The 144179-nt window shown below is 46.1% G+C and overlaps 2 protein-coding genes across 2 annotated transcripts; one reads left to right on the top strand and one right to left on the bottom strand.

Moving 5' to 3' along the window:
- Positions 1–29064: 29064 nt before the first annotated feature.
- LOC117581078 (Krueppel-like factor luna) lies at positions 29065–141070 on the bottom strand. The gene is made up of 4 exons (XM_034267965.1): positions 140518–141070; positions 36318–37659; positions 36044–36190; positions 29065–29902 (listed from the first exon to the last, which is right to left on the bottom strand). The coding sequence occupies exons 1-4, from the start codon at positions 140617–140619 to the stop codon at positions 29727–29729; spliced, it is 1767 nt and encodes a 588-aa protein (XP_034123856.1). The 5' UTR covers positions 140620–141070; the 3' UTR covers positions 29065–29726.
- Positions 125188–125906, top strand: LOC117581088. Its single transcript, XM_034267978.1, has 2 exons — positions 125188–125678; positions 125743–125906. Exon 1 carries the CDS (start codon positions 125262–125264, stop codon positions 125391–125393), a length of 132 nt encoding a protein of 43 aa, XP_034123869.1. The 5' UTR covers positions 125188–125261; the 3' UTR covers positions 125394–125678; positions 125743–125906.
- Positions 141071–144179: the final 3109 nt, after the last annotated feature.

The following is a 144179-nucleotide window of genomic DNA, read 5'->3' as shown; positions in this document are numbered from 1 at the left end:
CATGGTAATTGGATTCGCCAGGTGGATAAATCAATATATATAGTAAAGGAGTTTCCGGGGGAACTTCCGGAGGGGTAGCTTTCAGTGTAAATGAATCCCCGGGTATGAGTCAACTGAATGTGCCAGCCAGCATCCCAGATTCTATTTGCTGTGCCAAATATCTCTCTCTTTCTCTCGCTCTCTCTCTCTCTCTCTCTCTCTCTCTCTGATTGACTTTGTAGCTTTGTCCGTTTGATTTGTGGTCCATTTTGCAGTTGAAATCAAACAGCAGACAGCAAATACAGCAAATACAGCAAACACAGCAAGTTGCAAGCTGCAAAGCCTGTGAGCAGTAAACTGTAAACGACAATAGACTGTCGATTGGTTTGGTGTATGGGCACGGGGCGAGTGCTGCAGGGGATGCTTCAAATGTGTAGCAACACGTTGGCACGCATACGCACCGTTGCGCCACAACCATACTGAGCTCAATAATTAATTGTTTTGCCACACTTGAGCTGCAACTGAACTGCCCCTGCACAGCTGTGAGCCTTGGTGTGTGTGTGTGTGTGTGGGGGCATGGAGTATTTATTTATTAATTAAATCATTCCATTGTTCAATCAAACTTCCTGGGAATTGGCTCAGCATGTGCAGTTGCCGTCTTAGTTGCAGTTGCACGAACACGACACGAACAAGACACAACATGACACGACACGAACGAGGCACTGTGGCAAGTATTACAACTTCCCCGAGGAGGCATTCATTCATCATTTAATTAGTTGCAAAAGCTTGTACGGGAATTGTCTGATTTGCGGTAAATGATTTCAATAAATTAGGCTGCAACAGTTTGTGTCTTTTCAGCAAGGATTGTGTGTGGCAAGTACTCTTGCCACTCTTGTGTGCCTGTCTGATCCGAAATCAATTGATTTTCCAATTTCTAGTGATTCTCCTCTTGTCTACCTCCGATTTCTGATTCTCTGTTTGTTTGTTTGTAGATTTTCTGTGTATATATTTTTTGTCATGCTTTTTTCAGAATTTTCTTACTCTTTGTTGCCTTTACAGTTTCCGCCACGTACTCTATTTTTTTTGCTCTCTTTTGTTCCTTTGCTTTTTCCATTGTTGGGACAAAATTGTTTGTATTTGTTTAGGCTTATGGCCAAGACGATAAAAATGTCTCAAGCGCAGACAAATGCCCAGAGAAAACAAGCAGATGATGGCTTTGACTCTAGAGCCATCGAAGCGGTGATGCTCTTTGGCTACAGATTACTATAAAATACCATGAAGCCAGCCCATTGACTGCCATCCTGCCATCAATGCAAAAGGGATGTGCCCTCTGACCTGCAGTTGCAGGAGCAACTGAGGGAGTGCAGCGACAGAGTGAAAGATAAATGCAGGTGGGAGCTAAAGTTAGAGTGCAATTGTGAAATTAAAAACCTTCAACCACAGACTTGGCTCGCCTCGCCTCGCCCATAAATAATCATTTTGCTTAACAATGTCCCTTTTTTTCTGTGCTCTTTCGTTTCATTCAATTGAAATGGAGCTGCCAAGTGCAGCAAAGGGCTATCGTGTCCATTCATTCATTCATTTATTCATTCTTCATCTTCAGTCTTGGCCCATCGATTGAGGTAAGAGTATCAGAAACAACGTGGCGGAAAACAATAAAAACACAATTTCATGTCTATGACAGGGACTAACTTCAAGTAGAAGTGGGTAACCATCGAGATGTATGCACACACACACACACACACACACACACACACAGCTAAAGCCATGCCATATAGGAGACACCAGAGCTGGGGCAAGGACAGATACCCAGTTTTGTAGTGGGGAAACAGTGGAGAGCCTCTCCAGTCAGCTCTATAGACATTGGCTAAATTTAAACAGCAAAAACACACACACACACACATAGGGAAAGAGAGTTGCAGAGAGGGGGAGGGGGGACTGGGCGAGAGCTGAAGTGAAAAGTGAAGAGCTACATTTCCTGTGCCTTTCTTCGATTTGATTTTTCATTTCCGCTGCAAATGGTGACAAACTTAGAAATCTCTCAAAGGTGGAGTAGAGCCAGAGCCAGAGAGAGAGAGAGAGAGAGAGAGAGAGAGAGAGAGGAGGGATAAAGGTGCGGGTAGCTGGATAACTGTATAGAGGAAGTCTGTGCTTGACTATTTGTATGTTGTGTTGATTTCTCGTGAAATATCAATACAATCCAAGGACCCTGGCAAACACAACCAGCCGCTACCGTCCCCCGCCCTGCACATCCTGGACTTGGTCCACTTGAGAGTTGCCAAGTTGCAGCGGCTCCATTGAGTCTCACAGTGTTCTTGGAATGGCCTGCGGGGGGCTGTGGCACCACTGGGTATCGGGAAATTTAAACAAACCTAAAACCGAATTTAGCTGGCACCTCAGCTGGCAGGCAGGCTGCGGTGAGCGTTCATAAAACTTTACCAAAGACCAGCCAACCGCAGACGGAACAGAATACGAATGGAAGTATCAATGTATAGGCAGAGGCAGGGGCAGAGGGTGCACCGAAAAACAGTTTTGTCAACAGTGTGAATGGCAATCATTAACACAAATCAATGGGATTAACAATATTTGTATCTGGCACGCACAGAGAGACAGAGAGACAGAAAGGCAGAGGCAGAGGCAGAGGCAGAGAGGAAGTGAACAAATGATGAGCAAGGAAGAAGAAACATGAGAATAGAGATGGAAAGAGAGAGGGAGAAACGTTTGCGTGAAGTCAATGGCCATCATTCAACTTTGTGTCCCCGACACCAACGCCAAATGCCAACATAGCTGCAAACCGCAGACGTTGGTCCTGCACCTACACACATCCCAGAACCAGCCCCAGCTCCAGCCCCAGCACCAGCCCCAGCACCAGGCCCAGCTCCTCCCAGAGGACAAATACAAATCAACATGACAGGCGCAGGACTTAATCCGAAAATAGTGCAAAGCAAAATGAATGCAGAACGAAAAGAGGAGGAGGCTGCGGCAGGAAACCAGAGGATGCCATGTCGAAAAATGGTCAGCACTTAATTTCCTCTACTTTGCCACCCCTGCACCCCTGCAGCCAAAGAGGAAAAAGGTTTGCAGCAGCACGGTTTGCATGTGTGCCGCAGTGTGGAGTTTGATTTGAGATGCCCTGACCCCACTGCCTCCTGCGTGCTTTAAGGACCGGCCGTTCCTTAGCAGCATCTTAGGGGGCCGGCCGGTCAACAAGCGCTCCTTGGTGAAGGCTGCGGCTGGACAATATGCGACACTGACAGGCGACGACAGCCAGAAAGGGGCGGAGTGACAAGTAGAGCCCACAACCACAGCCGCCGCCGGAACCACAAGACAGCCCCAAAACATGCGACCCTTGGCCTCTCTCTCCCCTGTCTGTGTGTCTTTCTCGCTCACTGTTCAATAACTATTGGCTGGCGACCACGTCCGCTGCAGCTGTTGCTCAAAGTATTAGCCAAGGATTGACTTTAAGATCTTTGCCGAAAGGATGTTGGGCATTAGCAGTGGGATTTTGAATTGTTTTAGCATGAAAAATAAACTATTAAACTATAAACCATTTTATGCCCAAAGCTGCTGCCAATTAAATAACTTTAGCCACAGAATAAACAAAACAAAATCTGAATTTGCATTTAATGTCTGTGTCTCAGTTTTTTTTTCCCATTGAGTTGTACAACTTGTTGGTTGGGTTTTATGAACAGTGAATGCAGCCGGAAATATGCTTCTAATTAATTTACACAGCAGCAGCAGGAAAATGGGAAACAGAACGGGACAAACACAACAACAAAATATTTAAAAAAGCGAGGAAAAGCTGCAGTCAGTTGAAAGTTGTTGGCCGCAAGGTGGGAACGGGGAGAACTGTTTGCAGGTTCTCACCTTTGTCGGCCACGCACGAATGCCTCACTTAATTTTGTCGCCAATTTTGTGCGACACCAGCAGAGACAGAAGAGATGGAGGGAGAGCGAGAGAGTCTGCTTGCCTGGGCATAATTCTCTGTCAATGGCAAACATGTGGCAAACTTTTGCACAGAAATTTGTTAACTGTCAAAATTTTGCCTGTCGTTGAGTGTGCCACCAAAGCGTATGTCGTTGTGTATTTCTGTGTGTGTGTGCGTGTGCGTGTGTGTGGAGAGGCAAATCAGGTGAATGCCACAAATTTCCCGCTTTGCCCTGCAGGAAAATCTCCGTTTGTGTGTGTTCCCAGGTGTTGGCATGCTTTTAACTTTTCAACTGTAAACTGTTTATATGTTTATGTGTGTACACAGGGCGGGCTGGGCGGCTGGTAACTGGCAAAGTTTGTGGCATGCCACTTGGCAGCAGGGCCGCCTTCCCTGCCACCTACTGGCAACTCAACTCCCTTGCCGCTGTCCTGCGTGTCCTGCATGTCCTACATGTGTGTGTAGGGATCCGTTCGGTGGCCATTAAATAAGTTTTGATTGTCATGGCAACTGCAATGCCAACATTGGCGCATAATTAGAAGGCAGCTGCCACAGCTCCTCCACCCCTCCACTCCACACTTCCACATCTCGTACCTAATTGATTTGTCCAAAAGAAATAGCCGGGCATGTCTAGGCACGTGCACTCGGGGTAGGAGTACTTCATTAGTGTCCTGCCGGACATGGAGATGTTTTTTCTTTGCTTTGTTCTCGTTGATTTATTCATTAGAGCTGACTTCTGGCCACTCCAATGCCATGGGTCGTATGAGCAATCTGCAGCAGCACTGCTTGAATAATTTAAGCACAAAACGCCAGAAAATCCTTTCACATCGCTGCAGAGTCTTCCTTCGGTTCTGCGAGGACTCCCTTTTGGCATTTGCGACACTGCCACTGGGCGACTGTCGCGGAAGTTGCTGGGATGCAAATCCGGAAATGTGGTTAACTGTAAATGCTGGACGCGAGACTAAGGGGAGTCGCCGTACCCACAGTTCAGGCTGTAACTGAACGGAAGTGTCGTTTGGCTTGACGTTAGCCAGCTCTGCGCGCCAGGTGGAGCAGCCCACTCTCTAGCCGAGTGGCAGTTGTCAACCAGTTAATGGTCCATTGTGGTTGGAGAGGAGCTCTGGCTGAGCTGCAAGATTTCACGCTTTCAGCCACTTGCGGCCAACGCGGCGTATACTTAACGCCCCATTGCGATTGCCAGCAAGGGGCGAAGCGGTGTAGCTGCAACATTGGAGTGTGGGGCGGTCTTTCTTGTTTACTTAATTGTTGTTGATGAACCGAAGCAGACAGAGCCACAGAGCCACCGACGGGGCGGTCCTCCAATTATCATGGAAATCAGAAGCGAAAAACAAAATGTTGCCACAGAAAATTCCACAAGTATCGGTGGAAAATAGCAATTAAAATGGTTACTCTTATGAATGCTTGTGCCAGTCGCTCTCTTAATATATAATTTAGAGGAAAATTCTGCTGCTAATTAACCAGGGAGGGAGTGGAAGGAGTGGTGGGAGTGGCGAGGCCGGGAATATTAGTCGTCAGAGAGATGCTCGCACAGAAAGAGGAGAGAAGGTTATGATAATGTTGAACTTTGTTGCCAGTTGGGTTGGCAATAGTTTGGTGTAACTTTTAAGCGGCTCATTTGCTATTTATTCTGCATCGTTTTCATGGAGTGCGCTGCTGCTGGTCAGTGACAGGATGCAGGCATGCATCCCACCAGCAGGATAACAGCAGAAGGCAAAGGCAAAAGCGAAAGCCCAAGTCCAACTCTGGCGTGTCAATGTAAAGTGACTCCATAATTAAGCAAGCAATAAAAATGAAACGAGACGCAACGAAAAAAAGAATCCAGAAAACTGAATGAAAAGTAAGCTAAGGAAAAGTTATGAATCTCATAAAACTTTCGCCATGGGGCGGAAATGAGTGCAGAGACTGGCGAGGGTACAGAGAGGGGCTGGAGAACACGACTGTGACAGGGGGGAGTGGCTGAAATGTCGCCGCTAATGACCGCCTGGCCATGCAGATACTTATTTCATTTCTAGTTTTTTGGCTCCACGAAACTAAAGGCAAGAGCGCCCGGCGCTCATTGCCGGTTTTCGTTTTTGTTCTTGTTTCTTGCTGTATTCTTTCTGGTTAATAAATTTGATTGGCGCCAATTATGCAGTGGCTACTTAGCAGCGGGCGGGGAAGGTAGAAACTAAACCCGCACCCCACTCCTTTGGGGCAACGATCTCTCCGCACTCACACGGCACACTCGGCGCTCCTGCCACTGCCACTTGCCAGAGCGAATTGGAAACACAAGTTGAGGCTGGCTGGCGGGAAAGCAAACTTTCCATCACGTAGCATTTAATTTCCCAAAGAGAATTTGTGGGCAAGTGTGTGCCACACTTGCCAGAAGCCGTGTTCTCTCCCCTCTCCTGCAACGCTTTGGCGCTGCTGTTTGTGCTATAAAATTTAAAAATTGATGAGTATTCTCTGTCTGTCCGTGTTTGTGTGTGGATTTCGTTTCTCTGGGACTGCTCCTTGCTCCTTGATGTTTTTGGCTCGATTTTGGGTTTTGGTTTCTCTGATTTGTGTCTCGCTTGGGATGTGAATGGTATGTGAATGGCAGCAGCTGCAACGAGAATGCATCCACTCACTCATTCATTCATGCATGCATTCCCTCGTCGGCAAAATAATTATTAAATTCCAGTAGAGTTAGCTGAAACAAAGTAAAGTACGGCCGAGAATACAATTAATGCAATTAAATCATACATTTCAGGTTTGCGACTTCACGACATGAAGACGAGCGAACCTTCAACGATACTTAATGGTGAGTGGGATAAATCATGAATTCCTTACAATATTGCATTGCATTTATCTTGGAATTTCACTACTTTCTGTATTTGCTAGCAATAACCATTTGATATTTTATGTTTAGATTATTTTTTGCATTGAAACTGATTAAATCTCATTAGTTTTCGCACGCACATTCGATATCCTTTGTGTTTTGCATCATTTAAATGTGGAAAGATCTCTTTTGCTGTGCAGTAAATTCAGAAATCATTCACTTGACCATTCATGCAAAGTCTCTTGCCATTCATTCGAGGCTCGTATTCGGATATTCCCGGGCTCAAAAGGATGTTGTTTGAACGAGGCTTGAGTGTGGCCACGCTGGATGCATGGATGAGTGCATCGCTGAGTGCGTGCTGGCCACGGTTGCGGCGCAAGTTGCAACTTGCAGTGCGTTTGGGGGGGGGGGGGGGGGGAATCACTAACAAGCAGCAAAAGTTGTGTAGAAGCTTTCAGTCAGCCTCAGTCCCAGTCCCAGTCCCACTTTACAGCTTTCCCCTGACTGCTTTCCCCTTGCTGCTTTCATCATCCCATTTTCCTGTCTCGCTTTTTCCGCTAAACTCCGATGTTTTTTCCCCGGCCAGCGAAAATTGCAACTTTTGTGTCAAGCGCTAAAATTACAGCACAAAGAATGACGCAAAGGCAACACAGCAGAAGGAGCAGCAGTTAGCCGAGGGGGGGAAGCAAGGATGGAGCTTAGTCCAGCTTTAAGAGCTGTCATCTCGTGCTGCTGCTGCTGCTGCTGCTGCTGCTGTGTGCTGCGTGGCAGCAGCGTTTGAAATTACACCCAAAAGGACAATTAAGCATGAAGTATTTATGTGCCGACGCTTCCACTGCTGAGCAGCAGGACCAGTGGCAGTGGCAGTGGCAGTGGCAGCAGTGGCAACAACAGTAGCATCCAGCAACAGCATGAGTGGCAATGTAGCAACGAGCAGCGATGCGTTGCCGTTGCCGTTGCCGTTGCGTTGCCATCATCCTTGTTGTCGTCTGAGCGGCCTGAGAAATAATTTCATTATGCTTGCAACTTAATGCCAACTTACACTTTTACAGCCTGCTTTAGCCACTGCCTTTCAGCTCCGCCCCGCCCCGTCCCAGCTGCTACATATTTTTCATTATAGCTCTGGCCGCATGACTTTGCTTTTAGTTTTCCACAGCCCTTTTTGGGTGGAAGTTGGAGCAACAGGAGCAGAACTGGACAAGACGCTTGCCACTTGCCAATGCTCTCTCTCGCGCTCCATCCACGGCCGACTTTATTATGCGAGCTCAGCACTAAATTTTATTGTCAGTTCATGTCCTGCTGAATTATGTAGCGCGGCAGCAGCCCACTGACAGCACGGGGGGGGGGGGAGAGCAGCAAGAGAGAGAGAAACATTATCATTGTAATGCATTTTGCCCAGCTCTGACTTGACTTTTATGCATTCGCGAGCACTCAACAAGGCGGCAAGATCAGAGAGTGGAACGGGGAAACCCTATTAAAATCCATCAAACGAAGAGGGAGTGGCAGGGGCAGCGGCAGCGGCAGCGGCAGTGGGGTGTGCAGATTGTGCACCAGGCAATGACACTGGCACTGGCAAATGCCTTAATTAACATTTGTCACTCTGGTTACAAAGCAGATTTCGCAGGCAGTGATTTTGCACACAGAAGCGCGTAAATTGAATTGTGCATTGACCTGATTCGGCAACTCAAGAATGGAGGGAGGCAGGGACAGGCGCTGGGTAAAAGCAAGGGGCCATGCCCTCAAGCATATTTAGTAAACAATTTTAATTAAATGCCAAACCGCCGAAGCTGCAAAACAAAAACTATGCACATTAATTTGCGGCATTTTACAGGGACTTCCACTGCCACTGCCACTGCCACTCCCACTCCTAGCCCAGATCGCGGCAACAACTTTTAATTCAATCCGCCCCAAGAAGTAGCAGCAGCAGCATCAGAATCCGAACTTGGAGCACTCCAAAGCGAAGGATGATGGCGCTGGCTGTGGCGGCCTCTTGTACATGCAATTTAATTTGACAAATTTGCTGAAAATAGTTTCAAGCGAACAAAAAATAACTTTACTCCGCAGACATTCCGACCATGCCCCCCAACCCCTATGGGTCTTTGGCCAGCTCATTAAATTTTCGCTTCTCCTTTTTTTTTGTATTTTTTGTTTGCGGTTTTCTGTTTGGTGCTGCAAAATGTTGCCCTCTGCCAGAGGGAGGTCTCGTGGAACTGCGACCAGCCAAAAAGCAATCAAAAGTCAATGGGCAACACTTAAAATGTCGATGCGGGCGCAACATTTTTTGCAGTTGATTTATTTATTACATTGATGGGCAGCAGCAGCCGACCGCCCGCCCAGCCCAAGGGGACGCCTGCATTTGGTTGTAGATGGAGCTGCAGGGCTCCAGCTGTTGGGGGGTAGCTAGGGCCAAAAGTCTTTAAGTCAATGTGTCTACCTTGTTCTGGGCCTTCCTTTTGCTCGTTTTGGCCATGGTATCGCTTGCGTTTGCTGGTCACGATTCGCACGAATTTTTTATATTAGGCTTTCGTTTATGTGAAAATTATGTGCAACATACGAGACCCCTGCAGGGGTTGTATGCTATGTGTGTGTGGGTGTGAGTGTGAGTGTGAGTGCAACATTTCAAGTGACAAACCTGGCCAGGCCAGGCTTCGTCCACGTACTCAAGCTCTCAATAACAGCCAGGACGTAGGAGGAGCAGCCAGGAGCAGTGCGGAGAAGAGGCATCCACACGGACGAGTGAGAAATCCAGGCACGTATTTTTAAATGGCTTTTACTGGCGGCAGTCGACTTAAACTTTTGCGCGGGACCAACATTAGCCGACTGCCAGTGACAGTCTGTCCAGTTTCAGGCTCCAAGCTCCTGGCTCTAGGGCGGAAGCAATGTCGATGAGAGTGTTAAATGCAACTGCCACACACAGCTGGCATCGCTGGCAGCACTGCCGTTACTGCCACATGACAGAGGAGTGGCTGGAGGGGGGTCTGCCACATGATGCCCACATGGCACGCCTCAGATGGCCAAGGGCGATGCGGCAACGGCAACGGCAACGGCAACGGCAACCAAGAAGGCAATGGCCACGTCAATGGCAGCGGCAACGTCACTAACCGCAATGTTAACGGCCATATTAATGGCTGCCTTTTTTGTGGCTGGGGGTTCCAGCTGCTTGACTCTGATTGCATGCCTCATCAGAGCTGCTGCGTGATTTCCTCTTCCGGTTCGGTCATAATTAAATGTTTTCAAACGGCCCACGAGACGTATGAGAGGGGTATGAAGATTCAATGAACTCTATAAGGGAACTCTCCATGGACATGGACCAAATCCATTGCAACTAGCAGCCCAGCTGTAGATTCGTGTGGTCAATTCTTGGCTCAGTTATATGCAAAAATAAATGTATCTTTAAGCGAATTCTTAGCCACACATGCACAGAAACGAGCATTCAAATTGCAGCTGGCAGAACGCCTCCAGCGCGGCCATAATTCAACATTCAATTCACCTTGGGGCGAACTTTTGGCCGGCCTCGTCGTCTAGTGCATCATTTGTTATGGCCCAAACGTGGCCAGACAAGACAATGCAAACGGCACTGCTGGCTGGTTGGCTGGCTGACTGGCTGGCAGCTTCGGTGATCAGCGACAAGCATCTAACCAGGGCTACGTGACGCGTCACCACTGCCACAGTGATGCCACAGGCAGCCGTGAAGCATGCAAAGTGGTTGCTTGCCTATGAATTATGAATCGAAATCGGCATCGCATTCGGAATCTGCATCAGTTTTGGGTATCAGCAGCAGCAGCAGGAGCAGCAGGCAAAATATGCATTTGCCCGGGAAAACTGAAGCGTGGGGCACACAGGATACCAGCTGCCAGCCAGAGAGATAGACAGGGACAGGGACAGGGACAGGGACAGTGGAAGATGAAGCCAGATGGAGGAGGCCAGCGCACTATAATTTGTGGCAATGATAGCTTTGAGCGTGTTTTATTCCCGGCAGTGAGCATTTTGGGTTCGTTGTTCCTTGTTCGTCTGTGCAACATATGCTCATCAAAAAGAAGTTAATTTCTGTGTTCCCTCAGTGTCTCTGTGTCCTCTCGTGTGTTGTCTTATGTGTGTGTGTGTCTGTGTGTGTCTGTGCTTGTGTTTGTCTTGTGTCGACTGACATTAAGCTGCTTGTTTGCACAACATCTCAAAGGACAACGACAACGGCAAGCCAACAATCAGCCAGGCTCCCAACCAAGTCTTGTCCGTGCTGCCTGCCTCTCCTTATATATATATATATATATATATACATATATTTTTATAGTATGTGTACGTATGTGTGGGTAATCCCAGTGCAACTTGAGCCAAAGATGGTGCAGAAGACAGAAGCTGCTGCCGTTCGTTGGAGTTTTGTCTCCTCTTTCTGCCCAATATATGTTTTTTTTTTTTTGCTCCTGCCTTTGTTTCGTTTTGTGTGCTGTTGCATTGCTTTCACGTGTGTGTGGGTGTGGGTGTGGGTGTGTGTGTTGCATGTGTCCTTAAGGGAAGTTAATTAAATTTACTGACCATGCTATTAAGCAAACAGAGCTGCTGTTTGCAGACATGCCCCACCGAGACAGCGTCCCTCCCTTCCCTCCACTCAGACTGCATGTAGCCGCCCCATTCTGGTACTCTGTGTGCAACAGGGATAATACTCAATTAAGCATAAAGCAGTTGGGTTCGGTTCGCATGTGTTTAAGTGTCACGAGCAAATACGCTGTCGCAAGCGTCGTCTCAGTCTTCGCCAGTTGCTGCCACACACCGTATGGCTGTGGCTGAAGTCCCATCTGCGGTGGCAGCTTCCAGCTCCCAGGTTCCAGCTCCCAGCTCCATCTCCAGCTACATAGCCTGGCTGAGGTTAATCGAATGAAGCAACAGCAGCAGCAGCAGCAGAGCGAGCTGGACACAAGTCGACGTGAATTTAATTACGTTTGCCGGCAATTTCGTTAAATTGAATTTACTGCATCGATGGCAGTGCATAAAAATGCAATTAGCATTATGACAACAATCCGAGGACGTTGCGCCACGCCACCGGATGGACAGCATCCGGCATCAGAAGCAGGTCAAGAGGATGCACTGAATGATTCCCTTCGCCCACATAACGGACGGCGATTTATTTGCTCCACTTTTTGCCCTGTCTTTCGCTCTTTCGCTCTTTCGCTCAGTGTAAACTGAGATGTTGCAACGTTTTTAGGGCATTTCCGGCAGTGAAGAGCTCTTTTTTGCCATCGAGAGCATTGCCGTTTCCGTTTCGATGGAAGCCGAGCTGCTGCTGCTGCTGCTGCTGCTGTTGCTGCAACTAAAGGTAGAAGTGCCAAAGCTGCCTCTCAGAACACTCCCCAGATGTAGACTTAGCAACATCCTTTCAACATATTGATTAACAGACTGGAATGGCCTTTAATTTGCCATTGTTTTGGCACAATATAGCGACTAACAAGCCTCCCTTATCGGCATTTTGCATTCGCACACTCAAGGATTGAAGGTCACCGTGTCCAGTGATGCATTCGCACTGCCCAGCCCAGCCCTGCATTATATGCAGCTCAGGAGTACCTTGCCTAACACACATGATCATGTGTGCCCTTTGTCTCTACTAGTCAGTGCCTGGGATAGGATTGTACTCTTTCAATCCGTTCGTTGCGCCTGGCTGGAATCCAGTTAAATGCAATCAGCTAGCTACCCGCTGCTGCTGCTGCTGCTGCTGCTGCTGCTGCCGGGGCAAAAACTTTCGCATTCTGATTTTTTCTTAGCACTTTAAACTTTTGGCCACACACACAAACACACGTAGCCGTACTCGTATTTATTTGTGTTTTGTGTATTTTATCTATGCTTCGTTACACACCAGCACACAGCATCAGCAGCAGCAGCAGCAGCCACACACTCGTACGCACACATCCTCTTCCCCTTTTGGATGTTTACGGAATTGCAGTGTTTTAGCCAGAACCAAACGGAAGGAACAATGGGGAAGGGGAAGGGCTGCTCCTCCTGCTCCTGCTCCTGCTCCTGCCTGACCTGACGAAACACGCTCAAGGAAACTCCAGCTTACGAGCAGAATTGGCCATTTGTGCAATTGCTTTGCCTGAGTGAACTTGCATATTTTGGCATGACGGCATGACGATGCCAGCCAGCGAGCGACTGAGAGAGAGGATACAAAGGGTATCCCCCCAGACCATTACACTGCTACACACTTGTGCTGTAAGGGGCTGAGGCTACGTTATCATCTCACCCACAAGTGCTTCGCTCTGCTCTATTCCGTTTCGGGTCTGTGACTGGTTCTAGGTCCTTGGCAAAAAGTTAACTCGACATGGGGTATGGGGAATGCCAACTGACGCTGACTGCTGTTTATTTAAATGTATTCACACACGCGCAGACACACACACACACACACACAGACACACACACAGACACACGCTCAGTCGCCCACCTGCCAGGCATTCGGCCCCAACCCTTTGGGGCAGCTGCTGCCTCTTCTGCCACTGCTGCTACCATGAATTATTTAGTTTGCATTGCGCTCGAGTGAAAGTTACTTGAAAATTTAATTTGAAGATTTTTTTGGCTCCAATTTGGAGTCTGCACAAACTCGGGCTGCACTCAGTTACAGTTTTTTTTTCCCAAAAAAAAGGGTTTCCGAAATGCAGTTTTCCTCTGTTTTCTTTTCATTCTTTTTGGGTAAAAATAAATACACAGGTCAAATGAGATAAAAAGTTCGAGTTGCAGCTGGCAAATTTATTTAGGAAATCAATGGACATGCCATGAAGTTGTCTATGTCGACAAGTTCTTCCTTCCAGTCAGAGGAACTGGTATTACATACAGGAAAACACACACAGGAAGATGATAATTTGGCATGTGCATAGAAAAAGAGAACCGGGAGAAGCAGAATCTAGGAGCCGGGCGCAATTCAATTGCCAGAGTCGCCCCTGCCCTGTAGGCACACGAAAGTCAACTCAACCAAATTACTTCGAGAGGCCAGGCAGCAGGGCATTGAACAGAGAGAGAGAGCACAGAAAAGAGATGGAGAAACCCTTCCGATTGATCCCGGCAACAGTAATGGACAGAATGTAGGAATTACGCCAGCCTGATAATTTGTCCTGTGGCAGGGAGTCTACTAAGCCAAATGAGACTGCAAAGCTGAGCCAAAGAAATGGTCACACAAGTGGGTTGTGGGTTTGGATACTTATCTCCCTGGCCATACCATTTCCTCCCTTCCCCTTTGCGGCAACTTGCTGCTCTTGCGTATTCAAATTCAATTTCAAACGCTGCATGATGTAAGAGCCATGCTTCTGTGTTTGCTGTGGCAACAAGCTAGACAAAGCCACTAGCCAGCAGCTGGCTGTCGCCTGACTGACTGACCGAATACCCTGCAGCAGCGAGCAACATGGAGCCAAAGCGATGCCCTCTACGTGTAGTCCAAGTAAGCCGTTGCTCAACACCAAAGTCAATTGGAAAACGTGTCCCCTGCCATGTCCTGCCTGCACAGACTCTTGCCGCGACCTTGGACTGGCTGTGACAAAGCGTCAAAAAACTTGCTGGGCCAAAATCAACTTTGTGATACGGATATGTGCACGGGGCTGGGCGGGTGAATATTTACACAGCGGCGGGGCAATGGCGAACGCACATTGCTCATACGCCACGTGTAGCGAGCCACATAATAAGGAGATGCGAATTGAATTAAAGCCATGACCGCACCAGCTGCACTAAGCATAATGAGTTCGAGCCGGAGTTGGAGGTGGAGCGGCAAAGTGGCAGCAGTATGAGAGGAGTGCCAGCGGCGGCATTCGGAGCACATCAAAGGCATAGTTGAGCGGTTTTTGCCAAGCAAAATACACCAATACGATCCCTTTTTGCATGCCGCTAATTTGTGTGTGTGTGTGTGTGCCTCGAGCAATGCTCTTAGTGCGCCTCTTGCTAGTGTATGCTCCCTTGCTCCTTGCTCCTTGCCCCCTTTGCACCCACAACTCCCGTTCATATTTCAGCAGCCGTCGACGGCTGCAACCTCACGACTTTTGACATCAAAGCTGTCTCTTGTTTGAGATTCTAAATAAAGCTGCCTCGAAAATTGGTTTCGCATTACTCAACACTAATGCTGTGCAGTCGATGTTGATGTCGACACAGGTCTGCCAACTGCCAACTGCCAGCACAGCAGCAGCAGCATCGACAGCTGGGAAGCAGCCGCCTGCCTGCCTTTGCCACCTCTTTCCTGCCCTGCGGCAACATTGGGCGCCTACTTTCCGTAAGGTCTTCAAAGTGAATTTCACCAAAGATGTGAAAATATGTGTGTGCTAAATTATTAAAAATGTTTTTGGCAGCATATCCTGTTGGTAAGCATTGCTATTTCTCATGCCGGTTGACAGCCAGGACAGGCAGGGTCGGAAGCTGCCGTTGAAGCTGCCACCGAAGCCGTAGCTGTAGCTGAATCAGAACCTGCTCTGCCCCTTGCTGTCGTTACATCGTTGACTGGCAAAAATATTTTCGAATAAATTTTTCAAATCGTTTGCCAGCAGCACACCCGCACACCCAGCACACACACAAAGCTTCTGCCAGGGGGAACTTCTTCGTGTCCATTGGCATTCCAGGTGAAGGTCAAGCTGCATTCTGCCAGAGCTAGAGAGAGTGCCGCCTGCCATCTGTCGCAGCCGCATACCCTGAAGAGCTGCATATTTTCATGGCGCTTTAACGCAAAGCGAACACTTAGCGGCCATTTGGCTAATTTACCGGCAGCCGGGCAAGCTGTGCTCCGCCCGCCCATTCTGTCTTTTGGGGTTGATGCTCAAGCAGCTGCTGCTTTGGGGGGCCTAGAGATGGACTGATGCCACACACAGGTGCCTGGGTAAGCTCCCCCCTCGAAACTAACTTTTAAACATCATTCTCACATCGAAACTTGTTCAAACTTAAGGAATTGCTTCCGTTCTATGACACTTTTTAGCACTAAAGAGACACAAAACTATTTGAACCTAATTATTGCAAGTAGCATTTAGATCTTTATTGGATTTACTTCCATTAAGTAATTGATTTGATCATAGTTCGCCTCACGACAGACTGCCAGATGCATTGTCACGCTGCCATCGCTATTGGGAGGTTGGACTTGGGCCTGGGATTGAGCTTGAGGTTGGTTTTGGCTGCTGCTGCGGCAACTTTAGTAACAAGTTGACCTTAAAGTTGTTCAAGCAAAAGCTTTGGATGCTTGGGAGTCGAGTGCCGTGGCCCCGCTGCGGGCAAAGTTTTAGCAGCGCATAAAATTTACGTGGCAATTGCAATGCACTCGAGGCGCACCTGGAGACCCGCAGGAAGTGGGTGGGTGAGGGGAGCGGCCGCCACTGGGAATGGGAGTTGAATGTGTGTTTTATTTTTGGCTGCACTTTTCAATTAGAGACTCCCACTTAAAGGCTCGTGTGTCGTCGTCGTCGTCCTGGTTGTTTGGCAACCGCAGGAACAATGTAGCTGCCAGTTACAGAGCGAGAGAAGGAGTGGCTGGAGCGGCTGGAGGGGCGCGTAGTGTGAACGAAAAGGAGACTTGGCAAGGCATCAAATTGTTAATTGTGTGTAACAAAGTTATGAGCTCCTTCAGCTCCTTCAGGCGCTGGCTACAGTTTCCCAGCTAAATCTCCAGCTCCAGTTCCTTTTTTTCCCTCCATTTCAATCTCCTGTTTGGTCCACTGCGGTCGAGCCTGCCAAGGGGTGGTGGCTTTGTCGAGCCTGCGCCAAGAAATTTTAAACCAGTTCAAACAAGGTTCAAAACAAGCAATAAACAAAAATAAAAAGCGCAAACAAAGGCACCCAAAAAGAAGAAAAGAAACGATGCAAAAGACGAAAGGAGAGACATAAACAAGCGGCCAAGAGCAGTCGAAGCTAAAAGAACAAAGGAACGACAGCAGAGCAGGAGCAGGAGCCAGAGCCATAGCCAGAGCCAGAGCTGGGAGGATACAAAAATCCCAACTAGGTGTGTACTTAAATGGCAAAAGAAATGCGAGAGCGGAAACACATAAAGCACCCCAAGGAGCCGAAGGGGGAGCAGGAAGCGGGGGCAGAGGTGGGATATCTGCAGACAAACTTCCGCTAAAGCAAATTTTATGCAGGGCACGGCAAAAGGATGCGCAGCGCTTAAATAATACATGGATGCCATGTTGATCCTGCTTGGTTAAGGTGCGGTCGGTAAATGTCTTATAAGGAAGTTTGCCATCAACCCATCGCCCATCGCCCAATCCACTTCCCTGCCACATGAGAACAATAAAGTTAAAGGAACTCCAACTCAAACCAAAACACACACTAAAACCCTGAGACTCCAGACTGACCGTCTCGGGCTCTGGTTAATTGTGGGGCATTGTAGAACGGGTAAGAGGCAACTGGTTGGATGTGTCTTGTGTCCTGTGTGTCTGGCTTATGAAAAACGATGCTGCAACTTTGTTAAATTCTACTTTATTATGTGTACTCGTGGCAGTGTCCCATTCAACCAAATGCACCCTTCTACCAAACCTCCTCAGCGTGTAGGCCACTCGTATTTCCCTGCTTTGCGCATAACGATTTATAACTCGTAACTAAACGCACATTCATTACCCAAATCAAAATGATTCACGGGCTCCTTCAACCTGTGAATCGTTCTAAATTGAAATCACATACGCAGCAGCATCAGCGGGGGAGCAGGGGGTAGAGGCAGGCTAAATTGATGACCCTGACCATGGGGTCTTCCTGCTCCTTCTCCAACAGATTTGCTTTACGGCCCGCTAACGTGATTCGTGGGCACGAAATCGAATGGGAATTTTGTGATTGCTGGTGCATGATGGGCCGTTCATGCGCCGTGTGTGGGTCAATTAGTCTGTCCGTCCACCTCGGGGGAGTCGTGTATACCGGTGAGGCAGCAGGCGAAATTAACATTCGGCGCTTTTCGGGTGCGTGCACAGATCATTGGGTTGTGCAACCACAGACGCAGACGTATCGGCACCACACAATGCCTAAATCCCTGTACCATCCTTCCCCCTGAGCGAAGGCTTAACGATTTCGCACACTTGGCACGATTATGTAACCGTCAAGGACATTTGAGTTTTAGTCGGCCTAGACCGGCGTCAAATGTCAAAGGCAGAGTCAGTCAATAGTCTCGCTCGCTCGTACCTGAAACGATACTGAAAAGAGATGAATCGGCGGTCACTCACACACACACAAACTGGGAGAAGGAGGGGGAGAGTGGCTGTTGGTCACATCAATCAAGTGCAGAGGAGGCACGACCCTGGCCCGAAAGAAGCGCAAATTAAAAGACAATTTATGCCAATGCCATCGCAGTTTAGATGTTTGTAATTAATTAAGCACACGCCTCTTGAAATATGCATGATGAAAAATGATGCCCCCACCCCCCCACACACGCACACACACTCACACACACACACATGACAATTGTCGTGGAAGGGGTGCAGAGCAGGGTGCGGAGTGCGTGAGTTTATCCACTTTGGCGCTAAATTAATGTCCAACGATGTCCACCGAGTCTTGACCTCCATTGCGATGACAGGTGAGGGACAGCACGACGAACCTTTTTCCTGTTGCCATTTTTTCGGGGCATGTCCGCTTCAATTTTGTATTCAAATTAATGTCACAACAGACTGTCGGCATACCCTGTAATGCCTGAGCGAGCGAGCGAGCGAGCGAGCGGGGTCGTGTGCATATCCTTCATTCGGCTAATTATCCCTCCCACTTAGTCCCTTATCCGCCATCATATGGGGGCCACCTGAGTATTATTTAAATGAGGGCTAATTGTGGGCGGTTGCCGAAAAAGTGCTTTAATTAACATGGCACTAAGCGATGCGATTCCTCTCTCTCTCTCTCTCTCTCTCTCTCTCTCTTTCTCTCTGTGTGCGCGATGAGTGTGGTGCAATGAGGGCCAGGGAGAGGGCAAGGGGTTTGAGACATCATCAGCATTAACACGAGCATTGACAAAATGGCGGGCTGTCGTCTGCCTGGGGGCTATTTTGAAGGTGGGAAATGCGGTGTAGAAGTAACAAGAAAGGGAGGGGGGGGGGGGGGGGGGGGGGGGGGGGGGGGGGGGGGGGGGGGGGGGGGGGGGGGGTGCCCGCCGGTGCCACAAGCGCACAATCACGGGAAGAGGCACTGCCACAATGCAAACAACAATGGCCAAAGCCAATGATGTCAACAGCATTTAACAACGGTAACGCCAGCCGCCGAACAAACAGCCAGGGGGTGTGGGAGATGGAAGATGGGAGATGGAAGATGGGAGATGGTGGGTGGAGTACGGGGGGTACTGTTGTGCATTAACATTTAAATTACCGTTAAGTTGGGCACACGTTTGGCTGCATTGCAATTCATTTGCACTCCGAGCCTCTCTCTTCTCGCACGCACAGCACCCATCGTCTGGCTGTGTCTACCTTTTGCACTCTCGACATTTCCCTCGCTCACTCTCAGGCTGTTCTTTCTACTGATTTGCCATTCCGTTTGCTCCTGCAGAGTTCCTCCATTTTCTCGCTCGTATTTTCCTTTCCTTTTTTTTCTGGCGACTTTTCCTGTTTATATTTATGCCGCTTTTAGTGCAAATGAGTGCACGCCTCACTTCGGTCAGACATTGTAGTGGCTGCTTGCTGGTTGTTGAATGAATTTGTTGTTGTTGTTTCCGCCGCTTGTCGCTTGTCGCTTGCCTGCCTGTTGTTGAATCTGCCAATACCCGGGTGGAGTTCCGAGGGGTTTTGCACAGTGTTTTGAATGCAATGGTAAAACTGCATGAAATTTGAAACCAGAAAGTAGTCACAATTGTCATTCAGGTTTTCCTACTAATTTCTGTTAATTTTTCAAACGCTTTCTGTGAGGCTGTTGCGCATTGTCCTTGCGCCACTGTTGACTTATGGCAAGGGGGTGCATGGGGGAGATGCGACTTCGCTTGGGCACTTTAGCAAATTGGCTGGCCAATTGAATGCATTATCAATTACGCTTCGCCAAACAGGCATTTAGACGAAGAATTATGAGTGTGCCACACAAGTAAAGGGAAGGGAAGTCAATGAAGGGGCTGGTGGCCTGGTGGGTGGGCAAAACAAATGAAACTTTAATAAGCTCGCCGCCGTGACATAAGCGATGTCGAATTAAGGCCAAGGCATGTTGGCCTAAAGTCTCAAGTGTTGGCCAAACCCCACCCCACCCCACCCCACACTCTCCTTGAGCCCATATCACTATTCCCACCGGCAGGGATGGGCGAAGGGAAAACCCTTCTTTAACAGACTTACGCAGGCCACAGGAGTCGTAAAAAAGTTTTATGTTATTTTTATGGTGATGACAATTGGGTTCGCGTTTGTTCCCTGTGTGTGTGTGTACGTGTGTGTGTGTGTGTGTGTGTTGGCTTTGCTGTTATTGTTGCTTACTCAACATGCATTTATGCACACACCAACAAACAGAGAGAGTGTAACTTGTTGTAACAGAATCTCACTCATTCTGTCTGGTTTATGGCGCCCTCGCGTGCCTGAGAACTTGGCAACTTTTGTTCAAGAATTCTCTTCTTTGACTCTTCTTTCTGGGCTTAAGCTGAGAGCTCTCGCTGCTGCTTAATGCCAAGCCAACCCTTTCTCCCTCTTTCCCCCAACCGTCTCATTTCTGTCTCATTTCATTTTACTTGGCCGCAGTGCAAGTGTCAAATTATTGGCTGCCAGCGAAATCCATACAAATTCGATACACTTCAAGTGCACTTGCCGCCAGTTGCCAGTTGCCAAACAAGAAGGAAAAAGTGTAAATAAGAAGAGTTACTCCACACTACCAGAGAAAGAGATGGGTGGCAAAAGAGAGCGATAGAGAGAGAGAGGGAGAGAGAGAGAGGGAGAGATGCACCTGCGGTCGTTGTCATTCTCAAGTGACAGACGCCGCTGGCACGGCATCGTACTGGCAATTTCGGGATCGAAATCAGACTCAGAGTCTGCTGAAAACGATACCCCTGCACTATGGACTGACTCTGGGTCTGGCTCTGGCTTTCGTCTGACTGCGTCTGGCTTTCCGGTTGCACCTGCCAAGCCAAAGAAGCATTTAAATGTGCCACATTTGCATGACATCGCACCGGTTCTTCGCCGCTTGTCAGGCCAACTTTGCAATCAGATTCTGCGATTTCCACTGCGCCTATTGGATTAGCACCTCTAAGCTCTTGATTCAGCCAGGTGGCAGCCAGAGGGAGCGAGGCAACAACTTTGGCTGCAATTGGCAGATGTCTCGGGCGCAGATTTTGTTAATCTCAGCGCTGTGGAATTCCCAAAGAGGATTTATCGTTGCCACTTGAATTAAAGCTAGCAAAAGTTACACAAAAATAAAAGCCTTAAAACTTATCCAACAAGTGGACAAGTTATTCTGCTCTCAAGTCTCTCCAGCAGAGTTCGATATGGACGGGGCATACCAGCAGCAAGGGATCGAGTGACCATTGGCTTTTCGAAATCCCAATTGAGCTCCCAGGCTAGCTCCCATGTCATTCAGATACTTTTATAAATGTCGTTTTACTCTGCTGGTGCCTGGCACTTATTGTAATTGTTTCTACTGCAGTTTATACTCTGAAACTCTGCTCGATTTAGTTTTATTGTTACTCGTTGAATCAAAACGAATTTCAAGTCTCAAAAATGTGAGAGGCAGCCAGCTCAATTCGCTTGCCACATGATGCTACACTCCTCCTCTCTGTGTGTGTGTGTGTGTGTGTGTGGGTGTGCGTTGGATGGCTAACAACGCCCTCGGCTTGCTTTGGTTCGTTCGGTGTGGTTTCATTTGGTTTCGGGTTTGAGTCTGGGTTTGGGTTTGGGTTTGGGTTTGGGTTGTCTTGTTAGCCGCCTTCCACAAGTACGCCGTATCAGGCAGTGCATCTTTGTAGTTCCACCCTCGCTACATGTCGCCCCCTCCAACCATTCCATCCATCCCTTTCCATGGTCTGTGGCACTCGGTTGCTCTTCTCGGTGTGCCATTCTGTGGGCTTGTCTGCAGCTGATGTCATTGTCATTGGCAGTCGCTGGATGTGTGTTATCTTTGGGGCCATCCCTACGCCCCGCATCCCGCCATCCTGCATCCCTCCCTCCCGCCCCGTTTCTGCACTTTATTATTATCCATTTTCGGTCGGAGTCGTGACTAAAGCGCTCCATAATCGTTATGCTGCAAATATTATGGCAAATGACAGTCTTTGCTTGTAATCATAATTTTCATGTTGCTACATTAGGATGGGGGGAACACGCCCAGGCAGCCCCTCTCCTGCCCCACCCCCCTCCATCTAACCAGCAGCCCAGCAACGCCCTCATTTGCGTACGAGAGCAGAACATGTCCACTGGGCGGGGCCACCACCCCAACCACTACCCCCGCTACCCTTCCTCGGCAAAAACGAGTATTTTGGCGACGTTTTCCGCTGCTTTTCTTCTCGTCGAGTCTAATAATATTGATTTGTAGGCAATTTCGAAAGAAATTGCATCTCGTGTGCTCTATGTTAGTGTTAAAAGCGCCACAGGGCTTTCGACTTTAAGGATGCACACCAACACGCACACCAACACCATCAAAGGTAGACACACACAGACACACACACACACACACACACAGAAAAGCTGTTTGTATCAGGTAGTGTGGAGCGATGCTGAAGCTGAATGTAATTTATACAGAACGCGACTACTGAGAGCTTTGGTGCCAAATGAACTTGCAGGCAGCAGGAGGAAGCTGGCAGGGATTCGATTGCATGATATCCTGGATTCACCGCCAAAGAGTCGAGTTCCTGTTGCGGGCACTTGCTTTCCCTTCAAGTAAATCAAGATACTCCCTCCACCCTCCCAGAATCACAGAGTAGCGCTGCCTGACGACGTTGTGTTTACCTTGCATGTTGGCCATGGCTCAGCAACGATCACCCGCCCCCACGCCGCTGCTTGGCCACAGTTGGCTGCTGCTACAAGCCATCAGCCATCCGATCCGAGAGCCGAGAGGCAGCAGCAGAAACACCAAAATAAGTTAACATGCCGGGCGTGTTGAGCCACTTTGACAAGCTACAAATGTTGTGCAGCTCCGAGCAGCACAGCATACGAGGAGTAGCCGCCACAGCAACATACAACATGTCTGCCGCAAGAAGAGAGAGAGAGAGAGAGTGGAAAACTTGCCACTAGCTGTGGCAGTGGCAGAGCGCTCGTTGCTGCCAGCAGAAAGGATGGAGATGAAAACTTTTTAAAAGTCATATTCCCTGCGCGCCGCTCGCAAAGTGGTTTGAACTTTGGAAACAATTTTGATAAAGATGCAGCGGGCACCGAGCACCGAGCACCGAGCACCGAACATAGAAGAAACTTGGCCTGCAGTGCCCTTCTGCATGCGAGCGAAAGGAACAAAAAAAAAAAAACAGGAAAAAAGTGAAATTCCTTAGCCATCGGGTGGCGGAGATGTTCTCAGAGATTTCTCACAGTGCATTGCTCTCGGCCGAGCCGGGCCGAGACATGTGTGTGTGGTGCTGGTCATGTACGTAATTAGAAGTTTCGCTGCAGCACAACAGAATCAAGAAAATGAAAAGTTTTCCAACCTTCGTTTCGCTTTTCCGTTCCGTTCCGTTCCGTCCCGGTCCGTACCGTGCCAGCCTCTGCTTTTGCCTGTGTCTATGGCAGAGCCGTCTTCTGGCTTTTAGTTTTGGCCCCTTTGGAAATGTATGAAAATAAAAGAGTTACGTCTGCGGGCCAGAATTAAAAGAAATATCTACGAAAAACGACCAAGAAAAGTTGCTTGCACTTTTCCCAATGTCCATCCTGAGAGCGTCCTGACCTGCACGTACTCGTATGTGAAGTCCGGTTTCATTAGCAGGCACTGAAAGGCAATGCAAAGCGATTTTCCAAAAGCCAGAAGTTTTCCAAATTAAGTTTAGTGAGCCGCATTGAGTATTTAAGCTGTGTGGCAGAGATGTCATGTCCGTAGAGCGCACTCCTGTAAATTGACTGACAGGCAATTAACTCGTTTTAAATTATGATTTAGGGCGGAAATTTACATAACCTACGGCTTCAGTGCCATAGTACCTACGTACAATAAAGTATAATTAAAAATTAATGCACAGGCTCGTGGCCCCAGGGCTTTAATGTCAATTGGCTTGCATCCGATTCACATTCTCGTTGTTGCTGCTGCTGCTGCTGCTGCTGTTGTTCTTTGGGGTCCATCGATGGGAAGTGTTTGCACAAGGCCGCCTGCCATCACAAAATTTAAATGTATGCAGAGGGAACGGAGGAGAAAGGATCCGCCACATTACCACCCATTTCAAGTCGGTACGCAGCCAAAGTCAACATCATTTAAATGCAACAAAAATTATGTGTATTAATCAACAACAGAATATTCAAATATTGAAAAGCAGAGACAGTTGTTATTTGATTTTTTTTTTATATTTTTCTATATTTCGGTTTTTTTTTGTGGTTTTTGCTTTTTCATTTTGTTCACAGAAATTCTCATCAAAATATCAAGTTACGTACAATAATAGTATTCATACGTTGAAAATGCCTTCGGTTTATACTTATACAAGAATAAAAATAACGTTTTTCTAATTATGCTGATGGTTCTTCCTCGACTTCATCGTCTTCTAATGTCCTGTGAGATTCTTTTGCTCCTTCGTCGCACATTTTTCACATGCACTTCTACGATGTTTGTTTTTAGCTTCGCTTTGCTGTTGTTCTTTTGTTGTATAATAAACTAATTCTAAATACAATAAATTTCAATTTCCTTTTTTTTTAATGTTCTCCACCTTTTTTTTTTTTGCTTGGCCTCTTTCTGCCGAATGAATGATTTCTCGTGTCTTATTTTTAGAGTTTTCTTTAATTTTCTAGATTTTTGTTATATTTTTTTGGTTTCCTTATTAAATCGTATCCTTATGGAGATGCAATGCACAAAAAGCCGCAACAAACAAGCCATAATAATAATTCATAATAATTCAATAATTTTGTGTTTCTATTTAATGAATCGAATATGCAATTACATTTCAAGGGGGATCGCAGGGAACTGCTGAAAATATGCTAATTGAATTCAATTCTATCAATAATTCCCGCAGTTAATCAACTAATTTGTTGTGCAAACATTTCGCGTCAGCTGCAAAAAGCTTTAGAAAAGTTTGCCAAAACAAAAAATTATCGAGAGTATGATGCAATGCATTCTATTAACATTATATTTTTGTTATGAATTTATTTAATGTTTTAATTGTCTGCCTGATGAGCGAAGCGCTGAAACAAATGCAAACAGAAACAACTGTCCGGGCGGGTTTGGGTTTGGGGTTGTGGGGAAGAAGTGCTTGCCTTTGAGAACTTAGCACACACATCGAATGCACACATCGATAATAAATAATTTAAACACTGACAATTAGATTTTCCGCTATTTGCTATTAGCTAAGGATTTCACTGCTCTCTTGCACAAGCATTAAATGTAGTTTTTTTTCGGTTTTTATATATTTTCTTTTTGATTTTTTACTTTACTTATGCTTAAATGTATTTTCTGTTTATGTGGGTTTTCCTGTGCCGAAACTGTGAATTTTCCTTGTTATACATTTTAGTTGTTCTTTCCTATGCTTTATTTTGATATCAATTATGCTTAAGACTACAATTTAATTATGAATTTCGAGTCGTCGCTTTTGCATCATTTACATAACTCAGGACTGGGCTAAACTAAGTTATTGCGTAAAAATTCTATATAAATCACCGTTTGCTGCCTGCCACCCAAAAATATTCCCGCTCTCCGCTCTCAAGCTGCCTCTCTAGCCTCTTCTCTGCAGCGCCATCTCTCCATCCTTCCGCTCTGCTCTCTAGTAACCTTTCGTGCGTCTGTAGCTCAAATAAATGTAATTCTTTAGTTGTAATTTATAATGCTGTGCCTTAATTCGTAGATGCTTTGCATAATCCTCCTCCTCAAAAACGGCTCCACGTCCCGAGTGACGAATGCTCTTAAGACTGAATACATTTAAATATAATTCACAATGACTCACACACACTCACGCACACGCACAACTGTCACGTAAATAGGTTTGCCATACATTTATATTTCTTAAAATATATCTATATATATATATGTCCATGTATATAATTTAATATATATATATATATATATACACATATGTATATAAATTTCTGTAATGTAGTTTACTTTTTGAGTTGATTTAACATTAAACTAATTAATTTCACTAAACTATACACAAAATGTTTACGAGTTATGCTCTTATTTGCCTACATAAAACGTGTTCTCTCTCGCCGCCCTGCCACCCGCAAAACGCCATCTCCCCCACCCACCAACACGTAAGTGTATATAGTATACGTATACGTATACGTATTTATGTATATGTATATTTGCTTTAGCTTGGAGTTGGGGTTGGGGTTGGGGTTGGGGTTTGGGTTACGGTTGGTTTCTCTATATATTTCTGCTATGCTATGCCTGGCCATCCGTCCGCCATTTAGTCTACACTTAAACTAAACGCTTATGATGTTCTGCTCAGCTTTTCCCAGGGAAAATCATACTTGACGATGGTGGTGGAAGGAAAGGGGTAGTGTGGGGAGTGGCCTGGGTGTTGATAGGGGGGATTGGGGAGCGCAGGGAGCAGGGAAATTGCTAAGCACATTTGCAAACGAAACTCTAAACGAAATTAAAATGTATTTACTTTAGTTTTAGTATACTTTATTTACTTTTCCTTATGCATGCTTGCTGCCAAATCTTCTACCAGCCAGCCTTTCTGCACCATCTTCGGGCCTTTGGTTATTCTGCTCGACTGTAAATATGTAGAAAATGTTTATAGATTGCTTCTCCAGCAAACGGCAACGGCAATGGCACCCAGACCCACTCCACTCCAATCCAATCGACTCCCCGGTACTCCTCTTCAATCCATTATACTCCTCCGCCCTTTGGCCACTGCAGCGGACTGGTCTGGACCCAAGGGGGGCACTGCCTTGTAAAATGTGCCAGTGTAGACAATAAAATATATTCATAGTTATCGGGTTAGTACTCTCTAGACTCACATTCAGCGTTACTTAAAATTCGTACTTCATTAACTTTAATTGGGGGATCAAGGGATCGTGGGACCTCGGGAGTAGCCCTGCCTCTGCCCAAGCCCTGCCCTGCCCTGCCCTGCCCTCTTACGTATGTATGCGTAGTTTTGCTGCCGAATTTGAGACACGAAATGATCGAGTGGGAACCTATGTGGTATGTATGCCTATCGCTCAGGATAGGGTCACTGCTGCCACTGTTACATCAATATACAATTTGGAGTACCATAATTTGGGGTTTCTGTTTCATCTATAATCTCACATATATATATATATATGTATGTATATATATGTTATATAGATATATATATATTATTTTTATGTTGCAATTGTTGCATAAACGCGGAACACCTCGTTGACCAGTCTTTCATTTTTTTGTTTTACTTTTTTTTAGACAATAATTTTGGTTTTCTTTTCTCTTTTAAAATACACATTTTTTGGTTGTAAAATACACATTTATATATATATATACTTATATATATATATATATATATATTCATGGTTTAGCCATTTCCATTTCCCATATTCACATCCATATCCATAGTTACGCCAAATCGCGTTCGTGATCATCAAATATCTGCTTTAGGATCTAAATATTCTTTGGGTTTTCTTTGATTTTTAGTTTAAAGGTTTTCTATACAAAATATTTCTTACTTTTTGGGTTTACATTTTAATTTCTTTTAGTTTTGTTATTGGTTTATGTTTTGTGTTTAGGTGTAGTTTTGGTTTAATTCCTTCTCGAAAAAGTTAGACTAAACTGATTGAAGCTTTTTTGACACATCGTAGACATTTTTGGATATTTAATTTCCCCCGTTTCGTTCGAGACTAGTATTGTTCAGTGCAAATTTCACTTGGAAGCCAAACGGTGTACGAACTGGAAGGGGTTGGGAGGGGGGTCAATGCACTGCAATTGGGGGTCCATTTGTGGTGCTTTGTTTGGATGATATCTGGCTACATGGAACATCGTAACTACAACAACATTCGAATGACACAAAGCACAAGCAACACACTTACATACATCGATACATCTAGACATATCAATAAAAATAGACAATTATCGATGAACATCGTAATATTCTCTTTCTCTGTTCCACAATCAATTAAGCTAAAAAAAAGTAGACAAATAATGGAGATAAGCCATATGTCGTATGATCTTATGATGTACAAACACTATATACATGTGTACATACATTTATACATACTTACATATGTACATACATATGCATATTCATTGCATGCTATTCTGTCATACAAGGAATTCTCTCCTTCTCCAAGTAGTATTTGTTCTGGTTAAGTGTTATTTTCCTTCTCTTTTTAATTGTTTCTTTTTTTTTGTTTTTCTTTGACTTAGCTATGTTTTTTGCTGTTGTTCTCTGGATCACAGAATTTCTCATCACACAAACCATAATGCTTGATCAATCGAAAGCGATCCGATCGTGATCGCGATCAACGTTGTATACTTTGATGTCGTGTCTCATTTGCTGAGTGAGTGGTGCACGTGGAAATGATTAGACCCTGGAAACGTACGCTTTTCACATTCTTTTTATTCACTAAAAATAATTAAAAAATAAACAAAAATGCTGAAATGATAAATTACAAAATAAAATGCAGCACACAAAGGAGTAAAATTAAACAATTAAGAGCTAACAGATCCTCTAAATTTTAGCGAAACAAAAAGACAAAATGTTGCAAAGAAATTTAAGTAAAATTAATGAGGCACATAAAGAAGAATTTCTATGATAGATCCAAAACGAGGAAAGGTTTGTTTCCCAGTCGCAGATCGAGCGATAAAAATGTTCATTAAATTAGTTACACATAGCAAAAAAAATGTGCTCGTAATACTTTCCATCACTTAGGCAATGCACAAGAGAAACTGCATTAAATAATTAATTACGTATATTAATTAAAAACATAGCAACAAAATTGCTTTTCGTTCGAAAATGAACTCAAATTCAAATGAATTCCGGTTCCGATTAATCGTACAATATATATCTAATGATTTGCTTTAATTTTGAGTGGTGCGAAATGCAATGTATGTAAAATCAGACCTAGGCAACATTTAAATTACATTTAAAATTAATTTAAGAAAAATAAGCATTCATCGTTTTGTGTTTTTTGTGTTTTGTTTAAAACATATTTTGCACTTGTTCTTTTTTTCCTATCCATACTCCTATTTTATCTGTTTCCGCTTCCATGCTACCGACAGATGATGATCTTAACTATTATTACTTTTACACATTTATAGTACATACATTTTTTCTAGCTTTACATTTTTCGCTTCCTTCTTCATCTTTTCATGGATTCCTCCCTCTTCTGTTCTGTTTTTGGCAGTGTTCACAATATGAAAACAAAAATATTTCTTCACTCTTAACGTTTTATTACAATCTTTTTGTTTTGTTTTTGTCGATTTACTTTTTAGTTCTTCTGCTGCTTCACTACTAATTACAGTAATGTCTGCTTAGCTTTGGTAAATTGTACGATATTATTTTGTTTTTTGTTTTTTGTTTTGTTTGTTCAGAACGCGACGCTAAGTGCGAGTTATGAGGGAGAGGGTATGCGGGTATGCGGGTATGCGGATACGCAGGTATGGGCATATTTGCGAATTTCTGATGATTATGCTGGTGGCTTAGACTTACACTTAACAAGGCATTGAAACAAATCGAATTTGCAATTGAAACGATAATGATAATGATAATGATAACGATAACCAAAACGAAAACGATTACGGCGATAATGGCAACACAAATATCCATCGGAGACAGAGAACTTTCTTTTCCATCTTTGTGCTTGTGTTGTGATGTTTTTTCTTTGATTTTCCTCCCACTCTCTTTTACTCGCTCCCCTATTCGTCCCCGTCTAAATGTTACTTAATTTTCTGTTACATATTTTGATTAGCGTTACGCAGTTTTAGCATCGTTCCTTTGATGGCACACAGTTTCCGCTGCACTCCGACTCAACTCCGCCTCTGCCGGCGGTACTACCACCTTCCCAACGTCGTCGTCGTTGTCGTCTCCGTCGACGTCACCGCTTAGATCTCGCCTCACATGTGTCGCTTCATGTGGAGGGCCAGATGGTCGGACCTGGAGAAGCACCGATCGCAGTTGCGGCACTTGAACGGCTTGGCCCCGGTGTGCTTCCGGTAGTGACGCGTCAGCTCGTCGCTCCTCGCGAAGCGCCACTCACAGCCCTCCCAGGAGCACTTGTAGGGCTTTTCACCTGCAACGAGGGAGAGAGAGCAAGAGAGAGAAACGTTTATTAAATAAGTTGCTTTAAAAATGTCAAAAATGTGTGTGCTGCAGCCACTGATGCTGCTGCTTCTGCTGCACAAACAATAAAGCGCATAAATATGCGTAGCCAGAGGAGTTGGGGGTTTGGGAAACATTTTTTATTTAGCGCGCGCCTGCCAAATGAAAAAACTTTTTCCGTCGCTGCAGCGCTCGCTCCTCGGCGGAAGCGAAATATGCATAAAGTAAAACACGAGTAAACAACGAACACAAAGGGAAGAGCCAGAGAGAGAGAGAGAGGGTTGAAACACACCCAGAGCAGTAGCGGGAGAGCGGGAAAGCGCGAGCCAGGAATGTAAGACAATTAAAAATGAAAAACTGTAAAATTAAAACCGAAACGAAACGAAATGATGCTAACGCTGATGCCGACGGCGACGCCAACGTCAGCGGTGTGCCAAGCTATCGTACCCGGTCCCCACAGTCCCCAGATCCCAGTTCCCAGTCCTTTGCCAACATTTTTCATGCGTGCCAAAAGCCTCAAAGGATACAAGCGGAGTGGCAGTGGCAGTGGCAGCGGCAGCAGCAGCTAAAGCGCCAAAAGCCAACCAGAGCAGGAGCCAGAGCCTGAAACAGGTCCAGAAACAGAGCCACAGTCAGAGCCACAGAATCAGCCAGGCGAAAGGAAAAGGAAATGCAGAAGTTGTAATTTCACACAAAAGCAAAAAGAGAAAGAGGAACCTAAAAATGCGCACGAGGAACACTGAAACAGCAAGAGCGCCTGACTAGAGCAGAGAGTGTAAAGCTGGGAAATGCCAGAAAAATACACGCACACACAGAAAGAGTGTGGAAAACAGAACCAGCCCAAAAAAATTGCAAAATTATTTCAGTTTAAAAGACAAACAGCAGGGCCGTGGCAGGAAATTGCCGCCGTAGCTGGCTCTTTTTCTCAGAAAGAGCGAGAGAACGAGAGAAAGAGGAAGACAGAGCCACAAGAGGCAGAGAAAAAATGGAGCAAGATAACCGGCAAGTAGACGACGACAGCCAAGAAAAATGCATAAAGCTGAGTGGAAAACTTTGTAACGCATACCACAGATACACGAACACATACACAGAGATACACGCAAACACACACACACACACACACACACACACTTGGCTTAAAACTTAATGCATGCGGAAATGTGTGATATTTCCGTGCTCAATTTCACATTATGCACTTGCGGCTTCCCCTCTCTCCAGAGCTCGCTCTCTTTCTCGCTCTGTCTCTTTGTTCTTTCTCTCTCTCTCTCTCTCTCTCTCTCTCTCTTTTCGCTCTCCTCTTTCATTCTGCTGGAGCTGGGCTGGCCTTCCGCTTGTGGGCTGTGGACCCTTCCAGAAATGGGATTCGACCATGTCTTAATTTCCATTTGTTTACACTTGGCCATTGCTCAAGTCCTCCTTCATTCGTGTATCTGCTGCTGCTGCCTGTGTGGGTGTCTGCCACTTGCACTTTGGCATGTTGTCAGAAATGTTTGGGAATCGAAGCATTGCCAATAAATAAGCGATTGCACAAACACAATCACACTGCCACACTCCCACACACACACACACACACACACACACACACACACATATGTATATGCTTGTCCATTTTTTTGTTGCTTTCCTCCTCCCTGGTCGCTGTGGTGCTGGCTGTCTCTTTCTAAATGCCTCTTGCAGCTCTTTCTGGCGCTGTGTAAATCACCGTCAAATGCACAAAGTGCAAGCTCACACAGACCTAGGATGCGACCCCCAAGAGTCTCGTATTGAAGTGCATTTAAACGGCAAAAGAGCAGGCGAATAGTCAGGGTTTGGGTTGTTCGAGGGAAGGGAGCAGCAGCAGCGATAAAGCAACCAAAATGGCCGTACCATCTGGCCATTGAAGTGGGCCCCCGCCAGCACACGGAACGGATCGAACTGAAACCAAAAACGAAATAAAACTGAAAACGCAGCCAAGAACAATCTGCTAAAGCTGAGCAATGAGATTCTGGCCAATTTGATACCCTATGTGGGATAAGTGCTGCTAAACGCATCAATTTGTGTAGCAGGTTATACAGCAGAGACTCCTCTCTTGAGCTATATTTGTGTAGAAATATTTGAAATACCCTCACCACACGTACACTACCCTTTAGCTGCCATTAGTGTTTAGTGCCAAAATGGGGCAAGATGTACGAGATGTACGAGGGGTTGTGCCAGTATCTGCTGGAATGCCAGCCGCCAATGCCTTTTAATTAGTTTTCATGGCTGCCGTCGACGCTGACACTGTTAGCGGCTATGAAGCAGCGCGACCTGGACAAAAAGCCACCCAATACCAATCTTCAATCCACAATCTCAATTGGCAACTGGGTTAAGCGCTCGTCTCTCTTTTTATTATTTTTTTGTGTTTGCCCGAGCAGCCTCCACAATGCTGAAATGCTCCAATCGCGACGTCGAGACGTCGCCATGTTAATTTATTGAGCCGAACGCAGTTAAAACTTAACCTCAGCCGTTTGTCTGACTCTACTATATTGATAGTTTCAGTTGCAGTTGCCACTACGACCGGGCTGGGAGCTGTGCTGTGTGGCAGTGCCAGTGGCAGGCCATAAAGCTTGCACTTGTAAATTGTTTAAAGGCAATAAGGAGTCGGCCACAAAAGCCACGTACTGGAGTAGCACGAACAGCAGCAGCAGCAGCAGCAGCTTGCAGTCGACAGCAGCCGCTTAGCAGGAGAGGCAGGACCTTTGGCCCGAGCGTATGGCAGCAAATGGAGCCAGTTAATATTTTATAAATTTCACTTGGCGTTGGGTTTTAATTTCAGTTGGCAATAGAAAAGAATGCCCCGACGGAACATGCGATGGGGGGTGTAGCTCGGTGGTGCATTCTGCAGTTAAGGAATCCCTATCCTTTGGCTTGGTTCCTGCCAGCCGGCGCTCCTTTTTATTGGCGAGAGAGAGAGAGAGAGAAAGCCAGAGGGAGAGCCATCGTCGATGCCTTCTCGGCTTTTGCACTCAACACAATTTTTATGGTCTGTTTGCGTCTTTCCACTTGATTGCACTTGTAATCTTTTCTTAACGGTTTCAGTGCCTCGAAAAACCCTGGATAACTCCCCCAAACCCCAAGTCCACTCTTATGTCTGTGGTTGCATGCAACTCTGGCATTTTTATAGCCACGGCTCTGCGTTTAACTAATTGAAATCTTTTGTGGCAAAAGTTTGTGAGGAATTTATTGCAGCGAATGGCGGCGCTTTAATTGATATTCAATTGTGTTTCTCCCCCATCTATCTATATATCTATCTATGTGTATATGTATCTGCACAATTGTATCTGCACGACTGGGAAATGCTTGAATGGATTCCTAATTAAATGGTCCCGGGACATGCAAATTGAAATGCCCGGACAAGCCACAGGAGGAAACGGTGGAAGCAGCGCAGGAAGCGCGCTCGAGAGCCCAAATCAAATTAATTTCACTGTCTGCCATTGCACGCTGCTCTTTGCTCTCTCGCTATTCCCTGCCATTCCCTGCCATCACCCGCTCAAGGACGCCCCGTTTGGCCAGTAAATAATGGCTCATCATCAATTATTTGCATGTGTCCGGTCGCCTTTCTAATGCGACAGCATTTAACGAATGCCCCAAATACATTTTCCCCTGCGCTTAATTTTAAATGCAAAAAACGTAATTCATTAGATTTTCTTTAATTTAAGCCAGAGCAAAACATTAAAAAAGGAGCCTCGCCCGGTCTCCAAGGTATCATTAAAATAATTACGTTTCTCTTTCCCAAATGCCCCAAAAGAGAATCCCTCTTGGCTTTTGCTTTGCTACATTTTTTGTTAGGGCACGGCTGGGTCGCCTCAAATCAAATGTTTCAATCTTATCGCTGGTCCAACACCTTGGCTTTTGATTTATGGGACTCCTCTGACGACTGCTGGTGTCCCAGGCTCATCTTCGCATCCGTAGAACATGTGTAATTAATTATAGAATTCCTCTCTTTCATTTTTTATCGCACCCAAAACGGATGTTGCCACAATGGACAGAAAGTTCTTGCAAGCAAATTAACACTTTTAGCACTTGGGGCACTTGAGCGACGGCAGTGGGGCTAGCACAACAACGAGGTGCCAACGAGTCACGCCCACTGCCTTTAACAACCGCCCCTGGATGAGCTTTACTCGATTTCAATTTGAACAGTTTAGCGATGGAGGAGGCCATGGTTATGGCTCCTGTTTCTGCTTCTTGTGTTCTTGTTTTTGTGGCCAAAGATAAACTGAAAATTATGAGCAAAAACTTTCGACTGTTATGGATTTTTATTGAGCCAGAAGTTTTTGACTTTCTTGTGCCAAGAGCAAACAACAACAGGCAGGAGGCAGCTGCAGAAAGACGAACAAACAGTTTTGAGGAGGCGCAGAAATTGAATGTTAATTAAAATGTTAAGCTCCGCATCTCCTAGGGCCACAGCAAATTTACAAATTGAGCAATATCCTGCGGCTGACACAAGAAGTTGTTGACTCTGTCTGTCAGAGTTGGTGGTTGTGGCAAGGAGCAAGTGGCATGCTCGTATACCTTATGTTGCATATGCATGAATCTGAAGCTGCTGTTGAGCCTGATGCTGATGATGATTGGTATGCCCCGAAAGGGTCACTCAACACTCAAACTTGAACCGACATTTGGGCACTAAACAAACATTCGCCGCCTCAAGCCCCCCCGCCCCGTAGAGACGTACACTTTTGAGAGAGAAATATCTCTGGTACGAATTTCATTTGCTGACGAAACATGCTGGGCATGCAAAGAGCCAACAAGTCCAACAGATGGGGTTTGTGATGTGATGCGGCGCCAACACTTGGATGCATAAGTGAACAAGTCCACAGGCCATCCACAAAATGGATCCTTTCCCACAGTGGAGCATTCATTCGATTCGGACAACTGTCAGCACTCCCAGCATTTCATTCCCTACAGTTTCCGGGCTCTATTCAGTGTTGCAATGCTCGTGGATCTGGCATTCGGTATTTTCCTGCACATTTTTGGTCGATCTTGCGGAAATATTTGTCTGTTTACGATGTCTCGGAATAATGCCAACGCTGGGGAATTCTGGTTTTGAGTGTGTGCCAAGTGATTTGTGGCTGCACCCTTCATCCTCCCCACCCAGCAGCTTCTACAAATAAAACTGAAAACTGACAGCCAGAAACAAAACTCGGAATTCATGGAGGAGGCTTTGGGGCTTTGGGGTGTAGAGAGTTAGCCAAATCCCGCCGCTCAACGCATTTTAACTGAATGCGCACAAAACTGTTCGCCGCCAGCCAACTGCAAATAAACCAAACTATTTTTTTCACCCACTTTTTGGCAAAACTTGAAATGGATTTTGGTTTCTATTTTATGGGTTAAGTGTTTGCTGGCAGAGCACACGAACAGAACAGAACAGGACACGCACAGAGGAGGCATCTACAAGGGGCACAAATCAATAGATTTGCTCTCTCTCTCTGGTGTTCCAATGTGTGTGTGTGTGTGTGTGTGTGTGTGAGTGGTTGTAATAAAATTACATTTCATCGCTGGGATTTCTACCCATCTCCACCTCAATCTCTCTCTCTCTCTCTCTCTCTCTGCGACCAATATTTCATGTTTGAATTATGCGATTTTTATTGAAATTTCAAGCATTGTCTGCTGTCCGTCCGGCCATGAGGTTGTTTTTGGGGCCTCAATTGCTCTCTCTTTCTCACTCTCTCTCTCTCTCATTCGTGCTCGCACTCCTGCTGCATGTTTTTTTGTTCCTACTGCTGCGGGACTGCATGGACACAGGACAATGGACGGTGGACAGTGTCGGGGTAAACAATGCAACATGTCACTCGTGTGTCCCAGGGGTCTCTGTCCGGGACATTGTTGTCGCAGGTCTCTGATTTATTAAGGGAGCGTACAAGAGCGACGACCAGGGTTTGCTATGCACGTCCTTGCCCCAAGGTATGTTTTTGTGTGTGTGTGGGCTAAACTTTTAATTGGTAGCCCTGACGGGGTACGAGTCTATCCCATAGCACACTTTTCGGGCAGGAGGCTACAGGCTATCTCCCCACTCCTCATACTTCAACAGGCCGTACTCGAAGCTGTCAGTGGCAGCACACATTCCCCCGGCCCCATCTATGCCTCGTGCACTCACCTGTGTGCGTTCTTTGGTGGGCCTTCAGATGCGAACTCTTCGTGTAGACTTTTTTGCAGCCCAGGAATTGGCACTTGTGTATCCGCCGCTTGGCGTCCGGGCTGTGATCGCTGTGATGTTGCCGCGGGTGATGATTTTTGGCAGAACCTGAAGCGAGAAGAAGCGAGTCAAGAGGGGGGGGTTCAGTTACAAGCCTGTCACACCAGTCGGAGGTCGGAGGTGTGATGCTGAAATTGGGGCAAGTGCTGGGCAGGTGCTTGGCTGCCATACGCACCGTTTGTTGATTTGTCAGCTCGTGGCGCAGCCACTTGTTGCTGTGACGTCGACACGCTGGAACTGTGGGAGTTGTTGTTGTTGTTGCTGTTGCTGTTGGTGGCACTGCTGGCGGCCGCACTGAGTACAGCTGCCACATTGGCATGGCCATTGTTCTGCATTTGGATGACGCGTGCCAGGCTGATGCCAGCCGCTCCCGGCTTGCCGTTCGCCGTGGTCAGCCGTACGATGGTGCTGCGCGGAATGTTGCTGTGGGTTGACTGACTGTCCTTGTTGCAGCCGCCGCCACTTGAGCTGCCGCCACTGGAGCTGCCGCTGCTGCTGCTGCCGCTTGTGTTGCTGCTGCTGCTGTGGGGCGAGTTGCTGCTGCTGCTGCTGTTGCTGCCGCTCTGCACGAGGGCCTGCGGCGATATGCTCAGATGCTGGACGGCCAGCTGTTGCTGCTGCTGTTGCAGTTGCGTCATTGTGGGATTGTTTTGGTGATTGCTGCTGGTGAAGCGCAGGATCGCTGTGGCGGGTGTGGTGTTGCCTTGCTGTTGTTGCTGTTGTTGCTGTTGTTGCTGTTGTTGCTGCTGTTGCTGCTGTCGCTGCTGTTGTTGCTGCTGCTGAATCAGAACCGCCAGATCATTGGCCTCGATCTGTTGCGCATAGTTGTTGTGGCTCCGCAGGCTGGACTCTGGCGAGGAGGGCGGCGTCAGCGTGGGCAGCACAAAGTCCTGCACGTGCCCCAGATGCAACCGCGCCCCGTTGCCCATCTGGCTCTTGGCCTGCACCACGCGCACCTTGAACGCCGGCGACGAGCTGCTCGGCGAGCTCACAGTGATGGTGCTGGCGCCACTCAGGCAGCTGCTCGCTTGACTCATGCTGCCGCTGCTGCTGCTACGGATGATGGGGGAGCTGCTGCTGCTGCTGCTGCTGCTGCTGGGGCTGGTGCTGGTGCTGATGTGACTGTTGCCGCCGCTGCTGCTGGTGGGTGTCATGTTGCCGTTGGCACTGCTGATACTGGGATTGGGCGAAATGGCCGATGGTGGCGCCGCAAAGAGCACGCCCAGCTTGTCATCGCAGCCCACCTCCTCGTCCTCCTCGTCGATGCGCTCCTGCTTGACCAGAACCGCACAGCTGAGCGCCTGCGAGCCATTGCTGTCCCAGGAGATGCCCGAGCAGTTGGAGGACACCGAAGATGTCGTCGAAATGGCATCCAGATTCTGCTCCTTGATCTTTAGCTCCTCGAGTAGGCGGGCGGGCGCCGAGAATATGTCCCAGGCAGATGTGTCCAGATCGCTGTGGATCTTCTTACCCACCTTTGGCTCATCCCTCAGATATCGTTCCAGTTCGTAGCAGGTCTGCAAAATGAGACAAAAAGAGAGAGACATTAAAGACATGATTTAAAGTTGGTTTTCACTGAAAAGTTTGTGTCCATTAGGGTAGGGTTGGGGCCGGGTTTGCTGGTAATGGATGCTGTATGTACGTAGTTCACTCTCCCAATTCAATTTGTCGGAATATGCAGAGTGGAGGAATTTTAGGGCACATTAAGCCGATAATTTAGTGGCACTCATTCGGCGTACTTTCGGGACTTTTCTGCCCGCGGGTCATAAACATAACATAAATTTCAAAATATGTTTTATGCCCCTGCTGCTCTGCCTGTAATTACAGGTAATAATTTTGGCCATTGAATTTATGACCAGTTGGCCAGAACACACTCTCTCTCTCTCTCTCTCTGGCCATCGCTCCTCACACTTAATGGCGGCGACAATTAGGTGGACGTAAAAGCCGCATCATCGGCCCGGTTCCACACCCAGTTCGACAGTCAACGAGAGTCCCCTTTGATGTTCCTGTAGCTGCTGCTGGTGCACTCGAGCGATTTCACTTGCAACATGCTCGATGGGCAAACAAACGGCATGTTGCTGCAAGTGCAAACAACAGCCCGGGGCACTTTTGGCCACGCCTCTTCGTTGCAACGATTTCAATAAACGAGATCAAAGTTGTACATGTTGTCCGCCAATCTGTTTGTTCCCCCCCTCTGGAGTCCTTAAGGACTCGTTCGCACCGCAAATTGAACACATGACGAGCCATTTGGTTGGTCGTTTGTTTAGGGATATACTCCCAGGATACCTTTACTCCTGCTCTCGTGGTTTGATGCCGATTTCCATTTCATTGCGGGTCTAACAAATCTTATTAAGTGCACGAGAAACCCAATGGGGCGGAATAAGCAGCAGACATCGGAAACGCTTGGGGGGGAAAGGCACATTTCGTTGGGATTTGCTTTAGTTTTCCTTTTAGGCGAGAGCGAGGGGGTGTGAGTGGAGGGGCTGCGACACTCACATGCCCCGCGTAAATCACTTTAAGTGTTATTCCAAGAAAATAATTGCAACACATAAATTTCGCAACCCTTTCACGAAACACACACACACACACACACACTGAAGAGGCAGCAACAATGCAGAAGAGAGAAAACTATAATGGTTTATGAATCGGTATGAAGGATAATGGGAATGGAAATGGAAGTGGAAATGGTAGTGGGCGAGGGGGAGGGAGTTGGAGGAACTGTGCTGGCTTAGAACCGACTCGAATGTTTTTGGTTGCCTCAACACGTTACCCCCGTGGCCATGATTAATGGGCGGCTGCTGCACTTACCTCCCACTTCCGGGCCACTCACTCAGACAACAGACAACACAGGCTACAGAGACTGTGCGGAGTGCACAGACAGTGCAGCAAGCAGGGGCAGGACAATCTTTAAGCCAGAATCTAAATAAAATGTAGCATGCGCGCAATGCAAAAGCAATTTGATATATTGTCTAACGGGGCAGATAGGAATGGGGCATTGGCACGGGACTGCCACTGGCACTGGCACTGGCACTAGCAGTCAGGTGGCCAAGGGAACTGCTATCAAAAATGGCATTTTGATTTATGCGCTACCCCTGCCGCTGCTCTCGGGCGATGCTGCAAACAAATCACGTGAGCCAACAGGCCAAAGATTAGACGCGACTTTCAAATTGCTCACGGCGAATGGTGAGGCAGACATGGGGATGGTCACACGTACATACAGGCAGGCAGGCAGGCAGGCAGGCAGCCAGCACACCTGATTGATGGCCAGCGGGTGTGCAGTTCAAGTCCTCAGCCAATTTATAAAATACAATAGCGAGGCAGGAACTTTTACTGCAGCAGCATTCACCTTGCATGAGTACGCGCAGGGACATCCATCCCCTCATTATCGAGCTCATTATATTTTGTTATCTCATGTTTAGTAATTAGTTGAATTTTAATTGCGGCTGCTGTTGCTGCTACTCCTGCTGCCGATTTGCAGCACTGTGTGTGTTTTGCCATCTGATAATTGGGCAGTAAGAGCTAATGGCTAATAATTACTGCCCGGCAAAAGCTAACAAACATGATTTTAATTAGATTTCCAAAAACAAAAACGAACGCCAACGAACGGTGTGGCATACGAAATTTGTTTTGGGTGCACTCAAAATTGTTGCAAACTGCAAAATTCCCACAAATAATGGAAAGTTTATCGAAGGTTTTATATTGGGTAACTGCCTCTCCAAATACTTATTTTTTTGCACCGAATTATGGCTTACATTAGAGATACAGATAAATAGATATAAATATTTCTGTTACCATGTACATGCGAATATTAATGGATATTGACGGTTGTTCATGGCTTAAGCCCTCAACCGAAGAGCCCGAAGGGGGACGAGAACACTTAGCGGCAGATTGAAGAGGGCAAAAGTTGCCTCTTTGTTGTAATCAACATAATTATTGTTGCCCCAAAGTTCGCTCCATCTCGTAAGTAGGGGAAAACATTTTTGTTCTTGTTGTCACTGATCTGTGTGTGTGTGAGTGCGGGGGATAAAACTTTTCTAAGAAACTTTTTTTTGCTTTGCTCATTTGTGTTTAATAGAAATTTATTTGGCTGCCTCTGTAGAGTATGTGACTGTGTGGCAAGGTCCTTCTAGCTCCCTTTGGGGTAGGGGTTGACAAAACACTTTTCCACACACACTTTTTGCCAGCAATTTATGGGACACAAGTACAGCTCTGGGTCTGTGTTTGGGTCTGGCTAAGGCTGGCAATCCTGCCCCACTTTGGGCCACATAAAAATCTTCATTTCCGTTGTGTCTGTGGCCTTTTGTTTTCTATTTCCTTTGCCTTTTCGAGTAGCTATTCCTATTCCAACTGCTTTTCCCATGTACTCCTTTCCATTTCAACTTTCTCTATGGGTTCCCGTTGGTTTTTCTGAGTCTGGTTTATGCCTTGCACTTAGGCGATGTGATGTTGCGACAGCTGCGGTTATTAAAACCTGCAAATTGTATTTATATCCCCAGCAAAGTGGAAATTGGAAAGGGGATTTTGACAGACACAGACACAGACACAGGCCCAGAGACAGGGGCAGAGGCAGTGCCAGCAGAGAGACACAAAGCCGGATGGCATATATTTCCGCATAAATTTATTGGCTCAAAGATTAGCGAGCTACAGATCCAGTTCCACAGTTGCACAGGAGATACGAGACACACTCACACTCCGACACGTGTGTCTGAGTATTTACACTTTTAGGCAGGCATAAAAAATGTTTAAATTTGCGCAATTATCTAGCCGCAAATTGTTTGCCAAGTGGAGAGCATTTGAGTTCTCAAGAGGGAGAGCGAGAGAGCGAGAGAGAGAGAGGGAAATGCTCTCCTCAAATGAAATTGTTGAGCCCAACTGGATGGAAATGAAATGTTTGCCCAAGGACGCAGCAGACTGGCAGGACTTTGGCGGCAAATTGAATTTGGCCACAGCAAATAGAGTTTGTCATTTGCAAAGGCAAACGTGGAAGTGCAGAGGGGCACCCGCACACATGCTAATGTAGAATAAAAGCCTGCGATTAAATTTAATTATCTTGCGTGTTTATTAAAATCTACAAAATGCGAAACGACATGGGCAGCAGGGCAACAGGAGTGAGCGAGTCCTGCTGCTGGGAATATCGCACAATTGGGAGAGATTTGGAAGTATTTGTCTGGCACACATACACAGTGTCCCCCGCGGGACACCACGCCCCGGCATTGGTTGGGGCGTGCAACATATTTAATTATGTGTGTAATTGAAAAAGACGCAACGGCAGTTAAGACACACACATGGGGCATTCGAGGGAGGGCAGCAGCTATGCCTTAAGGAACCAAAAAGAGAGAAAAATCAAGCCAGGACTATTATGCGGCACACATGTCTGTGAAGTGTCCTGTGCCAACACGCTGCGACATGGCCCACACACATGTGTGTGGGAGTGTATCCTCGGTGCGTGTCTGTGTATTAGAAAGACATTAGTAGACGCCAGCGGGCGGCCATGGCATTGCCCTGCGGTTACAACGCGTGGAAGCCAGGGATCCAGGACTCAAGAGCCAGCACCAAGGAGCATCTGTCGCTCTGCCAAAGGGAAAAGTGCGTACACGTCGCCTAAGTATACAAATACAATTTTGGTTTGGCTCCACTGTCTGCATTATGTCATTTAATGAGCCATAATTCCACGGAGAGAAGAAGGGAGGCCAGCAGCCACAGCCACAGCCACAGCCGCAGCTTTAAGCCCTAGCTGCCTGCCGCCCCCCTGGGGAAATGCTGCTAGCAACGATTTTCCCTCCACCACCGCCACCGCCGACTTTCATTTTCGAAAGTTTTAATGAACGAAACGTAATGAAATTATGCCGGCAATTAATGTCGCCCATCGTTGGGGAGCCAAAATCGAAGCCGGAGCCCCAGCAAGCACTTTAAGCCACGGCATTGGCCCATTAAAGCTGCAAGGCTGCAAAGTGTCGAAGATTTTTGCCACACCATGGCTTCATATCGATTTCAGTGGCAGGTTTTATTCACTTTATTCCATTCAATAAATGTGCAGTTGGTGAGAGAAATGGCATGGAGTAATGGCATTCCACACATTATAGTAGTTAGCCATTTCAGATATCCCTATACTAATCTCAGACATCTGGCAACTGGCAACTTGACCCACTCTAAAGTGATAAACCGTGTAACGATACGCACACACATGCAATCTGTCCATCCATCCATCCATTCAGCCTGTTAGCCATCCATCCGTTTCCTATTTATGTGTATACACACAAACACACAAACACACACACACACACACACACACTTGGTGTGTCGTTTGGGATTGCAACTATTGTTTTCAATTTACGTCCTGCCGGGCTGTGCTGCTGCTCTCCCCTCCTGCTCTCCTGCTGTTTCTGCTGCTCCTCGCAATGCTCTCTGCTACTGCTCCTGGTTATCTGGCTGTCAACTAAGTGACTTCTTAATACGAGAGCCAAGCTGCGAGCAGCCAGAGAGACGTGCAACCAACAAAAGTAGCTGCAATCTGTGGAAGTTGTAAGTGCAGCCACAGCCACAGAAACACGAACACCAACACCAACAGCTAGTCACTCGGTTCGGTTTGGCAATAACAATAAGCCAAGACATGCTCTATGGCCAGTGGGTTTGGGGTGGCTCACAGCAGGATAATTGAATTATTGGCATTATCAGTGCATTTGCACTTACACTCTGAGCAAGCAATTCCCACACTTGCCTTCCCTTCTGACCACCTCTCGTAGTGTCTGTCGTATTCCCTACTGCTTATTCAGTCACATTACAAAGTGTAATGCGTTGATTTACTTGACCTGGCCAAGAGCTCTCCTCCCTACACCCTCACATCCTGTGGCATCCATCCTTCCTGCTGCTGCACTGGTTGTTGCTTTGGTTGTTTGTTTTTTTTTTGGGTGGAAAGTGCACTTAGCCAAGTGTGGCAGGCGGACAGGAGGAAGTGGGTATGGGACTGTGCAAAGGAATTGTGCAAAACTCGAAGAGTCGGAAAAAAGCATTGCATAATTCGCTGACATTATGCTAATATTGAGCAAAAGAAACTTACTCACACACAAGTAGTTCTCTGCAAAGGAAGTAGCTGGAGCGGCAGGACGAGATCACTTTCGCTCAGAGCGGAATTTCTGCTTTTAAGGCCATCATCGAAGGACTCTTGAGAACGGGAGCCAAAAGTGTCTCCGGCGGGCAGCATTGTGCGGTGTTGCGAGGTTGGCGGGGGGAATGACGCAACTAATGCGTTGTACGCGCCGCTGAATTTAAATGAGGAATTAATGCGTACATTATTTCCCAACCCTCCTCCTCCTCCAGACGGCCAACCCCAATCTCCATTTCCCATTTCGAGTCTCTTCCCCATCCCCCAGCTATTGCTTCAGCTTCAACTTCAGCTCTTGGGCTTTCGGGTTTGCTTCTGCTTTTGCGTTGTTCGACTATACAAACATTTTCCCAGTTGCCACTTGCCACTTGCCACATGCCACATGCATTGTGCGGCTCTCGTTTCGCTTTCGTTACAGTTTTCTTCCATCGCCATTTCCATTTCCATTTCCCTTTCCCTTTCCCATTCTTTCGTGGTTATTTTTTTGTTCTTCTTTTCGTTGTCTGCTTTGGTTCGATTATGCCAGAGTCGTGGGTCCTTACTGGGGTCCCATTACGCTGCCCCCTTCCCTGCCTGCCCCAGCCATTAGCTTTGAACTTGATGTTATTTGTGCGGCAGTGGCAAATTGCGGGACTGGGTACGAGGCCGCCTTTTGTTGTTGCCGCCTCTGCTCCCGGTTTACGCTTCGTTTTGTCATTTTGTGGCATGTTGCCGCCTTTGCCAGGAGGCCCGGCCCTGTACTAAATGACACTTTGCCCCAAATGATGACGCTGACAATGATAATAAATATATTTAACGCACTCCAAGTGCCCGCCTTCCCCAGGCCTCACGCCCCTGCCTCGCGCTTCCCGCTCCCCTCGGTCCAAAGTCAGGGTCATTTGCATTTTGTTGTTGTTGCTGTTGTTTGGCGGTGACGGTGGCGGTGGCGGTTCTGTAACCAAAATTTAACTTTATTAACAACAGAGTGTCGTCCCCCCACCATCTGTGGCGCTCACTGTTGTGGCATGTGTCCTGGTTTAAAGCTGATTTGATGATGGAATCCCGAGTCGATCTTTAAAATTTGTTTTGTTGCAGCAGCTTATCGCTTATCGGAGCTGTTCTGCTTGGTCTGTTGCGGAACAACAAACGCAATTTGCACATGACTGCCTTTTGCTAGTGTCCCTGTGTGTGTGTGTGTGTGTGTGTGCCTATGCATCCTCTGTTGCAATTAAGAGTTGCAGCAACATGGCATTGCCTAGTTGGCAGCATAGTAACGAGAAATCGAACCTCTGTGTACATCCCACTTAGCAGCCAATTACATGTTGGGGTCTCCTCTTTCAATCCATTCTGTTTCCCATTTAGATCAGAGTCATGTATCGCACACACACACACACACACGTATCATTTAAAGAAGCCCAAAAACGAAATGACCAAAAACCCACAAAAGCGCACAAATTTCAATTGAAAAGGCCTCGACCGGCACACGACCCTGGGATGCTGGCATGCTGGGATGCTGTATCCTAGATTCGACTGGCGGTGTCATCATGGATACAGAGATTGTAAAACATATAAAATAAAGACAAAAGCTTAATAACTGAGCCACAGAGGCTAAACTCCTCATGTGACTGTGGGCTATGGCTGTGGCATTCTCCGTTTTCCGTTGCCAATGTCCTTTGTGTGACAATAAAAACTAATTTTTTTGGGGTCGCATTAAAAGGGATACTCGTAAATGACAAAATAAGCACACACACACACACACACACACAGAGAGACAAACAGACAGACACACATGCTAAGGACATTCAGGAAACCCACAAAAACTGTCGAGACGAAAATGCAATTTCTGTGGTTTCCCATCCCCAGCTTCGAACCAACCCTCAATCTCAATCCCTGAATGAAAGGTGGAACATTTCCAGTGTCTATTATGGCATTGAATGGATTTCGTTCTGATTCCCCACACCCCCTTCCAGTGTGTGTGTGTGTGTGTCGCTGCCTAAGTGTTTGTCTAACATTTTTGTGGCTTATAACTATCGTGGCTTATGATATTGACCCAAAACATGTTTAACAACGCATTTTGTCTGAGCACCAAAATACCGAAAAATGTTTCCATTCTTGTTCCATGCGTGCGCATACATATGTGGGTGAGTGTGATGGTTGATGGGTTACGGTTGGGTCGGTGAGTGGGTTTTATCGGCTCAATCCATCGATTGTCTTGCCAAAAAGAGAGAGGGAGAGAGAGAGTGTGAGACTCAGAGGTGTCCCAACATAAATAGAAAATTTGTACACAAGGCAGGTTTTTGTTCTGTCAATGTTGCACGATAAACGTAATAATGTTAAGGAACGGAATGGGTGGCAGTGCGAAACAAAGGGATATTGTCAGAGGGTTGGGTTCCAGCACCCAGCAACATGTGTCCCCGTGTCCACACAGAAACACACAGAAACTTAATTGCTGTCGAGCAAGTTGTGGCCCACAGAGCCCCCAAATGAAATGAAATTACACTAAACAATCGTATTTAAGGTCAAGTTTCTACGAGGGTATCCAACGGGAGGGGGATTGGACTTGGGGCATGGCAATCAAATAATGGCAACGAGCTTAATAACATTTCTGTCCGAATGGAAAACTAACAAAAGTACAAAAGTTCTGCTGGTCTCCTCCGGTCTCGGGTCTCCATTTTGTGGCACCAGAGATTACGCACCGACAGCAGCAGCAGCAGCAGCAGCAAGATATGAACATTGCCCCAAAGTTATCTTCCTCTCTCTCTCCCTCTCTTCCGCATTTGCATACGGATTGGCTGGGGGAGTGGCTGTGGCAGTGGCAGTGGCAGTGGCCATCCTTTGGCTCTGGCCAGCTGTCCTGACGCTTGTAGCCTGGTCTGAACGCTAACTAAAATACGATTGTATTTTATGCAGCGTGTCATGAAATATGCGGCACTGCTTACATTTCATTTACACGCAGGCAGGCAGAGGATTTGCATTTTGCATAGAGATAGGGATAGGGAACCAGTCGGAGCTAGAGCTAGTGGCAGGGAGGAGCTGTGGGATGGGCGGTGCCTGCCTGCATTTTTGTGTGCAAAATTTATGCGAGAATTGCGACAAATGCTGCAGTTGACATCGACCATCCAGAAATTGGCAAATATTTGACCGCTTTGCCGGTTCACATTTGCAATTCTATTGCCTGACAGCCAAGAGACAGAGAGCGGGAGCAAGAAACACTGCAGTGGAGCAGAGCACAGCCTGTGGCACAGAGCAGGCAGATCCTTTAAGCCGACACTCGCATAAAAATGGCCATTAGGTGCACTCCATTAAACCAAGAAAACAGAAAAACTTTCGCAACCAACAGCACAGGCAAAGAGCAGAAAGAGTGGCAAGCACAAAAAAAAGAGTGGAATGGTGGCAGTGGCAACAAAGTCTCCCCCCCCCCAGTCGTTCATTTACACTCGTTTTTAATCCATTATGTGCTGGCGACATAAAGATTTAATGAATCGTAAACCTGAGTAATTGCCAAGGCAGCAACAGCAGCAGCAACAGGTTGCAGGACTGACTGACTGCCTGCCTGCCTGCCTGCCTGCCTGTCTGCCTGTCTCTCCATATGTTGAAGATTTACCTGACTAATGGTGGGTAGACGAGTGTACAGAGAAGTTTCCCTTCATTGATTCTCCTTGAGTGCACAAACCATCGCATCAGCTTGCATTTTTCTCAGATTTATTCGCAAGCTTAACTGCCGGGGGCAACGTACATGATGAGTGGTGGGGGGGTGGGAATGTGGCAACTGTAATTCAGGCAACAGTGGCTCTCTTCACATTCTCCATGTGTGAACTGTAATTCTAGTGGCAGCCGCGCAGCGCAGTAAATGAAGCCATAGAAAAGGCTTCAGCCGATTGCCACAATAAACTTTCAACACATTCTTACCGCAGCAGCAACTGGTGTGTATGACTGGGTGTGCGCGTGTGTGTGTCATTGAACTCCATACCAATTAAGTATTACAGATAGTTGCTTATGTGCATGAACAAAAAACTCAACTAAAATCCAAACCCAAGCCCCATTTGATTCAATTCCAAAATCAACTCTTAACAAACTCTCTCCAAACAAAAATTGGGATAGCAGTTTCTGCTGCATGTTGCATGCTGCCAGGGCACTAAACTGTCAAGCCTGGTGGGCTGCCAAGTGAACAACTCTTAGCCAGTGCCACAGCCAACCTCTGGCCTAGGCCCTTGCCCCAGTCCGACTGGCTCTGCATGCATTTTGCATACACTTGACAGCAGCAACATTTACAGCCACAGCCACAGCGGCAGTGGCAACAGCAACATCAACAGCTTCACTAAGCCGATTAGTTTCACTGGCAACGAAACACACGGAGCTAGAGCTGCACATCCTGCTATAGTCACTGCCACTACCACTGACCAGTTAAAACGAAATTCCTAATACGATTGAGCCTACTTTCTGGCGCTTAAGTGAGAACACTGCTTGGGCCTTTCGACCTGATCTGACCTGGCCAGCAATTGCAGTTACATACAGGAGGCCCTTGGCCAGGTGTGAAGAGTCGCAAAAGCTTAATTAATGCACAGGGAACCGAGCACCCAGCTCCGAGCACCGAGGCATGTCACGTTGATTTCTGACCACGGCTCGCTGACATCAAACAATCCAACAACATTTATTAGCAAACATTCGAGGCAGCGGCATTGCCCAAAAACGGGCAGGACATGCCACGTAAATCTGCAGTTGTACTCTTTGCCACAGGCTTACATGATGTCCTTTCGCCGTTTATTCTGCTGCCATGACCCCCTCACACATGGATCGTCTAACGGCGGCTCGTGGTTGCCACTTTTTATGGCTATTTTTGCAGCAATTTTCACCTGTCTGCACTGGACGAAACTCCGCTCCGAAGCTGTCCCTTTTCTTTTTTGACCACAAATGCAGGTTTTTGCAACAGCTGCAGCATGTTTGCACCCGCGGCACTCCCGGCACTCCATGCTGCCTGTTTGCCTCTCCCTGTAGGCCTGCTGCTGCTCCTCCACCCACTTCTTGCTGTAGCTCTGCTCTGGTGTTGATTATTGAACAACAAAAGAGACAACCCAAACGAAGGACCAGACACTGAGAGTGGGAATGGGAATGGGTATGGGAATGGGAGTGGTTGTGGAAATGGCAAAAACAAGGAAAAACAGCAACAATAACCAAACATCAGGAAGCAAAAATCGAACACTGAATGGTGGGCTCTTATTGTGGATGTTGCTTTTGTGGATTGACCCCCAATCAGGCGGGTTGTTGCAGTTGTTCTTGCATGATGTTGCCCGATGTTTTTACTGCTGTTGTTTCGTCTCGTTTTACACATATTCCAGGGAAAAGGACGCGCGCGAGCCGCAGGCCAAGCAATTGATATGCTCCGTGAAACTTTATTGCCGAACGAGAATTGACCATTGGCAATGGCCAGTGTGTTTTTTTTGTTTCCTCATATTGTAGCCACCCATTCCCAGTGGCTGCCACTGTTGTTATCCAGCTGGCTGGCTGTTGCACGCACCATTGCATGCGGTTATTTAGATAAAAGTGCACGAAATTAGAAAACGCTTACACTCGCCGACTAATTGAAGTTCAACCATGTGGCGCAGTGGCATTCGACTCTTAAAGGGATGCCGCTCTTAAGGTCGGAATTTCTCCATCAACTGAATAATGCACGGGGGAGCTCTGTCTGTCAGTTGAGTTTTGGGTCAATAGCGCAAGGCTCCCCAGCATTATTTGGTATGCACAAAAGCCCAAAAGGCAGCACAGCACAAGCCAAAGTAAACCCAAAAAACCGAACCAACAAAAAAGGGCGCCATATACGAAAGAAAATAAAATATACCAACATATATATGGATGTATAGTTGAATATTCAACTGAAAAGGAAGCGAAAGAGCGAGAGAGACAGGCAGGCAGGCAGCCACAGTCCGCAGGACCACAATGCTGAAAAGGAAGTTGCTTAATTAAAAGCGGATATTAGCAATTACAAGCCACAGCCAAAAGGGCCAAAAGCAGAAAGAAGAGAGAAGGAATGACCCATACATACACTGAAAACCAAACAAATTAGTTTTAAGCAAATTAAAATATTGCACAATCGAGAGAGTAAATCAGAAACTGCATTGCGAGATCATTTTATTGGATGATTTTCGATCTATTTGCTCTTCCCAATCCTTGTAGAAGATTCAGCTTTCCAAGTAATCAAATATGACTTAAAATCCTGCCACTCATTTCCCTCAGTGCAGAGCAGAAGCTTCGATAGAAGGCAGCTCCAATGAAACGGAAGTAAATGAAATGGCATTGAATGGCATTCGGCTCTTTTTCGCTCGCCGTCTCTGGTGTCTCTGGGGGAGGGGCCCAAAAGGCGACGATAAACTGTGGGGAAATTAAAAGCGCGTATGCCAGGGACCGCTAAGAGTGGATTGGAATAGATCCACGGCCTCCAGGATAGACTTCACAAATGAAACTTTAATGCCGAAATGTTGCCTCTTCGCTCCTCGGGGGGTTTTGTTTTCTTTGCTTTTCCGCGGTCCCTGTTGTGTGTGTGTGTGTTGTCTTTGGCCTGATTTCCATTTCGTTTTTGCCTCACGTTTGACATCGTTCGAGTCGCCTGCCTGCCTGCAAAAGACAGGAGGCCGAGGCGGCAGTGGCAGAGGTTGTGAAGGAGAAAATGGGAATGAAAATGGAGGAAACATTGCAAGGCTTACAAAAATATCCAGATGAAAAAAAAAAGCAAAACAAAATGTAAAATAACACGAAAAGGTGAGTCCCAGCTTAATTAGGTTATCATTCTGCTGGCGGTGGTGGGCCTTTTTTTGTGGCGAGTTTCAGGCTTTGGTTGCTGGGGGGGTGGAAGGTTGACGACAACAAAATGTGGCACAACTGAAACAAGAGCTGAACGCAGCGCGTAATTGTTAATGGGTTTTACAGCTCTTTTAGTCCGCATTTTTATATAGAAAAATACACGTAATTGTTGTTGTCTCGACTGCTGCTGCTGCTGCTCTCGTTTTGCTCTGTGTTTGGGGTTTGTTTCTGTTTTGCCGCTCTGATTTATGCTGCGACCCAAATGTACAAGGCAAATAAATTATGCATTAGATGTGGGTTGTGGGAGAGAGAGTGGAGGGCGAGTGGGGTGCTTGTTATTTTCACATTTACCTGACCCTGGCGCAGAGTCTGCTTCTTTTTCTTTTTCTGCTTCCGATTTTGTTTTGAAATGCTTTAACAATCCACAAAATGAACATTCAACTGGGGAAATGTTCGCATGTTGCAGAGGATTCTACCGCTCTTTCTCTTCTACTACCATTATTCTTTCATTTAGTGGAGCTCTCTTGATTCGGTGATCCAAGCCTCGTTGAAGCCTTTTAATGCCTTAAATTTGCAACAAATCGCTGACAATAATTCGCACATGGCACAACTCAACAGGAATAAATTACAAGGACACGTTGTAACAGACACACACACACAACACGCACTCACATATGGACAGAGAATCGTTTCGCCAGAAACAAAAGGGAAAAACGAATAAAAGAAAATGAAGAGCAACGAATGGAATCGAAGCGAAGCGAAGCGAAAAAGAAAGAGAGAAACAATTTTAATGGAAACCCAAACGCGCAGCTGTTGAGGCAGTCCTTATCCTCATCCACATACATCAGAGTCCCTGCCACCGTCCTCCATTGCTGCCCCATTCAGTGGGGTGGGGGCAACCAACAATTGATGGACGTCAGCGACGTTGGAAAAAGAATTATTAAATTGATCGATGGCCATAAAAAATATGCAAAAAGGTAAACTGAATAGCGCTGAAAGGGCTCTCGCCAGGTGTCGACAACAAAGGGGTGGCAGCTGGCAGGTGGCAGCTGAAAGGTGCCGCAAATTGAGGCAATTTCCATGGCGCTCCAAACAACGATCAAGTGTCGCCGTCGAGGCAAGGAGACTGCGAGGAAGAGGGTTGGATCCAAGCTCCAAGAGATTGAGCGACAAAATACAAAAAGTAGAGATCAGGTTTCCGGGTGCTCAGCTTTATGTGTCACATAACCGGGAGTCCTGCACGTCTGCAGCATAAATTCGGAACATGTCGCCCTCGTATATGAACCAAGCAAGCAGCCAGCAATCCAGTGAGTGTGGTACGTGGTGCGTGCTGCATGGTGCGTGCCACCATCGTATGTGGACCAGCAAGTAGGGAAAATTATGTTCTCGTTACGAGGAGTCGCTCTGCCTTCTGGAACGAACTGTGTAATTGCACATTATGGTTGTTTGCTGCTTTTGTCCCTGGCTTTAATTTCGCCCAGTTAACAGATATTACGTATACGACGCAGTGGCTGTATCACTGCCACAGCAGCAGCACAGCAACGAAAGCAATTTGGCAAAAGCTAAAGTGTGTCTCTGTGTGTGTGTGTGTGCTTTGGGGGTGGAGGTTGCGTTGGATTGGTTTGGGGGCTGTTTGGAGTTGATGAAATTGGAATACATCCAAAATGAAAATTAAATTCAACAATTTGCGGTTGTTTTTAGCTGTTTGTCTGCCATACAACAGGCAGGCAGCAGGCAGCAGGCACCATCATGATGAGCTGCCTCTTCTTTGCATCCCTCTCCCTCTCCCCTGCCCCTATCCCTCTCTGTGGGTATCTGTGTCTGTGTGCATTTCCATGCGGAAATGTGCAATTTGCCATCTCTCTGATTGTTTTTTGAAAAACTCTGCTCCCAGCTCGGTTTGTGGCCAAAGTGAAAGTTTTATTCAGCATTTTGTTTGTACCCTTTAAACGAGTACTGCTGCCAGGATATATTGACTCCATGGAAATGTACACAAAGCAAGCAATATTTGCTTCATGATCCTACTTTATAGCTCTTCTTATATTATCACTCAATCATTGCCATTCCGCAGAGGTATTTCCTAGTCGGTATATTAAGCCACAGCTTGCACTTGTTTGTTGCTGCTGTTTGCCCCGAACAATGCAGTAAATTGTTCACACTCGAAAAAAGTGCTGCAATTGTCCAGCTGTCCGTTCCTGTTCAACACATTTGCCGAAATTAATTGAGTGCATATTTGTATAGCGCGTTAGTGACAAGGACTCTGACAAGCTACCCACACCCTGTCCAACAAACAAACAAAAAACTACTAATCGTCGCTGGCAGTTATTGGCGTGTGCGTGGCTCCCTGGCCGTTGGCCGTTGGCCGTGGGTATAATTTTATGGTAATTAGGTTTGCAGCCTGCCTTTGGCAGTGCAGAAAATTTCATTGTTAGCATTAAGCCACCTTTTACAGCACAGCACAGCTCCCTCCCTCCCACACAACACAACACACACCAGCTGCCTGACCCGCTCTCCTGGTGGCACAACCAACCGCTGCGGCAATTGCTGTTGTCATTGCTGATGTTTCTGCTGTTGTTGCAGCACCAGCAGCAGCATCAGCAGTGTGCCAAAAATGTGTAAAATGCGCAGTGCTTGGTGTTGTTGGCGTCTTTTTGTGGCAACAGCGAATGCCATAAATTAAGTGCGGCGACAAGAGCGACAGCGGCAACACGACGAGCGAGCGAGAGAGAGAGGCAGAGCTGGCCACATGACAGCGGTAAAACGCAAAAAGGTAATTTTGTGAGTGGGTAAAATGCAGCAGACCAGCCAACAGCCACCACGGCCATCACCATCAATGTTGACAATGGCATTGTGGTGCGACTGCAAGCCAAAGGGAAAAATGCACAACATTTCAAGCGAACAATTGCCGTGAAATGCGACGGAGAGCCACACATAACATAATGAGTTTGAGGCACATAGAACGTAACTAATCGTAGAATGAGTTCCAACTTAAGTGAAATCAATCAAAGCTGATTGCGCTTGATTGAATGCAAAGCCACAACTCAATGTGTAAGTCCTTAAAGCAGTCCTTGCAACAAGTGCACTTTTATGATCCGATTGCAGCTAATATTTGGCAAAGGGGCCAAGCGAGTTAATAGCTCTCAAATATTGCATTTTGCTGTGGATTTAAATGAATGAAAATTTAAATGCGCAAAGAGAGGGAGATGGCAGTAGACCAGGTTAGATAAGTAAATGGAAAATGTATCAAAATATTTCAAATATTTATGGGTCAACACACAAAAATGTTTGAATTTATGCCGTGACCCTCCAACTCCGACCCCAGTTCTGACAGCCGTAATGCTGTTGCAACTGAGCCTGTGTCCAATTTAAATTTTCATTTAGTTCGATGTTGGATAGTGGGGCAATGTGGCAATGCAAATGAGTTTTGTACTCGACAAATGTGCAGCCCCAAAAATGGTAAAAGCAAATCTTTCGGATCTACCCAGCAAATACCAGCAAAAAATTATTAAATTGCCTTTCCACACACAGGCACAACACAACACACACAGATAAACAGATACACAGATACACAGAAGAGAGATGAGAGATTTGGCCTGTGGCATACAGGCAATTTGTTGCATGGCATCAAATATGCAATAAATCTAACTGCTAAATCAACAAACAAGTGCAACTGAACCACAGACAGACAGACAGACAGAAAGACAGATGGACAGATAGACTGAAGGACAGTCATTCCCATATATGTATGTACATATATAAAAACAATGCAACAAATTGTAACAATTGAAATTTTATCTGAGCGGCAGCTCACAGTATCAATGTAATGTGGGTTTTCCATCTGTGTGTTTGTTTGTGGCAGTGGGACAGGGATGGGGGGCAGAGGCAGGCCCTAATCTGATTTACCATAAAGTCGAAAATGCATAACAAGCTGCTGCTTGGGGGTTGTGGCAAGTGCAAACAATTGTGTGGCATATGCTGCTGCGGCAGCAGAGCAGCAGAGAACAGCCCTAATCCCTTTCGTTTCACTTTTATTGTGGGGCAGAGCGCCATTGCAGGCATGCAATTTGCATCATGTTCATCAGGGTTGAGGGGTATGTTGCATGTTGCATGTAGGATGCTGATGCCGCTGTTCATGCATAAACCATGACAAAGTGCGTTGCTGTTGGTGTTACCTCATGTTGTGACAGGTTTATTTAGCTTCGCTTTACAAAATACACCCAAAAGCGTTGAGATTTTATGGAAATTTGCATGCAGCAGCTGAAAAAATTACTAAATAAATAACAACAAAAATGTTATCAAGGAAATAAAAGTAATTGGACAGGACACACAGCATTCATTTCCATTTGGGGCACGCTCCACAGTCAATTGGATTTAATGTTTCTCTCTCCTCTCGCCCTGCTGTGTTTTCCTTTTTTTTTTTAACATAAAACTCAATTGATATTGTTGACAAATGAGCGAAAAAATTGAAAGCCAAAACGGCCACTAATCGATTTACCCGAAAAGCCCTCTAATTGGTCAATATTTGCATAAGTCTTTCCCGTGCTGAATCTGGTGGAAAATTTAACAGCTCTTGGGGGTAAATCAGTATAATCTGTTACCCCTGGAGCTGTCCTTCAATGGAAGTTATGCTGTCACTTGTACGTTCTCTGGTACAGCTGAGAGCTTCTTTGTTTCAGCTGGGGAAACTGCCAAAAGGTGCGAAACGAAACGAAACGAAACGAAACAAATGCTCTGCCATGCCATTCCAACACCAACAAGTGGAGTCTGGTGTTCTGCTGTCCGTGCGTGTGCCATTGCCAGTGCCAGTGCCAGTCGATGGCAATTGCATTTGGCAATTGGCAGGCCATCAAGATTAGCACGAGAGACACATGGAGAAGGAGCTAAGAGCAGGAGAGAAAGGAGCAGCATGGAAAATCCACTTGAAAAGCTGCTCCATTCTCCTTTCTCCTTGCTCCTTGCTCTGGAATTCGCTCCCCTTGTGCATGTGCATTCATGTGTCCTGAGTGTGAACAAAGGCAGTCAGTTGTTGGCTTATATAGTGGGATGAAGCGGAACTCCACTCGACATGCAATTGTGGTGCGGAGCGGCCTCTGCCACATGGCAGGGGGGCTCGTGTTTGTCTTAAGTGTTGCCGGCGATTAACAGTTTAGCTCGGCTTTGTTTGCCTTAAGTGAGTTGCACTAATAAGCTGAGTGTGCAACATCCTCAAAGACGTGCAACAATTGACTGAGTGACTGGTGTGCCGACAGCGCGGCGAGCACGGGGCTAATGGCCCCCAGAGCCTAAGCAAACAAAAGTTTCCGCCGCTGGTCAATTATTTACCTTGCGGCTCGGACACGAAGCCAAGAAAAAAGCGACGAAGGAACATTGAGCCAAATTGGGAGCACAGAGAGAGAGAAAGAGAGGGAGCGGAAGAAGGGAATTGCAGACATTGCAACACCTTGCCCCTTATGGAAATGTGGAAAATTGCTGCAGAAAAACTTGTGCAAATACTACTCAGGAAATTATTGCAGAGATCCGTGCCCCATGCCCCATGCCCCTTGCCCCACCTCACGTTCTGGCAAGTGCAAAAATGCAGACAGACATTTATGCATAATTAAAATGGACACCACGCATGACTGTATCTGGGGTTTCTATCTCTGTGTGTGGCAGTATATCTCTCTCTCGCTCTCTCTATCTATGTGTGTGTGTGTGTTTGTGGAAGCCAAAATATTAATTTCCTTGTGGCAGGACCTTTGCGGGAGGCAGCCACAACTATAAACTATGGGAAGCAGCAGCAGCAAACATGGCATGAAAATTTAATTTTAATTAAAAATTGAAATGAATTTTTATTAAACTTTTGTTACTATTTATGCATAATGAATAATGCATGCGCCGCTGGATCCGATTCATAATCATTATGTAACAGAGAGAGAGAGAGAGAGAGAGATACAGAGATACAGCGAGAGTGAAAGAGAGAAAGAGAGAGTTTTCCCAGAGTATTCTGGGCTGCTTCTCTGGGCTCTGTGTTTATGGCTTCTTTAATGAAAATCAAAGTTAATTAAAAGTAACGGCGTGCTGGAAAATGCTTTTGCTTTGGCCTTCTGCTTCCATTGCACCCTTAACAGCCATAGCCATTTGGCCAGGGCCATTCAATGGCAACATAAAAGTTCATTCATTCCCTTGCAGACGGCGGCGCTGGCCAACTGCAGCGCACGACTTGGTCAATAACCGCAAACTGTTCCACATTGCACTCACAGTGCCGAAAAACGTCAAGAATGATACTCGGTAATGGGATGGGGAATGGGATGGCATCGTGAATGTGTTGCCCAGTTGCCGTCAAAAGTTTTTCGACTGTGAAATAGACAAAAAAAAAGTCTCCTCCAACAAATTGTTGACCTTTTCAGTAGCGAAACGCTATGGAAAACAGGAGGAGAAGATGGAAGAAAGGAAGGAAGGAAGGAAGGACGCGGAACCTTTGTCAAAAATTATATGGGGCTATGATTACATAATTATTGGCTTTTACGCGTAATCAGTTTAGCGTGTAAATTTTGTGTGCGTGCTTTGATTAAATGCTTCAACGATTCTTTTGACTGCCAAACCCACTCGGTATTGTCCCCTCGGGCGGGATTGCTACAGCAACAACAACAACAATGATGATATCTAGGGGCGGAAGCTGTCCCTGACGCAGTCTCTGTCGCTGTCTCTGCCCTTCTTTGGTCTCTGATTCGTTCGCTGATCCGTGTGCTGGGGTTAGGGTCTCTGGGCCATAATTGGTTTATGTTTGCATACTTTCAGGCATAATATGCTTTTGATTTTGGCAGACGTGACCCCAGGGATGCCGCCCCCTTGCCAGTCCCGCTTGACTTGCTTCACTTGCTAATGATTTATGGAAAGTCAAGTGATTTATTTCTGCTCAACGAAGTTTATAATCCAATTTTGGCATCAGCACTCGCACTCTACATATACATACAGGATACATACATACGAGCACATCTATGGGTATAATATTTATGGTAGGAAATATTCATCTATGCTTTGGCTTTTACCTGCAATGAAAGCAAATTGATAACGAAATTTAATAATCAAATCGTATGGGAGTTTTAAAAGAGTTTTAAAGAGTAAAAATTACAAGCAGGAAGTTGTCCAAAGTGTGCAAAAATAAAACCCACTCAATGGCCATCGACTTGCCATTTAAATGAAGCGCTCAACTACCAATTACCCTGCTCAGGGTTTGCCTTTTGATGCTGCAGCTATGTCAGTTAAGGAAACTAATTGGGGGAAAGCGTGAAGCTTAAAGACTCAGAATATCAAATAAGTCTGTCTAAGAGCTGGCTGATTATTCCATCCAACCAAAAAGCCAAAGAGCCAACAATTCAACCAACAAGTTCACAAAGCTGTTTCGGGTTAATGATTTTCGTCGCTTCATCCCATCCCCCCAAGCAGTGTGTGTGCCGGGGCAGCAATCACAATAATTGGCATTAATAATGCAGGCCTTAACCTGTCAGGTCAATAAATCAAAATCAAGCTGCCAACTCAGGCTGAAACATAAGACACCAGATAGAGCCTAGAGCATGGGGGGGACAGGCAGGAACAGGGAGCAGGGAGCAGGGAAGAGGCAAACGGAAGGAAGATGCTGCCACACTCATGTTTTTTAATGAAAACGATTTGAAGTTTGTTTGCTTTTGAGTTGAAAAATTTATTACTTTTTGCCAGACGACACAAATAAATCCCCGCGCCGCAACTCAAACAGAAGCAAATATCAAAAACAAATATATCTTTGGATGGAGGGGGCATAGAGGGGGTGTTGGAGGGGTAGCTGTCTGGCAAAATGCTGTCAAAAGTCGCTCTGATTTGATAAGAGAGAAATGGAACAACAAACGAAACTCAAATCCAGATGTTCTTATTCGGCATGACAACGCATGGCGGCGGGGCAGGGGGAGTTGGGGTTGCCTCTGGCCTTCAGCTCTTAAAGCTCTGACGTCACTCGCTCTCCATCTCTCTAGTAAGTTTTTGCCAAGTTTTTCCTGCAATTAGTTTGGCTAGTGTTTAGCCAGAACTTGAAGCTTTTCCGTTTGCTGGTTTTACGATGTACGCCAATAATCAGCGAGGGGAGTGGAGCAGGGGGGGGGGGGACCGTTTTATCGCTTCACTAAGGCAGCAGGACATTCGGCATGGCGGCGCGTTTCAGCTTTTGTAGCATATTTATGTGCGCCAGACAGGAGCAAATACTGAGCAGAGGCAAAGCGAAATTTAATATGGCGCCATCTTGGTTTCCTTGTGGCCTCTAATAGGCTTTGCTTCCCCTCTCCACCCCGCCAGTCAAATAAAACAAAAGGACCCACACAACACACACATGTATGTATGTGTTCCTGGGTGTGTGTGTGTGGGGGGTCGCCTCAAGGTATGCAATGCTTTCAGCGCCTTGCGGCTTTTAAGCGGCTTTGGCAAATTGTTTTGGCCACGACTACGCGATGGCCTTAAATATTTTTCATATGCGGCAGCTTTTCGCGCCTTGAAATATGCAATAAACATTTTACAAGCAACCATGAATATCCGTAGGTACAGAAACAGACAAATAGCAGACAGAGAAGCAAAGAGAGAGAAAGAGAGAACGTTGGGCATTTAAATTTATAGACATTGCTGGCCAAACCAGGAACGAACATAATTTAGCATTTTAAGCGGCACTCCAATAGAAATTCCATAAAAAAAGGAACACACACAGAGAGCAGGAGGAGAAGTGCTAAGGGGCCAGAGTTGCAGCGTCCCGCGGTGGCCGTGTCGACTCAGAGGGAGTAAGCGGCCACGATAATTGAATTAAATTATGGTGCCCCTGCCCACAAAATAGCGCCGTCGGTTATTGGTTTTTGCCCAGAGCAGGGTAGAGGCTGACTGGCTGGCTGGCTGGCTGGCTAATCCCCGACCAGGGGATAAACGCTACCTCAAAATCAAACTTGAAATACTTTCCGCAAACTTTTCAACGCGCAAATTTACATAGCAGATAATAAAATGAAGATGGAGTTTTGGCCAATCCCCCAATCCTCAGTCCCCCCCCCAATCCCCATTATCTCTTTGCCCAATCATCGTCAGCATCATCAGCAGCATCCTCGGCGAGCGTCAACATTTTGAAAGCACTTAAACCGTTTGTTCGTACACGCAAAGTACGCAAAGTGTAAGCACAAAGGGATGCCCCTGCCACATGCCTCCTGCCTCCTGCCGCATGCCTTCGGCGACTGCATTCATGCATAGACAACATTTCATTTTTCTTCTCGACGCTCTCGATGCTGGCGGCAGTTTTTGCGTTGAAAGAAAACAGACAGAGGGGGGAGCGAGGATCGACGCGGTGTGGGTTGCCAGCACACAAATCTGAGCAGGGAAATTTACGCAGCTACTTAAAAACTATGCAGGAAAATCAGTAGCAGTGCGGGAGAGGGTGTGGATAAGGGTAGGGAGTTACAGCAGACTTCAGCAGCATCGCTCCGAAAAGCCTGCGGCAGTGAAACATGGCCCGAGTCGTTCGTTTCTTTCGCTGCTGCTCCTTCGACTGCTTCGACTCCCATCTTCGAGTTGGACCACGCTGAACCCGCGCGTCGTAATCCAATTCATGAAGTTGAACGTCTGACAGGGTCTGAGGGACTTGGGCCACGACACAAGGGTGTTGGGCTGGTACAAAACGCAGCCAGCTGTCTGCGCAAATTTGGCGTAAATTTAATTTTCAAATAAACTGCAGTCCTCCCCCAAGGCCACACAAAGATGGAGCGAAAAAAACGGAGCGAGAGTTAAAAGGAGAACCAAAGGAAATATTATGCAAAATGTGCGAGAAATGTCTGCGGATGGGGGCGTGTTGCTTGTTCGCCGGTGGCAAGGGAAAAAATATTCAATGCATTGCATTTACATCTTGTTATCGCTTGATTAATTGTCATTGTCAGTGGCAGCCTGGCTGACTGCAATGGGTTGCCGGCTGCCTGGGGTTGGGAGGGGCTCAACTTCAAAGGCAAAAGTTTTTCCTGATTGGCAGCCGTTGGAGATGCCGCTGATGCGTCTGGCGGTTGATTAATTTCCGCCTCGCTTGCCGCTAATTGAATGCCGCTTGTTTAGTCAACTTTCCCCCGCCACCACTTCGAGGCAGAGGTAGCTGAAGAGCGCCTAAGCATATATCCTATATATATATATATATATATATATTTTCCACACTCAAATTATCACACCGTACACCAAGGCAACCATAGGCCACGCACGCGTGCACAGCCAAACAACGAGACTGAGGCAGGGCAGCAGCAGGTAGCAGGCAGCAGGCAGCAGGCAGCATGGGGCACAAATTGGCAAACAATTTGCACCGGAAGAAAACACAAGAACGAAACAGAGAAACAGAGAGAAAAGGTGTGCGGAATTTGTAACTCATTTGGCGGCAAATTAAGGGCCCGGTAGCGGCCCTTCCCGCTCCATCTGATACCAGTGGCAACGGGGCAACGGGGCAACGGCAGCCCCAAGCAGCCCTTTAATGTGGAAACGCATAAATTTCCCCAATTTATTTCCTCGGCAACGAATACGCATAAAAGGTGGCAGCCACACCTACAACCTACTACAAGGGTGGCCTCAAAAAACTGGCCTGGCCGCCCATATAAACGCAGTAAATTAGAATTAGATGCGGTGGGTAATTTTATTTGGTAGACACAGAAGCCACTCCTCCCCTTCAGAGGGGTGCAGGGTGAGAGGGTGGCCACAGAACTTTTAATGACTTGAATTATGGCTAGTGGCTGCCGCTGCCTGCCTGCCTGCCTGCCTGCCTGCCTGTCTGGCTGCGAGTTTGTCTCTTTTTTATGATTTCATTTAATATTTTAATTGTGCTACAGATAAGATAACCGCTAATGCATACACATTTAGATACGTTTATTTGTATCTGCGGGATATGCGACCACTTCCGCTCCTCTGTGACTTTTGTCTCTGTCTGACTCTCCTTTCGCCCAAGGCCAGGACATTATGCTGTGTTGTATGATTTAATGAGTTTCTGATGAGGCATGTGTCCAGTTATGAGAACATTGGCAGAATGGCAAGTAGTTCCTTGCTCTTACTTTTTCTCCTTACTTCGTTTTGTAACCATCCATATCCATACATATCATCTATATTTATCTACACTCCTATTCTTTTCCTTTCTCTAATTGAAATTAAATTTCTTTATAAAAATATTGAAACAACTTGGAGAAAATCGAATAAGAAAATTCAATTTGCCACTAATAAAATGTAATTCCTTTCTCATTATCCTTCCTACACACACAGACAGACACACACACTTATAGAATCGTGACTTGCATTTCCTTTCAATGTTTTGACAGAGGGAGAGGAAAAAATCTTCCATTGGAATTTCAATTAAAATTCCATTCGAATGCTGCTCGAAGCTGCTCCTTCGCTTTCTCCCTCCACCCTGTTTTAGTCCTTCATTTTGTCACACCAAAATGACCCACTGCTTCTCCTCCTACGATGCTGGCAACTTTTAATTGGCAACAAATTTTGCTGTTGCAGTAGCAATTCCTGAAATCCACAATCCAGAGGCAAACTTTTGCACACGTGGCGAAAGCGAAAGTGAAACTGAAATTGAAAGTGTTGCTCTTAATTAGCTCATTAAAATGTCGTCATGATGGAACCTCGTTCGAAACAACAACAAGTGCTACTACTATACGGATGTGCCACATCCATGGGGCAAGCCACATTCAACGTGTAATTGAAACTGCAAATTTTTGGGGGCAGATCAAATTTTGATTGCCATTTTTGTGTTGGAAATGTGAGAGCTGCAATTGAAAGTTGAGGCCAGCCAGGCTCTAAGGCGAGTTATTGTTTTTCACACAATGGCAAAAGGGAAGCAGGAAAAACAGAGAGAGATGAAGCCAAGTGTGAGAATTCTCCTGTCTCTGTTTTGCTCAACACTTTTCTTTGGCTTCGACTTTGTTGTTCTGTTCGAGTGCGAAGAAAAACGACTGACTGGACGACCTGCAAAGGGAAATCGATTACCAGGGAGGGAACAGGACCTGCAGGCAGAACTGAGCATAAAGAAAACGCCAAGACAGAGACCGAGACTTGGACCAGACACTGCTGAGGGCGTGGGGAGAGTACAAAAAAGTGTGAAAATATTTTCACAGCTTGTTATGAACACATAAATAGATGTCCTTCCCCCATTGAAAGTGCTGGTTTGGACAAAGTCCAGTGCTCGTCGGTAACAACAATCCACTCATAAAGTTAGACCCACCCATCGAGTTTTATGTGTCCGTGTCCTGTCCGGCTGGCTCTTCCTGCCTCGATGACATGCATATTAATGATACGAGCAGAGGCGGGACAGTGAATCCCTTTCGATCCTATGCCATGCGATCCATCCATCCGTTGTGATACGAATCGAGTACACTAGTCTGCACAAATATTTTCATTAAAATTGGAAAACTTTCTGTCCAGCAGTCCGTTCGTCTGTCTGTCTGTCTGTCTGTCTGTCTGTCTGTCTGTCCGTCAGGCAAGGGAAAACTTTGCCCACGGCGAGAGAGAAACGTTTTAAGTTCTTTTCGCAGAAAAACTTTGGGTCAACTTTTCCTGGCAGTCATCGAAAAGGGGAACTGCCGAGAGGTTCAATTGGGGTCTCGGGGAGGGGTGTGGGATTATCGGGCATTAATGTGCCAGGCAAATCTGATTAAGCCGCGCTAATTGTTTGCACTAACCAACTGTGACTGTGACTACGACTGGGACTGGGACTGTGCCTGTGCCACAAGCCAAGAGCTGCACTACTCGTAAATGACATTTCGCTGCCTATCTGCCAGCTGCCATCTCCCCAAGTCTCTACTCCTTCCTGCTTGGTCGCCCTTTTCTGTGTTCCCTTTTTGCCTATGATGAATGAGCTTGTGCTGAATGGCCAGAGAGATAGAGACATGGAGATGTGTAGGTGGAGATGGCATGCCGGGGACATTCCCGGGTCTGAGCAGAAAAAGCACAATCCCGGCAAATAAAAGAGCATCCCTTATGAGGCAAACCCCCTCTCCATCCACTATCCACCCATGCAGCTTGCTCTGCCTATTCCTCCTAATGTACATAAATTCCAACATTTGCTCATTTTAATGGGCATATTTTTGTCATTTTACAAAAGTTTTTCGCAAAATGCAAAGAGGAAAAAGCTACGACGAGCGGAGAGAGAGAGAGAGAGCGGTATGTAGACTTTGCCTCCTCACTCTCTTTCTCCGCACATACATAAGTATGTGTGTGTGCGTGTGTTTGGCGCACTTATACATTTTTTAGAGCGCAGGGATTTTCCATAAGCACAAACATGCAACGGCAGGCGGCAGGCAGCTGGCAGCTGGCTGAGGCACCCAGCCAGTCAACATTTGTATGCACTGTGCATGTGTAAGTGGACTGGTGCGGAAGGTACAGGGAGTACAGGGTGTGGGTGGGGCCGGCTGCTGCTGTCGTCGTCGTCGGCATGCCACAGAAAACACTGCGAAAACTCTTCAAGGCAGAGGCTCTAGCCACATATAGAGACAACAAGCAGGCAGGCAGGCACAGGCAGCAGTAGACAGACAGTTAGATGAGGAGCAGAAGGAGCAGGGAGCATAAAGCAGCATGGGGCACAAGGGGCACAACTGCCAGCAGCCAGCAGCCAGCAGCCAGTTGGTTTTCGTGCAGCTTTGTCTGCTGCCCCTGTCTGGGTCTGTGGGTGCTGCTGCTCCTCACTGTTTCTCCCTGCTGGTGGTGGGGCGAAAAGCTGCGGCAATGCCTTTATATCAAATGCGGTTTTTATTTCACTGCAGCGACGCTGCTTTTAAGCCGCTTCCCCCCTGCCCCTGCCCCACAGCCCATTCGCTTGGCTGTGCTTGCACTTTAACAGACACTTTAAGGGCGCAACGCTCTCGCTCCGTTTATTTGCCTTATCAGGCCAACTAGTTGTATGCGTAATGAGAGCAGTTTGTGCCTCATTTTTAATATCCTGCGTGGCGTAAACAATGCAACTCGTATCTATGTTGGCAGTTGCCACGCTTATTTGTGTTGCAGTTGCAATTGCAAATTGCAGTTATGGGTGCAATGAACGCACAATCAGGCAGGCATCGGCGCGGGGTGTGGGCCTGTCGGCTGCAGGATTGTGGGCCTGGTAAGTTTATTTGAAAAGTTGCCACGCCACAGAAATGGGAGTCGACGTAATCATTGTAAAGGCATTACTACAACTTTTCATTCAGTTTGTTTCACTCGCGGCTGCTGTTCTCCTTTTTAATATACCAGATACATTTGTATCTCTTTCGTCTGTCTCACTCACTCTGCTACGCTCTCTATCTCGCTCTCTCTCTGCGGCACTTGAATGAGTTGGCAGTGGCAAGTGGCAAGGGATGGGGGCAACAATTTCATATTAATACGGCTCCGACTGTAGCTCTGGCTCCATATTTACGCTACAACTTTTAGAATGAATGGAAATATTTGTGGGATTCATTCATGGCGAGGAAAAGTATGCAATGCAAATGCAATGCAAACTATGAAATCTCTGGCGAAAGTGGAAAGTGCAGAGAGTCACAGACAGAAAGAGAGACAGAAAGAGAGAGAGAGAGAGCTCGTGCGAAAGAGAGGCAGTGGAAGCGTTATTAATCCTGGAAGAATTGCAGCTTAAAAATTTAATTGCTTCACGTTCACATGAAAGTACATCCACACACACACACATACACACACGAGTAGTTATGCATGTATGTACATATGTATGTATAGGTAGGTGCCACATGCAGCCCGCAAATGAATTTAACTTTTACAACCTAGAGAACGTTGGGCACGGCTACGCCTCCGCCACGCTCCTCCTCCTACGACACACCACTCCCCGTCAACCAATTTACCGCAACGTCATCATAATCATAAAAGTTAAATGCGCATAAAAGCGTCAGAAGTGCGCTAAAAGGATATTCATGCAACAATTTTCAACTTGTTGTTGTTGCTGCTGCTGGCTGCTGGCTGCTGACTGCTGGCAGTCACCACCGAATTTCCACACCCAGAAATTCGTTATTGTTGCATAATATCATATATGGTATAACTCGTGTAATAAAAATAAAAATAAAGCTCGCTTCATAAAGTCTCCGCTGCTTGTTTGAGTTTTAACCGCGACTCCGCGGCTCTCTGTCGCTCGTCTCGTCTCTCGCCACTCTCTTGTTCTTTTTTTGTTTGACAAATTACATAAATTACTTACGAACGAATTGTTATCGTACAAGCCTCAAAAAATGCGCTTGCTGTCGGTGCTTAAAGTGTTGGAAAGAGTGTTGCAAATTACCTGAAAAGAGTAAGAGAGAAAAAAGAATATTAGCATTGGCTTTGGTTTGCTTCATGCTTTAAATTTTGGGGAATAAGTCAAGTGTTTTGTTTGGAAATTGTGGAACGAATAGAGAGGAAATAAAGTGGGGTTAGAGTGGGGATTCTCCTGCTGTAGTTTTCCCCTGAAAACTATTCCCATATTTCGCTGACCAGCAACGGGAGACAAGGGGAGCAAGGAAACCCGCCGCCACTGCAGCAAAATGCATACAACAAGAGGCAACATTTTCGCATGAAATATTTTTGTTTATGGGCAGAGCATACCTCACAACACAGCACTCCCCTGCCACCACTCTCATAGCTGTGGAAATTTATGAGCATGTGTGCGTTTCAGTTTGTTGACAAATTCGCAATGTTTTTGGGGTTTCTGCTTTGCAGCGCAGCAGCGGCAGAAACGAACGATTTTTGTGGAATTTTTTGGTATGACAATTTTTTGTTGGGGAGGAGGAGGAGGAGGAGGAGGAGGAGGAGTTCTGGTGTTACATTTTTGTTGTTTTTGTTTCATTCGTTCGTTCCCTTTGACATGTCTGCTGTTTGTTTCAGCGAAATGCAGACAAACAATTGAAAAATGCCATCAGTCGGCACAAAATGCCGATGTCGATGGTGTTGTTCTTGTTGTTGTTTCTGTTTTTAGCCATAAAATGTGGTCAGAATTGTATGGCCGTAGTCATAATTAAAAGCCATTTACAAAGCGCTGCCACTGCAACCCACCCGCGCATTCCACAATAAATATGCAAAGCACACAAACACACACAGCAATACACGTAATAATAATAATAATTCCATTAAAAAAATACACTGAGAGACACCGCAAACATTCGTCAATTAATGTTGGTCGCATTGAGGCATTGATGAATTGAGCAACGTATGACGAGCCTCGTCTCGTATCGGAATCGGGTATGGGGAAATGGGCAAATGCTTTGAAGTTCATTAAACTTTTGGTACGCACGAGACGCCTACGCATACGATAGTTGGACGAGGGGGACGAAGGTGCCACAGGCAGAGAGAGAGAGAGAGAGGGCGAGAGAGATGGAGAGACTTAAGCATTCCAGACATGATTTCTAGCTCGCGGCAAGTTGTTGCTTCTCTCTCTCTCTCTCTCTCTCTGGCACTCTGGCGCTCTGTCTCTCCAGCTGTAGCTAAACAGACTGACGGCCAAGTAAACCCCCTCGCAGCCACGCCACTGTCACTGCCACTGCGTTCGATAGAGGTGTAAGCCTTGTGTAGGTCCAGGCACGTACTTAGACATAAGCTGCCATATCAAGCCCCACTCTCTGAGCACCATCCACCACCATTTGAGTGGAGAGTGGAAAGAGAAAGAGAGAGTGGGGGAGATATTTAAATTAAACACACAGGACAGGCGCACTCTCCCTGCCAACCTCCCGCCTTCCTTTAATCCCTCTATTCCATCCATCCATCTACCGATTGCCTTTTGTCTCTCGTTTCCTTTTGATTTTTTTTTTTTGCCTATTTCATTTAATTTCTATATAAGTTCACTCCGCCTTTCCCCCTCTGTATTTCATTGCGTAGGCGTTTGGAATTTTAAATTCTTGGATATTTGTTGTTCGGTTCTTCGGTTGTAAAGGTAAGGCCCAGGACGGGCCAGCAGCGGCATGGACGTGCCTCTATTTGCGGACTCTCTTAAATCAGGGGATGCAAAAATGCCAATCGGATTTAAAGCCACACACACACACACACAAATACACACACACACACTCTGTGAAATAAATAATATGTCAAAAGAACATTTCGCAATATTATTATTTATTATTTATTTACATTTCCGCGTTGCATTGTGGCGGCATTATGGAAAATTGTGCTTATTAATAATGCGCGGGTGGGTTTACAAATAGGATTACACAAGCGCCCCCAGTGCGAACTGTGTTCAATTTGCGTTAATTATGCAAAAGAGGAATAACAACAACAGCAAACGCTTAAATGCGTCACGGTTGCTGCAGCAGCAGCAGCTTAAATGTGGCAACAACTGCGAGAACTCCGACTGAAGCAACCTTTTGCATAGATTTCAGGCTCATTGAGCAGGCAGCAGCACAGCAGGGAGCAGGGAGGTAAAATCGAAAAACACTTAGTATCCAGCAGCATCCGTGGAGCATCTTCCTGCTGCATCTGCAACTGCACACAGATAGAGGATGGAGAGCCTTGGAGGCAAATGCTTTTTGCTGGCGTCAAAGCGCTTATGGAAGCGCCACACAGTCAGTACCATCTTCTTCGCACTCGATTCCTTTCAGCAAACACAGGACTGCACTCCTTTTGCAAATGCCCACAACACAACACAACACAACACAAAATCGAATGCATTCGAGTGCAGCGATGTGTGGTTCAATATAAAAAGTGCGTTCACCCTGTTCACTCCTCCTCCCTTCCACTCTGAAATGTATTTGCTTTTGCCACTCTTCAGCAGGTGAAAGCGGAGCTGCAGCTGGAGCTGTAGCTGGAGTGTTCAAAAAACACCTGAAAATTGTTTGCGGTTCCTGCGAATAAATGCAATGTATAAATACGCAGATGATGGATTTTCCAGTCAGAAGATTCGGTGAAAATGTAATTTAATATAAAAATAAGGCAGGGCCAGAGTCAATTGCAATTTTAATCAAGTTCTCCACGAGGCGGCAGCAACAAAAAGAGGCAACAAAGAGACACGGAATCAGAATCAATTTCTGAAGACTGGCAGCCAGCCTACTTGAGACATTGAAAAATGTTCCATACATAAATGAAAATTCACTTCGCATAATAATGCAAAATTGTAATTATTATGTCCGCATGCCAAACCACTCGTGGGGCAAGGAATGCCATGCAACGATTGAGCTAAAGAGCGGATATCCTTCTTAAGCAGCTGCAGCATCCATTCTCAGGCTGCTGCTGCTGCTGCTGCTGTTGCTGTTGCTGCTGTGGCAGACAACAACAATGAGAGAGCAACAGCCAGACAAGTGGGCTGGGCCGTGAATGGGTAGGACGACGACGACGACGACGCAGACGACACAATGCCACAAATGCAATTACAATGGGTCAAGCGGCGAATGCTTGCATGCAGCAGCAGCATCAGCTTCCCATTGCGTGACGAATTCAGCCTTGGGGCATGCCACACAGGCGTCCAAATCCACATATAGGTGGACACTCAAATTGCCTACACAATGGGACGCCGACGGCCGGCAACAAAATACATTTTCGTATTTTCCGCAATTATTCCAGCACTCGCAGCCGCAATCGCAGTGCCACTGCCACAGACTCCCAGTGCATGTCTCTCTCTCGCTCTCGCTCTCCCCCTCTCTCTTTGTCTCTTTCGCTGCTGGAGGTTTCACACGCCAAAGCAGGAAATTTTAATTTCATTCTGCCTCGCGTGCTCTCGATTCGCTTGAGATCGTAATGAGCGGTCGCTGTAGGCTGGCGGAAAGGGAGAGGAAATGGGGCACACTGATGGAATGACGGACTGACTGATGTTGCCTCTGCTGCTGCTTCAGCTTCAGTTGCTGCTGTTGCATTAATGCAATTAGGCGGAGTCTCAATTTCAGTCTCAGTCTCTGAATCTGACGCTCACGAAGAGACGCACAGGGACATGCCATCGTCGCACTGGAAATGGGTTTGTGGGCCAGATGCAAGTGCAAGTGGAAGTGCCACTACACCCACCTTCCCCTGTGGCACTCCATCTCTCATCTTAATCGAATCAGCATCACACTTGACAATGTGGCGTGAAAAATCATTGCGCGCCCGCATCAATTTTCATTTATGACCAAGGCTCTTCGCTCTGCTCCAACCTCCCGCCGGGGACGACTCCTTTCAAGGTGGAAGCAGGCCGCGAAATGGGCAAAAACATCAGTAAAGATCCTCCAACCAGGGGGGGGGGACAGAGACAGGAAGATGTATGTGAGGGCGCCGTGTCACATTATCGTGCTGTGGCAAACATAAAAAATTCAACAACTAATTTGTGAGGGGCGCAAGGACACCATAACAACACCCACCCCAAGCCCCCTCCCTCTGACATCTGCCTTGTGTCTCCTGCTTATTCCTGCCGCCCGCTAATTTTATGACAAACGACAGACACTGTGGCAGGCACACTGCCTACCTCCCTCCCTCCCCCCACCGCTCCATCATCACCTGCCACATCGTACATCAATTTGGCAGCCAGCGACAGGAACGAAGCCGAGGACATGCCCCATAATTCTTAACTAGCTGGCACAGCTCGGGATCGAGACTCTGGGGCAGCTCCAAGATAAATGGCACATCTTTTCTTTTTCCTCTTGTCTCTACAACCCAAAAATCGCCACACTTATCGCACACTTTTTGGGTAACATTTCCAACTGAATTTATGAGTGCCGAAAACTTTTGACCATTGAAGAAAACCATTGAAGAAATTTGATTGTGAAAACATAAGAGAGATTCTCTCTCTGTCTCGCTTTCTGTTGGAAAGTGATTCATTTATGGGGAAATACTTTTGCATGGACACGCGGAGGAGATTTCATGTCTATATAATACACAGATATTTACACAGATATTTGCGAACATAACTGTACATAAATAATACATATATGTACAAATGTACATACATAAGTATAAACGTGAGCTAAAGTGAAATAAAAAATCATTTACATTTAAATGAAATATTTTATACTTTTTTTTGCTGTTTTTAAGTATTTTCTCATGCATAAAATTGGCATTTTTGCACTGCCTCTTCCCCACCCAAGCCCCTCTTGAGCAACAAACTTCACACAAAACATAACCTGAACCCTGCCTGGGCCGCACCGCATCAAAAACCAACAAAGAGGAAGGTTACCCACCTACCTAGCTACGTACCGGCAACGAGGCCCCAAATGAAGCCCACAATTCAACTTCACCTTTGCCGAACCGTACCGAAAATAAAGAGGGAAAAAAATCGAAAAAGAAGAACCCACAGAGTACAAAAAAGAAAAGAGGAAATGAAAATGAAAAGTGGAAAATGTATTTTCAACAAATAACCCACAAATTTTACAGCTGCCGTTTTCATGCGGCTTCGGCGCCCCAAAAATATGTTTTATTATTTGAAAGTCAAATGGAGAAAATGGCCCCAGAAGCAGCAGCAGAGATAGAAGGGTAGGCGGAGTGCCACAGGAGCAGCAAGTCAAGGACGTCCTCGCACACAAACAAAGAAAAACAACACACACACAGACAGAGAGAGGCAGGGAGACGGAAAAAAAGGACAAGCCGCCATTACAGGGAATGAGCGGTAGAGGATGAGGAGTCATATCAAAAAGCCTACGCACGACTGATTGTGGGTTCGGGTCGGAGAAGTGGATGGGAAGTGGAAAGTGTATCTTCAGACAGGGCAGAATATAAAGAGAATGGAACCAGTCCAGACAATTCCCTTTAATGAGGCCTCAGATAATGCTGTTGCCCTTGCTGCCTGCTGCTGCCTCTGCTGCTGCAACATCGTTAATTTACAAAACATTTTTGAATAGTTAATTAAGTGCGACGTGCTCTACTTAAGTTTTAAATAAGAAAACTGTTGCTCTCGTTACTGGAGGCAGGGAGGAATACATTATGGCAACGCCTCAAGGCAACCCCAGTGACAACCGACTGCGTGAATACACTGAAAAAAGTTATCCGATGTGACAGTGACATATCGACAATCAATTCAGGACATTCATAAATAAATTAATATACTGCCAGCGCACTCCAACAATCGCCAAACTTTGCACCTGTGCGCCGGGAGCGGGTGGGAGAGAGGTCCTTCGGGGCCGAAACTCTAACAAAATTCAACAATTTTCAGGCTCACTCAACTAAATTGCTTCGCTAAGCATGACGACTACAAAGTAACAGCCCAGAGGGGGGTAGACAGGGATTTGGGATCGGGCCTAGGTAGGCTGAGTAGGCTGAGTAGGCGTGGCACTTAAGTACGCACAAAGCGTCTGCTTTAAGTGCCTCGAAATTATGCACGAATTTCAATGGTATTAGTCGGAAAGTTTGATAATGGCTTTGACGGTAACGATGAAAAGGTGTGCGCCATAATTGTTGGCCCTGTCTCGACACTTGATCCCCACCCAATGGCGAGCGAGCAGATGCTGCGGCGACTCCCGTTTGCTGCCCGCCCCCCCTGCTGCCGCTGCCGCTGCCGCAGTAAAATGTTTCTCTAATTTTTCTATTATTTCAGCTGAAACAACATTCAAAGAGAGAGTGGGAGAGAGAGAGAGAGAGTGGGCGAGAGCGAGAGCTCATCAAATTAGCAATTGTTGCATATTTCCCGAGCCTAAGCTCTTTGTAATTAGAGCCGTGTCCTGTTCTTGATTTCGTTTCGAGGGGCGTTCCTGCCACCTGGGGGGTGTGGGGCAAGTGTTTGCTGAAGTTTCTTTAAGGGCTGGCTATAAATAATTTAATTGCCTTGGCCACAAAAGGCCGCTGAGGAGCTGCCCCAGCGGCAGCAGCAGGACCAGGACCATGACTCTCTGTGCCCCATGCATACCAGAGGATATGTCAATAAAGACTCAGACCAAGGACCCTGGGACCCAGTTCCCGAACACGACAGCATCCCAGACCCATTGATTATTTACACAAATTATTGCGTTGCCCTGGCAAAATCAGCGAAGCGTCCTCCAAGATGGCGACACTGCCAAACCGAACTCAAACTCAAACTTTGAATCCAAAGCCAACCCGAAATCAGGGCCAAGTCATCGTCATCGTCATCGTCATCCCCCTGCCAGACCCCCACATAAAGTCAACTTCCATTCAGTCTATCCCTCCTCTGCCTGCAATTTAATTTTGAGATTTAAATCCAGGGGGAAAGGTGCCCGTGTGAGAAACCTTTTCAAATGCTCCAAAAGCTCGGTTCAGGCACCTTTTGATCTGCGGCTGAGTCGCGGCAGCTTTAATTACGGAGCCCAGCAGCCTGCCTGTCTATACAGCAGTAATCAGCAGCGGTAGAGTGTCGGATGGATCATTATTAACAGTTTGTTTCATATTAATATGACTTTTCGTTTACGTTTTTCTCTCACGTTGCAGGCAACTCCTGCTCCCGTTCATTGATTCGATTTATGTGCTATTTACACGGCATTGGCAATCAATTTTTCAGCTTCGCTGGCTGCCCAAAATGCAAATAATTGTGTGTACTATGTGTGTGTGTGTGTGTGTGTGTGTGTGTTCAAATGAATGAATTCCGGCTACAGATAAAAGAAAATACAAAATGCGTAATCAAATACGCGCAAATTGTAGCCAAAGCGGTTATGAATGGCAGCAAAAACTCATTTCGATAAGCGGAAACCAACAAACGAGCTCCAATTAAACGTCTCTTCGTCAGCATTTGGCAGTGGGGCAGGGCAGGGGGGAGGGAGGCAGTTGAGACCACAGGATATCCTGTAGTGCGTGGATATTTGGTGAATGTTTGTGGGATTCTGTGCAGATAGGCCATCGAAGAGTTGCTAATAAAGTAGTCTAAAAAAAATATAAACAAAACAAATGCAGAAATGGAGTAAAATTGACAGCAGAATAGGGATCATAGTTAGGATCAGTAACACGTAATTCCAGTGTAGAGGTGTTGATGATATAAATAATACTCGGCATCTGGTTCGACCTCTGGTTCGGGCTCTTTCTCTGGCTCTGGTGTCAGGCTCAAACAGTTTGCCCTCTGCCACCCCACTAGAGAATGACTGACAGAATTTGTATTGTTTGCTGGGTGTAATATAAACATGAGAGAGAAAAAAGGAACACAGAATAATGCGAGCCGACAGACTGGCAGACAGGCAGAGAGTTGCCAAATTTGCAGGTCGTTTCATCGCCCGTCAAACGCTTGTCTGTCTGTCTGTCTGTCAGACAGCCCTCCCCCTGTCTGTTTGTTTGTTTGTTGTGTGGTGTTGCTGGTTTTACTGTCTGGTTTGTGTTATGTTTGCTGACATATCATACATCCAGCCATCATCCAGCAACACGAGGATGCTCTGAGACGAATTTCGATGTCGAAATGAATGTGCATTTGAATGGGAATGATTGCATTTAACAATTAACTCCCAGAACCGCTCACCACGAGTGGAGAGTCAACAGAAGAGACCCTCCCTCATCTCACTATGCGATACTTCGAGGCGCTTTACTTTCTTTCGATTTTGGTGGCTTCCAAAGTGGCGCTGGAGTGTGTGGTTGGGGCACTGAAATCTACATAACTGCTGTCGATGCCATAGACAACAAGCTATAAAAGTGAAGAAAGGACCAAGTCCGAGCAGACATAATAAGACTTAAGAAAGAACAACAACAAAGAACAGCATCGAAAAGGGACGCAAGACGATGAAAAAATAACAGAGAAGAGCCGCCGCAGCAGAGAAAGCAAAAGAAAAGGAAAATAAAGGAAAAGGCAATGGAAAAAGGAAAAGTGAGTAAATAAAAAACGCGTAAAGTGGGTCAGCAATGGCATAGAGCAAGCCACAGCGTGCAACAGTCGAACAGTGTGGCAGGGGCAGGAGCTGCGGCGGAAGGAGCAACGTTGCATACTTCAGGGCTGAAGCAATAAAAGCCAACGAGCAGAGGTCCGTTCGTCCATCAGCAGAGGATAGAGAGAGAGAGAGAGAGAGAGCGGGATGGTGGGGGCTGGGGATTGGGAGGAGAAGAAACGATTCTTTGGAGAACCCGGCAAGTGCGTGCGAGCGAGTTGCAGCCATTGTGCCACTCGTACTGCCTCTCGTGCTCCTTTCTCGCTCTCCTTTGTTGGTTGTTGTTAAGCCATTCAGCGGCAAATAACAATGACGACACTTTTACAGTCACAGCGAAAGCCATACACACACATACACAAGTACATTCGGTTATAACAATGAGCTCGGGGCCAGTCAGCAAGCCAAAGTTGGCGCCAAACTGGCGTCCACCAACTCGCACGCACACAAACACACAGAGAGCGAAAGAGAGAGAGAGAGAGAGGCCAATATAGCACACGGCATAAGATTTTGCAACAATTTAAAGAAGTCCTAAAAGGAGAAGCAATTGCTGGGCGAGTGCCATTCATCGTAGGACATTAATTACAGCCAGGCAGAAAGCTAAAAGCTTTTCACACTTCACCTGTAACTGGCAACAGGCAACAGGCAGGAGGCAACAGGCAACATGTGGCTTGTGTGTCTGGCTGTGTGTACACATGACTGGCACAAATCAGCAAGCCCAGAGATTTCCGTTTGCAATCAGGCGAATGAGCGAGAAGAGAGAACCCTTTCAAAGGACACACTGAAGGACCATCGGGAAGCAGACGCGGGGTCGTTGGAGAAGGAATAAACAGTAGTGTTTGGCAGCAGGAAAAAAAGAGAAAACTCTGATGTAATTTTCTCATTTAAATGCATTAAGCTACGCCTAAAATGCCGCCTGGCTACCAACAATTTGTATGCCAAACACCAAAACCCACACACACATAGAACTCTCCCAGACACTTTCCCCCCCCCCCCCCCCCTTTCTGTTTACTTTCATTTTGCATAACATTAGCGACAGGGACAGGTAGCAATCCCCTTGCCAGTCCTCAGTCCCCGTCTCGGGGAATTTTTCACTTCGCTTTCATCAGACATGAGAGAAAAAACGAAACCGCATAAAAATTGATGAGTTTCGTTTATGGGTTGGCAGTGTGTTTGTGTGTGTGTGTGTGTGTGTGTGAGTGTGTAACTCACACGGTCGTCCCCCATCAACATCCTGTGTTGCATGCATTAGGCATGCTCTACTTAATCGCAGCGCTCATCAATATGTAAGAGTGCCAAGTTTTCCATGCCCCAAAGAACAAACACACACAAAGCAACAGCAACAGCAACAGCAGCAACAAATCCTTGTACACAAATTAGAAAAGCAAATTGACGGCCTGGAAGGAGGTGAAGTTGGCGGCGGGAAGTGGGCGAGTTGGGGGCTTGATGCCACATAAATATTTATTAAAGATGAAGATGCGGCAACCCACAAACCCGCAAACGACACACATGAGCACACGAACAAGGACACGAGCGATATCCTTGCAGCAACGCCTGCATTAATATCCTGTTCCTCCTCCCTCTCTTTTTCTCTACCCCTTTTGTATTCCGAGTTGCCAGATAAAAACGGGAAATTACCAAAAAGCAACAGCAGCAATATACACACCCACACACACACAAGGTGTCGACACCATAAACTTTTCAACTTTTCCAGTGCTTGAACCCAAAAACTAAGCTCTATCCATGCCCCCATGTCCCCATCCTTCTGTTTTTTGTTAATTTTATGACGGTCCCTTTTCCAAAAAGTGACAAAACTATTAGCATATGTTGCCCAGCCACCACCAGCCGCCCGGCCCTTTTGCACACACTCTTCGAGCCATGCCTCATGCTCCTCCTCCTCCAGTTGGCCAAGCCACTTAAGCATTGTATAACAAGGCAGTTTACTGTAATGCCTAGGGTTCCCAGGACTACGCAAACATTTGAATAGTTTTCGCACAACTAAAATAAAATATTGAATTGTCGCCATTTGATGGTCCAAATTGTGGTTTCAAGTTTCAAGTTTTGGGAGCAGCCATCTACCATCCAATGGATAAAATTGTAGCTTTAAAGAATCCTCGATTATTTGGGAATATTCTGCCTTCAGACTTGAGGTTTTTGTTGCTTTAACTCGCCATCTAAATCCACATTTAGAATCAAGAATCAATATTCTCTTTAAATCTGCCTCACATTCGCTACACCAAACCGCACAGCACCAGGTGGATGAACAGCAGAAGAAGGAAGTCTAGCATGGGGTTTGGGGACATGGAGTGCGGAAACATGGGGCATGGGGCACGAAGCACGGCGGAAACTGACGTGAACTGACATTACATGCATTAGAAGCTATTAGAACGGTTCGCGAGAGGATGCCAGCGAGCTTCTGGTGTGCGCTTAGCAGAATCAAAAGGCGCAAAAGGGTTTCCAGGGCAGGACAGAGCAGAGGAGTAGTGGTAGAAAGGCACTCGATCCCCCGCCGCTGATGGCAGCCGTAATCATCGAGCCATAGATAGCGTCAGGAGCAGCAGCAGCAGCAGCAGGAGCCACAGAAGCAGTCAGGCATCCCAAGAAGCGGGGGAAGGGGCAAAAAAAAAGTTGCCACGGTGCACACTTTGCCGTGTCATTGAACGTTGTAATGGCTTTGGTGGCAGCCACACAGCCAGCCAGCCAGCCAGCCAGCCAGCCAGCCATATGTGTGCCACAAGCAGCAGCAGAGCTATCTGCCAGCGGATGTCGGGACATCTATGTATCGATATGCTCAAGCATGTGTACGTGAGTGTGTAGGTGTGTGTGTGTGTGTGGAATTTAAATAAATTAATACGCTGTATTAGACACATATTAGCAGAGGAGGAGGAGCAGGAGGTGGCCTGCTACGACGAGCTATTTCCGCACTAAAAATCAGGTAAAAAGTTAAAGGTGAAAGTGCATGTGGCATGCCACCACCACCATCATGCAAGGCAAGGTGTGTTAGTTACGCTTGAGTGCGCACAGCACGTAGCACGTACATACATATAGAGGGGCAAGCAGCAGCAGGGTACGGCAGATGTTACGGAAATTCAATAACAAATGCATATTTAAACAGCGCCGCAAAGTATGCAAACACACACACACACATCCATGTAACAGGAGACGCTGAGGCACCATTTCGGTTGCAACAGAATTTTAATGACACCACACAAATCTTTGTGCCACTCCGCTGCCGCACACATTCGCCCGCCCGCCTGCCTGCCAGCCAGCCAGCCAGCCAGCCATTCCACTGCACTCAACTTTTTGCGGGGCACCTGGAAAATTATTTAATAGAGCAATAAATCAAAGCGAACGTCGGCAAACCCTGGCGTATACCTTGGAGACAAATGTCGACGTCGTGAACTTTTAATGAAGGCCTAACACAAGCCAAAATATTGCCAAGTTTCCTATGGTAGCAAAATGATTTCAATAATCAACGAGCCAAAAGTTGTCCCTTGGCTCGGAACCTTTTTTATTTTTGTTTAAATTTTAGATAACCGAAAAGCCAACTCTCGCGGGAAAAGACAGCTCCTTGAACTCCTTGCCTGTCCGTCCCCTGATGTACCTCATTTGAAGTCCCTCCGCCTATTCTCGTTTTGTGTCCACCATTTTCAGATAATCAGCGTTTTATGAGCTCCGACGTCTCGGATAACCTTTGCGTACCGAAAATCTCTCTCAATTGCTACGATCCCAGACCCCAGTTTCAGTGATTTGTAATCCGTGGTCTGGGGGGGGGGCAGCATTTTATCAATGTAAGAAGTTTATTATGCAATACTTTACGATCTCCATGGCAGCAAGCGTTATTTATATGCAAGCAAGTGCAATTATAGTCCTTCTGCCCCCCGTTCCATGTTGATAAAATCTGCATTGAGATAAATATGCGCAAAGAGCAAACCAATCATCGATAAATTCTCTTTGACAACGCAGCCAGCGACAGACAGTTGGGGCATAGGATGTGGTTGTGGCTCTATGGCTGGCGGGATTGGGGGGGCAGTGATTCCTGGGGGCCAAAACCACGAAAAGAAATCAATTTCCTGTGACTCGACTCCAAACATTCGACGACTCCATTTCTTGCGATTATCCTGTATACTTTCTTTGCTTTTTTGTTGTACTAAGGCCACTGCCACACACACACACACAGATGAAGCTCCGATTTTCCTGCCTCATGCCACAGAAACTTGAACCACTCAAGGCTATATCCGAGGACATGCTAAAGGAATATGTTCCACTCTATACACTCTCTGCCTGCCTGTGTGTGTGCTGTGTGTGTGTGTGTGTGTGCTTTCCACTTCCTATTACCAAGGTAAACAAACATTTTATTACCTTTTTATGAGCATGCCGGAGTCACAATGTCGCAACCAGTTGGCCCGTCCGCAATCCGTGACAGACAAAAGATGGCGCACGACCGGCATGGCATGGGCTTGGGGGTACTACCAGTGGTGGCACGTACAGTAAACTATGCATAAACCATAAAAATTGGTAGTAAAAACGCAAAGAGTGCAAAGAGCCCTCCTTGTGACTGCGTTTTGTGCCTCTCACAGAGAGCCTTGTGTGTAGGGTATAAATTCCATTTGAACTGGATAAATTGAATTCAGCAAATGACATCAGAGTCACAGAGAGAGATGGCGCGAGATAAGATAAAAAGTATTTGTGTTCTTTCTCGCTCACTCACGCAGATGCAGATTAATCAGTTTAAATCCATGATGCGGCTTCTTCTGCTTCTGCTTCTGCTTATTCCTTTCATCTGTGGAGCCACTTGATGGGGCATGTGCCATGTGCCAAGCCATATAAATGGTCTGTCGTCTCACACTCACACTCACACTCTCCCCCCTCCCCCCCCCCCTCTCTCTCTCTTTTAATTTAAAGAATTATCAAGGCTAAATAAATTTGCACATTTTGTTCGCAGTGGGAAGGCGCAAATAATTTACTTACTTTTGGCAAAAATAAAGATCTATCCATCTATCTATGAGCGAGCATTGTATTGTATTTTATTCGTATCTGGAAGTACTTGGAAGTTCAAATGCCAGCCACAATTTATACACATATCCATATCGCAAACGCAAAAGCATACACCGTTCTATATATAGATAGATACATACATATATTTACAGTTTATATTGATATGCTAATGTTTGTACAAGCCGCGCTGCCCTGCAGTGTCTAGGGGTACATTAGTTGCGAAAAGAAAGAACCAAAGAGCGCGGAGAACTTTCCTCAAGTGTATCTTAAAGGTCTCATAGTTACCACTTGTTTTGTTAGTATCTATAGACCTGGCTATTAGCACGCTTCAAGGTTGGTCGAAGAAAACAAAACAAAACAAAAGAAAAGAAAAGTCTTCTTTGTTTTTTTGCGGACTGTTTGCTAGAGTGTTTGCTGGAGCGGCTGCTGGCCTAATTAGTCATTTGGCTGGAAGTCATTTCGGAGCTCTCTTTTGAATATGCAAATGCGGCAAATAATTCCAAAATTTATTTCCCAAAATTATGTTGACTTCACTTGACTGGATGTGTCTTTGTGTGTGCATTCGGTGCGCTTCAGTACGCGTTTTGGTTTCAATCTTTACACTTGATGGAGTAGAGAAAGTATCTACAGAATTCTGCCGATTAAATTTGCAGTAATTTGCAAGTTTATCATCCTCGTGTGGTGGCTTGGCATAGAGTTTTCTTTTCGTTGGCAATCAAGTGTGTGCCAAATATCCCAATAATTGGACAGCAAACAAATAAACAATTTTTGCAAGCAGGCAAAAGGCAGGCAGGCAGGCAGCACAAAATACTGTCGGACAGCAAAAATATATCCCAATATATTTTAGAAGCAGCAGCAACAGCAAGTCATGGATGGAGTCATGTAGGTCTTAAATTTAGATTTATGCTGCAATTTGGCCTGCAACAAATGGCAGGCGGCATTGGTGATGACACCAAAATTGCAGTGGAGGAAACATGGCGAGACCTTGAGCCACAAATCCAGCGCTAAATGTGGCAGAAAAAAGGCAGTTTTCATTCTCAGCCTCATTTTATATTATTTTATAAATAAACAGAGGCGGGGCGGGGCAAATCTCTTGGTGGCATGCAACAGTCGCAGAGCAGCAGCAGCCACAGAGCCAAAGGCAGAGGCAGTGGCAAGGGCAGGCTTAAAAGATTGAGTGGTAATGAGTGGAAGGGTCTCTGTCTCTGAGGGTAGGCACGAGTCGTTTGTCTGGGGGCGTTCTTTATTCCAGATTGCTGCAATTAATCACAAAAAAAAGAACTCTTGAAATTCTGCAGAAAATGCAGGCGGCAGCTGAAAATGTCAGTCAAATGTTGCACAGGGGCACACTGTGGATATAAGCCTATAAGTATCTGAGTATCTGAGGAACATGTGTTTGCTGAATGTAAAAATTCGTTGTTTAAGTTTCATTTCAACGCGACTATTAAACATTTTCTTGACGCCTCGTATGGCCCACTGCGTATGCTGTATGTGTGTGCCTGTATCTGTGTGGGTGGTTCATAATTTGTGTTTATTTTTAAGACGCTGCTGTTGCTGCCCATTTTTAATGTTTTGGCTTAATTAAAAACAATAATTAAAGAATGTTGAAATTTTGCAGATTTTTTTTTGTATGGCAGCAGCACTAAAAACGAGCAATGTGAGAATGTAATTTGCTTTGCTCTCATGCTAATGAATGATCTCCACAGAGGGTGAGAGATAGAGAGCTAGCTGCTGCTGCTGCTATTACTTTTGCTTTCTGTTTTCGAGTACTCGCACATTCCTAGGCGCATCTCTGACTCAATTTGCAATTGCTTCATCCCATTCACACACACAAAGTGGAAGCGTCAGAAGTTTTCCACGAACTTTTCCCTGAGTCATGTGCGCTGCACTATCTCGCATCTCTAGGGGGGGGGTTGGCCAGGGCTGTTCTCCCACATTTAGTCATCGTCTGGGTCTCTGTTTTGTGTTCTGTTTTGCCTTGGCTCTCAATTGCTGTGTGAACCCGGTTGAAACAACGGCAATTGCGCAAGGGGGGGGGGAACTGTGGCAATGAGTCAACCCATTTGGTGGCAGTCACATTCTCACGCAGCAGCAACAGCAGCAGCTGAAGCACATGTCAGTCTCGCTGGAGAATTGGAGAGTTATTTACTCGCACGCGTTCGCTATGCAAATTTAATTAGCGAGCAACAAATAGCTTTTGTACCCTACAAATTTCAAGGGCATGCATGTGCGTAGATAGAGAAAACTCAATCAAACGATGCCTTGACACAAAGAAAAGAAGAGCCCGCAAATAGATTCCCATTTAATCTCCCTCCTCCAAGTCAAGTGTTTCAATCGATTCCTTGGACAAGCACAAAAACCGATTAAATGATTCATTATGTGCCAGAATCCATACAAATACAGGGATACGACACAATGCGTGGCGAGTATTCGTGTTTCCTTTGAACTCTGCGATGTTTTTAGGAGCGCAAACACATCGTCCCTGGCGATGGTGTCGACAACGTTACAGTGAATCATTTTTGGATGAGTTTTACTTTCATTGGAGGAGGCCTGATGCGAGGCAATCGATCAGCGGGCATCAAAAAGAATGCACACCGCATGCCTCTATCCCCCCCGATTAACCATGACATCATCTGGGCAGCCATGTCGATGTTTTTCAGCTAAACAGTTAAGACCATTCATAAACCAGTTTTGAATGTTTATCACAAAAATAACATGCACAAACATCCCAAGCCAAGCCAAGCCATGCCATGCCATACCCCCCCCGGCTCGTCCACCTAACTAATGTTATATAACGAGGAAGCAACAGCCCTGGGAGAGCAGAGATCCATTGCTCTTCCAGCACGGAACAGTTCAGTTCCATGATATCAGCATCGCGAAGCTACGATGAAAACCATTTCGCGATATTAGCATATTCCGCAGGCAGGGGCAGAGGCAGAGGCAGAGGCAGAGCCTCTCTCGCTTCGTGGCAGGTAGTCTGAAAATTGAAATTCAATTTCGTTTTCTTTTCAAATTAAAATTTTTGTTTGTGTTGGAATTTGAATATCAAATTATGTCATTTGTTTGCGCAGCGTCCGTCCGCAGTCCGCTTGGTTCGGGCTTTTGTTTTCGGGTTTTCTGTTTCTGTTTTCTGTTTATACACGCAAGAAACGGACAGTTGGACAGTTGGACAGCCGGACAGAGCTCTGACAGCCAAGTAAGAACAGGCCCCGAACTCCTAAAAACTGTTTATAAACAAAAATCCAAAACTTGTTTCGCGCCAAAAACAAAAACCCAATCTGGCCACCAGCCACCGGCTGCTTGCTGCAACTTTCTGTCTTCCAACTGAATGAAACGAATTGCCAGCATCAGCGCATCGGCAGCCGAATCTTGTTATCTATACACTCGATCCATCCATGCCCCCTCTATAGTCCCACATAAAAATGAATTAACTTTGCAATTGCTTTACTACGAGTACGCTGAGAGACGTTGTTTATATCAGAGGAGTGGAGCCGCCTGCTCCTAAAGCAACAGCAACCCAAAAACAGGAAATCATAAAAGAAACAAAGATCGAAGAACGAAATACACTTTTCAGAGGGAATTTATAAGTGGGAAACTTTTCATTTTCTTTATTTTCTGGGGGATTTTCTGATGACTTTATTTCCAATTGAAATTTTAAATAAAAGATTTTGAGTTTTTGGATTAGCAAAAGTTTCTCTAAGGTTTCCATAATTGTACTCTCTTGGCGTTACAAAACTCTCAACAAGCTAAGAGTACCCTTTGTGGATAAATCAATTCATGGGCAAAACCGGTTGCTAGCTGCGTATGCGCTTTATTTTTAGGCGCATATTTCTCACATAATCGTGAGAAATTCGACCAGTCAAAGCTCAAGACCGCTAATTAAGCTGAAAGTACAGCAGCAGCAGCCGCAGCCACAGCATCATCCGATGATGATGACAAAGAACAAGCTAGAGGGAGAGACAGAGTCAGAGCCAGTGCCAGTGCCAGTGCCAGAGCCAGAGCATGACCCAAAAAATGTGTGACGAGCAGCAATATGAACGAGCTTGCAGCGTGGGGGCACCGGCGGCGGCTTCGTCGGCGGCAGCTGAAACAAACTGGCTCTGTGTGTCTGGCTCGTCAATCAAAACGAATGCTGGACATGGTCATAACGACTTCACGAGAGCTGCAGCGGCAAAATGTTCTTTTTGACCAACATTTGGTGGCGCGGGTTATGGCGAGGTCTTGCGTAACCTTTTGGCCAGAGTCAGAGAGCCAGCAGCCAGCCGCTTGTACGAGTGCAGTGCACACTGAAATGCCATTAGAATAAATTACAATCACGGCTTTAATGAATTTCTGACGCCATGCGCATACAGAGAGACAGAGTCAGAGTCAGAGTCAGAGGAGAGGTAGACGACACATGAGGCACATGACTCATTAGAGCATCCGTTGTTGGCCGGGCCAAGTCCCCACAGAGCCAGCACAGTCAGCTCTGTGCCCCCCTCGGGCCATTCACCATTAACACAAATAGGCAGAATAACTGCCACTCGCTGGATTCGTTGTCATTGGCAGGTGTTTCAGCTGGCAATGCGGCATTACCATATTTAATAAGCCGAAAAAATGATGCGACATGAATTACAATTGGCCAAATGCACTTCCATCTCCACGCAGAGGGGCAAAAGGGAGACAATGAGCCGAATTCTTGAGTAAAGCCAGCCAATAAAAAAACCCAATGGCTGAGTGAGGAAAATATTTATGCAGCTGTTACGGTCGAAAGAGGGGAGAGCGGGAGCAGTCTTAAAAGGACAAGCTTTCAGCCCAAAGGGAATGATAATGAGAGAGCCACTGAAAATGGTAGACAAAAGAAATGCACATCGAAAAGAGGAAAAGTTGAAAAAAAGAAATAAACTTAAAATTATGCAGCACTATCGTGGATGCAGATACAGAGACAGATACAGAGGTTGAATGTAGAATATGACCTGAAGGAAGTATTTAAGTGGGCTAAAAACTGATTCGGCAAATAGTCACGAATAAAATAAACGAAGAAATGAAAGTAAATTAAAGAAATCAACATGAACTCTCAGATAGAGTGTCAGTGTCAGTGGCATTGCCAGTGTTGCTAAGCTCTTTAAGACTATTAAGTTCAGGTACTTGCAAATGGAGATCTCTTTTATCTGCAAGAGTTTTGCTTTCATTTTAAATAAGTAAACCCTTTCGTTGGTGTATGCAAAGAGCCTCACAAATAAAGTTGCTGAAGGAGACCCTGCTACAGTATTACACGGAGATTTGCTGCAAGTTCTTTCTAGTCCTTTCACAGTGGTGCAAGCCTCTTGGATGGTGTTAAGCTTGCACTAAGTTTGCTCAGAATTCTTTCTCCATTCTCTGTTTGCCTTATTCAGCTTGCATAATAATTATAGGCAAAGGAAGCAGCAGCACACCACAGCAGGAGTTGGATTGGGAAGTTGCCTGGGAAAGGAAAAACACGTATCCGTCGACTGAGCTAAGCGCACATTTCTCTCAGGGAAAACCTCTTGGGACACATACTCTCTACCAAATGCAACTCCTTCTCGTCTCTGCGTCTTGGCCTGGCCTAATCTTTAAGCCGCTTAAAGTTTCATGCAAAAACACAATTTGCCACAATAACCTTCAGCTGGCAGCAAAACATCAGGGTGGCGGGGGGTAAAACAAAAAGAGTGCCACAGTTGGCTCCCACATTATCCCAACCCATCAGCCCCTATTCCCATTTGGTGGCGACTCCCTCTCTCTGTCCCTCTCTCGCATGCAATTTCTCGTGTTAACGAAAGTTTTTTGTGGCCAACGAAAAATTCGCTTTTCTTTTGTTTACTTTACTTGGGGGCTGCCCCAACCCTCAACCCCCTGAGAAACAAAAATAAGGAGAGCGAAAAGCCTGCGACAACATGCAACACGGAAGCGGGACGACGACGACGTCGCCAGAGCCTAGGTCCCTGCACCCTGCACCCAGCGCCACGCCACCCCTCCTGGGCCACGTCGCGTGTTTTTGCAGATATTGCCACTAAACGCTGAGGCATACTTTCAGGCGTCTGGCTGGCGCGCCTACATGACGTCGCACGTTTCCTGTGCCAACAAAAACGACAGCAGCGGCAGCAGCAGCAGCAGCAGCGACAGCAACAGCAGAGCCCAAAAATAATAATAATAGTAGTAATAATAGGAAACGGGCCAACGGCCGCAGCGCCACTAAATTCGAAAATAAAAGCAAAGGAAGAGCCTGCCACTGCCACTGCCACCAGCTCCTCCTGCCACCAGCCAGCCTGGCCCTTCAGGCAACTAGTTTATGAAAAGCACTAAACTTTGTCCGCTCTCTTTTTGTTGCATACTCCATTTTGCCACCCGTTTTTTTTTTTTTTTTGGCGACAGGCCGTGGCAAGGGTGCCGCAACAAAGAGAGAACGAGGAGAGGGGCTGAGTGGGGGGCATAGTGGCAGGTGTTGCTGCTTCCAGCTACATTTTTGGTTAGGTTTTTGGTGTTTTGTAAAATGGCATATCTAAAGATGAAACAGAAATGAAATTTAAGTTGGTGCAGTGTTGGTAAGTGCACAGAAAACAGTGTTGAAAACACTTGGTCTGTGCCAACCCTACCCACTCACTCCCTGCTGTCACTATTTTCCGCTTGAATAATTTCTGCCTGTTTGCCAGAGCAAATCTGTTTGTGTTTCTCAACACTTTACCGAATGTATGGTGTGCCTGCGCTGTCTCTTTCTCTCACCAACCCTTTGTCTCGCTATCTCCGGCGGCCGTCGTCGTTGTCGTCTCCTGTTTGGGTGCCATGCACGAGGAGTGTATTGTGTTTGTGCACTGGAGCCTGACACCCCAAAACATGGCCACAAAACGCCACCACAGCAGTCACTTAAGAGTCACGTCCTCGGCCAAGTCCTACTCCTTCTGCGCTACTCCTGTGCCTACTTCTACACCCAATCCGCTCCCGCTCTCCGGCTGGCAGTCCGTGCAACAGCAGCAACTACGACGACTCCTGCCTGATAATGATCAAGGCGACCAGCCGTTAAAGTTGTTCCATTGTTTTTGTGCAACCTCTTTCCATGTGTGCCTGTGTCTGTGTCTGTTTCTGTCTGTGTGAGTGTGAGTGTGAGAGTGCTGTTGCACGCTGGTGTTTTGCCTTGCCCCGTTTGTCTTTTGTAATTGCTCTTGAATTGATGGCGTCGGGTGTTGGCGGCCGTCGGTCGTCGTTTGGGCCGGCGTCAGGTGAGCTTTGTGGCGCCATTTTTTGGCCAGCAATTTGCAAATTGTTTTGCAGACATAGGCGGCGGCAGCGACAGAGGCAGCGGCGTCAGGCAACACACAAAATAAACTGAAATAAAAGTGGGGGGATTTAGTGGCCAGGTTAGGGTTCGAGTGCTTAAAGAGCTTCTATGCATGACTCCATTAAATGTGTGGCAAGTGGAGTGCAGCAAAGGGGCAGGCAGAGTGCTGCTGTTGCCACTGCTGCTGTTTCCTGCGGACTGGGGCTCCATTTTGTGTCGCATGAAATATGTAAAATATTCCGTTGCATGGCCGCAGGCAACGCTCAAATGGAAATGCTTTAAATGCAGAGCGGGGTAGCCTGGGCTCTGTCACTCCCCCCTCCCCCTGCCCCTGCCCCTCCCCCTGCCACACTGTAGCAGCGCCCCCTTCGACTGTCTGGCACTAAAGTTATACAAATTAAAATTCAATTGTCTGCAGGCGGCACACAATGCAACCTCCAGTCGACTCGGGGCTTAGCTTTGCCTTCTTTTTGTCTTTGCCTGGAAACGAGGTTAGGCGGCAGCTGCCACCAAGAAGGGGCTGTGTTGTGGCAGGACTGAGGCAGGACTGTGCTGTGGGTGTGGCATTCAACCATATGGCCCGCAGGCGAGGCTTAGGACTCGCAAACTAATGCACTTGCCAAGTCTCTCGGTTTTTTGCATGCAATTTGCGCTCTGCTGCCACGCCTACACCAACCACCCTAAGCAGGTGCTGCCTGCCGTCAGCCTCCCCACCCGGCACTTTCCATTTTGTGCTGCAAGACAATGAACTCTACCGACCGACCATCATTATCACGAAGCGAGTCCCATTCCCATTCCCACTATCATGACGTAGTCCTGTGGTCAATGCCGTCGTCATCCTGGCAATGACAAAACACAGTATCGCGTGCGCTGTCCTTGTCCTGTGTGTGTGTGTCCCGTCCCGTCCCGTCCCTTGGGCTTTCGACCACTCTAGCATTTGATGACGTCGATTGTTGATTGGGGAGCGGCCCGTACAGCCCGGAACTGGAGTCTTTCCCTGGTCTGGGTCCCTTTGGCGTGGGGTTTTTATGCTCGCGTTCGCCACACCCTCCCTGGTTCCCTCCGCCCACACCATATGTTGTGCTGTCTTGACTCATGGCTGTGTGTTGTCCTCCCCCCAGGCCGTACTGCCTGCCCATGAATGCACTTTTCGAACCATCGGAGCATACGGTTTATGCCCTTGCCTCCCTTTGTTGTTGATGTTTGCATATGAAATTTGCATTTGAACTTGCCGCAAGGACTGCAACACTCTCGCACTCTCTCTCTCTCTCTCTCTAGCCGTTTAAAGTTGCCACAAATTGAAGCTTTTACAACATACCTGCAATGAGAAGAGAAGAAAAATAAATTGTAATAATAAACTAGAGAAAATAGAAAATAGAATTGATGGCAGCACTAATTGAATGGCCGCAGGAGCATTAGGGACGCCCCAAAAAAAAAAGGGAAAAATAATCAAAATATTGTGCAGCATTTAGGGGCTGTGATTGGGCGACGATTTGATTATTGTACACACACACAGACACACACACGCACGCACACACATACAATAAAGTAAGGAAAATAATGGACAAAATCGAAGTGAAAACAATCAAAGTGCATGGGCGGCCAAAAGAAAAACAGAAATCCGGCAAAATACAAACAAAAGAAAGGATGGAAAAGGGAAAGGAAAGTGGACAGAACACGACACGGACACGGACACGGACAGGGGCAGGGAAACGGACATGGACTCCGAGGGTCAGTCGCACATCATTGACGATGTAATTGAGTTCGACGCTGGTCCGCTGTCGGAGGAGGGACTTTATTTGAGCGCCGCCTTCATAATTTTTGACTTTCATAAATATTGCAGGGAGCGTGTGCAGGACTCGCAGTCCAGTCTCCCCTTATCCTGATCCTGATCCTGATCCTGCTCCTGCTCCTGTCCCTGCCGAGTGCCTCTGCCTGTTGGCGTTTCTCATTACTTGAGCAGCAGAAATGCCTGCAGGACACACAACAACAGAAGCAACAACTGTAGCCCGTAATAGAGTTTTCTTTTTCCGCGCTCGTTTCCCTTGAGTTTTCCTTTTGCTTTTTGCCAGAGCTCACAGCTCGCAGCTGTGCTTTTCTTTTGCTCTTCCTTCTCCTCACCCTCTCCTGCTCCTGCTCCTGCTCCTGCTCCCATTTTGTTGTGATAAAGTTGCGCACTTTTTGCGCTTTCTTTTGCTTGGGAGTCGACGGGGGATTCCCGCTTTGTTGCTGCCATTTTTATTGGATTTTATTTTATTTTCTGTTCTATTATTTGTATGCTCTCCTTTCCCCTCACCCCCTCACTGGCCGTTCCATACTGCCCTGCCCCTCTTCCACTCTTCATTCCTTGGCCACTTGTGCATTTTGTGCGGGCGGCAAGCGAACAAAATTAATTTGCAAGTTTCGCCTTTGGCGCAAAAATATTTACAATAAATTGAATTTGTAGCCAAAGCGAGCTCCGAACCGCACACCAAAGCGAATGCTCACCGCACCAGAGAACAAACGAGAAGGAGAAGCAAGAGAAAAGCTAAAAGAAAAGCGGAGCCATAAGCAGATCCCCGGCAAAAGTGCTCTACAAATTGCGTATACGCCGATTGGTCGCCGCTTGACAAATGGAAATGCTTATTGGATTTTTATTTCCCTACCCCATATTCCCCCCTCCTTCCTACTCTTGCTTTTGGCCTCTCTCTTGCCAACAAATTGGCATTTTTGATTTGATTGGCCAGAGCAATCCCGTCGTTGTTTGCTCACCGAGAACAAAAAAAAAAAGGGGAACCAAATGCATGCAACATCATAAATTGCAACAATGCGGCACACAGTGGTAGGGCGCTTGGGCTAGAGGGTTATGTGTGTGTGTGTGTGTTGTGTTCTACTCGCTGCCAGCCAATATCTGCATTATTGAAGTTTTTCGCGTGAAAAACAATTAACCGCAAGCAATTTTTACTGCTGCCAACCAGCGACAGCGACACGACACGTTGGTGCTGTTGTTGCTGCACTGCGCCCCGAAGGTCTGCATGCAGGGGTGGGCAGGGGCGGCATCCCTGGTTACACGACCAGACATGTGGGCCCAGGCCAGACAGGGGGCAACACCGCATTGCCGCCACAGAAAGTTAAACAAAAGCAAGCCACCAGCAGCAAAGTGTTGCGGGCAGAAAGGGTTTCTATTTTGTCATATGGTGTGCAATGTTGAGGGTATAGTTTACCAGAATATTTTGCTGCATGAAAGGTATTTTAGATCAAACAGAAACACATTTAATCCCAGCATTACTTGAGGTTCTGCCACGATGCCATTATCTTCGGGGAAAGATTAACTCTGAAGGAATTTCATAAATGTTCTGAAACGAGTGTGGCATACAGGGTGTCTGTGTCTGTGTCTGTGGCTCTGTGTGAAGTGCATAGGAGCTTCAGCTTCTTAATTTCATCCTTGATCTGTGTGCGCCTCGCGGGTGCTCGAGTGTTTGCAGCCGAAGAAAATGCATTTGATGTTTTTAATTGAGTGTGCTTTATCCAACACTTGAGAGCGACACTCTCGCACCCACACACAGAGGGAAAAGAGATAGAAAAGAGACACAATGGCACTTTAGGGCTCTGTTGACACTTTGGCACGATGCTGGCTGCTGCAGTGTTTCTACTTCATTTTTGTGTGTGGCGGGGAAAGAAGCATGAACATCGTTTACCCATTTCATTGCACTTAATCATGTCTAGGAGGCAAGTTCCTGTTGCTGCCAGTGCCTCTCGCTCGCTGCTTCAGCTCTAATGAGTTGCACTTTGACGTCGCTTCAAGTGCTGCCAAAGTGTCGAAGGACTAAACGACATAAAAACACACGTCCGCACATACATGCATCATGGCTGATGCCTTACATGCAACATCAAAGAGCCTGCGAAAGATAATCCGCCCCAACGGGATGCCTTGCGTGTGCAGGCGGCGGCAGACAGCAGAATTTTTGCAACATTTTAATAAAATCACGTTTGGGCAACAAAACTAAAAGTGGAACAAAGTGGCGTGGGGCACTACCAAGAGCCACACAAAATGGTTTTGGGGCACGCATACTCGTACGGGCGGGGACATTTATGGCCGAGGCCAAAAGCTGAATTACCGAAGGCCAAAGGACTTTGTGTTTTATGTGCACAACTCCAAATAGAGCCGAGCACTTACTTCTACGTTTATCTACGAGTATAGCCAGATAGCCAGTACCGTGCCCACTGGCTGGGCCTGATGTGTGTCTACTTTGTCGCATTGAAAGCCGCAAGGGGCACACAGCACACCCAGACACACAGACACACAGACAGACAGACAGAGACATGCAAATAAAATAAGGACAACTTTATATGTATTCTCGGACGACAGAACGTGCTCCGGGTGCTCGGTGTAGCGTGAAAAGTGCGACGCCGTCATAATGTGCGCTCTGATGCATGCCACACACACACACACACACACACACACAAAAAAGGAGACCCTGAGAAAATAGAAAGAACAAAAATTGTACGACTAAAAGGAAAAGCGAGGCGGCAAACAAAAAAAATGAAAATATGACTAAATTAGCCAGAGACTCGAGGATTGAAAAGGAGAAGCCTCCGTGGACTGAGCCGAGCCATGGACTTGCCCGCCTTGGTGGCTGTTTATGGTGGGGCACACATAAATTAAGTCTTCCTGGCGGCAGGCAGTTGCACATAAAAATATCCAAATACAAATCTCTAAGGTCAGCAACGGCCTCTGACGAAGCAACCTCTCGCTGTCTCGCTGTCTCCCTCTCTCTTTCTCTCTCTCTCTCTGCTTCGTTTCATGTCCCACGCAATGTCGCATGTTTTTACTAAACCGTAAAAATAAAAACGAGCAAAACTTGCAAAAAGAAACAACAAAAAAAAGCAACAAGAAAATGGATAAGGAAAGGCAGTGGGGTAAGGAAATGGCACACACACACACAAACAAACGTCTGATGGGGGGGTGGTGTGTGTTACGCGTGACCTCCCACCCGTTTTTGGTCGTACCCCCAAAGGACTGGCAGGGAGAAGTAACAGCCTCTGACGGGAATATGACTGCCAACAAACATATGAGTATGAAAATTCAGGGGTGGAAAGGGCAATCCTCACTGCTGATGGGGGCATGGACCAATGCATACCCTGGACCGAAATTCGCAATGAAGTTAAAGTCACTACAGTTTAGTTTCTCTCCCTGGACAGCCTTCAAAAGGTGACCCCAAAAAAGTAGGCAACACTTTCGCGTACTTTCGCTTTATGGGCTCTCCTTCCTGATCGCTGAACCGCATCGAAAGTGTCCTTAAATCCCCTCATGATACCCTATAGAACGCTCCCCCGTTTGGGGCCAACACACTTGCAAATGTAATGAAATAAAATAACGACAACATCAAGAAATACACGAACAAAAAAAGGGAGAGGAAAGTAAGAACGCGGCCGCCCTGGTGCCGTCTCCATATCCAGATGTGTCCCCAAACGCTGTCTCTGGCACCGTGCCCCATTCCGAGGGGGCGGTCGAGCCTGCTAGTGCGTGGCAGTAATCCCCGCGCCCAGCCAAACTGCAATGTTTTTTTTTTTTGTTGTTGTTAAAGGATCGCAGGCACGAAAAATGCTAAATTAAAAAACGCACATCGCACCCACCTCTTCTCTGTCTCTTTCTCTATCACTTGCAGCTGGGTCACGGGGGATATGTGAAATTTTACGATTTGTTTGCATGGCGTTTTATTTTATTATTGCAATATATATAAATGTGAGCTCCTTGGTTCCTGGGCCTTTACCTTGCCAAAATGGTAGCCAGCAGCTGCCAGTGGGGGTTGCACGCACCCCCGCGGCAGCAAGCAAGGGAAAGGTGAAGCACACACACACGAAGGGGCCGCCGCGTGCCCCATGTCTGTCTGTGCGCTTTCCATAAATGTTGTTAGAGGGTTGAGAACAAACACCACACCCAGGAATACAGGACTCCAGGACTCCAGGACTCCAGGACTACAGGGCGCCCGGACTCCACCCTTCATTCGTTGTCATTAAAGCAGCGCCCAACAATAAATTTTCATTTGTTTGCCGTGTGTAATTAGAAAATTAAAACCCAGTTTATATGCCACTAACAGCAGGAGAAGGAGTAGCAGTAGCAGCAGCAACAGGAACTCAATTGGGCAAATGGCCGAACACCAGGAACCACCAGCGGTGGGTGGCTGGGGCTTCACGTTTCACCGTTAGTCATCGCCCGGGGTTCGGCTTCAACCTCAAATGTTTAACTAAAAGCGAAACATCAAATAAATATGAACGTAAAACATTTTTGGGCAAATTTCAGCGCTGCACTTTCTTCTTTCTGCCTCACAGAGTCCCATCTCTTAGCGTTTCACACATTTTGTGGCTGCTCCGGCGAGACTCGAACGTACATTTTACGACTTTAATGCTGTCACAGACATGCACACAGGCTGCTGCTGCTGCTGCTGCTGCTGATGCTGATGCTAGAAATACTCTGCCAGGGGGAAAGTGAAAATACTTTTTATGCGTAAACACGTCGCTGAAATAACCGCAATGAGAATGCCAAACGCATCGCTACACTCCACACTCAAAGAGCGGAGGGACGACGACACGACGCATGTAAAAAGCAAAAACTCATAAAATTGCATACAAATTTCACGAAGAATAAAAATACAAACAGCAAAATACAGTCAGAAATTCAAGCACAAAACCTGACAAACGCGACAACTCGTTGCATATTGTAGGAGGAAGGGGCAGGGGCAGGGGCAGGACAGGGACTGGGCAGGGCTGGGTGGCAGCAAGATATTGTTATTGTTGTGGCTGTGGCAGGAACAGAGGGGCAGGCAGGCAACATTGTTGCCAATTTGAATATGCCAAATGGCAGCAGGCAAGAGCAAAACGCTCGTATAATTTTTGCGCCGGAGAGTATAATTTTTCAAGCCCTAAAGGGGGAGAGAGAGCGAGAGAGCCAGTCGCCCGACGTCTGCCATGGACTCGTAAAATTCCCTCCACCAAAAACCCAAACTAGAGTGGGATACGGCCCACTATCAGCTCAGGTTGGTGTCCATAGATAAGTCCAAGAAGAGGCTTTCCTTTAGATAAACGAAACACATCGAAGCCGAAGTCCTAATGGGTTCTACGCTTTTCTCCGAATTTCTTTAGAGGTTTTCCTTGCACTTAAGATTTATAGAGATTTTTCCAAGAGTTTTTCGTGTTCCTTATTGAATTTCCTTACTTCCTTTAGGGTATCCCAAAGTCGTGATTTCTTTGGTACTTTTTTTTTGTAAGACGTTTTGTAAGTTTTTTTATGGTTTTTCTGGCAAAAATCAAATTGTGGCTTCGTGTACTTCCTGTAAACTAAAAGTGCGAACTCGAACAGAAAGGCGCACGCACAATACGCACACAGAAGACACGCACGCACACAGGCAACTACACTTAAGCTCATACATATATGTATGTATGTATGCATTATGGTCCATAAAAGAGGAGTGTGTGCGTGTGTGCGTGTGTGCTGACAAATGGAGCAGGCGGTGCGGCAGGGCCCCCTTGGAATGACTGTTGCTGTGAAGCAGGAAGGCGGCCAAAGGTAACATTTGACACTAGTTACAGGGAGGGGCGGGGAAGAGAAAGAGAAAGAGAAGAAAAAAAGAAATGCCTTTCTCCCCGGTCTGAGTCATAAAAGCGTTTGCATTTTTGCGGTGTAACACCTTTTAGTGTGATTGTATTTGCGGCACGCCCTCCCATCGTACCATATGCCCGCCCGCCTTCCTTTTTGCACTTTTGTTGCTGTTGCTGTTGCTTCTGCTGTTGCTTCTGCTGCTGCTGCTGCTGTTCCTGCCCCACAAGCTGGCTCTGGGGTGTGCTGCTACTTTGCCTGCTGCTTGTACGGGCACTATGGGGAATACTTCTAGCCCAAAGCACAGTCTTAGCCAAACACTGAGGGGAAAAGCGGTAGACAAAGCAACAAGTTTTCACATGTTCTAGAAACTCTCTACTTGCTGATTCCTCATCTGTTTCTCTCAGTGTACTTACTCACACACAAATGGAGAACGCAATGCGCCATTTCAATTTTCGTAATACACGCTGCACACACGATCACGTGTGTGTGTGTGTGTGTGTGGGTGTGTGGCACATGCTCTAATAAATGTTGCCTTTAAAAATTGCTCACGTGCCGCAGCTTGAGACGCGCCCTCCTCCAGCACCACAGGGGGGGAGGTGCATCTATTGACAACGTTTAACGCTCAACTTGGCTGCAAGTTTTCTTTCACTTTTCCGCTGCGTTTTCCTCCTTTTTCTGTCTCTTCAATTTGGTAGCATTTTATTTGTGGCGCTCATAAAACTCGGGTAATAACTCCCGCCCTGATTGGCCGCGAAACATGAAACTCCAATTTGTCCACTGTAAAACTGCCCCAGCCCGCTGCCCCTTGATTTACTTTCCTCAATTTGCGCGCACAAATATCCGTTTTTGCCATCAAAGTTCACTGGTGTTCGATATTCAGTCATTTATTTATTTATTTCGCTGGCAGCGCGTCATTAAACATTAAATACTTGCCAAAAAGGTAATACAAGCAATTAGACAGCACACAGAGAAAGATAAATATTAAAACTGCATCAAATTTGAGCAATTTCCTCCCTAAATGTATTAACAACTAATTGCTGTCGGATGGCGAGGCTGGGTACGGCGGAGTACGAGGCTGCTGGCCACATGGGGGTCTCCGTTGGCCATCAAATGCCAAATGCAGACTCAATTTCCCGTATCCCGCTCATCGATTTGTAATAAAATTCCCCATAATATATTTATAAAAAATACGTATGCAAATTTCACATGTAAATAATTGATTTTCCCCATGTTAATCGCTGAAATGACAGCCGCCCATGGCCACGCCTGCAGGGTGTGTGCTGTGCATAAATAACGTTTTTTTTTAATTGCAACATATTTGACGGGGCAGCAACTGGAGTTGGGCACAAGATGAGCATGAGGAGGTTGCATTACGGACAATTAGCTATGGGAAATGCATGAAAAACTGTGTGGAAAGAGAAAAACATGGGGAAAATATTTATATAGATCCCACATAGGAGTTGCCACAACTCAAGATAAAGGCTTAAGAAATTACCCAATTTCAGGGGTAACTATCTTAACCAACCCCCTACCACACCCCCACCCAAACACTAAGCACATGGGACAGAAACAACTGGAATTATTTACAACTCAAAGGAGATTTTACCCTCTCCCATGCAAGGGGGGGTCCTTCGCAGCCTTTCCTTTTAGTGGCATTTCATAAATTGGCTTTGTCTGCTCGAATGGAAAGTGGAAAATGGCAAATGGAAAACAGAAGCACAGAAGGGTGGCTGGGTGGCTGGGTGGCTGCCACGGGGGCGTAGAGTTTTAGTGGAAAATCCATTTTAATGATTTTGAATGTTGCATCAGCAGCCAAAGTTATCGTGAAAGCCGAAGCACAGAGAGAGAGAGAGAGAGACTCGTTCTAGTCTGTAGTCAGAACGAAGAAGTCTCCTGAAGCCAGACTCTGACGCTGGCTCTGGTACTCCTCGCTGCTGCCATCATTAAGCAGCTTTGTCTGGAGCGCTGATGGAGCTGCTGTCGCTGTCGCCGGTGCTGCTGCTGCTGCAGTACTCCCTTTGGTAATTTTAATCTCATCTGGAAAGGGCACTTGCCTTCGAGCGGCTTGTCATCGCCATGGCCGTCAAACGAACACCAAACCCAGAAGAGCAGGAACAACCAGCGAAAAGACTGGGAACAGGGCCAGGGCCAGGGCCAACCAGGGAGAGAAAGGACCAACCAACCAACGGACCCGCAGAGTTTTACGGATTCCTTGCCGGGCAGGGCAACACAGCCCTGCATATCCTTCTGTCTATCATTACCCCTTTGAAGTGTCCGCCTCTAAACATACGCAATCTGAGCGTATCTTTCAACCCCCCTACCCCATTGAAATCACGTGTGGGTATCGCACCTTGCCCCTTTTGCCACTTGCCCTTGTGTTGCGCCTTGTTTGACTTTGAGGAGTTTTAGTTTCGGCATACAGCAGGAGGAGGAGGATCCTCTCTCAAAGCCTCAACCCTCAACCCCTAACCTTATGGCAGGGCCAGGGCCAGAACCCGGTGTCAGCTTCATTCGTATCAACTTACGGCTACGGCTACGGCTGCGGCTGCCTCTTCTGCCTTCACCTGCCACATCGCCGCACCTTGGAGGCGCAGCTGTCTTGGCTACCCTTTTCGTGTTGATTTAGTGCTGACTTCTCAGCGAGCATCTCCTTGGGCTCTCTCTCTGAAGATGCCAAACCCACACCACACCACTGGCTGCCTCCCTGCCTCGGCCTGCCTCTGCCACATTCGCCCAAACTCTAATGCGGCAGCTTAGCAGTGAGCATCAGAAAGTTGTGTTTGCCAACATGGCGAGGTGTGTCCCACACTCCCCCCTGCATATCTCTGGCGCTCTGGCTCTGCCTCAAACTCTGTCGGATTTTGGTAAATTAAACCAAAATGAGATTTGAGGCCAAGCCCCCCGCCTGACTCAAACATGATACATCTGCATGTGTACATGTGTATCTATGTACGTGCACTTGGAGAAAATAGAACATGGCCTTCATGGAACATACAACAAATTGAATAAAAGCAAAGTGGAGAGCTTTTATAATCCATTCATCAGACATTCCCCTTTATGCTTCAACATTCTTTAAAGTTTAGCCCAAAAACACTCACTCTTAGCCTCAGTGTACTCTGAATTTGGATATTTTGATACTCAACCAGAGCGAAAGATAATGAGGCACATGGCCAGTGGGTCTTGGCACGCGCTTCCCGTGAAATTCTCGCGCCACCAAACAAATTTATGAACCCGCTTCAAATCGAAATAAAAACCCAAAACAAAAGAAAACAAATACAAAAGGGGCATGTGTGGAATTTGTTTGTGGTCAAGCCCCTGAATGCTGGTGACATCTTCCACGAAAAATACAACAAAACCAATGTCTCACTTCGTGGGCAATTAAAATTGTTATGCGGCTCGTAATTTACATCACTGAATCGAATATAAAGAGTAGAATTTGTCATTGCCACCACAGACAACACCTCGTAAGTCTCGTTGACCAATAAATTCCCAGAGATTCCAATGGCGGCGGCTTTTCCCTTTCATGTGACAGACCAGCAGCGACACAGAGAACAGAGCAGCAAATCAGAAATGTTCAGATTGCTTACTGGAGCAGAAATACTCGAACCTGTGTGTGTGCGACAACTGTGCCAGGCTCAATGACAGACAGGCAGCCGCTTTTTGCATAGTACAGAGTACTCCCAAATGAAAGCGAATCTCCAGCTTCGGGATGGAGGGGAAGATGCCACATATAATTGGCTAATTATGGGGCAAAGGCAGAGGCAAACACAAAGGCAGAAGGAGCCAAACAAACAACCAACAACCAACAACCAACATCATCATTAAATACTCGACAGTTTTTTGTTTTGTTTCTGATCCCAAGCCATGTCTTAGCAGGGCTATTAATTAGGCTACTCCCTGCCCATCCCATCTATGCCTCATCATTGTTGTCTGCGCCGGTGGCAGGTGGCAGGTGGCATGCCGCTGCCGTTGACTGGCAACAATCATAACTGTCGTAGAGCTGTTGCCAGGGCCAGGGCCATGGCTTTTCCAGGCCCATAATTAAAATGTCAAAGAGTGAGACAGAGGGAGGTACAGCAGAGCCAGATCCCCACTTGAGCGCAGAGACTAGACGAAGACTCGCAGCCATCCAATCCATCCATTTACATACTCGCATCTATCCATCAGATTGCTGCCCCTCTTGACTGGCTTTCATGGCCAGACGTTTATTTTCTGTCCGTCTTCTGTTCGAAGATTTCATATGAAAATCATTTTAAAATGTGAAAATAAGCAGAGACCATAAATGGAATGGATTGAATGGGATTTCTTTGGGATTGGGAACTCAAGTGGATTGCTTGTATATTTTCCTACGCTGGCAACTAAATGTTGTGACATTAAGCCAAAGCCTTTGCTTTTATGAACAAAACCCGTTCTCTCTCTCATATGCAAACATCCAACATACAACACATCAGCACAAACGGCCAGCAATTAGCCAAATGGACTGTGAAAATGTACTAAAGTACTTCAGAAAAATGCCATAAATCATGGCCAGGTTTTCTGTCTGTCTGCACATTGTTCCTTCCTTCTGCCTCCTGCTGCTGCTGCTGCTGTTGCTGCTGCTGCGGTTTCTGCTACTCCTGGCGCCTACATAAACAACGAGACACACAAAAAAATATTGTGTAATATGTGGCAAGAGATAGGTCCAAACACAAGCACCAGCACAAGCACTCCACAAACATCGGATTCCAGAGCCACCAAAAAATATTCGCACACTCGTGCGAGTTTATACATTTTTTGGCCAATATTTTTTCTCACTGGCAGGGGTGCACAAAGTTTTTGCGGCAACTTGTATTTAATAAAAGTTCAAAAAATACTCGGCTACGCTTGCAGCAAGCACAAAACATGAAAATTGTGTCAATGAACTGAAAAGACTGCAACGAGTTTTTCTCACAATTTGTTTTTCCATCGCCAGTCGCCACCAGTCCATTGTTGCTGTTGCTTTTGTTGCTGTTGAGTCAAGGTCTATTAAATGCACGTTTTTGGTTATTTGTTGTTTGACATAAAAGCTGAGGCAGCAACAAAAGCAACATAGGCAGCTGCAACAACATGCCAGCAAGCCAGCCGGCCTCTCGAGCGCCTGCACCAGCTTCCACAACATTTGAAAGTTGAAGGTTAATTCTATAATAAATTTTATAAGCCAAATGGCAAGCCAGATCTGGCATGCAGTTAGTCAGCCAGTGGTTCAGTCAGTCAGTCAGTCAGTCAGTCAGTCAACGACACAACACTGGGCAGCAGCAGCAGCAGCAGCAGCAGCAGCAGCGGCACTCCATTAAGAACATGACACATACTTGGCACGTAGCAGTGGCATTCAAGCCAGCAGCAACAAACGACCTAACGACTTGGCCCGAAAGTGCCCAAGCTTCGGCTACGGCGGCTATGAGCCGGCTTCTCCATCTGGTTAAATAAAAGCAGGCACGCCCACATCCACCACTCGCACTCACACAGAACAACAAGCCATGCCCCAATATCTAAAGGAATGCTTTGTATAAACTACTCGTACAAAACAAATTATAATAAATTTTTTTCTGTTTTATTTTTGTTTCGTTTTTGCATACCAAACGAGTTAGTAATTCTCATAATGAACAAACAGCTACAACAGCAACAAATAAAGCAAATATGAATAAATTGATGCGGAATACTTAACCGTACAAAATGTACATAAATAAAAGGCAGTTAAACATGCCACAGAGATAGGCAGAAATCGATACAAAGATACCCATTAAAGTGGGGAAGTTCAAATAAGAAGGAGAAGCAATTAATTCAAGCTTACTGCTTGGCAATGATCTATGAATGATCGCAATATTCCTTACTTATTTGTGATCTGCTTGACCTCAAGTTCCCTCTAAATATCTCTATAGTTTCCATACTTTTGTTATCTATCTTTCGAGTCAATATACCCCTAATGACAGCTGGATATACCCCAACAGTTGATGTATTTTTTGTTGCGCTATTTAGAGAATTTGAAAATGAAATCAGCTTTGGAATCGGAATCGTCATGCGGCCATCGCCAATTGAAGCACAACAACAACAATGGCAGAGAGGGGGCTGGTCGAGTGTCATGCATATAAATAGATGCATTTAAAGCGGGCTTAAACGTGTGAAAAATAGTTGAGATCGTTGGCTTTTTATTGCATTGTGTGGCCTGTGGTGCACAGATAATGAAAACACCAATTAGGGGATATTTGTGAGAGTGATACAAAGGCACACACACAAAACAGAAAGACTTTCCCACAGGCCATGATATCCAAAGTCATGGCCATAATTTAGCGAAGACTTCCTTTCGTTTCGTTTCGTTTTGTTTTGTTTTTCTTTTCTTTCGAGCAAAGAAATGCCGAAACAGGGCTCGGACCACGACGACCACAGTTATTAGCACATTCAGCGAGCAAATTTATGGCTAACACAACATTTTACCCATAAGCCATGGCCCAGAACCCGAGTCCGAGACCGAGTCCAAACTGAAGTCCATTCCGAAAAGTTAATTTCTGGTCAGATAAAAGTAACACAGTCATCTACAAAAGTACGAGGCATGTGCTCGGTTCTCGGTTCTCGGGCCTCGGTCCGTCCGGAACCTCAGCTGAGAGAGCTCATAAATTTTGCACACAAACTGCGTAAATCTCAGTTGATCTTCTGGCCAGGCTAGAACTTTTCTGCCTGTTTGCGTGCTGCTGATGCTGCTCTTGTTGCTGCTGTTTTGGGAATTTATGAAAATTGAAAGGCTTTCATCATAAATTTTGCAGAGAAATGGCCCTTGGCAAAGTGCGTGAGCGGCACCCAAAACTCACTTAAATATTAATTGTTGATTTTATTACACAGAGAGAAGCCGGAACATTCGGAAAACTCGAAGTAAAATGGAAGGAGCAGTGCGCCATCTGCTGACAAATTGTGCGAAAATGCGTGTAAATCCTTTAACAAATCTGCACAAAATATACATTTACATTAAGAGGTGTTCTCGAGGGTGTTACAACCAGCCAAAAACAAAAAAAAGCAAAGAACCAGAAAGATGGAAGGAGTGTGGCCCAGCGGCACGTGTCGTGGCATGAGCATCGCATCGCGTGCCACATTATGCCAGTTCACGGTCACGTTGGCAAATATTTGTGGCCCATTGTTGCTGTTGCTGTTCCTGCCTCTGAATGTGGCACACTGCAGCATACATATGTATGTGTGTGTGTCTGTGTGTGAGTAAGTGTTGCACAAACAATGGTCCATTGCAGTCCGTTGGCTGGACTCTGCTCGCTGTCGCTGTCGCCTCGCTTCAGCCATTTACCTGTGCAATGAGCATAAAACATCTCAGACGCGTGTCTCGGCGTGCGCAAAAACGACGTGCCCCGTACCCCTTGCCACACACTGGAATCCGCGGACTCCTCCACACACTGGAATCCGCGGACTTATCCACAATGTGGCCATGTGGCTTTTATATTGTTTCTGCTTTTCGCTCTGTCTCTCTCTGATGACTCAATGGGCTCAGTCGAATGCCGAATGCCAAATGCCGAATGCTGGCCAAGTTAATTGGCAAAGAGAGAGAGAGAGAGAGAGAGAGAGATGTATTGCGTATGCTTTATAAGTAGTTTCGAGAAGCGATTCTGTTCTTTGTTGGCCACAAAACATTTGGCAATCAAAGCCAAAAATTGATTCGCCAACATCTGCTTTTGGTTGCCTAAAAAATTGCCTAAACTAATTGATGGAGCAAAGTAGACCCTGTTGGCCAGCTTCCTTTGCTTCATTTTTGGCCATAAGTAAAAGTCTGTGCCGCCAGGTGGAGAGCTCTGATTCCTGCGGGGCATGCTTTGCCTTTGCATGAATAATCTATGCAAGTGGCCAAAAAAGGAAATGCAATACACAAAGACTGTTTGTTCTACCTCTCTATCCCTCTCCTCTCTCTCTCTTCTTTCTCTTCACAGCGCCGGCGATTGGTGACTGTCGACCGGCGGCGCGACCAGACCACCGTGGCTTGATATATGATAGCCGCCGCTGGCCTTTGGCTGGGGAAACTGCCTTTTCCTCGCTGCGGGCGTGTGAAAAGCCGCGACTGTGTCCATCCGTTCGTTCGTTCGTTCTGCCACAGGCAGTTCGGGCGTGGGGGGTGCTGGGGCTGGGACATGGGGTACAATATAGAATGACCAAGGGAACTTTCTAAAAGCGCCACAGCGACTTTCTATTAGCCCAGATGTGTGCATGCAGAGCGGGTTTGCTTTTCCAGCCAATGGAATCGCATAAATTAGTTCAATTTTTGGAATGCGCTTGCATCCGCTCTTCCACACAGCAGCGACCAACAACAACAACAAACAACAACAACAAACAACAACAACAAACAACAAACAGCAACATCAAAAGCAAACGACAGAAATCAAAGCAAAAATTCAGCTTTTTTTTCGGTATGCAAATAACAAAAACAATGAGAGCGACAGACAAAGACAAAAATGAAACTGAAATTGTGACTTCCGCTCTCGCAGCGTGCGAGCAGCAGCAGCAGCAGCACGCAAGCTGAAGAGAGATGGAGAATGCAAGCAGCGCTATGGCCAGGGAGTGCCAGTGGCTAGAGCCGAGCAGGGGCTAGAGCACGGTAAATCAAATAAAAGGTAAGGCAGTCCATCATTTTGCATGCAGACTCTGGCAGTGGCGTTCCCTTATATTGTGTATACCTTTAGGGTTGAGCAAAGCTAAATATGCAATTATCTTGTTTATTTTTAGCCATAAAAGAGACTAAAATAAAAATCGTACTAAAACAATCATTTAGTTAGCATGGAAACGTAAAAAGAAAACTAGTTTAAACCGCTCAAATTGCATAAGCAACAAAAACAAGTTAGCGCTGCTGTCTGCAGCGACAGCGACCCAAACACACACACACATACACACACACACACACACACACACACACACACACACACACACACATGCGAATTGGCGAACAGTCGGCAAAACTAAACTAGAAACCCAAATACCAAAGAGTCAATTCGACTCGAAATCGAATTTGAGTTGCAGAGAGAGTAGCAGGGAACAAAGGGAAATGTAAAGAGAGAGAGAGAGGAGAGTATAGAGAGCAGAGTGTAATGGCAAAGATGTGGAGTATCAAGCAGCCTTTTGTCTAATTGCAAAATCTCATTAAAATGCTCCGCCAGCGGCAGATGCTGCGTCGCTGCGTCACTGCCCGCCTGCGGCCTGTCAACAATTTTATGAATGAAACTGTGAAATGCATGAAATTTACACCCGAAACATACTCACACACAGCACAGACATGTGCATCTTCCTCCCCCACTCCCTGCTTACTCATTGACCCACACACACACCCGCAGAAGAATGCGAAGGCGCGAGCAAGCATTTAACGGCATTTACAGCAACAAGCAATAATAACTGCATAGCAATGAGCAGTGGGTGGAGGTGGAGAGGAGAGGAATCCAAGAAAAAAGACAACACACAGAGAGAGACAAGCAAATCGAGAATCGAGAATGCTACAAACGAGTCTCACTACAATGTGCATACCCTGTATAGTTGATTCTTTCACATTTTCCAATATCAGTTATGAGTCCCGGGTATGACTGATTCGCCCTGGTGCAAACACTCTACATGGTACATACCCCTGTTTACACTGTGAGTACCGTGTACCCTGTAGAACAACGATTCGCACATGCGCTCAATGTCTGGCTCTGCCAGCAGATAATTGTTGTTGCTTTGCGTTTGCTTTTATATTGCTTTTCCTTGTGTTGCTTTTGCTATTGCTTTGGCTCTGGCTCTGGCGTTTTGCTACTGCAGTTTGCCGGCAGCAAAAGTTCAATGAACGCAGAAAAATGAATGCCACAGTTGTTGTCGCGGTCGCTGTTGCTGTCGCCGTCGCTGCGGCTGCGGCTGCGGCTGCGGCTGAGGCTATTACTGTTGTTCTAATGAAAGTTAGATAAAATAGCAGACAAAACGTGCAAGAGCTTTGCCCCCACACACCCACTCTCACTTCACAGCCCGGCACTCCGCGCATTCATTGTGTTTTACATGAAGATTTATTAACTGGCACAATACTCGTACCAAATGTTAGATAAATGCAGCAGCAACAACAACAACAACAACAGAAACAGCAGCAGCGACAGCGACATGCATGAACATGTTCAACAACAGGCAACAACAAGAACAACAACAGAAACATGGCCGCAGTACTTAAAACGGCTTCTGCTGCGGTTGGCGTCCGCGTCGCTGCTCAGAGCTATTCAATTTGCTTTTGTTTTCGCTTTTTTATACACTTTCCAATGGAACGCATGCGACCGACTCTCTAAGAAGTTTGACCACATAAAATTGAAGGTAATTGAACCTCTGGAAAACACTAATCTTAAAGGGTATCCAACAGTTCGACTCCCCCAGTAAAGGCAGAGCACCTCTTTCTTCGCTCTTCGTGTTTGTTGTACATTTTTATCTGGCGATTGCTTTAATGAATTTATTTGCATTTTAAATTCCGCTGTGAGATTTGCTTGTTGCTTCGCGTTCGGACTCTGTTTGCTGCACTTGTCTCTGCCCCATGCGTATGCGTAATTTATGCCCCACTATTCTGTTGCTGTTGCTGTCTTTTAATTTGCTGCATTTTTGATGCAATTACAATATATATTTCACAGAATGATTGATTGATTGGCTACAGCCGCGGGCGGGCAAGGGAATGCCAACGTTGGGGAACATCGCAGTAAGGGAAGAGTTTTATGCAGGTAGGAATAAGTGCAATCGTGTGTGTGCGTGTGTGTGTGCGCCTCGAGTGGAAAATGTAAATTCAAGTTAATTAAATAACAAACCGGTGATTGCATTCTCATATAAAAACCAACGAGGGAAGTGTTAGTGTGCGAGGCAGGGGAGTCCATTTAATTGCAGTTTCCATTACAAATTGAAACACGAAACGTATTGTAGGGATAAGGGGCAGCAATTGATTTGAAATGGATGATGTCTACAATTTAAATATAAATAATAAAATATGTGCCACTCAAAACGAGTGGCCTAAAATCAAAAAAATATAAGTGTCCACTCAATGAAACGAAAATTGATGGGCTTAAATGTCTGAAGTCAAAACTGGAGGTTGGGGTGAATCCTTATCACTGAAACGAATCGAATCGAATTCATTCCATCCCTTCCCCTGCCCATCCCTTGGGAGTCTGTCTAGCCTGTTCCTTGGTTGACTGCCTGTGAAATTGCGGAAATGTTTGAAATTTAATATTGTTCTGTTTAAAGATTGATTCCCATGTTAACCAGACACCCGCACAAACTGAAGGGGGAGTATAAGAGAAGGGAAGAATTTTTGTCGCTGTGCTTTGGTGCATGACAGTGGGACTCTGAGCAAGTGGTAGCGAAGGGCGCCTACTGCTTGCCTGCTGCTGTCTGTTGCTACACGTTCTTATCTTCCTCTGCTGCTGCTCCCTGATTCTCTGCCCAAGCGGTTTGCGGTTCCCTTTTCTGCATTGTTTTAGCACCATTTTCCATGGTTCTGGCCATCCTTTATGTGCTGCTTTTGCTGCTGCTGCTACTGCTGCACCTCCGAGTTATGGACTGCGGTTTTTGATTAAAAACATTGCCCCATCCCCTCACATCAAATCCCCTGTCACCCCTCCTGCTACGTTGTGCATTCAGCGTAACGCAAAACAGAGTAGCGGAAAGGAAGGCGTGGACTAGAGAGAGCACAATGGAAGCAGCGTCGCCTGGATGATCGGTTCATAAATACTCTTGTTCGGCCACCCTCTACCGCCATTCAGTTTGACCTCTGCCTGCTCCCCTCCGCCCACTCTCTCCACTGCACCCTTTCGGTGGTGCTGCTGCTGCTTTAAAGTACAAAATGCTGGCCGCAGTAAATTAATTGACAACTTTTATTAGAAAATAGTTGCAGTGCCAAATGGAAAATGGAAAATGCCGCATGGTTGGGGTTGGGGGTTGGTCATCCAGATGCCAGAGACAGCTGCCACAAGATGCTGCAAAAAGAAAGGATGCCGCTGGCGGGGCAAAGCGGCCAAACACTCAAGAAAGTTGCTCGAGAAATTAGCAAACAAAGCCGCACAGCGGCAGAACTGCAGAAGGAGCGGAATTCGAACTCAATTGAATGGGTGTGAGGAGGAGTGGCGTGGCGTGGAGAGGGTCTGGCAGAGTCTGGCTGGACAGTGAAGTGCACTCTACTCTACTGCTGGGACTGACCATTGGAGGGAATTATCTGGTGGTTGGGAACATCTTTGTCCCGAGGGTTGCTTCAATCATCCTCTCCACTCCACTCCACTCTACACTTCAATTCAACTTTCGCTTTTTTTCCACTCTTTGTTCTGTGCACTTTAAGCGTACTTATTATTTTTAATTACTAACATTTTTTGCTCTCTTTCACTTTACTCTCTTCATAAGTATCTATCTGTCTGTGTGTGTGTGCGCTCTCTATGGTAGATAATTATCTATGTATAAGCGCCATAATAAAAGCAGCGTGGCTATAAAAAACACAGCACCTAGGGAGACCATCCCCTCACATCGTGCAAAAAGATAAAGCTCTCGTCATGTGCATACCTTTATCGTTTGATAAGATCTATCCATGGGAGAAAGGGACAACGGGATTATTAATAGACATTTTCCAGTGTAATCCTGGCTCCAAATCTGTGCCCGAAGCAAAGCAAAACTCATCTCCGCTCAATTGCAATCATCAATTATCCGCTGCTGCGGATTCCCTTCTGTCCCTCTCTGCCCACTGGCTGCACTCCTCCATCCCACTCGTGTGAACCGACCAAATTAGCACCATTTTCTGCTGCATTGTGCAGTTTTAGAGCGTTGCCAGGTCTAGCAGCGGGGCTTTTTTGCCTTATCTTTTATTACTTACTAATTAATGGCAGACAATTTGTTAATTAGGGGCACGCCCACCACTGCCCCCGTGGCGGCAGTGGAGCGTGCCAAAGCAAAGTCCGGGACCGGGACAGACGTTTGGACAGGACTGACGGAATGAATGACGTAGTGGCATCTCTAATTACCTGTAAAGAGAGCAAGAAGAAGCGTAGAAATTGATGAGAACGCGCACTTGAGGAGTTGAACACAAGAACAAATCATTATTTACAGTGGTAAGACGGTGGGTAGGCGAGGGGATGCATCCCCCACCTCATTTAAAATAGTTGGAATGGCATTTTCAACATTTTGTGTGGAAATGTGAGAAGAAAAGTGCTGCTGCAAATGCAAATGGAATGTGAAATGCCGAATAGCGAGGGAACACGAGGTAAGTGCAAGTCCTCCATGTCTCTCTCTCTCTCTCACTCACTCTTTGTTGATTGGTATTGGGATGCTGACGATGAGTCAGCACTCATTCAAGCTGATCTGCAGAAACCCCTTCCTGGCCAAGCGACTGTACTGGCAGCGGCGGTGTCCCTAAGTGCTGGGCGAAGTGCCAGCCAAAATGAAAAGTGAAAAGGAACAGAAACGCAGACAAGGAAGAGGACAGAGACAGGGACAGGGACAGGGACAGCAAATTGCATTCAGCTTGGAAATAACTTAATTTGAAATGAAACGTATTGAAAACCAAACCCAACTGAACCAAATTGGACCTGCACTGTGGAGAACTGTACTGTGCTGCTCGTTGTCTTGCTTAGAGTTCAGATGAGTAGTTGGCAGAGCCGAACCGCAGCATCTGGGGAGGCGCCACCATGGGCAGGGCACTGCAAGAAATGAAACACCGAGAACTTCCAGATAATGTCACTCTAAGCCTATCTTCGATCCACAGCATTTCGCACAGTGCACAGGGCTGTGTGGCAGTGGCAAACACCAAGGCCCCCAAGGTTCCCATCTAGCTCTTGATTATGTACCCTGGAGAGCTTCCAAAGGGGGTGGAGCCGTGGGGCCAGGGGGCGGTGTGACATATTGATGAACTGCATCGTAGTAGTATCTGCGGCATAGCCGGCATCTTCAGCTGCTGCTGATAATGATGATGCTGGCGGTGAGAGAGACAGAGAGAGAGGCTGTCGATGCTGATGCAGCAGGGCAAACAACATACTATGCAGCTGCCACACAGCATCCAGCACACAGCTCAGTGCAGTTCAAACAAATTGCTGGATTCCTCGTCCTAGGCAAAGGGCACCTCTACTGCCAGAGAGAAGGTGCGGCTGTGTGGAGGAAAAAAAACTAATAGCTTCACTCTGGCTCCTGGCATTGACAGCTAAATGTGCGCGGCAAATGCAATTTGCAGTTTTGCGGCAAACGCCACCAGCAGCAATGGAAATCAAAGAAGTGCAACAGCAACAGAAACTGCAGCCAGCAACAGAACTTTCTAAGCAAATAGCCAGAGATAAATTCTTTAACGAGAGATCTGCAGCTGCAACTACAAGTCGCTTTGTATCTTTGAGGCAACACGTGGCTGGCACCGACAGCCGGCAGACATCCCATAAAGTGCGGAAATATGCGTTGAGAATGCAATGAAATAGAAAAATTAAGCAACTGTCAAATCCTATAACGCATAACGAGCCAAACGGTGGGGGATTGTGTGTGTGTGAATCCTCCAGCAAGTGCTGCTCGCTCTCTGGCGAAATTTAATAGCAGAAAGAGACAGATGCAGTGGAGGAGAGTGTTCTGAACTCTTCTGGTTAACTGGAGCAGTAAGCAGGCGGCAGCCAAACAGCAAAGCCATAAAAAGCAGCAGCCAATACACACAACTGTTGACAGGAGGAGGAGGCGGAGGAGGTGCGGCTCAGGGGCTGGGAGTGGTTCTGGCCACTGTGCAGATGACTGTGGCAATCGGATAGCCATGGCTTTCGTTCTCTACCCTTTTGGCCAAGTGGATGTTATAACTTGGTAATTCGATTGGCGCAGAGTATTTCCACTCCCAGACAGACACAGGGCAAAAAGTGCAGAAAAAACAGAGTGTGGAAAAAGCTTCTCTGCCGTTTCATTCTCTCCCTGCCCACTGTGTTCTCGTTGCATAAGCGCATTTTACAGTACAGTTGTGCCACGGCAAAACAACAGGAACAACAACATCATCATCAGGCAGGCAGCAGGCAGGCAAGGCAGGCAGCAGCAGCATTATCAAAGGCCAACGACAAATCGTTTGGCAGCGCGGGGTCCGTCCAGCAGTCTCCAGTTGCAGCACTCTTACCGACTCCAGTTGTTGTTGCGGTTGCAAGGCATCATTGTTGTTGCTGTTGCTGCTGCTTTTGTTGCTGCTGCTGCTGCTGCTGCTTGAAGCAGTGGCATCATCAAGTTACGTTCTTGTCTCATTGCCGCGCTTATCGCGGCAAGTTTTGTTGTAGCGCAAATCGATTTGACGCCGTCCCCTTGACTTGCCATCGACATTGCAACGCATTGGGGCAATGTCTTCACTCAAGTGTCAATTTGTTGTTGCTCCCCCAGCTCAGACTGCTCCGGCAGCTCTCACGCAGTCTTGCATATTGATGCGGCAAACCCCACATTGCATGCCCCACTGCTCAATGTTAATAATCGCTGGCTGCAATCAACATTGCTGCTGCTGAATCCTCCTCCTGCTCTGGTTTATCCCTTTTGCGGGCTCCGCCGCTCGTTCCGCTCCTTCATTAATTCCCACAAATTAATTGTTTCTCGTGCATTTTTTGATGCCTGCGCCGAAGGGCTATTCATTTGTGGCTCCATTCTCCTCCGTCTCCATCTACGGCTGGCTCTGGCTCTGGCTCTGGCGTCCAGCCCAGGCAATGTTCTGGTCAAATTGAAAATCGTGCCATGAAGCAGGAGCCGCTGCAGGATGGAGCACGGAAAATGGAGTAAGTGGAGGAGTCCCATCCACTAATGACAAATAATAATTGCTTGCAATTCCTTTAATTCCACTTGAGTATAATTACTCGGACTCCCCCCAGTTCCAGATCTCCACCTCCCCCTGCACTGACTGCACTGCTTGGTGGATTATTAATAAGTTGGCATCGTATTTGGTATTCGATAGCCGATCGATTGGCGAACAAGCAGAATCTTTACTTTATATTTGTCAACCAATTAAAAATTTAAACAAAATTCAAGCCATTTGAAAAATGAAGCTTAAGAACTGCTTGAAACTTTTTGGTTTGTTTAATTAATTCTTATTTTTTCTCGCATCTTTCTGTGTTGTACTTTTTTGTGCAATTTTTTATACAATTTTATGTCTTTTTGTGTGTGTTTTTTTTTGTATATCATTTGATACAATGGAAGAAGCACTGAATGGCTGAATGAATGCTTGGCTTGAATGAATGATCAGAGTACAAATTAAATTATGCCACGCACTCCCCCACACCTCCAGCTCTTGCAGCCCCCCGTCTCCGTCTCTGCACCAAAAGAGAGAGCGAGAGAGAGAGAGAGAGAGAGCTGAAAGCTAATTGAATTTTTCTCACTGTCGCTGGCAATTTTCATTATTAATAAATTTTCAGCTGTCTCTTTGTAGGTGTGTTTGTGTGTGTGTGTGTGTGTGTGTGTGTGTGTGTGGGTGTATTTGTACTAAATATAGTATAAAGTTTTTGCTTATTCAGGCGGAAATGAGATAATGAATGGGTCGTCCAGCCAGCAGTTGAATTGAGTTCCATTTAAGAGCAAAGAGCTCTGACGCTGATGCTGACCGACTGACACGGTGACTACAGGGCACACTCCGCAGCGGACCAGCAAAAAGTGCGTTTTGTTTTTTCGCCAAAATAATGCCAAATGCTGCCTGCCTGACTGCCTGCCTGTCTTTTGTTTCTGTTTGCTTAATGGACACAAATTGATGGCGGCACGGCCACTGAGCTCATAACTTAATTAAATGAAATCTAAAAAGAACTCAAAAAGCAACAGCCAGAAGGGGGGCAACAGGCAACAGGGTGGAAGCAAGCAACAAAATGTACAGTTGACAGCAGGGGCGGCAGCAGAGTTGATGCCGAGGCAGAAAACTTGAAATAATTAAAAACCACAAGTGCTCTGGCTGTAAGGAGGCTTCGCTGCCAGAGCCCAAGACAGTGCTCTGGGCGGCTAAGGGCTTCAGTCAGATGAGAAAAACCACATGAACCACACGCTTGCCACAAGAAAAGGAGGCAGGAAGCAAGATAAGCAAGCAGCGCACATGAGAGGCAGCAACAAGAAGAGGCCGTGAACGCGGACATGGAGAGAGGCTGCTCAAAAGGTTGAGGTGGGAAGTGGCATGGATTACAAAAGGGGTTAATCAACAGCAGAGGGGGGAACGGAGGGGGCATGGTAGAGAGGAAAACTGTCGTGTTTATTTATGACAAGATGCTTCATCATAATCAGCGCCTGACACTTGTAGAGGCTGCATACAAAGAAACACAAAAAAAGGGCATCCAAACGTGGGCCGTGTGGCAGGGCAGGCTGCAAGGCAACTCAAATCCTTGACTCTCAACTTCAGGCAACGGAGCCGAGCGAGCGCACATTGCAGCACGTGCAACACCTTGGTGGAGAGTGAAGTGCCTTAATTGAAGTGATGCTCCGGCGACAAGCTGTGCGGCAGGCAGAGGCCTCATCCAATGGAAGTAGACAATGCGCCCGGTCTGTGGCACACATGCTGAGCGTGCCACAACCCATTTGAACTGCTCCCTCCCACGGTTCATCCTGCTTTAGCTTCAACCAACACCGAATTAATTAAGAAAGTAACCAAGCCAAAGGGAAGCACAACATCTGCTCATACACTGAGAACATAATCTGTGGGGTAAACATAAAGAAGGGAAATCTGCCATGAAAATCTGCTTAAACTCTTTCTCTCAGTGTAACCCCCTGCACAACCTGACTGCCTTTGGCTTGGGCCTAGGAATTAAGCAAAATTCTAGACCCAACAAACTTGTTTTCGGCCAAGTCGCAGCTCAGCGACTCGACTCATCAGCATAACAATAAAGTTCTTTGAATTACGTTTATGGCTGCTGCTGCCCCGTCTCACAGAAACCCTTTTTAAATGCCTCTTTACATAATTTTCAGAGTAGCTCAAGTGGAAGTGGCAAGTGGCGGCGGCCAAGAGAGTCAAGTGGCGAAACGTGGCAACTACTTGGAGTAGTTCCAGTTCCAGTTTCAGTTTCAGTTCCAGCCTCAGCCTCTGCCCCAGCCTCTCATTTTGCAACAGTCAAAAGATTTGCCCAGATTGTGGGCCCCCTCCTCTGCTATTGGGAAAGCACTTTAAATTGAAATTCTCTCAAATTGAATTTTTATGCCCCAAAAAGTATCTCGAGAGTACAAACGAAAAAAATCAATTCACGAATCCAGCGACTGGTCTGTTGGTGGGATGCTGTGGCGTGAGAGCAAAAGACATCAAGAACAATATTGGATCATAAAGAACACAAATAAATCACATCGTTCTCGGCGTATAACTGTTATGGAGCGAAACAGTCATAAAGACAAGTATTCCGCAGGGGGGAGCTGCCAGAAATGGGTGGCACACGGCGACAACGATTGGTTGCCATTTTTTGTTGCTATTCGATTTCTTGCTTCAAGTGAAACATTTTCGCGCCTTTATGGATGAATAAATTTTTATTCATACAACACACACACACACACAAAAACACACACATATGCAGGCTGCTTCAATAAATTGAAGTAAATCAAGGACCTCACGCATGTGAGCAGGAAAATTCGGAAAAGAAAAATAAACGAGAAATGCCAAGAGAAAAATCATCAACAAAATCACTGAACATCAAAAGGGGGGAAGGGAAGGCAGCGCCGGGCTGGCAGCAGTTGACAGGGGTTCGTGGGGCTACGTGGCAGCTTTTACTATGTAAATGGTGCTAATTTTTCAAAGAAACTCCTCGTAATCCTTGAAGGAACTGAATTGTTCCTACATTTTCCACACCCCTCCTCCTTGGCGCAAAACTAATATGCGTTAAATTAGACAGCAAGTGGGCAAGGGGAAAGGGAGAAGCAATACAGCGGCAGAGGGAGCTGCAGGGATTCCCCAAGTTCAAAACGAAAATGAAAGCTAATTTCCAATGCAAAAATTCCGTTTGCCAGGGGAACATCATTTATAGAGAGCAACTCAAAGGATTATACTTTAAGTCAGCTCCAGCAGGCGTACACACACACACACACACACGCAGAGATTCACATATGAAAAGCGCTTAATCAACCCTCGCAGCACTGGCTGTGACGGTCTCTGTGTTTCGTAGCCCGCTCTGTCATCGTGTAAGCGGCAAACGATTCCAAAGAAAAATGCGAGCCAAAGACAAAAACGGTCTGTGGTGGGGGAATAGCAGGAAGATGGCAAGGAAGACGAGCAAAAAGACCAGGATACGAGGCGCAGGAAAAATGAAAAAGACCAAAACATGCCTTTTGACAGCTGCCGAAACTTTTGCATGACATTTATCACTGTCGCATAACAAATGAGCGACAGCGGGAGGACGCCACACGAGGAGTGGCATACAGAAGGGGCAACAAACATCGAAGAGTGATAAAGCCCAGCCAGCCATTGGCGGCAAAGTTTATTTTTTCTCTCTCTCTCTCTATCTCTCTGTTGTTTGTGGCAAAGAAGTGAGAGCAGAGATTAAGGAGTGGGCCAGGGAAAGGGGCAGCAGAGCGGCAGGGGCCCACCTACACAGCAAAAAGTGGTAGAAAGAAGTCAACCAGGCAGACGAGCCCCAATGCCTGCCCGAACATACATAAACTTAAAGTTATCCAAAGGAAAGACAAGACGAGAAGGGAAGGGAAGGGAAGGAAGGAAGGCGAACAAGAACCTGAACCTCAGACGAGACTGAGGCTTAATCTGCAGCACTCCTCCTACTCCTACTCCACCTCCACCTATCCTTCACTCTCTTTCTTATTCTCGCTCATGATGCCTACCCTTCATGGCGGCTGCCTCTTAGCCATGACACATGAGTTGTCAATGCAATATAATAAATACGATTTTTGACTTTGTTAAAGCGCTGCCAAGGCGTATCGTTGTCCCCAGCTGTCGAGCGGGAGAACCAGCAGTCAGGGAAGACACCCATCAGAGATGTGTGTGTGTGTTTGTGTGTGTGTGGGTTGTGCTGAGGCAAATGCGCATTAGGCCGCAAGCGGCTCTTGGGGGTTTAGTCCGCATACAATAAAGGATAATATGCATAAAATGCTCAAGTTTATATGCCAGAGTGTACGCACCAGTTAAAATGTCATTTCAGGCTTATGGCTGTGTGTGTGTGTGTGTGTGTGTGTGTGTGAGAGAGGGGTAAACAGAAAATTGTAAGAAAAAAGCAAACGATAAGCGATATCAAGAGAGTCAAACGTACAGGACACAGGAATGCAGCCGCATGACGAAGCAGGAATGCTCTTTTTAATACGGAAATATGCGAAAATGATGGCAAAAAAAATATAGAAATTAAACAGGAATTCTCATAAATGTGTTATTTATCGATATAACTATCAATTACTAACGGTTATCGGTATAATTTTCTTGTAAATCGATGAAGTAAAATTAGGTAACGAAATTTCCTCCCTTTTGCCACAACTTTTCCCACGCCAAAGTATTGCGTTTGTCATTTCCTTTGATGATTTATCGCTACTTGATCGATAATTAATTAGGTTTTGCCGGCGTGGCAGCCAAAGGCAAGATACCCTTTCGAGGGGGCAAACAACAAGCAACAGCAGATGAGCATGTGACAGGCAACAATGTTGCCATTATTGATGGGGAGCACGGGGAGACACACACACACACACACACACAACCGGCCATAATGCGGTTTCTGAGACATGCAATATAAAATGGATTACCCAAGAGAAGGAGGAAAGTCAGCAGGAGGACAAGAGAGAAAGATACAAGACCTAAGCCAGATTGTTCATCATTATCTGTATCTCGGCCCGAGTTCCTGCTGCAATTTCCGTTTAATTATCGACTGCTGTCAACAGTAATCAGTGGGAGCAGGCGGAGCAGCAGCGGAAGAGACTGCGGATGAGTGTCATGCAACAAAAAAGATACAAGAGAGAGAGAGAGAGAGAGAGAGCCCAAAAAGCATATTCCATAAGCAAATCCATGCAGCAGCAGTTGACCTGAGTTAACATCTACTTAAAGCAGACACTCACACAGATCCACAGCCACAATCCTCAATCCACAGGCATCCAGAGAACGAGAACGTTCTCTCTCTGTCTCCCTCTTGGTCTCTGTGCGCTGCTTGTCCGCTGTGTGTTGTCCGTTGACGGTGCCATGCCAAACGACCCCATTAGGTGATAGACAAAATCGTAATCCCCAAGCAAATCAGTTGCTGCTGCCCCGACTCTGTCTCTGCCTCTGTCTCTCCGCCTCTCTTCGTCAGTGTGTCTATGGCTGCTGCAATCGAATGCAAAAAGCAAAAGCTGACAGCCAACCAGGGCCATAAAAAGCAGCACAGACGACGACGACGACGACGACGACGCCGACGACGCTACAGGAAAGGACAGAGGAAGCAGATAGTCCAAAATAGAGTTCAACATCGATAGATGAGAAGGAGGAGCATGAGGAGGAGGGCAAGAGACGGCGACTGACTGCAAAGTGGACACTGAGATAAAAGGAAAACGAAACTCAATGAGCAACATTTTCTATAATATTGCATTCATTCGCAGACTTATTTCGTGATTATAAAACAGCCACTAATTTCTGTCAGTGTATGGTCAAACGGTGACAACGACTGTTGCCATATGCACTGCACACACACACACACACACACACACACACACGTGACTGGTTGAAGCACTCTTGGCCAGTGCCACTTGGCAACCGAACTCCACTCCAAGCGACTGCGACTGCGACTGCGACCCCCACCAGTCGAATGTCAAATGCAAAACACGGACGCGGCATATCACCCCGGAACGTGGAGTTCACAGTACTCTGAGCCAGGCCAGACCAACATCAGCATGTCATAACCCGGCTAAGGCACTGACACAGACACAGACACAGGCACAGACAAAAGCCACGAGAGACACGAGAGAAGGAAGGCGAGCCACCAAAACTGGCAGAACGTCAACACAGACACAGCTCTTGGGTTTGCTCTCGGGCCGGCCGGCCCTCGTACTGGTCGCGAATAGTTTTCCCATATTTATGGCTCACTCGAGACGGGCCAGCTCCAGCTACGTTCCGTACCATATTTGGCATCATTAAGCGGCAGCTATCGAGGGGCTACTGCAGCAGCAGAGGGCGTAAAATGAGCAATTTTTCGATTGGCAATCGAGAATAGAGTCCCGCGCGAGATCATTGAACTGTTTCCATGCCCACGGGTCGAGACCCAAGACACAGTGCAATTGCCTTGACTGACCTTGATGGAGAACCCAGCCACCCACCCCGCCGACCCGACCGCCTAGCCTCGTACAACAAGTGTTTTGCCTTGGCTTTCAGCTGCAGATACTGATGGGAAGATACTGCCACAGAGTGGAAGATACTCAGAGAGATGCAACCGAAAGATACACACAGATACATCCATGTGCACGAGAGCCGTGACGCGATGACTTGTACTTTACACAAATTGACATTTGAAATGACAGATTCATTTGGTGCCTGCGTTTCACATTGTGTTCTGTGTGCCTCTGATGGCATAATGCGGAAGTGCGTGTCGCTGCCACAAACAGGCACTCGTCGTCGTCGTCCAACTGTATCTATGGATCCGTAGCAATTTTATCTAGCAGCTCTGTATCTCCACACTGTCCATTCGGTCGAACGTTTCACGTTTCGCCTTTTGCTCATCAATGCACAATTATTTATTTATACAACATGTCGAACATGCCGCCGTCTCACTGTCTGTTGTTGTTGCCGCAACGAGAAAGCACGAAACTATCTATACACAAACGCCCACACCTCGATGTTCCAACACCGCCGTGGCACTACCTCAAACACTTTGCTCTGCTCTGCTCTGCTCAGCTCTGCGCTTCATTAAATTAAACTTGTATGAGAATTGTTGCTGTTTCCCCTCATTGTTGCTGTTGCTGCTGCTGTTGCTGTGGCTGTTGCTCTTTCGGCCTTTTCACATTTCATTGCCACAGTCGCTGGCATTGCCTCTGCCTGGCATTTTGGCTTTTGCCAATCAGTAATTCTACTTTGTATGCCGACAACATTCCCCCCACTCGCTTTTTGTTCTCAGTATTCCGTTTTTGATGCCCCAATGCGAGCGATTTCCGCTGCGGCACCAGCAGCGTCAGTAGCACCACAAACGGTGGCACACACCCCACAGCCCACACCCCACAGCCCACAGCCCGAACCAAACCCAAACCCAAACATTGCGCATTGCGTTGATATCTTAAATGACACTCACTGCCAAATAAAGATTGACGTCAAATTCATTATATCCTCTACGACTAGGGACTGGTCGCTGGGTTCTCTGTGTGTGTGTGTGTGTGTTTTGATGGAGTGGAACTGGGAGGGGGGATTGGGAATGAGCAAGGGGAATTGGATATTTGGGCAACGCCAAAGTGTCAAGTGCAGGCGTGGATATGTATACAGAGAATAGAACGATAAACATGGCTTTTTTCTACACTAATAAATGCGTAATTCAATGCACAAAATTTCATAATTAATCATTAAACATTTAAGCATAATTGGAAACATTTTTGTATGGAAAAATAATTAATTTTCATTTATTTTTCGCTATTTGAAGCTTATTTGCATTAATAATCGATAAATAATCAATCTAAACACTTTAAACAATCGCATATAGATCATATTTAGTATCGATTCTAGTGGATAATATACAGAAATTAGTTGCACCGCAGCAGCGACTTTTGCTTGCCTTGTGGAGACAACCGACCCAATAGAGTCATGCATCATGAACGAAGCCTTGCCACACGGCACAATCTCTGGCTGGCACTCGCTCCATATACGCTGCCATGAAGGGGCACACACGGAGGGGGGGGCATGGTGCTTGGTGCTATTTTTAATTCAATTAAATGTCATTTGCGCCACTCAACTTTAAATTTTAACTGCAGCATAATTTGCCCAGGCGACAGGCAGAAAGGCGGCAACAAAAGGGAGTCGCGGCAGCAGGAGGAAGAGCAAGGGGAACCGGAGCGAGTGCGTTGCATGTGCGGCACGCGTGGGCAGGATGCAGGATGCAGAGACAACGACAACGACAACGACAACGATGCATGTGACGCCAACGCGAGAGCTGCCAAAAGCGCAGGACAGGCACAGGTCCAGGGTCCAGGGAATGGGAAATGGGGCATGGGAGAACAGGGAGAACAGGGAGAACAGGGAATCCGGCAACAAAAGCGAATGAGAAACAGACAGAGCCAGAGAATGAGTGAGTGAGAGAGAATGAGAGGCAGTTAATCTGGCGATAATGACGCCACATAAACACCAACAACCGACACAGCGAAAACATTGACGATGATGATGAGGATGATGACGATGCTCGAAAAATAAAACGAAAGACTAAACTGGGTTTTTGCGTCTCCAACTTTTAGGTGTGGGAAGTGTCTGTGTTCCTCTTCAGTTTGGGCCAAATTGCATGTAATGTGCGACACATTTAGAGGCAAAATCCACCGTAGCAAACGAGTTCCCTCGCCCTCGCGCTAACACTCGCATTTGGATCGCCATCGAAGCATGCACTTTTCAGTGCTCCAACATTTTCCAGCACACAATTTTCCCAGCGCCAGCTTTCACTCAACACAAATTAAAATGTAATCAATTTGAAAAAGAAGTCGAGGCAGCAGCAACACCAACAGCAACAGCAACAGCAGAAGCAGAAATGTTTCTTCGTTCAAGTGACATAATTCTCGCGCTGTCTTCCTCCCATGGAGCTTGTGTCGCTGCTTTGCTGTGGATATTAAACACTTTGTCATTTATGTGTCAAAATCATGTCAGCGTGAAATGGCGACACAAGACCAGCCCAGAGAGAGTGAAGAAAAAAAGAAGCGATCCAAGGAACAGCAGCGCAGAAGGCCCCACACAAAAGCCCAGCGAAATTGTCAAGTGTAATAGAAATCAAGTGAGTGAGGAACCAGCAAACTGAGTGAGCGACTGACAAGCTGACAAACTGGGAAAACTCGCTGGGAGGAGGAGGTGGTGGAGGAGGAGGAGGAGGAGGATGGGGCATGGCACGCACTCAATGACGCACGCATTGCAATGGAATGGCAAGATTTATGGGGCGGGGGAGAGTCCCTTTAAGTGGCATACTCGCAACGGGTCTAATGCGCCTTGACACATTCGGGGCGTGGCATGTATACAGCAACAGCAGCAGCGGCATGCAACAAAATGGCACCTGTCAGGCTGCTGGCGCATTGGCAACGTTGACGAAGCTGACAACAAAGCGGTGATTGGAGGGAGGCTGGCAGCAGGCGAGAGCAATCGTGAAAAAAAAAAAGTCAACTGATTTTCGCTCCAGTTTCCATATGGCACCAGCTAAGTGCTCCACCTCCCCCCTGCTACAGCCACAGCAAAGGCATTGACCAAGTTACCTTAATTGAATCCAAGTTCTTATCGCTAGCACCAAAGTTTCGTTTCGTTTAGTTTCTTGTCGCTTTTTTGTTGTTGTTTTTTCTGCTCTTATAAACAATATCTTATCGTGGCAAACTTTGTGTATCAGCAGCAAACAAACAGAACAGAGAGGAGCAGAGAGAACTTGGCTAATATCAATTAATTAAAAGCGAAAGTGCTTGACAACCGGAATGAAATGCATACTTTTCGATGGCATGGGCAGGGCACGGGCAGCATTAAATATTCAATAGAATAACGGGGCAGGAGGAGTTGGCTTAAACATTTATGAAGTCGAATTAGGGCTTGTTTTTGGCTCATTTGAAATGCAACCAAAAATTGATGCCGCATTCGGTAATGGGTGCTGCGGCACCACCACCACCAGCACCCACCCACACACAGAATATTCATTTAATCAAGTGGCAGCCTGGAGGCCCAGAAGCGTCTTAGAACAGGCTCCATCCAGGGGCTCCCTGTCACGTCAAATGAGCAAGATTTTATGATGCAGCAGCAGTGGCAGTGGGACATGTCCGGGCGGCGGATAGCCCATAAAAACGGGGCCTGTTGGCAAAATGCCTTTTAATCGTCATTCAGTGGCGGTTGTGCCACTGGGTGGCAGCCTGTTAACGCGCAACGGTGCGTATGCGCAATTTTCTGTCATTTTATTGCTGATGAACATCATCATCAAGAGACGAGACACTCCACACCACAACACACCCCCACACGTATTCCAATGTCAATCATCATTTGCAACAATTTATTATTATAATAATAAATGTTATTTTTTGCCCTTTGCCCTTTGCCATCTCTTCCTCTGCTTTGCCCAAGAAAATGATGTGTGTGGGTGTGTGTGTGTGTGTGTGTTTTCTTTCAAGTAGTTAACATGGAGAATTTGGTGAAAAAGAAGTGGCATTAATTGCTGTTGCTCTTGTGTTGCATGGCTGAGAAACTTAAGCGGGGCCTTAATGCGGGAACAAAAGTTTTGTTTTTGCAGTGCCCGCATATGCCAGGAGGATGACAGACTGGCAGCAAAAACAACTTAACTTGGCTTGACAGTACCACCAAAAAGCCAAGGCCCAGAACCAGCCATGCCCACAAGTGCAGTAGAAGGAGGAGCAGGCGAAAGAGGCACAGCCATTGTTAAGCTGTTAATGAAAAGTCAACTTGATTTTCATGGCAGAACAGGCCGTTCCATTTGCTTGTCCAAAGAGCAGGCGGGGTGTGCAAAGAAACTCAAACACCCCTCTATGTGTGTGGCATGCAGCAAAAGATGGCACGAAAGAAAAGCACGAGCAACTGAAAAAACTTTCACTTTATCATTAAGCCTGACAGGAGGGAACTTTTTACCAGAGGGATGCCCCGGGCTCACATGTGGCTCTGCCCAGCTCTTGCCAGGACTATATTGAAACATAAATAGAATTATAAATACTCTTCGGGCACATCTTTGCCTCACGTCCTTGCCTCTGAAAATCAGTTAAAGTTATTGCATGTCGTCGCAGCTCGACATAGACAAATGTTTCTCTTGTCGCAAGTAAAGTGAAGGAGGAGGCACACACCACACCACAGCCCGTACCGCACCCCTCCATCAACTAGCTGTCTTCATGTGCCTGTTGCCAACTTGACGAAAATTGAATTTCGAAACATGCTGGCAAAACGAAAATGTACAAAATGAAAGGCAAAAAGAGTAAGCAACAAAAAAAAGAGGCAAAAAAGAAAAGGAGGCAAGAACAAACAACCGAAAAAGGCGGAAGGCAGCCCAAAATGAAACGAAACAAAACCTCGGGTGGGGCGAATAGAGCAACATTTTCAGCAGCAGCAACAGGAATGCCAGGATCCAGGACAATGACAGCGCAAAGCCGGAAAATGCAACAACAGCAAACGGGCACCAACAAAATGGCGGCTGTTAAAATGTGAAAAACGCGTCGAAAACTGTTTGAACAACAAGCAGCAAGCAAGCGAGCAGATGAGCAGCATTGAGGGGCAGAAAGAGGAGCAACAAAAACACGAGCACTACTGACGATTTTCCCCAAAAGGTTTAGCCGCGTTGCAGGAACATTCCATAAGATAAATTCTCCAATTTCGCTGTATAAAAATATCATCGGTGAAAAAAGTGACGTGCAAAGGCAGCCATAAAAGCTGCCACTGCCATCACTATGCGATGTGTGTGTTGGAGTTTCGCTAAGTGCCTTTGCTCTTCCATCTTCCATCTGTGACTTTGGGAGGCTCCCACCGAACCCCTTCTCCTGCGCTCCTTGTTTGCCTGTTATGTTTTTTAGCGTTACGTAAATTGCGTAAATTGTGTGCATTTTATTACGCTACACTTCATGCTGTCACGCCTGCCCCTCCCCCCCCCCCCCTCTCTCTCGCGCTATACTATATCTACTCTTTTCGCTTTTCTTGCATTTTTTGGCAGCATTGCCTTGGGTGGGGGGTTGTTGATGTTGCTGTTGTTGGAGCTGTCATCAGAGAGAAAATGTCTTCGTCACTTTTATTAGGTGAGAACTGGCTGTGTGTCGGTTGCTGTAGGTTTTTCTTATGTGAATTTTGGCAGCAAGTTCTTATTATGATATTGCTGATGTCTCTGTTATATTATTGGACATATCTGCTGTTAGTTAAGCTCCAATTGTTTAACAGCAGCTGTTTTTCCTTGCTTCTTCTAGTATAAACTTCCCTTTTAAATGGGTTTCCTAATAATCAAAGATAACACACACACAACATGGCCGGACGGACCTTTTTCAAATGAAGTTAATGTGAATTTATAGTCTCATGATTACTCACAGGGGCCGGCCTGTGTCCCTACCACCACCTACCCTTAATAACATACTCACTTCTTGTCTGCTTTGGCTAATTGTTACGCCTGGCAGCATCGCGTGACCAAAACCGAACGCTAAACGGCAGAGAGACACAACAAGCCCCCCCACACACCCAAGGGGAAGCAGAAGAAAAGAAAACGACACGAAAACGAAAACCAAAATTAAATCGCAGGGCGCCAGCGAAATTCCACGCGACTCGAAGCGACGCGACGCTCAGCGATGTGACGTTCAAGTTCATTGCCATTTAGGCCAAAAATTGGCTCACGCGGAACTTGTCTTTTGACCAACAAACAAACAGAAAGAAAAAACACACAGAAAGCCAAAATAACAAAACAGAAATAATCGTAGGCAGAAGCAAAAACCAAAATGAAATGCGATGAGCGACAGGCAACAGGCAACAGGAAAAACGCGGCTATTTTTGGGTGCGCGCACGTAGCGGCAGTGGCAGCAATGGTGATTGCTGATGAAAATTGAGGCATTAAAGTGCACACGATCGAGCATCAGGCAACGATGAGGGGTAGGATGGAGGGAGAGAGAACTAGCTTGTGGCATATGCGGGGCACGTTCCCCGTCTTGATAAATGCGAAAGGCATTTAACGCATTTTGTTGCAATTAATTTGGTGGCATTTCGGTTGCTCTTTTGGTTTTGTTTTCGTTTCGAGGGTGTGTGAAGATGACTTTTTGGTTGCCTGCCAAAATGAAAGTCGTGGAAAATCCCGCATGTGAATCAAAGTATAATTCCATAAACTACAAACCCAACCCAGGGAACGGCCAAAAGGAAAAACTCGAAGCCCAACTCCTGTGCGGTGGCGACAATTGACACGTGTACGACAAGAGCAACAGCAACAGCAACAGCAACGGCAGCAGTCAATGGGGAAAATGCACTCGAAAATGCGGTTGAGACTGCATGCAACATGATCTCCAGTGCTGCCCCCAAAGGAGTACAACTATGAGGGATGTTGGCTTTTGATTTATTTGCATGACAAACGGGTTAATTACACCATGTTGCGGCGGGCACTGCAGCGGCAGCTAACAAAAACAGGATTGGTTTTTTGTCCACAATTGTTGCATGCTGCTGCCCGCTGTCCGATGATGCAACACAACGCTTTGTGGGCGTTTGAGATGGCGCCAGCAGACAAAAAATGAGGCAAGTGAGGCATGAGGCATGAGGCATGAGGCATGTAAAATGGTAACGTCAATTGACAAGCTTATCCCTGTGCGACGTTATGGCATCATAACGATCCCCACACGCACCCCACCAACCCTCCCTGCACCGTATCTCTTCTGACCAGGAGATGCAACGTCATTTATTACCGACACACACTCCACACCTCTCCTGGCGTGCCACCCCCTCTTAATCTGCCTGTTCGCGGTTCCATTGAGCCAAGTTCCTTTGTTATTTGATTGAGCTGGAGGAGGGACCGGGATCGGGACCGGGACCGGGTCGACCATAATGGAATTTTTATTTATTAAATGTGAGTCTCGCCGTCTGTCTCTCTCTCCTTCTCTCCCTCTCTCTCTCTGTCTCTCTGTCGCTGTCCGTCCGTTGTGTAATTTATCACAGGGCCAGGCCAGGCCAGGTCCCTGCTCAGTAGAGGGCATTTTCCGGGGGATTTAATGCACTGACAATGCCTGAGAAATGCCAGAAGCAGCAGCAGCAGCAGCAGCAGCAGCAGGCAATGCATAACGCATTAACAAATGGCTATCGACTGCATATTGGCTTTTGCGATTAACACGCGTGGTGATACAAGAGCCACGGCCCTGCCACGCAGCGCAGCAACAAATTGTTGAATGCATTTTTGAAATATTTAAATTCTTTTCTAGTGTAGATTTTACGCAGCATGGCTGCCTCTTATCAGCATTATAATAACGCGAAAATGCCACAAATTGTTTAATGCGTTCGTCTGGCTCTTCAGCCTCTCTCTCTCTTGCCACTCCCCACTCCCCACTCTCGGCCTGCAGAACCATGAACGATTTATGCAAATGCAACCAATGCACTTAGCGCCGTTAAATAAACAAAAGCATTATCAGCCAACAGGCAGGAGAGGCAGATGCAGCTCGAAACGAGACCCAGGCAGCAGCAGCAGCAGCAACCCAGAGCCAGAGGCAGTGGCACACACAGAATTACAGAATCACTGAATGCTGCATTCATGCAACATGCAGAAATGCAAGACAATGCATTAAGTTCCCTTTCCCCTTCCCCCTATGGGGCACACACAAAACACACACATCAAAAAATTCACTATGGAAACTTATCTAAATGCACTAAATTACACATTAAGCAAGTATCTTAAATCAGAGAGTCACACACAGACACAAACACACAATCTAAGCACCTAAACTCGTGCACATGCAGAGCTCTATGCAAATTTCAGTGCTGCAGAGGCAGAGGCAGAGGGAGAAGGAGGAGGGGTGAGAGTACGGAAAGATTGCGCAAGCAAATTGAGTTGCTTGGCCATGGACTAGAGACTGGAGAGACGACCAGAGAGACCGACTCTGCAGTCCGAGTGGGAGGTGGGGAGTGGCTGTAGTGTTGCTCCAAGATGCTTAATTTGCGTGTGAGCATACACTTTTTGCCCTCACTGTTGCTCTGTTGCTTTTGCTGCTTGACTGCGCCTCTGCCCTGCATCGATTATGTAAATGCAAAAATTTCCATTAAATGCATTGAATTCCATTACGAAAGCATCATCATCATCATCAACAGAAGCAGCAGCAGCAGCAGCAGCAGCAGCAGCAGCACTGGCACTGGCACTGGCAGAAATAACCACTGAACAGAGGAGACTAAGTGGAGATCAGCCGCCGAGTCTGGGTAACCCCCATTGTCTTGCGGCTGCGAATTTATAGCTTAACAACAAGTGCTAGGGCTTGGGGCACAGAGCGTAGTGCAGATGGGACTCGAGTGCAGCACAATGAAGTCATTTGCTTGTGGAATGCCTGCCTCTGAGTCACTGGAGAGAGAGCACCCCAAAAGGCGGTGAAAATGCCTAGCCCAAAAGTATTGTAAAACGCTTACAGTGCCGTCGCTCTTTCTTGAAGGTATTTTCATTAGCCAAACACAAATTGAAGCGACACGATACGGCACGACACAAACCGAAAACCAAAAGAAAAACACTTAACATCAACACGAAAAAGGCTAAACAAGCAGCCAAGGCTAAGTGGGGAGTAGTCCGAGAGCCGAGATCAGAGAGCGAGAAGAATCAACAAAAACAACAACAACAACTACTGTTTAAAGATGTGCTGCTGGATCGCCCTTCCAACCCAGAAGCAATAATGGATATGCAGTTGGAGACGGAGGCCAGCCAACAGCTGGCAGCGGGCAACAATTTGCTTATGTGTGAAAATGCCCATCGGCTGTGTGGCAGCAGCTGCAGCTGCCGCAAATGTGCATCCAAATGCGCCTTTTGTTTGCCGGCTTTCACTTCAAAACTGAATGTTTGGCTATGCATTTCACACTTTTGAGTGTGTGGAAAAATAAAAAGTTTACATCCATGTGGGTCGGCTCGGCATTGCCCATAAAATCAACAAAACTAAAATATATGAAAAACTGAAAACTAAAATAAATTCAAAACAAAACGAATCTCAAATAGGAATTCCTAAAGAGAATGCCAAAAAAGATACTTGTAACACACTTGGCCACGGATGGGCAGAGACCGAGCAAGACCCTGATCCTGTTCATCTTTGCGATGGCCATTTGCATGAAGCTTGGCATCATTGTGATGGAGTTGATGATCTGATCTAAGCGAGATAATTACCTGCAAAGAAAGAAGAAAATAGGTTACCAAATTAGTCACAATTTCGTTTAATCTTTACTCTAATGCATGCCCCGATAAAAGACAACAAAGAAGAAGGCATAAAAGAAAGGAAATGTCGAAAAGGTGCTGGAAGAAGTATCGAAAAGGGACTGCGAGAGCTGTGAAAACTGATCCCAAAGTCAAGTGCAGTTTTGGGTTCGATGGTAAATGCATCTCGGATTACATCAAGGGTAAGCAGCAGCTACTTTCCTTTCCCTTCGAGAAAAGGTCTCTCATTATTAGCCTACCTTTTGCCTTTTCAACATTTGACTTTTTCCCATTTTCCTTGCAGGCAAAACCACGAAACGATGGAGGGGACAAGGACAAAAACAAGAACGAGGCGAAACCGCAAACATAATTTCATTTTTCCTGCTGTGCAAAACACTGAAAATAATTTGACAACTTACTTAAAAATATGTCACATGAAGAAGGTCCAGGACATGGCCCCACACAAGCGGAAGGAAAAAAGGGTTTGCCCCGCTCTCGCTTTGCTGCAAAATCAAAATGAAAATCCAGCAACGTGAACTTTTTGTATTTTGTATTAAAAGCTGTCAAGCGCAACAAAAAAATCCTGCGAGATTCCTGGCGGGGCTGCTTGGGTCTCCTTTGCCGTTCGACCCGAAAGTTAAAATGTCATCGGAGCTTCATTAGGGATTCTTAGAATGCTCTCACCTTGCTGGCCGTGCAAAATGCCAGCCATGAGTGGCATAAAAAAATTGTGGTTGATGCTTTGATCAAAGTTTGATCCATGCGCGAGATGCCACAAAAATGTGCAGTGCTCTGGGCTGATTTTCAGTCTGCTCTTTGATGCATAAGACAGCAGGATACACAGCTTGACATAGCACGTGCCGCCAAAGAGTTCTGGGATGTGGATAGAGAGCCCTAATTGGAATCGATCTGGCTCTGGGGAGGGGAAAATCTAGTCCTATTTTATCCCTTTTTCATTTACACTTTTCTATCCTTTTTAGCCATTAAAAAACAATTAACAATTTCAAGCACTCAATAAAATATTTAAATACAAACGTAAAATGAGTGCCGGCCAAACCCTTTTCCCCAGATATCCATACTGAAGGGGGCATAGAAGAGGGGACCTATAAAATATAACCCAAAGGCGAAGGGCGCACACAATGATAAATGGCAAATGGAATCGTAAACGGGGCGCAACAGCCGAAGAAATTAACAAGAGAGAACAAGTGAGAAAGAGAGGGAGAGCGCGCAAGAAAGAGAAAGCAGAGAACAATTAACGGCAAACCAAAAACACAGGACACGCCTTCAGACAGACACATTTTTCTTATGGTTGGTGGGTTGCCAGGGGGTTTTGTGTGTGTTGTGGCGGGGAGTCCATTTGGCACACTCCATTTGTCCATGTTGACTCGATGATTACTTTCGTCTTTGATTAATTTCGCCCTCATCGATATAACTGCGTTGCTCTGACAACCCTTTTTTCCTCGTCGTCGATTGCTGTTCTAATTTCATTTGCCGCCAGTGTAATTGCTGCTGGTGGGTGTCCAGCAACCAACTGTCAGACACAGCCTCCCATAAAAGTCGACCAAAACCCACTTCTCAGTGACTCCACCTGACTTCCTACCTTCCACACCCGCACTTCTCCAGGGCTGCAACACTCTAATCAGTGCATTTGATTAATGAATAAATTCCCCTTTTTTTTTCTACCACCTTAAGTTCGGAACCACAAAGTCATTTCCGCCAGTTTTTGGACCAGTTCCTACTCCAAGGGCCATCATTAATAACGAAAACCAATAAAAGTGTTGGCCGAGCATTTAGGCCAAAATAAGTTGTCATCATTAGTAACAGTTACAACAAGTTGGCCAAAAAAAAGAACAGCAGTAGCAAGTGAAAGTGAGGGAGAATCGAAGGAAGGAAGGTACCTTCCTTCACATACCCTAGAAAGTTGATGTCGAAGGAAATGGCAAGAACTAGAAAGTTCGGCAGACAACTCAGAGGCAGATCTATGCTTATCCTGGAGGGAGGAAGGGAGCACTTCAAATCCAATAACAAATATTACCCTTAAACCACTTTCTAGGATTCCCTTTCCCATACGAGATTCCCAAATTTATCTACTCAGACCGGGCATCCAAATGTCAGCGCCGTTTCCTTCAACATTTAGCAAGCGCAATAAAACGACAAATAACTCAGGCTAACCGATGCGAGTGTAGGAACAAACAGGAAACTGCCAAGTACATGTCGTAACAACAATTTCTTTCGCTTACTTTGAAACAAATTGGCAACAATTGATGAATGTCTGGTAATGAGGCCCGAAAGCAGCGGCGAACGAAAAATTAAGGCTATTCGCAACTAAAACTCTGTCAAAAGGAAATGAAGAAGCAGAAGAAAGAGCAGCAGGGAAAGTAGGAGAGAGGAGAAGGAGAAACAGAAGGCCCAAAAACTAGGCGCCAGAGCCAGAATGCCTCCTGTTTGTATGGGTAGGTGGGGGCCTATAAATAAATAGGTTTTCCGCACACAGCTACAGAGCTACAGAGCTACAGAGCTACAGATACAGATGCATGGACATGGTATTTACAATACAGTGAAGCCATTCCGAAAGCAATCTGTGTAAAAGTAACGTAGTCATTAATCATTATCATATAAACATCAATTGGTGTTTAGAGTGTTGCAGAAGGAACAGGCAACCCCCCCAACCCAACCTGCAACCCCAACCCCACTCGACTCTCTTGCCCCATGTTATTGATTGGCCATTCAGCTCTTCGCATCTGAGCTGTGGCAGCGGGCTGTGGATGGGTGTCTTTCAAGAAGTGCAGACAGCCACAAGAAGGAACAAAAAAAGAAAAAAGAAGAAATAAACCCGAAAAATGGGAAAAGAAATCGAAATGAAATTTACCGTAAATAAAAACGCTTCCCAGGAAAGTAAATGGGTGAGGGGGGAAGGGGCGGTGGGGTGGCAAAGGGACACAAGAGCAAGTGGAATGAAAAATTTAATTTATAACTGAAAATAAACGTATTGGCTAGAAATCCTCTTCGACCAGGCCAATTCAACTTGCTATGTGTGGAGAGGGGAGAGGGGAGAGGGGATAGAGGAACAGCCTTTGGTCGCTCGACGGAAGAGCAAGACGGGGTGGGAGTTGTCTTCAAAGGTTTCCTGTTTGGCTCAATTCAATGCATTAAGGCCAAATCATCTTAGCTGAAATCAAATAAGAAGAAAAGCGCCAGACACACACACAGAGAGAGAGAGAGAGTGGGACAAAACTATGTCTCGCAGAGATATAAATCAACAGAAAACAAGACAAATTTTGAAAGACATCCACGCTAGAGCCCCAAAAGAGGAAATAAAATGTTCCACCTAATCAAATACAGCAGCAGCAGTGGCAGTGGCAGTGGCAGTGGCAGCAGTAGCGAATGGGGCAAGCAGCGAACACACAGCATTACATGTAATCAATTTGTCATAGCGGAGGAGCACCGACTGAATGTATCTTTTGTCAGAGTCATTTAGTGACAGTTAACCTTGGGCACCCGGCTCTCTGTCTCTTGGCAATGAAACCGCTCAAATGAGGCGCAAATCTTTAACACTGGCAAAGGTCCTTCCTCCACAGCATCGCATATTCTTTCACTCACAATCTCAGGCCGCTTGCCACTTGCCACATTTATCATGTGCCCTCATGTGTGGGCATTCCCCTCATTAATATTTCACATTTATTTCAAGTTATTCTTCAGAACTTTGATAAAAGCCAATGAACTTATCAGCGCACAGATATGCCCTTCTTTCCCTTGCTGCTTTTCTTATTTCGATATCGTATAATAAAAATATGTACAACAAAAAGTCAAGAATATAATATTGTAATATCGGGCAATGTGCATGTTTATTGTTGTTTGTGACTCGTTTTCTTCTTTTTATCAGCATTAACAAGAGAAGAGTAAAAGAGAGGGAGTGCGAAGGAACAGCCATCAATCATTATCATTTGGGAAATGGTAATGGAGGAGGCCACAGCCACAGCGACAGCGACAGCCTTCACTTCCACTATCCGCGCTCCTTCCTGCTGTGGGCTGCCTATCTTTTCCCTGCCTTTGTATATTTTCTTGTATTTTCTCTCGCATTTCATGGATTTTCGAGTTTCCTTCTCGGTTTTTCCATCTGTTAAGGGTTTTGTGCCTGTGATTATGGCCTACTTGATAAATTGCTTTTTGTGCGCGGCTTAGTCCATCGTTTAGTCCACATTTTACTTGGCTTATTAATATTTTTCCTTTTTTTTTGTGTATTCTTTTGTGGCATTGTAGCCGCAAATTTCAATTACAAAATGCTGTCGCGAACAGCACACCATCGAAATGTTGCCTCATAGAATTTCCGTTTCAATTTAACACAACTTTCTTTCCTTCTCCCTCATGCTCTCCTCCCCCCTCTCATTCTCTTGCTCTGTCAGTTGAAGCATTTTCAATTTGCTTAATGCAATTGGGGGAACTTTCCATCTGAAAAAGCGCGTCAATTGATGCACTTAGGCGCTAAGATCTCGTCGCACAAAAGGTTCATGGCCAGACGAGTGCACAGATGTGGCAGAGGGAGTGGCAGCATTCAAGGGGGGGATGTGCAGGGAAGTGCAGGGGGATCCAACACACACACACACACAGACAGACAGACAGCGCGGGGTGTGTAAATTGATTTCATTTTTTGGGCTTGCCACCATGTCCCCGTCCAGTCAGTCATCATCAGACATCAGTGTGAAATATAACTCAAAAAGCGATACGAATTTTCGGGGAGGATTCAACAATATGCGATGGGAAAGACACAGACCGCGACGGAGACCGTGCCTCGGAGAGTCTCTATGAGACTTTGAGACCCAACCGAAGGTTGGCTGCGAGAGATCAAGGGGTGCCACTGTTTCGTTTTTCAGTTTGTTCAGTTTTCAATTTGAATTTACTTTGGCTGGGCCTTCAAAATGCATTCCAATTGCCAGTTCCCATGGAGGAGGGGCCCTGCCAGAGAAGAGAATCCATTCTTTTGTGCTGTTATATGAGCTGAAAACTGTTTGAATGGATGATTAACATATATGAATGGGCTGGGGATGGAGATGGGGATGGGCTTGGGTTGATATTCCTCTCGCAATGGTTTATTTTGTGGCTGTTGTTGTTTGTTTTTCTCTTAATATGGGATATGGGATATGGATTATGGATATGGAGCATATGACACACGCATTTTGTGGGACCCAGGCAAAGGGTTCGCTGTTTGCTCGCTCCTCCTCTCTGATTCATCGCATGGCCAGCGGCCTGTGGGCTTTATCTTTTGCTTTGCAACAGGAAATGCTACTGCTGCCACGACACGACGACCCACCCTCCCCACAAAACGATTTAGCACTCAATGTGAATGCTTCGGCACGCCCATATCATCATCAGAATCTCAGCCACATCCTCATCCTCATCCTCATCCTCTTCGTCACTGCCTTGCAATTCTGTGTACAGGGGAAAAGTGTCGGAAAAATATTGAGAAATAAGGGAAAACAATTCACCGCCATATGCGAGCAATGGCCAGAGGGAAGGGCAGGGGCATGGTATATGTGGGTTCTCTTAGGTTCCAGTTGTAGTCCGAGAACTCTTGATCCCTTTTATGGGCAATGTGTCAGCAACCGAAAATTGCTTTTGTATTTACACACACATACACATAGAGGAGAACAACAAAATTTGTTCCTTATCATTGTCGCCTCCTGCTATTGCTGGGGGAATTAGGAACACATTTCAAGGGGGGAGGGGATGCCCAAGATGGCATGCCTCGAAGATATTGGCGCCATTTGGTCTTATCACTTATCAGACATCATGCAGACGACAGCAGGCTGGGCCGAAGGAGTCCAAGGTTACACACGGGTCGTGTCGGGTCGGGTCGGGTTTCAGTTTCAGTTTCTCTTCCTTTTCCAGTCACTTCCTCAGTCCCCTGTTCCTTTTTGTTGTAAGCTTAGCTAAGAGTAATTTATGTTTAGGCCAGAGCAGGGCCTTTAATTAGCCCATTGTTGGGCATCTGACAAATTTTAGTTACCGCCAAGGGGCATGGGCTCGAGACGGCGGACAACTGTCAACTGTTTTCATATTGAGGCTGCCTCTGCCTCTGAGCACACAAATCACTCGCAACCACCCACCCACACACACACACACACACACACACACACACACTCCCACACAGATCTCCTCTCATCCCCTTTTTGTTTTTCCCACATTTGACATACATTTTTCGCCAGAAAACATTTTGAGCGTAGGGGTGGAGGATGCAGGATGCGGGGGTGGAGTTGGGACAAGGGGACTAGGCCAAAGGACACCAGACTGCCAGCCGTCAACAATGGCGGTCGTCTAGCCTGGCTGTCATCCTTCTCCCCACACCACCCACACCACCCACACACACCCTCACCATGGGGGGAATGGGTACCCATGCCAGCGTAGACTCCTTCGTGGATTTAAATCGCAAGTACAAGGCGCGCTCATGTTTATGCCGTTACTTTCAATGGACTTATACGGCATATAGTGGGTACGCATCGCTATAATAATGGATAGAAATTCATCAGGCATTAAAATATCTGCGAATACGTACGAGTATATGCCATAATCCGGCTTTTCCTGGAACATTTCCCCTAGTTATTTCCATTAAAATTGAATGCCAACATAAATTCTATTAAGTAAAGCTACTTATTATTTTTTTAATGATTACAAAGGCTTAAAATGAACAAAAATTCTATAAAACAGCTGAAGATCGTTCGGATCAATCTATCCATTGCAGATCCTCTTCCTGCTCTAAAGGGTATCATTCAATTCGTTGTCTGTGTTTACTTTGTAACTTCGCTGCTCGTTCGTGCCCTAAATTATGTTCCATCCATCCCTCCACACATCCCCCTTCTTTTCCTCTTTTCCACCTCCCCTCTGTAGACGTGTGCAAAATTAAACAAAATAGCAAGTGTGCAAAAAAAAATATTCCAAAAATGCCAAAAAATATTCCAAATAAAAATTGTTCATGCAATTTGCTGCTGTTGCTGCGGTGGCTTCCACCCCTTGAGATTTCTCGACACTAGGGAATGGGTGGGGTGAGGAGGAATGGTGGGTGTTGTGGTGGTGGGTGCCCGTGCCCCTGCCTGTTGGTGGTTGATGCTGGCTGCTGGCTGCTGGCCTTTTTTCAGCATTTTCCGCAAACATTTACTCAAGACGATGGGCACGCTGGCGCGATGCCTCGTCTCGTCTCGTCTCATCTCGTTCGGTTTCGTTCTGCTTGTTTACCCAAAGAAATGGAAAACAATTTGTAGCGAGTATTTCGGTATTTATTTGGAATTTACATAAAAAATAATACAATGAGTGTGCAATTGGCTGTGGCATAATGAAATCGTCTCGACTCTGCCACTCTGTCTGTGTGTATCTTTCGCTCAAATGAGTTGGCAATGAAAGATGACGATTTGCAGGAGGCTGAGTATGGTGTAGGCCTGCGGCACGTGCCACATTCGAGTGGCCAGAAGGCCATTCGCATTATTAAAAAAGGATTAGTTTGTGCCGCTCGTAAAAAACTGTCAGGACACATGGCCTGGGCTTGCGCTTGGGCTTGGGCCTCTGTTTCCTCTGTTTCTAGTGCTCGGCCGCTGGCTCTTGCCGGTTTTTTTTTTATGGCCAGCAAGAGCTCTTTCTCTCTCACTTTTTTGTTTGGGGCCTAGGCTTGGCTTGGCAATAAAGATTAATTTCGAGACATAAAACGGCGGCACGAGAAGAGGAAGCAATCAGCAAACGAAAAATAAATGTCTCTCCTTTGGCAAAATCAATCAATTTGCTTAGTCGAAGGCCGGAGAGACCATTTTTTATTGGCAGAAAAGTCTCAGTGAATGCCAGCTTGCCACTTTAATGGGTAAAAGTCGCTTAAATCGGAATATATGTATGGAACTATGTACATACACACATTTGTACATATCTGAATGTATGCTGTAAGTAAGGAAATGGGAAATCAACCCACACACGGAGAGGCGCCACCCCAGCCCACGCTGAAAGATTAGCAAACACAGAGAGACTCACAGAGAGGGAGAGAGAGCGACAGAGACGCTACCCACAATCAGGCAACTGTTCTCCTTAACAAGACAGCAGAGCGGAGGAGGAAGAGCAGGAGGCGTAGGCTGAAGGGAATGTGGAGGATGGGTGGAGGATAAAAACACAACTGTAATTAATACGAAACATATCCACTCATTACCAGGAGACTTTATCAACGGGCGCACATCTTGTGGAGCGAAAAAGAGCAAAAGACAGGCATAGGGAGGGAGTGAGAGGGGGTGTGCGGTGAAGCTTCAACGACAGCATCAGCGATGAAAGAGATAGGTATAGTAGGAGCAGACTGTCAGTCTGAGAGCAGGCGATGCCATGCCGCCACAAGGCTGAATGTCTGAAAGACTGAGCAGAGCAGAAGGATGCCAAACAGCGAGTGGTAGCACGAAAAGGAGAAATAGATTGTAACCAAAAGCTGGTGGGGGGCGTTGAGGGGAGGGAGAGAAACGCTGCCAGAGCAAAGGATAAGAGAGATTTGCAGTGTGGGATGGCAACTTGATGTATGACTCTAATAAATACGAATTTATCAGCCATGGGGCAGCCATGAAACCAAAGCATACATAATTGTACAACCAATTAGGAGCTGGATACGGGATATAATTCAAACTTAAAGCACAAAGAGAAGAGCAAACATCAAATACATCCGACTGTAGCCCCTCCACGAGGCATTCATATGCGTCGGCTAGTGTTGATTCTGATCAAAAAGACAACATTGGAAAGCTAATCCAAATTTATACCAATGTCTGAGAGTAGTTCTGGAGTTCAAATTGTAACCAGAGCAGGAGCACAGCCGGCAATTCAATTATGTGCAATCTAGACGAGTCCTTTTTGTAGGCATTGCATTTCATGGCAAAATCAAAGAAAACTTTGGGGGTTGGTTCTCCCAGGTGGAGTTCCGACTACACTGAGGCAAAAAAAAACATTAACAAAATGCCTTTAAATATCAGCGAATCCTTTTAGTTGATTTCTTTTCTTGACAGCTTTTCCTTCAGTGTACATTTTATTCCCTTTTTGCTGCTGCTGCTGCTGCTGCTGCACAGTCATGCGAATTATAAGACGCCCCAACAGCTGTGCAGAATTTTAAGTCCCGTTTCGGGGCTCGTGTTCGGTTGCGTGCTCTCAGCTGGCTGCAGTTGTGGGTGTGTGGCATGCCATCTAATTGTGGCTCGCATGCACTCGACGATTATAATAATTGTTGTGCGATATGAAAAAGGGTCATTCATGCAAATAGAGTATCGCCGGAGTTCGGGGCATGGTTAAGGGCTCTTCTGGCCGATCAGCTTGGGTGCAGCAAGGGGAGCGCATTACATGCGTAACCTCAATGGGAAAAGGTTTGATCTGTGCATTTGTCTCTGGGAAAACACCTATCCAGCATACACATCTCAGAGTTGTGCAAGAAGTCTGTCTGGCCACAAGTTGCAGTAACTTTTCTGGTTAACTCTGCGTGTGGCAAAGTCGAACTTAGCAGCAGGCGGCAGGGCGGCAGGGCGGCAGCAGCAGTAAGCCAAAGTGCCAGTGCAAGCCGCAGCTTGAGGCAGTCGTATCATAAAGTTGCACGTAAACCGAGAGCCGCAGCCGCAGCCGCAGCCAGAGTCGCCTCCTGCTCTGCGCCGCCTTTAGTGTGGTTCTCTCATGTGGCAGTCACATAGTTAAATATGAGCTATGTGCCGCAAATGCGCGCATTCCACATTATAAGCATAAATCGCACAAAAACTATAAAAGGACATGGGCACACACAGACACAGACACAACCATTGCAAGGATAAACAGAGGAGGGGTGAGGGGAGAGTGTCTGCTGCCACGTAGTGCGAATGTGAGAGCAGAGGCAGCGCGTATATTTGATGATTAATTGCCGCCAAGATGATAAATGATTGAGGGTAATAGAGGAGTAGCAAATGTGTGTGTGGCAAAGAAACAGGGGCAGGCACGACGCCATGGGGTTGGGTGCAGTTGTGTGTGTGTGTTTGCAGGGGGAATTTAAGGCCCACAGACGCTGGGCCCGCACGTTTGGAACCCCCTCCCGCAGCCAGGCATCACTCCACTTGCCCCTGCCACCACATTAAGCATATTTTCAGCAATTGCACGTATTTCGGATTTCTCTCACACTCTCTCCTCTCTCTCTCTCTCTCTCTCTCTCTCTATCTCGTTCCTAGCTCTAGCTCTTTGTCTCTTTCCCTTGCTTTCGCTTCCTTCTACTTTTTCTTTGACTGTTTTTCGTATTCCTTTTTTTTTTGCTGTGCTTGCTAAAATAACGCTACTACGCCATGGCGCTGCTGCGACGTGTTTTAGTCAATGAGGTGGGTGGCTGTGTGTATGTGTCTATGGCAGAGGCTGTATGCGTGTGGCTTATTAGGTGCGTGTGTGTGTGTGTGTGTGTGTGTGCTGTGCATCTGTCTTCATGAATTTCCCAATGGCAACAGAATCGTTTTCTCGGTGGTTTTTCTTATTCTTTTTTTCTCTGCTCTCTCTTTTTTTGGTACGTGCCATTTTTGGGTTTTCTGTTCCGATTTTGCCGTGTTAAATGTTAACTGCTGATTGCATATTGTCGATGGGTGGTGGTGGTGGTGCTGGAGAACAGGGCATGCCAAGAGGTTGTTGTCGCTGATTTTGCCACTTGTCTGTGGGGCAATGGGAATGGTTTTTTGTGTGGCTATAATTTAATATTAAAACATCATTTGGATACCCAAACAGACTGTCTGCTGGTTGGAGCTTTGGCTTAATTTAAAACCATTTATTTAAACATATTAGATTTGTCGCAACCGCAGCACATGGACCTGCCGCAAAATGTGGCTAAGCACCAAATGCGATAAGCTCCCACTTCAAGGGGAGGGCAATACCAACGAATCCGCTTAGTTCAATCCGTTCACAAATTAAAACCAATATCCCCATAGCCAATGGCAAAAATAATACGAAAGCTCGCCAAATTCTATAAATGAAATTAATCGCAAATAGTTTTGGAATGGCTTTTCCAATTTCCCAGTTCAGTTTTCCCCTGCCACCCCCTTTTACATTAAACTGAGAAAACAAAATGAAAATTAAATTCATTTTTGGGTATTTTCGTTCGTTGAAATGAAAGGAAAATACAGGATGTCAAAAGAGAAGTGAAAATCAATCTGCAGAATATGGAAATTAAATAAATTAGGAATGAATTCCGCCAGAGTAGCATCTATTTTTTTTTCGTTTTCCATATTGAGTTGCAAATTGCGAGTGTGCAGCATAATTTCACAGCTTAGATAAACAGCCGCACACAAAAAAAGAGCTAAAGATACAAATGCAGATACGAAGATACACATGAGATGTGTGTACATATGCTGCCGCAGCTTGTTTGTCTTTGCCACTCAAGCAGCAGCAGTAGCAGCAGCAACAACATCAGCGATGGCAACAATTTGAGGCTCAACAGCTGTTTAAATGGAAATGAGACACAAGTGTTTTCCAACGACAGACAGACACTCAGACGGATGGATAAACGGATGGATGGTCCCGTATTTTGCCTCATAACCATAGCATAATCATTCCACCCACCCCCGTGGGCTATCCAAAAACAGGCAGGCACTTCCCCTCCCCCTCAATAACAATTACAATAAAACAATAAGCAAACAGCAAAACGCAAAACGCAGCCGCCGCATCGGAAGCAGACGGAAGTCAACGGAAATAAACAAAACATCCGCAAGTTCTAATTACAAAGGGCACCACACAGCACAACAAAAATACAGAAAGAGACGCACGCACAGCAAAGAACGTTAGCGAGAGTGAGACAGAGACAGGGACAGGTACAGGGACAGGGACAGGGAGAGAGCAAGATCGGTGGAGAAAGTTTCAGTACAAAATTGCTGCTTCTGCTCCTTTGATGCCTTTGCCACCTGCGCTGCCCCCAGACCCCCTGCTGCAATTGCTGCCACACCGCCAAAAAACTTTTATTAAATGCAGCAATTTAAAGTTTTTAACCCCGAATCAAATCTAACCAAAGAAATGAAACGCTCGAAAAGCTGCCAAAAGAACCAACAGAATACTGCCGACAGGTCGCAGCTGCAAATGCCTTAAAAAATAAAGGGTAATATTAACTACAATTAATTATGATTAAAGTGGGAAAAGTTTTCCATAATCTGAATTTTTAGAGATGGATTCCTATGAATATTTGATTGCCACTTCAGTTATTACTTACAAAAAAGAGAGGAATAACTAAGGAAAATTGTGGCTATAAATTGATGGCCAATTTATATCTTTAAATCTATAAATTGATGCCAAATGTAACTGCATTTCTTGCTGGGGTTTGTGTTGTCTTCAGAGACTCCTTTTTGCATTAAGTAACTCTCTTAATTCTTTAGCATCTTTCCCCAATCAAGTATTCATGCCACCGTCCCCATCTTTGTAGTTTCAATTTCGAGTTTCAACAAACTTTCGAAAGTTCCTACTTGCGCATAAGGGTATCCAACTGAACGACATCTCAAGCAGAAGCGGAAACCCCAAAACGTCAGCGACAACGACAACGAGAACGACTACGATGGCAATACAAAATACAAAAGTTATGCAAAAATGTGTACTCGAGTTCAATTAAAAGTTTTTAAGTTGTGCAAATGAAACGAGTGCATGGCGTCGTCTACAACTGCGTCCCAACTCGACTCCAATTCCGACTTAAACTTCGACTGAAAGCTCCCTTCTTATTTTTTTTCAAACTCCAGTCTCAAACTTTGCACGTAATTGCCGTGTGTTGCAGCCGCGAAAATTTAAATGATGGACACGGTGAGAATTAAGACAAATTGAGCCACCGATAAGATTAGTGCCAGCTGCTGCTGCGGTCATAATAAATAAAACAAATTTCAAGCCAAAAGTTGAAGGCCATTGGACCAAGGAAAATCGAAATGGAAAACTAATTTTAGTTCAACAATTGAATGGTTTTGGATCTTGTTTAATGTGCATATTTTTGTGTATTTTGATTTGGTAAATCATTTTCGGAATTTCTAGCTGGGAATACTTGAGATTTCAATGGGTGGAAAAACAGCTCTCTGCTCTCTGTATTTGTATCTTTTGAGTGTTCTCCAGCTCTGGGCAGCAGAACGTTGTGTGTATAAACTAAATAAATAAATAAACTAAAGGTGTGAAAAATATATTTAAATTAAAGCGAAACCTAAAACGGCAGCCAGTGGAATCTATTTTTGGGGGAACAGCCTCTGGTTTATCGCAGATTTCTTTCATCAGAAATGAATTACAACTTGATGGGGAAAACAAAGCAGAAAGAGAATACAAAATACAAAATACAAAACACAAAATACAGAAACGGAAAGCGAAAGCGAATGCCCCCCACCACCAAGCGGTAACACAATCTTATGCGTCAGTTCAGTTTTTTGATAACACTCCAAGACCCCCGCAAGTGCCAGTAACCAGTACCAGTGACAGTACCTCCCCTGACACCTCTCTTCCTCACCCTTGAACTGGTGCCGGGGGCATTTCTTAACAATAATACAGAGAGACCCAACCAACAACAAAAACAACAGTGAACAAAATAAGAGAACCAGAAGAACCCACGAAAAGCTGTCTGCAATCAGCTGGCGGCGGTCTTCGATTCGTTTTATCAGAGAAAACACTCGAAAAAACGAGCAACAAAACATAATAAATAATGCAAAGAAAAATGCCACACAGACAAGAACACACACACACACACACACACATGCACATGCATATTATGTGTGCAAAAAAAAAACAACAATAAAAAACCTAACAAAAAATTGGCAAAAAAAAAAAAGAAGAAAAGATTAAATATGTATGTTTGTCTGTACATAGTATTCATTTATTTAGTATATATATTATGCATGCCGCGCGATGATAACCGAACGCTGGGGTTTGCTGGCTTGCTGGTTTGCGAATTTTACTTATTTATGGCCACGGCACATCTATTTATTCGACTGCCGCCCCCTTGGCACCCCCCGAACGTTTGTGTGGGGCTTTTTGTACACACACACAAATTATATACATATCAGTCCGGTAGAGGCGAGTCTCTATGTAGCGGTACATGTGTACTACACCATATACATAGTATGTTTGACTAACATGCGCCGCACACACACGCTCACAAAAAGGCAAATAAACATAAAAGCTTATCAAGAGTTTATAATTTTTGGCGATTTAAATTTAGACCGCGGCAGGTAAGCTGGAAGAATTGCAAGACCTTGAAATTTTGTTTCTTTTTTGCCCCAGAGAAACAAACAAATGGACAGAGCTGAAGCCGAACAAAAAACTAAAAACTTTCGCCACTTTTATGGAATGGCTTCCGATCGAAGCAGATTGCGCAATGCCCCGAAAAGGAAGTCCAAGAAAAGTCCGCTAAGTCTTTCGATAAAATTGAGGAATTAAGTAGTTGAGTCTTTGATAAGTTCCCAAATACCAAGCAAATAAAGCAAGCAGCACCTTCTGCTGGAAGGTGACGTCAATGGGGGTCTAAATTGGAGCGAATGTGGCGGACAATTATGAGGGAAAAACTCAACCGGAACCAAAACAGAAAGTTCTGTGAAAGGAAATCCATTTGAAAATCAATTAAAGCATTCAATTTGTTGGAAAAACTCAACAAAATATGTAGATACATTTATGTGGATAGGTATTGTTCCTAGAAGTTACATTTTTAATTAATAGCTGAGCAGAGTCGAACAAACAAAAGTAGATCGACTAACATTGAAAAACAGGGAATGTTTACGATTAGATTAAATAAAGGTTCTCAAGCTTTCGGCAAATCTTTGACGTCTGTTCTGATGACTATCGGAACCATGGACGTACACAAAAGATTGTGCTGCATTTCCCTTAAATACTGAATCATCTTTAATAAAAGGTTACAATGGTCTTGGGCTATATCTGAAGTCTGATTTTAGGACTAACTTAACCATAAAACTGTCTCAAGACAACAAAGTTCTCATATCTTATACCATATCAAGTAAATAAACACTGATTCATTTAAAGTTCAGTATTCATTATCATTTCGATAAGAATATGTTTTAGCAGTAAGATACGCGCAGTAAGGAATGTGGGTGCATATCTACATATATTTTATTTGTGCCACACATACCTGTTCCCATTGATCCTCAATGGAGGGCTGCGACGAGAAGTAGCCGGTGGTGCAGATGCGCTCCAGTTCGTTGAAGATATTCCCACTTGGTAAGATATCCATCTCGAAGTCCTCTTCGGTAAAGCGCAAAAACTCTAGGGACTCCGTTGTGAGGCCGTTGCTTTCTTGTATATTTGATTGATTGATTGTTCAAATTGCAGCTCTCGTTGGCCAACAATTTGATATTATGATATTATGGTGGAATTTTGATTTGGATTGACTAAACCTTAGTTATGGATACAATATGCTATATGTACTATGTGTATATATATTTATTTATTTATATGCCGATGGATATATTTTTTGATTGAATTTTGATTTCAGATAGATTGTTGTTGCATCCCAGCGATGGCTGCATTTTGACACTCGCGTTAGTGGATATATTGGGGCTATATTCAATATTTATCGGTATGGGGATCTAACCATTTAATTTTTCACACTTTTCGTTACTCTTTCAACTAATTTCAATTGGTTTTCCTTGAATTTTCTTTTGATTTCGCACTTTTCCACATTAAATTCTTTATTTTTAGATTTTTATGAATGCATTTCCATCATTTATTGCTGCTGTGTGGTTTTGTTTTTTAGCTGAAAGTAGAAAAAAGAGAATGCATAAATAATCATTAATTGTGGTATCATTGAGGGGGTTGGCAGGCAGAGATTCTTTAACCCACATTCTTATATTTCTTTTACGGGCCACTTGCCCCGTTTTTTATAATCTTCTGCGGAGTCATCACTGGCTTACAAATTATTAATTATTCTACTTTTATTTTGCTAAATTCATTTTCCCAGCCATCATTCTTTCCCTTCTGTCAGATATTTAAAAAATGGCGAAGTTACCCGTCAATATGCAATATGCACGATAGATTTCTGTACTTCGCTCCGCGTTGTACATTCTCCAAATTGGTTTCAGTTTTTGGTATCTGTTTTAGCCATGCTCAACACTTTTTTGTTTCAGTATCAAAACACAGTTTTGGGTCAGTAACCCCGTTTCGAACACAACACACATGTGAACACAACTACAACTACCTCGTGTGCATACTTTTTTGGGAGAGTGTGTGTTCAGGTCGGATCAAATTTGATTATTATTATAGTCAACAGGGGCCTGTCTCTCTCTCTCTCTCTCTCTGTCCCTCTGTTTCGGCCAAGCCACAACTCAGCCTTAGCCGCCGCTCTGCCTGTGTGTTTTTCTTTAATTTCTAAGCGCTTTGTCCCCCTCTTCGCTCTCTGGTGGCTCTTTTGCTCTCCCTTTTCCTGCTGCTGACGCGGTTTGTTGTCGGTTTTTACTACCTGTTTCTTGTTGTTGTTTGAGCCGGGACGGGACGGGACGGGACTCTCTTTCACAACGTTTTCGTGTTAACTGAAAACTGAACACACAAAAAAAGTAACCACCAAAACCGACAAACCGAACGAACCCCAAGCCCGTTGACCGTGTGCGCTTTTGACTTGAATTCTGTTTGGATGTTGTTGTTTTCTTTTGTGTGTTTGTTGGTACAGTTTTGTTGTTTCTATTGCAGCAAATGTCTTTCTGCCTCTCTCTCTCTCTCTCGCTTTCAATGCACTATCATGCCCCCAAATTAGAACTTTGCATTGCAGTTATTTTCCTTTGGTTTTTTTCATTGTCTTTCGTTTGCGCCAAAAGCAACTTTCATTTGTTTTTGGTCTGAAAAATGAATATTTTTGGGGAGAATCTACAACCAATATGTATCTCACTGTCCCACTCATTCTGTGGCCATCTCTTTCGTTTGTCAATCACAGACAGGGCGACAGGGCAGGGCAGAGAGGAGAGGGCCACAGTCAATGGCATTTTTATGTTCCTGACTTTTCCCCATGTGTCTCATCGCTGCTACCTCTTTATGCGAGTGTCTGTCCCTTTATTCCCTCTCTCTCTCTCTCTTTATATATGAGTGTCTGCTGTCCCTATCCGTATCCCTATTCCTTGACAATAAGCATTGGCTTATTGATTTTCCAGCAGGAGCATCCAACAGATTCCAACAGCATTTTCATCCCATTTCGAGGCGAACCTTTTCACACACTTGTCCCCTGCGCTCTGAAACTCTTCCTGTTTTATTGTTAGATGCTACACGTCTTTGCCCCCTGCCATCCCTTGACGGTCGTTTTCATTTTGATTATCGAACATTTTTATCGCTTCGACGTTTTTACAAGTTTGTATAGAAAAAAAGCAGAGAAGAAAAGCAATGGAAAATCGAAACAAAAAGTTATGTCTGGGGTACAGTTTTTGGAGTCCGTGTGTTGGCCATTGTCCAGTGCCGTTCCTCCCTACCCTACTTAACTTACCCCTGAAGCCACCCACTTTTCGAAAGAGTTTGCCAAAGCATGAAATGAGCACTGGAAAGGGGCAAGCGGCAAAGTAGCAGGTGGCAGGAGGCATATGGGTAGAGGGATATTCACATTTCACTTGAAATTTAATACTGAACTTTGTGCTTTAGGTTTGGGTTTATTTTCTGATGTTCTAATTTTCGCTCTTAACCCAGTTCCATTTCCAGTTACAGTTTCCAGTTGCACGAGCGCTAACGCTGGAGTGGGACTTGCCGGTGCAGCTGCTCATTAAGTTGCAACAATAAAAGCGCAGCCTACGACAAAACGCACGAACAAAAACCCACATGAATCGTTCGCCCACTCCCACTCTCACTCCTTCACCTTCTACACCCACTCTCTGTGCGAGTCTTTCTATTGCCTCCACCCTACTGCACCAATCAGGCAATCTTCCAATGCTGCATTTATGATTGCAGGCAGCAGCAGCGACATCTAGTATCCAGTATCCAGTGGAACCTCCAGACCAGACACACACGTAAAGATACTTTACTCAAAGACCCTTCAATCAACAACTTAACGCGCCACGCGGCAGCGGCAGCGCATCGTTCTCGCTTCTTGCTTCTTGCTACGGGATGAATCGCTTCTGCTCCTCTCTTTCGACACACTCCCTCATGCTTCATCTTCCCGTGGCACCCTTTTGATACTCCTTCTTCACTGACTCCGTCAGTGCCATCCTCTTGCTCTCGCTCACTCTCCTCTCCTCTATCTCACTTGCTTCTCTTCTTCTACTGCTTCTGCCTACGTGCGTTTTAATTTTAATTTCTTCTCCCTACTTCTTCGCTGGATCTGTCGTTGGCTGCATGGCCACTTCTCTCCCGTCATCAACGCATTTTGCGTTTGAGCTGGTGTTGAGGATTTCCTGATACCCTGCCAGCGGATATTATTGTTTTGTGCAGAATTTTGCAACGTAGACAAGAGCGACTCTTACAGGTTGACCGAAGTCTGAGTAAGAAAAACAGTTTCAAACCACAACTCAAATGAAACACAAGACAAACGCCAATTAAAAACTGTTAGGGTATTATCAGCCTCGACTACCCCGAGGCATGACTTTGTTGCTTGTTTTGGTTTTGTTGTTTTCCCCTTTTTGAAAAGGAATTTTAAGCGTTCAAGAAAGCACATGCTTTGGGTGCTGTTGCCCTTCTCTCTCTCCCGCTGGTTTGTGTATCAGCAACACAGCAACGCAACGGAGAACAGGCGACGGACGACCTTAACGGGCTTGCTGCCAGGGACACGACGCAACGCGACCCAAGACGGACTTGGACTCGGCTTGACTCGAGAACATGAGGAGG

The sequence above is a fragment of the Drosophila guanche genome, unplaced genomic scaffold, assembly GCF_900245975.1.
Source record: "Drosophila guanche unplaced genomic scaffold, DGUA_6, whole genome shotgun sequence".
Lineage (NCBI taxonomy): Eukaryota > Metazoa > Arthropoda > Insecta > Diptera > Drosophilidae > Drosophila > Drosophila guanche.
This window is presented reverse-complemented; position numbering and strand designations above follow the sequence as displayed.

What these genes read in the sequence shown, in the direction of transcription:
- LOC117581088 (XM_034267978.1), top strand. Translation starts at nt 125,262, where the DNA reads ATGCCAAAAAAGATACTTGTAACACACTTGGCCACGGATGGGCAGAGA.
- LOC117581078 (XM_034267965.1), bottom strand. Translation starts at nt 140,619, where the DNA reads ATGGATATCTTACCAAGTGGGAATATCTTCAACGAACTGGAGCGCATC. An exon ending in TTGAGGATCAATGGGAACAG is followed by an intron (nt 37,660 to 140,517) that starts GTATGTGTGGCA and finishes CTCATTTTGCAG; the next exon opens with ACCTGCTACGAACTGGAACG. An exon ending in AGCTGACAAATCAACAAACG is followed by an intron (nt 36,191 to 36,317) that starts GTGCGTATGGCA and finishes TTCTCGCTTCAG; the next exon opens with GTTCTGCCAAAAATCATCAC.